This window comes from Heptranchias perlo, chromosome 22, assembly GCF_035084215.1.
Source record: "Heptranchias perlo isolate sHepPer1 chromosome 22, sHepPer1.hap1, whole genome shotgun sequence".
Classification (NCBI taxonomy): Eukaryota; Metazoa; Chordata; class Chondrichthyes; order Hexanchiformes; family Hexanchidae; genus Heptranchias; species Heptranchias perlo.
In genome coordinates, this window is record NC_090346.1 from 34,937,309 (window position 1) to 35,052,315 (window position 115,007).

The 115,007-nt window shown below is 41.3% G+C and overlaps 2 protein-coding genes across 9 annotated transcripts; one reads left to right on the plus strand and one right to left on the minus strand.

Annotated features, from left to right (window-relative positions):
• Positions 1–821: 821 nt before the first annotated feature.
• Positions 822–85,268, plus strand: pdxdc1 (pyridoxal-dependent decarboxylase domain containing 1). 7 transcript variants are annotated; one of them, XM_068003234.1, is made up of 25 exons: positions 822–1,012; positions 1,097–1,239; positions 18,480–18,553; positions 19,401–19,469; positions 23,468–23,548; positions 28,217–28,366; positions 31,311–31,500; positions 42,621–42,689; positions 42,977–43,055; positions 45,324–45,408; positions 46,068–46,116; positions 46,457–46,558; positions 46,904–47,029; positions 52,118–52,168; positions 54,759–54,839; positions 62,939–63,002; positions 70,547–70,638; positions 70,833–70,938; positions 71,961–72,132; positions 75,760–75,878; positions 76,853–76,974; positions 78,017–78,109; positions 80,478–80,574; positions 83,030–83,134; positions 84,255–85,268. In XM_068003234.1, exons 2-25 carry the CDS (start codon positions 1,141–1,143, stop codon positions 84,554–84,556), a joined length of 2,577 nt encoding a protein of 858 aa, XP_067859335.1. In that variant the 5' UTR covers positions 822–1,012; positions 1,097–1,140; the 3' UTR covers positions 84,557–85,268. The 7 variants fall into 7 exon arrangements, with proteins under 7 accessions (XP_067859335.1, XP_067859336.1, XP_067859338.1 ...); XM_068003235.1 differs by having other exon boundaries at positions 28,220–28,366; XM_068003237.1 differs by lacking the exon at positions 54,759–54,839 and having other exon boundaries at positions 826–1,012.
• A 311-nt stretch (positions 85,269–85,579) lies between these two features.
• On the minus strand, positions 85,580–111,648 carry ntan1 (N-terminal asparagine amidase). 2 transcript variants are annotated; one of them, XM_068003241.1, is made up of 10 exons: positions 111,491–111,648; positions 108,617–108,719; positions 103,658–103,723; positions 102,108–102,216; positions 100,401–100,474; positions 96,726–96,779; positions 87,677–87,730; positions 86,471–86,568; positions 86,223–86,336; positions 85,580–86,126 (listed from the first exon to the last, which is right to left on the minus strand). In XM_068003241.1, the coding sequence occupies exons 1-10, from the start codon at positions 111,569–111,571 to the stop codon at positions 85,950–85,952; spliced, it is 930 nt and encodes a 309-aa protein (XP_067859342.1). In that variant the 5' UTR covers positions 111,572–111,648; the 3' UTR covers positions 85,580–85,949. The 2 variants fall into 2 exon arrangements, with proteins under 2 accessions (XP_067859342.1, XP_067859343.1); XM_068003242.1 differs by lacking the exons at positions 108,617–108,719; positions 111,491–111,648 and adding an exon at positions 108,771–108,810.
• Positions 111,649–115,007: the final 3,359 nt, after the last annotated feature.

The window sequence follows — 115,007 nt, forward strand, 5'->3', positions numbered from 1 at the left end:
AAACTAAACGTTAGGGCTCTTTAGTACAGTCAGTAAGTAGTAGGCTCTTTCGTATTTCTCCTCTGACTATACCGAGTCCAATGCTGCACCATAGATTGGTTAAAGTATTGGATTTACTGACCTCCGTTTTCATCCAAAATTATGACAGCACTCGGCATAAAATAGCCATGATGTGGAGATGCCGGTGATGGACTGGGGTTGACAAATGTAAGGAATCTTACAACACCAGGTTATAGTCCAACAGTTTTATTTGAAAATCACAAGCTTTCGGAGGCTTTCTCCTTGGTCAGGTGAAGTGTGGGATTCCTTGAATGTTACCTCATTTACTATAAATGCGGTAACATTCAAGGAATCCCACACTTCACCTGATGAAGGAGAAAGCCTCCGAAAGCTTGTGATTTTCAAATAAAACTGTTGGACCATAACCTGGTGTTGTAAGGTTCCTTACATTAGGCATAAAATAGGAAAATGCATACCGCGCCGAGAGGAGATGATTTCACTCATGTGCTGTTTAGAGGTTTCAGTTTTACTTTAGAAATTTCGGTGTTAAAAAGTTAAGGAAAATTAGCACATTGAGCGAAACTATTTCTATCCAAGATTTTCCAATGTCATTTACATTTTCAATACAAACGCTAATTTAGGTGGTTCGGCTAATGGAAACGGATATATATACATCTTTATTACTCAATTTTGACTTTACTCCGGATGACATGACCCGTTCAAAGTTTCGTGATAAGCGGCCAAGTCACTTTCGCACAGTATTTGTGTCCAAAGTCAGACACGGGTCTGCCGTGACCCTCTCCCAGGCTGGGCACCATCTATCCATGTAGAAGCCACTGCTGATGGGTGTGTGGCCGTGCGCCAGGTGCCCCCGCCCAGGTTGATGCCACCTACCTATGAAAAAGGCACTGATGCCAATGGGAGTCACCACCAGCTGGTCACACAGCACCTTCCCCAGGATGGCGCCCGCTGTAGCGCCGGGGAACACCGTCTCCGTGGTCTTCATCCACAGGTAGATTAAATTTCCGTGAAAACCTAGTGCCAGAACGGTGACGTTTCTAGTCTGTTTAAAGTCTACTTTTTCTTTTTTAAAAAGCTTCTGCTGGGCCAGATCCCCCGCCGCGAATATACCGGTGTACAATGCGACATTGGAAATCCAGGGAAACCTGTTCACCTGGGAGAGGAGAGCTTTCCACATTATTGTCTGATCTCCAGCCAGACAGTGGACTCGCTAAATCGGTTAGTAACCCAATCTCTCTCTCTCTTTCTCTCTCTGTTAATGCAAAAAGAAAATTGCTGGAAACACTTGGCAGGTCAGACAGCACCTGTGGAGAGAGTTAACAACGTTTCAGGTCCAGGACCTTCGGTCAGAACTTTGTTAATGATCACAGTCTAGTCACAGATCCAAGCCCCAGACGGAGTCATGCAGGAACTGCCCGGAGCTGATGTAACCGTTTACTGCTTCACTTAACCCGAGTTACTACCAAACAGATCAATTAATGTATGTTCACGGTTACCAAACTCTTCCTCACTTCCCCCTGGGTGCAGTTTTTACGCAGTGGTGCACAGATCTTAGGCTGAACCTCGCCGTCTCTCTTTCTCTCTCCACAGAGGCTGCTTGACCTGCTGAATGTTTCCAGCATTTTCTGTCATTATACCAAAATGAACGGTCCCGTTTCCTTAGGAACTGCAAACCCAAATAACACCCGTTTGCCTGATTTTTCTTACCTTGTATTCTAGGGAAACAGGAAAGCCAGAGAAACTCAAGAAGAAACAAAACATTTAAATATCTGGCAGAGAGGGGGATAACAACAGTTCGAGGGCTGGGATTACGGCTTCAATATTGAGATTTGTTTTGCATTGTTCAAAGTTTATGGGAATCTTAATAATAATATTAATAACTAATGTCAGGTCACATAGATAGGAAAAATAAACTAAACGTTTTAAGGAACAGACTTCGTGTCCAATTCACCTCTTAAAATGTCTAGACAGCCCGTCCAAAGTTGCACCATGAATTTGTTTTTATTCATAATTAACGACTCGCTGAAATAATTGTGGGGTATGCAATTTCTGACAATGCAATTTCGTTAACGATTTGTCAATTACAGAGAAAAGGCATGCTCCCGTTTTTCTTTTGTTAAAGGAGAAATTTCACCCTCTTAGCCAGGGTTGAGTTTTCTGGGGAGGTGCATCACCTTTAGACACTCACATGGGTCCTCTTGGTAGGTGAATGGTTTGTGCTGCTGGGGAACATAAAGAAAGAAGAAAGAACTTGTATTTTACCCCTTACACCACCTCAGGGTGTCTCAAAGGGCTTTGCTGCCAATGAGTACTTTTGAAATGTAGTCACTGTTGGAATGCAGGGAAACACGACACGGTCCCACAAAAAACAATGAAATAAATGACCAGGTAATCTGTTTTAGTGAAAGTTGGAAAAAAGTAACTTGTGTTGGACTTTTGAAAAATGGCACTGGTTTCAGTAGCTCTGAAATGACCCCCTTCCCTAGTCCTGTCTCCCAGTCCATGTGTTTGTGCCTACTTCAGAAATGAAAGTTCTCAGGAGACGTCTTGTAATAAATCATTTGGTGCTTCTGTGGTTTCCCGTCAAAGCCCCCTTTAGCATACGGACAAGTGCAGCTGCAATATTCTATTGGATCACTCGTGATCAATACTTTGGATTTTGTAACAGTGATCATTAATATTTGGTTAACATTTATCAACATTTAAATTCAAATTTTAAACAAAATCAGATTTAATAAAAGTACACCAAACAAGGCACCACATATTTCTGTGCAAATGAAAGAGCAACGCCTTCTCCTTCCCCATCCATTTGTCCCTGTTGTCGTTGTCATAAAATATAGCGACTTACAATTATTAAGACTTGTGGTCAAGGCATGTTTGTTTAAATTGAAATTAAAATATTTAAATAGCTTCAGCTACTAGCAGTAGGACTTTATTTTAAAAATGTAACAACGGTAAAGTCGAACCATGATTAATGTTTGCCAAAAATAGCTATGCTTGAAACTGAATTATTATAAACTGCACAGATGAGTATTGCAGATCAAAATCATTCCACGCAAGTTTTTCTTTAAACTGACACTATTGCAAAACTTGCTTTTGCTTTCTCTATCTCCTAGTGTTTACAATGAATATGAGGTAGTGTGTGTTGGACTGGGCCTTATTCTCTGTGTTCACCCATTCCAGCATTAAAGATGTTGGCATCCATTTTAAATAAAGCAACTTGGTTTAAACTGCGACTGCAATGGCGGCTGGGTGGCTTGGCTTGCTCCCAAGTTTCTGCCAACGTTGCTCTAGACTAGCCACTAGGTGGCGTATAAGTGGTTTAGGGATGATTCTTCTTCCAGCCTTCCATCCCTTCTTTTGGTGAAGTGCCTGCCCTCTGCATGATACTGCATCATTAGAACTCAAGAGGCACTCACATCTGAGCTGCACACTGCATGTTGATGCTTGCATGAACTATACCACTGCAAATTCATTAAAAAAATATATAATCTACACTAGATGGGTATTTACTGTTGTTGCTTGTGCATGCTCTGATCTGGTTTGACATTTCTTGTGACAGCATTGTGACATAATATCAATAAGTAGTGAGGTGAGGTGAGAGTGACTGCCCTTGACATCAAGGCAGCATTTGACCGAGTGTGGCACCAAGGAGCCCTAGTAAAATTGAAGTCAGTGGGAATCGGGGGAAAACTCTCCATGGCTGGAGTCATACCTAGCACTAAGGAAGATGGTTGTGGTTGTTGGAGGCCAATCATCTCAGCCCCAGGTCATTGCTGCAGGAGTTCCTCAGGGCAGTGTCCTAGGCCCAACCATCTTCAGCTGCTTCATCAGTGACCTTCCCTCCATCATAAGGTCAGAAATGGGGATGTTCGCTGATGATTGCACAATGTTCAGTTCCATTCGCAACCCCTCAGATAATGAAGCAGTCCGTGCCCACATGCAGCAAGACCTGGACAACATCCAGGCTTGGGCTCATAAGTGGCAAGTAACATTCGCGCCAGACAAGTGCCAGGCAATGACCATCTCCAACAAGAGAGAGTCTAACCACCTCCCCTTGACATTCAACGGCATTACCATCGCCGAATCCCCCACCATCAACATCCTGGGGGTCACCATTGACGAGAAACTTAACTGGACCAGCCATATAAATACTGTGGCTACAAGAGCAGGTCAGAGGCTGGGTATTCTGCAGCGAGTGACTCACCTCCTGACTCCCCAAAGCCTTTCCACCATCTACAAGGCACAAGTCAGGAGTGTGATGGAAGACTCTCCACTTGCCTGGATGAGTGCAGCTCCAACAACACTCAAGAAGCTCAACACTATCCAGGACAAAGCAGCCTGCTTGATTGGCACCCCATCGACCACCGTAAACATTCACTCCCTTCATCACTGGCGCACTGTGGCTGCAGTGTGTACCATCCACAGGATGCACTGCAGCAACTCGCCAAGGCTTCTTCGACAGCACCTCCCAAACCTGCAACCTCTACCACCTAGAAGGACAAGAGCAGCAGGCACATGGGAACAACACCACCTGCACATTCCCCTCCAAGTCACACGCCATCCCGACTTGGAAATATATCGCCGTTCCTTCATTGTCGCTGGGTCAAAACCCTGGAACTCCCTTCCTAACAGCACTGTGGGAGAACCTTCACTACATGGACTGCAGCGGTTCAAGAAGGCAGCTCACCACCACCTTCTTAAGGGCAATTAGGGATGGGCAATAAATGCTGGCCTCGCCAGCAATGCCCACATCCCATGAACGAATAAAAAAAATAGGTGGGACAGAAGTTTCTTTACACTAGGTACAAAAGATATTCCATCTGGCACTAAATCCCACTCACCCATCACCTCAGTCAATTGGCTCCCTGTCCTTCAAAACACTACATTCAAAATCCTTTTCCTCATTTATGAATCCTCCCATGGCCTCATCCCTTCCTATCTCTGCAACCTTCTTCCACTGTATATCCCAATCCATAACTTTAGGTCCTACAGCTATGGCCTCCTGTGCACCCCATCCTCCTTTCACAACAACAAGAACTTGCATTTGTATAGCGCCTTTAACATAAGAAAAATATCCCAAAGTGCTTCACAGAAGCAGAATCAGACAAACATGGATGCTGAGCCAGAGAAGGAGATATTAGTAGGGGTGACTAAAAGCTTGATTAAAAAGATGTGTTTTCAGAAAGTTCTTAAAGGAGGAAGTGCGGTGCCCAAAACTGAACCAAGTACTCCAGATGTGATCCGACCAAGGCTCTGTACAACTGAAGCATCACTTCCTCACTTTTAAATTCCTAAGGAGGATATGGGGTCAGAAGCTCACCATCAGTGACAGAGCTTTCAGCCACCTCCCTAAATCCCTCAGCCTTGCTACTTCTTTCTGCCTTTGAAACCCTCCTCAAAATCTATCCTTTTGATCATGCTTTCCATCATCTCTTCTAACTTTTCTATTGCTGCTTGGTGTGTGTTCCTCTTCTGTGGGACATTCACTTCATTAAAGATACTATATAAATGTGAATCGTTGTTAGTACAGGTATATTAAAATTAGAACTGTTAATTTGTGATTGCAATTTTTTGGATTAATTTATAATTAAAATCAATCTTTATTTCACTTTAAATTTCAGACCTTTACAATTATTTGGAGTTAATTAAGAAAATATTACAATACATCAATTTAACCTGTTTTTTTAAAGTTCATTTGTTTGTAATGTGCAAGTAGCTGTAGCTGCTTCTAGCATTGATATGTATTGTATGTAGTATTGCATAGCAGATTTTTTTTATTTGTTCTTGGAATATGGGCAACGCTGGCAAGGCTGCATTTATTGCCCATCCCTAGGTGCCCTCCAAAGGTGGTAGTGGGCTTATCACCAACAACAACTTGCATTTATAAACTGTCTTTAACACAGAAAAATGTCCCAAGCACTTCACAGAGATGTAAGGAAAATAGACGCTGAGCCAAAGCAGAAGAATTAGGAAAGGTGACCAAAAGCTTGGTCAGAGGTGGGTTTTAAAGGAGTTGGAGATGGCTGAAAGCATGACCAACAAAAGTATGCTAAGGGAAGGGGATGCACAAGAGGCCAGATTCAGAGGAACAGAGAGTTTGGGGTGGGGGTGGGCTTATAGGGATGGAGGAGGTTACAGAGGTAAGAAGGGATGTGGGCATAAAGGGATTTAAATACAAGGATGAGAATTAAATTTAAAATGCTTGGTGACCGGGAGCCAATTTATATCAACAAGGATGGGTGAGATGGTAAGTGGGACTTGGTGTATGTTAGGATATGAGCAACAGAGTTTTGGATGAGCTGAAGTTCATGGAGGATGGGAAGCCAGTCAGGTGAGCATTGGGATAATTGAGTCTGGAGATGACAAAGGCATGGATGAGGGTTTCAGCAGCAGATAGGTTGAGATAGGGATGGATGTGAGTAATGTTACGGAGGTGGAAGCAGGCAGTTTTTCTGGTGGAGAGAATATGGGGTCAGAAGCTCAGGGTCAAACAAGGTTGCAAACAATTTGGTTCAGTCTGAGACAGTGGTCAGAGAGGCAGATGTAGTCAGTGGCAAGGGTACAGAGTTTGTGGCAGGGGCCAAAGATAATGGCTTTGGTTTTCCCAATGAGGAAGTTATGGCTCATCCAAGACTGGAAGTTGGGCAAGTAATCTGACAGCACAGAGGCAGCGAAGGGGTCAAGAGAGGTGATGGAGAGATAGAATTGGGTGTCCTTGGCATACGTTGAAGTTGGAAGTTGACCTCATGGCTTCGGACAATGTCGCAAAGAGGCTGCATATAGAGGAGGAAGAGGAGAGGGCCAAGGTTGTATCCTTGGGGACTCCTAAGGTGATGATGCGGGGTGGGAAAATAAGGAACTGATAGGGATGGACTGGTTACGATCAGATTGTTTTCACTCTTGTCAATGGGAGTCCATGGAGCTGGACATTGGAGCAGAGGCATTGGGGAATCATATGATTGATTATTGAAAGCTGCAGAGAGGTCAAGCAGGCCAAGGAGGGATAATGCACCATGGTCACAGTCACAGGGAATACCTTTTGTGACTTTGTTTAGCACCATTTTGGTTTTATGGGAGGAGCGGAAACCTGATTGGAGGGATACAAACTGGAAATTGGAAGCAGGTTGGGCATAGACCTGGGAATTATTAACATGTTCAAAGACCTTGGAGAGGAAACAGAGGTTGGAGTTGTGATGGTAGTAAGCAAGGAGAGTGGACTAAAGGTGGATTTTTTGAGGAGGGGAGGGTGATGGTTTTGAAAGGTAGGTGTCTGAGGAGAGGGAACCATTTACAGTATTGGCTAAAATTGGAGCCAGGAAGGAAAGTTGATGATCATGAGTTAAGTCGGAAGGATCGAGGGAGCAAGGGGTAAGTCTGGTGGTTGAGATGAACTTGGAGGGAGCAGAGGGAAGATCGGAAGAAACTAGAGAGCGAGGGGGTTCACACTCCTGCTCCTCCTGGCTCCATTGAAACAAAGGTATAAAAAAGTTAACTTATCTTTTTGTGGCCGGCCTCCAGTGGTCCTTTTACGGATCACTGGTTAGGCCACTGAAGGCCTGAAACATACGTGGCACAAGCTCCACCCCATTAATGATCAATTTCGATCGAGGTCCTACAACCAACGTTGGGACCCAGATTTGAATTTGCAGGATGCCTAACGACTGTTTCAGGCAGATGCGCTGCACACCTGGCGGTTGCCAGCTTCGAATTTCACTTCCAGGGGAGATCGGGTTTCGAGAGATCACTATCTGAACTTCGTTCCTCCAACCTCAATTATTTGCACAAAAAATGGGTGGAACAAGGTTGAATTTCTCCCCTCAACTTGGTAATTAAGCTATATAGAACTCAATGACCACTTACAACAGCATTTTCTAAATCCCAACTGCCTAGCCTTTGGCCCTCCATTCAGCACAATACTTCTGAAGCCATCGATCTGCTTAAACACTCCCTCATGTCCACCTTTGGTACCCTTGTCCCCAACAAAGCATTTACTCTCTCCCATCCTGATTGATCCCCTTGGTATGACCGCCCTCTTTTCTCCTTCAAGTCCAAGGAGCGCAGAGTTGAGCAGATCTGGCGCACAACTCATTTGGCCATCCATCACCAGATCTGGCTTTTCTCTACTATCAAACGTTTCTTTAAACCCCTCTCCCCTGCTCCCTCTCCTACCCTCACCTCCAACAACAAGTACAAGGAGCTCATGGACATCTTTATCACTAAGATTTAAGATCACTTCCCCCTGCTCAAAAAACCACCCTTGATCCCTCTGTTCTTGCAAACTACCGCCAAAGTACTCTCCAAAGTACTTGAATGTGTTAAAACAAGAAATAAAATGCTGCAGATGCTGGAACTCTGAAACAAAAACAAAAAAGTGCTGGATACACTCAGGTCAGGCAGCATCTGTGCACCAAGTCCTGCTCTCCTATCACCCTTGTCCTTGCTGACCTGCATCAGTTCCCGGTCCCCCAACGCCTCATTTCAAATTCTCATCCGTGTGTTTAAATCCCTACATAGCCTTGCCCCTCCCTATCTCTGTAACTTCATCCAGCAGTACACACATCCCTCCCCCCCGGAACACTCCGTTCCTCTGGCTCTGGCCTCTTGTGCATCTCTCCCTTCCTTCACTCCACCATTGGCGGCCATGCCTTCAGCCGCCTTGGCCCCACACTCTGGAATTCTCTCCACAAACCCGCCCACCTCTCCACCTCTCTCTCCTCCTTTAAGACCCTCTTTAAAACCCAACTCTTTGACCAAGCTTTTAGTCATCCCTGCTAATATCTCCTTTCTTGTCTCGGCATCCATTTTTGTCTGATTATGCCTCAGTGAAGTGCCTTAGGATGTTTTTCTATGTTAAAAATGCTAAATAAATGCAAGTTAATGTTGTTGTGAAAGGAGAATGGAATGCCCAAGAGGCCATAGCTGTATGTTACTGATGTAGATACATTAACAAATTTCTAATATTTTTTACAAGCTGTTACTAAGTTTATTCCATTTGCCCTTTTTACTTCTATCTCTAAACCTGCTGATTGGCTCTATTTTATTTAGGCGAATGGAGCGACATTGGACTAGCCCAATACCATCAGGTTAAATGTCTTCACAGGCGCCCCTCCCGGGGGCGAGGATGCCACTAAAACAAAACAGGTGGCCTAAACTATTAAAACTGCATGCGCGCATCGTACAGTGACATCATTCTCATTGTTGATGAGACAAGCCATGCCCTTCAGTACACACAGAAGGTTTCAAGCGAACTAGTGGACATCACATAATCCTACTCCAAGGTCACCTGGGAACCTGCTGAATGGCAATGAGCCTGTAAAGAGACATTCTACATGAAAAAGCACCTAGCAAACATTTTTTCTGGTTTAAAAACACATTACCATTGCATAAAATCACATGAATGACTTGTGTGTGGCACCATAATGCCAAAAATAACTTAGGGCTGTTTCACCCCTACCCTAAGAAAACAAAATGGCAAACTTTGTTGCATGATGACTGTGCCCCTTTAAGTTTCTGTGAAAACACTTGGAATCCTTTTTGTTACGAACATCAATCAATTGATGTTACTTATTTTTTTCCATTATCGTGCAAACATTATGTAAAGTTCCCTTTTTTTCAAACAACCTATATGCCAACCATTGATACATCATACAGACAGTCCATGTTTTGGAATCAGTGTCTGCTAGTCTGCATTTGTGGACAGAACTCAGCACTGCTCCAGGGTCAAGCTCACCCCACTGTCCCCCAGCACAGGCTCTCACTGCTACTTCTAGTCCCTCCCTGGCTGCTACCTGATGTTACTGATGGTCCTGGTGGATGGAACTCTGTTGCACACAGTGGTGGGAATTCTCTTGATAGTTTAGTAAGATCAAGAGTTCCATCCTCCAGGGCAGCAACATCAGCAGAACAGCAATGGTGGTGAGGGAGGAAGGGAGAAGGGTGCCAGAATGAACTGAGGAGGGGAGGAGGGAGTTACAACCTGAACTGGCGAAGAGGAATATGCCAGCCTGATCTGAGGGTGAGAGGGAGAAGAGTATTTGCTTGAATTGAGGGAGGAAAAAGCACCAGCGTTAACAGAAGGGGGAGGAAGGGGGAGAGGGGTGCCCTCTTGAACTGAGAGGAGGAGAAGTGTGCTGGCATTGACTGAGGGGAGAAGTGCCAGTTGAATTGAGGGAAGGTGGGGTGGGGGAGAGTAGCAGTGTGAATTGGGAGGCTGCAAGAGAGTACTGATGTGAACTAATTCCAGTGGATTTAGCTGCAAGTCTCCTATAAGAGCTCATCAATAGGTCCAGTAGCTTCTGTATGCAGAATTAATAATAGTACATGATTACAATCTGTAAAAACTTTGTTACAATTATTGCATCCATTCCTTTCCAAGCACCTTTCCTATTGATAATTTATTTAAGGTAATCCCTTAATCTAGAGTGTTCATTGTTAAATTAATCGCCTATGTACTAAACATTTTTAAACATTGGCTACTTAAAAAGTTAAAGTAACAATAGTCCAATGTTATAAAAGGAAAGAAAACTATACGAGTAATGTAATTCATATTTTTAATATTAATACAAAAATAGTTTTTGCATATAACAATTTTTTTGAGAAATCGTTAAAATTTAATGTTGCAACCTAAAGTATAGCTGTGAAAACCACAGTCGTTTCTTCTAATAGAAGCATGTTTTGAGTAAATCTATCAGGATCAACATTTTATAATATCAGGAGTCCTTTTGATACAAGAAGTACTGCCGCGTGTTTTGTTTTTGCTTAAGTTCTTTATTGGTTGTGCCCCCAGGGCGGGGTACTTCTGTTTGTTGTTTGTTCGATGACATTGGGGCAACCCAGTGAATCCATTAGCAAAATCAGCCCAATTCTCCAGGAGCTTTTTTTTTTGGGGGAGAGTGATTGACAGGTCCGCCAGCCCGGGTGCGCGCGCAGCTGGATTCCCACTGGCCCTCGGGAAGGACTGGCGCCTGGTAACGTCAGCTGCCAGCGTGGAAACAGAGCGTTGATGGCGGAAGCCGGAGCCCGGTCCCGGGACTGAGAAGGGCCGCTGGAAACGGGGAGAAACAGGCCGACCGCCCTCGCTCGGAAGGCGATCCGTTCGTCCAGAATAAAAACCAACAAACCATGGACACCTCCTTCGAGAAGGTAATGGCACCGTGTGAGTTTGAGATGACGGGAGGGAGGGCGTCGCGGGGCAAAACTGGGCCTGGCCCAAACAGCGATGGGTCAAGGAGGTGACAGGCTGCAGGCCAGTGAGGCGAGCAGCCTGTCAGTGCTGGAACCCTTTCGGAAATATCCCAACCTTTATCTCGGATCGTTATTTCACATTGCACAGCAGCGGATGCAGTGGGATACATTTTTCAGCTTTTCATTTCCGGGTGGAGACAACTCCAGGGCCCACTTGAGCTGTTTGGGTGCGAGTTCGGTTAAAGAGACTTTTGGGTAGTTTGTGATTTAGCTGGCAGTAGCAATGATTTTTAAAGCTCCCGCACTCCCAGCATCTCCCATGTTCAAAGTCCCAGCCTTATTCTGTCGATTTCTCAAATAAAACTGCAAATGCTAGAGATCAAATTAAAAAGCAGAACATGCTGGGAATACACAGCGCTTCCACCAGCAAAGACTGGTTAATGTTCTCTTGGTCAGAACTGAAAAAATTTTACACCCAAAATGTGTGTTATATGCACTGAAGTATCTAAGGACAATGTTAAAATCAATTCATTTTATGCTATGGTGAGCCTCTAGGGATACTGTGTCCTTTGAACGATTTATATTTTAATTATGAACTGTAATACACAGAAACCAGTGTGTATTGCAAAGCTTTTAAGGTCCAATGCTTGAAATAGGGAAACAGTTGTTCAGTGTTGTGTTTGATATTGAATCTGACATCAGATTTTCAAAATGAGTCGGGAAAGAGAATTGATTGATGTAGGATGTTTACTATGCAGTATGTTTAACATGTAGGAAGAATAGATTATTGGGATTTGAAAGAAGCAAAAAATAACTTTATCTGTATTGTGCCAATGAGAAATACTTCTTGGAGATTTGTATCATTGGAGTCTCTCTTTTTAGGCTGCATTTGTACTGTACCTACCAGTCCGAGAGAGGTAGCTGGAAAATCAATTTGAGCCTGACAGTTCTTTCTTTACTCTGTCTGGTTTGGGATTGACTCCCAGGATTAGGAGAGAGCTTGTGTACATATTTTTAATTAATTTTAAATTTAATTCATTTTTAAATGTTTTGAAGCTTAGCTGGGATTGGAGTACCCACATACTAAAAATGTAGAACAACTTTTTTGTAACTTCATTAAATGTCCAAAGGGTGGGGATGCAATGAACTGCAGAGAACTTTAGTGCAATGTTACACCTGGTTTCAAGAGTTGCACTCGATGGAGTGTCAAATTCAAGAGGTGTGAGACTGAGGGGGTCCTGCACTGCATTGTTTTGGAATCAGATCAGCACCTTATTCTGGAGTTATGCTGCCAAGTTATTTTTTAAAAAGCATTACACAGAGTATAGTGGTGTATTTAGCTTATAACATTTGATTTTCATTTGAAGTAAAACTTTCAGCATTTGTTTTAGGCTGGGAAATGTAGAATGAGCCATGTGGAAATTTGAGTTTTATTTTAACAGTCCTGTAATAACTCATTGTGTTATCTTTCAATAAGTATGTCCACAAATGAGCTGATTCAGTTATGCTTGTTTGATAAAAGGAAATATTTATATTGGCTATTTTGTGGATACAATATTTTTAAAACTCATGAAACCACTTGATTTGTAAGTTTTAATACAGACTATTAATGTGGAGGGCACTTTAATATGCTCCATTATTTCAAGTGGCAGCTCTTGTCTCTTTCCAGAGGTGACTGACCATCATCTTAAAAATTCCTCAAGAATGGATTGTGTATTGCATCGACAGGGCCTCAGCTTTAAATACAACTTCATTTAGTAATTATTCACAAAACTAGGATGAATTTTGAATTCTTATGGTAAATGCTAAAGCATGGAATTTGTTGCTCTAAACTTTGCTACTGTAAAGCAGTAAGAGCCATGCGTGAACTGCTTTAATTGTATATGGATATGGTCGTTTAGTGATTATGGTATTAGACTAGTAAACATGAGTACAACTCCCACTATGGCAAGTTGTCAAATTGAATTCAATAAATCTGGATACTTTTGGGCTAGCACAACCATGAAAGCTGCCAGTTTTTTTGTCATAAAAACCCAACCAGTCCACTAATGCCCTTCAGGGGAAGGAACCTGCCTGCCCTACCCAGTCTGGCTTACATGTAACTCTAATCCCACGCTATATGGTTAACTCTTAATTCTCTCAGGGCAACTAGGGATGCAAAAAATACTGCCATGCCTGTGTCACCCACATTCCAAGAACAAAGAAGGGAGTTTTTAAAAAAAAACTTATAAGCACAAATTATATTTTCGCATAGCTGCCATTGAATTTGAAGACTTTGTTTTATTAACTTTTATGTAGTGAGATGAAGTTGTGAAGCCAAAAAGTGAAGTAAGCTCTGTATCATTGGAACGATTTGCATTTTTTGGCTGAAAGGCCTATTGATCAATTTCTGGCATTTGATTTCGTGTGGGGCTAGAAAGGAAGCTTGGTTCCCAGTAGCTGATGTTCATAATCTGTATTTTGGAAATATGACCCCCTTTGTTATATGTAGTCCCGGAACTACATATGTGATATAATTCACCTTGAGCAACATACCGCTTAGGGAAATTGTCTTAAATTAAGGTGTGCTGCATAAGCATTATGTACGGAATGATTAGCTATTTACACACCCCTTGTTTCTTTAATGTCATAATTCTTCTCTCCATTACTTCACTGAGATGATCTGTTGCATCTTTCCACTCATGATTCCCCTCTGGGTTTATCTATTTTTAAATTTATTTATATATTTTTTTTCCTTCCTCCCCTTTTTCTGATTGTACTATCATGCCTGTCCGCCTGTTATGTTTCAGTTCTGAGAAAGGGTCAGCATCCAAAACAATAACTTCGCTGTTCTCTCCACAGATGTTGACTGACCTGTCATATATTTCCAGCATCTGCATCACTTTTAACTAATATTAGTGTTTTATCTTTCCTGCTACTTTTTGTTCCCATTAAAAGTTGTATTCAGTCAAAACACTCTATATAATATAATTTACTTGTACTTCAGAATGTTGTTACACTCTAGTTCCTTCAGTCAAGATCTGCAACTCAGACCAGGTCACAGAGAACCCTCTTCTCATTCTCCGCCCTGCCTCAGACAACCTCAGCCGCTATTCAATGTGCATACCTGGATGATTCATGTCTTGCTTTAGTCTAGTCTAGTCTTCAACTGTTGGTATTTTTCTGAAAACCTGCTGCTTCTGATCTATTGGAATTAGTGTTACTCTCAAACTTTGGCTGTGTTAGTCTATAATAGTTACAAATATGTTCGAAACATGGTAGTTCAAAAATACTCATTTGTGATGTGAAGAACACATTTTTAAAATTTCATTGTGGAATTATTTTTTATTAAAATCTTTGTCCCTGAGTTACATAAGAGCTAGATAGCTGGAGGCAATGGGATTGCTGGTTGCTGAAGAATTGTTGGAAAATTAATTATTATTGAACTTTTGCTGGTCTCTCTGATGTTGCATTGTAAAATAGTGATCAACAAATTAAAGAAGATTATTGAGGGCTAGTGGAAGAAGTCATTTCATTTTAGATCACTTGTCCACTTATGTTTCCTGTAAGAGCATTGCATGATGGTAGTTATGCTATATGGGTGATATACTTAGCAAGCATGTGTGCCAGGAAGAACAGCTGAGTACTGAGAAAGAAGGGCATTGCAACTTAGGCAACACAATTCACATTGATGCACTGACCTGCTTTGTTGTTGAAGGTTTTTTTTAAAATAGGTTTCTCGTGATTGCACAGTGTCGGGTAGTCAAAATACACAAATGTTTGAAATTTGAGACACTGGGTCAAGAGTTTCTCACAGTTTTTAGCTGCCAACAATGTTGACATTGTATGTACTTTGATGTAAATGAATTTTTGAAGAGTCTCTGGTAACTTAAAACATGGAGTGAATATAAAATCAACCTGGTTATCAGAAGCTCTGTTGTACATTAATTGTGTATAAAATGTTAGTAGTAATTGCTAGAAAGAATATTCGATTCAATATGTTTCACAACACACTTATCCTCTCTTTCCAAATAATGATTGATCAGGCGACCGGTATACAGTAAATTGGCAGATTCTTGAGTAGTTTCACACATATTTTAAATATTAAAAAAAGTATATATTTGAATCCACATTATTTACCTTAATCAATACACTGTCCTAGTAACTGTGTTTCCACATCTGAAGTCAGCAATGGATCAAAATTTTCATTAGATTCTTGGTGCATGTATTTATAAAGGAGGATTACATATGGTTTGAAATGTGCTAAAGGCCACAATAAATAGTTTATAATCTGAAACATGGACTATTTCTGTACCTGACAACGTTTAGTCTTGAAATCGAATTTTAGGCGGCTATGGGTTGTTTTAATGGTTGACTTGAGCCCTTTTGTCCACTATTTACAGTTTTCATCTGTCCAGACCTGTGATGAATGCATAGATTTGGCATTCTTATTAGCTAATTTTCAGCTCTGGTTTCAGAAAATTCTACCTCTTTAAAGAAAATATATGTATTTAATAATGGATAGCTGCCTGCACTATACCCAGTTTACAACATATACATTTCATCAATCTGCATATTGTCCTTAATTCCACAGAGTAGCATTAAGAGACTGTTATTCTGTTCAGATCAGTTTCAGACACTGTCACATGGAGGATATTCAATAGTTTACAGTTGAGCATTCTTTTTATACTACCAAGGGATAAAAAAAATTCTGAATGATTTTAGTTTTGACTACTGTAAATGCTTTAGAACTTCCCATGTCTTTAAGTGTAGTAACTTTCAGATCGCTCACCAGAAGTTTAGTGTCCACCACCGTAAAATGCCATTAGCAGGGATTAAAATGAGAAATTATGGGCAGGTACAGCCCAAGCATATATATCACTTTACATTACAACAGTGACTACACTTCAAAAAAGTACTTCATTAGCTGTAAACACTTTGGGACATCTTGCGGTCATGAAAGGCACTATATAAATGCACATCCTTTTCTTTTAGTGCAATAACAAAATGTAACGAATGAAGCTACATAGTGCCAGCTGTGGCTATTCTGCTAACTGCTAGCATTCGGTGTACTCTCCTGACTCAAATTATTCCATGTTAATTTGGTACTGTAAATATAAATAAATACATTTTATGGAGCCACAGAGATTAGAAACTTAGGCTATCGGTGTGACAAATTTATTAACACTTAGGTTGTGTCATTAAGGTGGTATTGGGGATTAAGGGCACAGTTATATTGCCACTTGTGCCTCACTCATTCTAAAATGGTTTCCGTTTTGCAGGAACACAAAAATGACATTATAGCTCGGGAGTCCAGTCGGACTGGACTCCACATTGGAATAGTGTGGCATCCCTGGAGGTGGTAGTCTCGCACTGATTAGAGTTTGACACCACTCCAGTGTAAAATCAAATCATGTTTACAAAGTGCTTTTTATAATTTACCTACTTGGAGCAGAGCTCTGCATATAATTATGAGGATGCATGCCCAGAGATCTCTGCTGGATCTGGTGTTTAAATTTCAGAAAGGCAGTACAAACAAGGTACTAATGGCTGCAAATTAATATTGCCGCTATCAATCTGAGACAGGTATCTTCAGTGTAACTGCATTTCAAAACATTTAATACATAGGCACAGAAAGTCAAACATTGCATCCACACCTGAATATGTTAAGCAAATGAGAAATGATTGAAAAGCAAAAGTTTATTTAATGGTCTTTAGCCTCACTTACATAAACTTTGTTTCTCACTTTGTAACTTTGAAAGATTGCTGAGAGCCACTGCACACTGTTTGACAGCAAAGAACATTTTAATAATGTAGAGGGTTAGTCCCTTTTTCTGCATTAGGGTAAACTGACAAGATTAAGGCACAAACTTTGTGTGGTCACTATGGTTATTTAGCATATTGGCACCAATGCCCTCTAGGAAAAAATATCCCACTTAAGCCAATGCATTTTAATGTGCCAATATGTGGTTTGAGTTTTATTTTTAATTCTTCAGCTCAAATTCTTCCAATCATTTCCACCATCAGTACTTCACCCAAATGTTAGATAACTCTCCAGACACAATCCATGTTTTGAAGCTATAAATTTATAATTGTTCTCGGGTATTTTTCACAGTTCAGTTGGACAAAGTGTGAACATTTCACACTCCTACCATCGTTTTACTGAAATCCTAGTGAAAGAACCATGGTGCAGTTGTGTGGAAATTTCACACACCACTAATATTGAAATCATATCGACAATACTGTCGACTACGTTTGAGAGTAGAACATTCAACCAGTCAGCATATTGTATTTCAAATGCTCAAATCAAAAAAAAATTCAAGCTAGTCTTTTTTAAAAAAAAAATCACTGTGTACAGAGGTTTTGTGGAATTGCTGCTATAGTATCCTGCAATGTTGCAATCTTTAATTGGAATTCAGTAAAACTCCACCTAGCTATCTATGTGAACAATACCTGTTGCATGCAAATATCATATTGAAACTGTACTTTAGTATATAAATTTGCATACTGTTTATCTAGATAACCTGTTTTACAGTACAAAATCGTAACCATGTGCTGCCTCGTTAACTATTTCATGAGTACAGTTATTTGTGACATGATTTTAAACTGTATCCAGAACTCACTATATAAGTAACATTAAAGTGTAATGTTTTGGAAGGTAAAATGAATAATTTAGTTTTTACAGTGCTCCTACTTTACTGACATGATTTTGTCAAAACTTCTTACAGTAGCACCTAGTGCTGTAGTAGGTGTTATGATTAAAAATTTCTTTAAGCTTTAGTTCTGTTATTGATATTTTTATGGTTTCTTGTTACAACATTCATAATACCCAGAGTATTGCAGATGTTGCACAAAAAACAAATGATACTGATCAAACTGCCATTTAGGTAACATTTTTAAATCCAAATGATTTGATTGGGGTGAAGTGGTAGTGCACGTTTTGATTTTTTTTAATTGATCCCCTGTCCCCAATCTCAGTTATAAATTTAAATCCATTTCAGCATTAAGATTGTAAGATAATATTCAAATAACTGTATGTAGCATAGTCTGTGCATTCAGGGTGTGATTTTTTGTTTTGCACTACCTACTGTTACCAGAATTTACTTTGGCTAGGCTTGTAGCAGTAGTACTAGGAGGGATACTGCAACAAACCTAATTCTTTCTCTCATGTGGCTTCAGTGAGCCTGTGACACCCCTCCTACTAGATACTTATGAAATCAGGGTCCATTATTTTTCAATTAACTTGTGTACTTTGAAATATTCAAATATTAGTTTGCATTTTTGTTTGATAGATGGTGGACCCCACTTTAGCTGAGATGGGGAAGAACCTCAATGAGGCTATGAAGATGTTGGAGGATACTCAAAGGTTGGTTTGGAATCTGTAGCCCTTAAATAACTTCATAAAAAGTGAGCGCTATTTCTTTTGAGTGGCTTAAGGAGGTAAGAATGTGGATATTCTTGCATGCAGGAAGGAAAGAGAAAAATGAATGTTGACATTATCTATCAATGATTTGGGAACACGTCTACTCAAAAACTTAAGATTGCACAACCACAATATAAACAAATTTTGTAAGTGCCGTCCCTCGTGATAAATTTGGTTGTTTCTTATAATTGTCAACACCTTGAATCATCCACGTGTTCCATTCACCAGTTTCTGAGAAATCACCTCAGTAACTTCCGAACTCATTTTGAAATTTCACCAGAACTCGAGCAATTTCCTCTGATTATCAGTTACTTGGGCATTGTATGTTCATTCTCCATCGTGTGTTTTATCCTTTAATTAAGCTAAATACAGATCACGTATTTTTGAGTACTGTAAATTTTGAGGACTGTAAATTGAGTAGGACCAAGCAGCTATGGGAAAAAAAATTGCGTCAAATGATCTTTAAGTGTTTTAATATTTCATTACTGACAACAAATAATTAGGGTCATTCTTCAAATATTTGGTAATTGTTTTACAATGGTTACGACTTCATACACAGGTCTAAGATGAAATATTGTATAAAGTAACAACTACAGGTTACATCACTAGTTTATTGTAATTGAATGTATTTAGTCGGAGGTATCTTTTATAACAGTTTTGAATAAAATTGGTTGCTTAAATGTATCTTTATTCAGATTACATTTTGTCTGTGTAAGGTCAGTAGAGCCATTGCTGTATAGTAAGGTGTGACTAAAATTAGTGATGACTTTAATTTTATTAATCAAATTAGGGAAGTGGATGAAGAGAGAGAGAAAAAGAAATATGCTAGAAAAGATATTCCTGGCCCATTGCAGGGCAGGTGAGTAATGCTGTAAATCAAGTTTGCGAAGGATCTTCATTATTTCTTGTGTGCTTGTTTTTTCTTTTTGCAGTGTATTCCAGTTTTTCTTCCAGTTGTGAATACTGTGGTAATATTATTGGAAACATAATTAGTCTGCCAAATTTCTGGATGTTGTTAATTTTATTTAAGTTCTTTTGATGTGGTTTCTAAATGGCTATAATCATCCCATAGAGAAAATTTTTATTTTGAATTACATTTACCATTGTTAAATTTACAGAGCTATTTTAATTTTGTTATATTAGATACTACCTGATTCCATTTATGCTAGCCACAACTTAGACTAATCGAGTAAAACATCCCAAAGCAGTTCAGAGGTGGAAATAACCAGACAGAAACAAATGGAAGGAGTAGGATTGGTGGTGGTGACCAGAAGTAAGACCAAAAGTGTTTAATTTTGAGGAGGCCTTTTGAAGGAGGGGAGAGAGCTCGCAAGGCAGAGGAGCTGAACGAGAGTTTCCCCAAGTGTGGGGCTAAAACGGCTGAAGTAGACAGGAGAGAGGGGAGAATGCAAGGAGGCCAGAATTGGAAGAATGGAGGATGTGAACATGAACATAAGACAAAAGGAGGCTGCAGATGTGGGGAGGGGAGAGGATGTAGAGAGATTTGTAGATGGGGACAGAATTTTGAAGTTGATGTGCAGGTAAATAGGAAGCCAGTGAAGGTGGGCAAGCATAGGGATGATAGAGGAATAGGCATTAGTGCAGAATAGGAGGTGAGTGGCGGAGTTGCAACTTGTAAAGGATAGAACTCAGGAGACCGGCAAGGAGAACATTGGAATAATCAAATCTGGTAGTGAGGAAGATGTGGATAAGCATTTCAGCTGAAGTCAGAGTGAAGTAAGGGCGGAGGTGAGAAATGTTGCATTGGTGGAAATAGGTGGTCTTGGTGGCACGGCTTTGGGGTTCATAACTCAGATCAGACTCCCGTAGGATGGTGAGGGGGTGTAGTGTCAGGCCTAGTCTGAGGTAGCCGCCAGAGGGAGTGGGGTGTTAAAGTGTGGAATTCTAGGAAGGTGCCGGACAAATGGCTTTAGGCTTGTTGATATTGAGTTGAAGAATATTCTTGCTCACCCAGGACTTGCTATCAGCTAGACAGTTGGACAGTACAGTGGTAGTCGAGAATGGTGGCAAGGGGGTTAAGATGGGTGTTACCTGCGTACATCTGGAAGCTGAGCCCATGCCTATAAATTATGTCACCATGTAGATAAGGAAAAGAAAAGTGCCTGTGATGGAGCCTGGGGCACACTTGATATTACCGTCTATCAGTGGGTTGAAAAGTCAATATAGATGATGTGCTGCTTGCAATGGGACAGCTAGGATTGGAACCAAGCTAGGATGGTGCCATTGAGATAGACCACAGAGGAGAGACCGTGGAGAAGTAATTGTTTGTGTTGAACACTACAGTGAGGTCAAGGAGGATGTGGAGTGTTAGTGCACCATGTCACAGTAACCAATGTCATTAGTGACTTTGATGAGCAGTCTCAGTGTTGTCGACAGGTCAGAAACTGGATTGAAGGGATTTGAAGAGGGACAGGTGGTTATGGAGCTGGGTACTGACAACATCTGAGTGGATGGAGAAATTGGAGATATTTGAAAAGACAGATGGCTCAAGGGAGGTTTTTTGATGGAGGGGTGATGATTTCAGAAGCATTAGGGAGAGCAGAAGTAGTTGTGTGAAAAGGAGTTGAGTGAGGAGGTTAAGGATGCAAGAGGTGGGCCTTGGAAAGGAGCTGAGGAAGAAGCTGATATGGAATCAGGGTAAGGATGTGGAAAGAACTGGAGGAGGAGACAGCTGAGGCTCCTGAGCATATGGTCTCAATCTTTGAGATGAAAAAAATCCATGAGCTCCTCTTATTTGGTGTTTCAGTTCAAAAATATGGGAGGCAGAGGAAGGGATTGTAAGACATGGTTTTGTGCCAGGTGTGTTTCAATCCCCAGAGCTCTGCTTTAGAAATAAGGAAATGACAATTATACCAGAGTAAACTGTGGGAATGGGTAATAGTAAAGGACTTGGAGGCAACAGATGTGTTGAGGTTGAAAAGGCTCAAGGAAAAGGAGTTGGGAGTTTGAGAGGGTGTTGGAAAGGGAGCTGAGGGATTGTTTTCTCCAGGGATGGAAGAATTCATCATTAAACAAACAAGAATGTACATGTACATTTCTGAAAACAGCAGTGCAACTTAAAATTGTAGATATTTCTATGCAGTATATTTCTTAGATTAATTTGCTGAATAGATTTTTAAAAACTGTGTTATGTGCGTATTAAGACATTTTGATTTTGTTTCTAAAACTTAAAAATGAATTCTAGGATAGTTTGAAATCATTTCAAATTATTTGCTTGTAAATCATGTAGTCATGTACTAACATTAGTGAAGACTAAAATGTAAGACCAATCCAGTTAGTCCCATTGCCCTGCTCTTTCCCCGCAGCAATGCAATTTTTTTCCCTTCACGTATTTATCCAATTCCTTTTTGAAAGCCACGATTGAATCTGCTCCACCACCCTTTCAGGCAGCGCATTCCAGATCATAACTACTCGCTGCATTAAAAAAAGTTTGTCCTCATGTCGCCTTTGGTTCTTTTGCAAATCACCTTAAATCTGTGTCCTCTAGTTGTCAATCCTTCTGCCAATGGGAACAGTTTCACTATATTAACTTTATTTAAACCCTTCATGATTTAGAACACTTCTAGTAAATCTCCTCTTAACTTTCTCTTCTATAAGGAGAACAACCTCAGCTTCTCCAGTCTCTCCACATTTTTGCAGTCCCTAATCCCTAGAACCATTCTAGTAAATCTTTTCTGCAACCTCTCTAAGGCCTTCAATCCTTCCTAAAGTGTGGTGCCCAGAATTGGACCAATACTTCAGTTTTGGCCAAACCAGTGTTTTATAAAGGTACAACATAACTTCCTTACTTTTGAACTCTATGCCTCTATTTAGAAAGCCTAGGATCTTGTATGCTTTTTTGACCCCTTCTCAACCTGTTCTGCCACCTTCAAAGGTTTGTGCACATATACCCCCAGGTCTCTCTGTTCCTGCACCTCTTTAGAATTGCACCATTTAGTTTATATTGCCTCTCCTCATTCTTCCTGCCAAAATGTATCACTTCGCACTTCTTTGCGTTAAAATTTCATCTACCATGTGTCCGCCCAATCCACCAAGCCTGTCTGTGTCCTCTTGAAGTCTATTGCTATCCTCTTCACTGTTTACTACACTTCCAAGTTTTGTGTCATCTACGAATTTTGAAATTGTGCCCTGTACACCCAAGTCCAAGTCATTAATATATATCAAAAAAAGCAGCGCTCCTAGTACCGACCCCTGGGAAACACCATTGTGTACCTTCCTCCAGTCCGAAGAACAACCGTTCACCACTAGTCTCTGCTTCCTGTCACTTAGCCAATTTCGTATCCATGCTGCCACGGCCCCTTTTATTCCATGGGCTTCAATTTTGCTGACAAGCCTATTATGTTGCACTTTATCAAACACCTTTTGAAAGTCCATATACACAACATCAACCACATTGCCCTCATTATCCCTCTCTGTTACCTCATCAAAAAACTCAATCAAGTTAGTTAAACACAATTTGACTTTAACAAATCCGTGCTGGCTTTCCTTTATTAATCCACACTTGTCCAAGTGACTGTTAATTTTGTCCTGGATTATTGCTTCTAAAAGCTTCCCCACCACGGAGGTTAAACTGACTGGCTTCTAGTTGCCGGGTTTATCATTGCACGCTTTTTTGAACAAGGATGTAACATTTGCAATTCTCCAGTGTCCTTTGGCACCACTCCCATATTTAAGGAGGATTGGAAGGCTAAGTACTACAAAATCATACCTCAGCACCCCAGCCTTAAAAATGGCATTTCCAATGAGGAGTAAACATTTTCTATTTTCAATTGAGAAACTGATTTTAATTGAATATAAGTTATTTTGTTTTATTTTTAAAAACACTTTTTTTTCCAGTGGACAGGACATGGCAACTATTCTTCAACTTGTACAGAACCTTATGCATGGAGAGGATGAGGAGGAATCACAATCCCTTAGGTAAGTAGTGAATTTTTATATGCATTTTTAAAGGGATAAATTTAGACTAATACGTTTTTTATTTGGTTTTAAAAGTGCCTCAGTGGTACAGTTAAAACTTGTTTTGCACTTCATTAGTCAGGGCTTATTCACTGTTAATGCAGTCACAAGGGTAATGTGCTAGTTGTGTTTTGTAGAAGTGGAGTGCCTGGAGAAGGAGAGAAAAAGTGATATTTATAGGAACAGGGGTAGGTCATGTAGCCCCTTGAGGCTGTTCCACCATTCAATTAGACCGTGGCTGATCTGTATCTTAATGCCATCTACCCGCCTTGGTTCTATAACCCTTGATACCCTTGCCTAACAAAAATCTATCAATCTCAGTTTTGAAATTTTCAATTGAACTAGAATCAACAGCTTTTTTGGAGGTGGGGAGAGAGGGGGATGAGTTTCAGATTTCCGCTACCCTTTGTGTGAAGAAGTGCTTTCTGACATCATCCCTGAATGGCTTAGCTCTAATTTTAAGGTCATGCCCCCTTGTTCTGGACTCCCCCACCAGAGAAATTAGTTTCTCTCTATCTACCCTATCAAATCCTTTAATCATCTTAAACACCTCAATTAAGTCTGACTTGAACTTAAAATGCAGGGCCTCAAGCAGTTTGTGGTGACTGTTCCAGCAGCTAATGAGTAGCATTTTAATTTCAATCTATCATTGGATTCAGTTGTTACTAAATGTTTACTGTGTTAAGGAGCTCAGCTGATCCTTCCTTGCAAACAAAAAGAAAAGGTTGGAAGCAAAGCCATTTTATATAGCTTGAAGCCGATTTTGCAAGCTCGTTGTCCTATTTGACCCCGAGCTGAGCTTCTGACCCATAATCCTCTCCATCACAAAGACTGCCACCTCTGTAACATCTCCACTATTGCCTTGCCTGTTACCGAAACCCTCATTCATTCCTATATCACCTCCAGTCTCAACTATTTCAACATTTTCCTGGCCAGACTTCCATCCTCCACCCTCTTATGAACTCATTCAAGATGTGGAGATGCCGGTGATGGACTGGGGTTGACAATTGTAAACAATTTTACAACACCAAGTTATAGTCCAACAAATTTATTTTAAATTTCACAAGCTTTCGGAGGCTTCCTCCTTCCTCAGGTGAATGATGTGGAAATTTCCACACCATTCACCTGAGGAAGGAGGAAGCCTCCGAAAGCTTGTGAAATTTAAAATAAATTTGTTGGACTATAACAGAACTCATTCAAAACTCTGCTGCCTGTATCCTAACCTCCACCGAATCCCACTCATCCTTCACCCCTGTGCTTGCTGACTTATATTAGCTCCCAGTCGCCCTACACTTCGAATTTAAAATTTTCATCCATGTGTTCAAACATCTTCATGGCCTAGCTCCTCCCTATCTCTGCAACTTCTTCCAGCCTGACAACCCATCGAGACTCTGCATTCCTCCAACTCTGGCCTCTTGTGCATCCCCACTCGCTCTGGCCCACAATTGGCAACCATGTCATCTAAGTCCTAAGCTCTGGAATTCCCTCTCTAAAATTCTCCACCTCTCTCTCCCCTCCATTAAGACCCTCCTTGAAACCTACCTCTTTGACTAAGCTTTTGGTTACCCCTCCTAATATCTCCTCATTTGGCTTGGTCAATTTTTGTCTGATTCTGTTTCTGAGAAGTGCTTTGGGGTAATTTTCTACGTTAAAGATGCTTTATTAATACAAGTTGTTGTAATGGGTGATATACTTCATAGCATAACATATCTCCTGATTCATATTTTTCAGGAGAGGGAAGGGCAAATTGTGTTCGGGGGTGGGGGGGAAATAGAGTAAAAACCATGGGACCATCTTGGTTATTTGTCTCCCGGTTTGGTCTGATCCCTTTCTTCCTTGGTTATTTGATGAACAGTGATTAGCTTCTCTCCCATCAGCCTTGCACCTTGCTGCCCAGTTTTGTCCATTGGCTTACGTACTTTGTTGGTACTAACATGAGGTGGGAAAAAAATTATACTTCAGCCAGTACATTTTAATATTGTGTAATACATATCTTTTTAAAATACAAATTCATCACCTCTAATTGCTCCTACCACTTCTGGCATCAATTGCAGACACGTAACCATGAGTAATAGGTGTTATACAGCTCAAAATGCTATCTCTAGACATAACTCAACTTTTGAAAGGACAAAATCTCTAATTGTACAGCAGTCTATAATTCAGAATTCAAATGAACATTGTACGGAAATTTTGCGTCATCTGGCAGCACTCTCGCCATGGAGTCAGAATCTTGAGTTCAAGCCAACTCCAGGACTTGGACACATAATTCAGGCTGACAATTCAGTGCAGTAATGAGGAAGTGCTAGATTGCTGCATTATCAGAGGTGCTGATCATCTGATGAAACACTAAACCAAGGTCCCGCCTGCTTATTCAGGTGGTTCAGGTAGACATTAAAGATTCTATGGCACTATTTTTAAGAAAAAGAGCAGGATTTTCTCCCAATATTCTGGCTGACATTCCTCTCAACCAACATTACCAAACAGATGCACTGGTCATTCACCTCATGACTGTTTGTGGGACTTTGCTGTGTACAAATTGTTTACATACACAACAACAACCATTGCATTTCTAAGCGATACATTATATGTGGAGTGCCTTGGGACATTTTTGCAAGATAAGGTGCTTTATAGATGTGTCTTTTTCTTTCTTTACACATCTTCAGTAATTGATATAGAATAAAATATCTTGGGTAAAAATAATCCCTGTGTCATTAAGCTTACTGGTTTAATACAAACTAAGAAATACTTGAATACTGTTCTCATATTTTGTGAATTATAAGTATAATGCTTATATTAAGTGTTTGGGACAAAAAGCAAGACTACTATTCATATGCAATATTGTTCTAATTTGGGATAAACTGGGCAAGAAATATAAATTTCATAATGGAAATACATTTTGAAGTATTCTGTCCAAATGTGACAAGTAAAAATAATGTTTGTGTAAACAGGGACTTCTGGGGATAATATTGTAAGGACTAGTACTACAAGACTTTCATAAATAATGAGACAAATGAACTATTGGCAAATTAATGTTATTTTACATCTTCATTCTACTGCAAGGCAGTTAGTCCAATGATGCAGTGCTGGTTGTTTTGGTCAGAACACTAATACAAATATGTAGACAATTAATTAAATTAGCCAGCTTGTTTGGCTTCAGAAATTGGCCGTAAACTATCTGTCAAAAAATTAGCTGCTTCATCACATGACTCCTTATTTTTGGGATATAAAGATAGGGATGGGCAATAAATGCCGGCCTTGCCAGCGACGCCCACATCCTGTGAACAAATAAAAAAAAGCTAAATTACCTTGATTTAATCCAGCTCATGCAGATAGTGCAGCTTTAGTAGAAGCATTTTTATCTGCCCAGTAACAACTTTTTACAGTAAATGAATTTATGTGAAATTATATCACATAGATTCTTCCACAATATAATTTACTTTTTTGGTCAAAACAGTGTGGTGGGATGCAGGTTTGTTCCCCACTCTGTTGTTCCTAATCTCTCCCATACTGCTGTGGGGAGCCATTAAGTAGAAACAAAGTATTCCGCCTTCCTCCCCAATAGGCTGGAGGAATAATCAGTTAGTTGAGTAGCCCGATGGATCGTCTTCTCACATGCTTCTGAATGGTTGACAACAATGTAGGCTTGGGAGCAGACTGCCATTCTCTTTGATACAAGAGATTTTGCAGCCTAGGGGAAAGCCAGCCAGAGCAGAAAAGAGGATGCCTGCCTTCACAGGAGAATAAGATACCATCGAAAATTAAAGAGGAAATGGTGTACAATTGAAGAAATGTTGTAGTGTTCCATGCATTTTCTTAACTTTAGTCACAGCCCTTAGAACTGCATAGGATTTCAACGCCAATGTCTGTGGCAACCCCACCAAATTGTGCAGAAAATCTGTCCAGGGTTTGAGGATATCTCAAGATAACTCTTAAAATACAGCAGGAAAACAATGCTGAGAAAAAATGGCCATTTTAAATTGTTTAAAAGCATTTACTGTACTTGGCTTTTGAGTGTCTGTGGTGTTTAACTGTTTACAGTAATACCTGCTATTTAATACCTAGATGTTTCATCTGAATTTTTGCCTAGCTAGGTGGCAGGTAACTAATACGTAGTGTACCAATAATGGATTCTGAATAAAGTCTATTGACACTAATCTTCTAGTCGTCATTAATTTGCAACTCGTTAATCCCTTGCATTACTCACGTTCCACACTTTACCTCCTAAATCAGACTCTAGAGTTTTTCTAAGTTGATTGAGGAGCTGAGATCGATAGGGTTACGTATTTCTGGTGAATTGTACAAGGTGTGAAATGCATAGGGATTAACGAGTTTCAAATCAATTTGGGCTCCAAGCACTTGGTATTGGTACACCAGGTATTGGTTCCAATGGAGAAAACTGGGAAGGGAAAAATAAGTCAGGAGAGAAATTCTGGGGCATTCTCCATGGCCACTAATTTTAATTTTATATTTATACTAGATATTGGAAACCTACATAAAATAATGTTAACAGATGTATGTTGATAAACTTACATATTACTCTTTCATTTACCTGGAGTGTATATATTTTCAGTGTGAGGGAATTTTCTCATGAAAACAATTGCTAGATTTTAATAATCTTTCTGTATTTAGCAGATTACAGAATGTTGGAGAGCAGGGTCATATGTCCTTACTGGGTCACAGTTTGGCAGCGTACATCTCTGTGCTAGACAAAGAAAGACTGCGAAAACTGACCACTAGGATTTTGTCGGATACCACACTCTGGCTATGCAGACTTTTCAGGTAATAGTACTTGACAGTGCAAAGCACATGTAATTATATATTATCCTTATTTAAAGTTAACTGAACAGTAATGTTGTACAGCATGTTATATTCTAACATTCTGCCACAAGGTGGTATGATGTGAGTTTGTTCCTTTAATTCCCCACAGTGAATTTCTGATGTTGGCTATGTGATAAATAGAAAATTGGCATTTCTCCACTGGGGGAGAGGGCAGAGGTGCAAAATCAACAGACAAGTACCTTCCAAGTGACATGCTGAAGCAATATTGTTAAGAATCTATAATGTTCTCAGATTGCCTTCTGCTAGAGAATTTTCCGTGTTTTGTAAAATATGAGGCAGCCTTTTAAAAACACTAAACCAGTTTCTATAAAACCAAAGTAAATCTGGAATTAAATGTAGAACAAATTATTTGAAATCTAATTTGGCAACTTTTGATTTAAGACTTTCAAGTTTGTTATGTGGAGAATACAAAGATTATCTTTGAAACAAAGTGGTTAATACTGTCATAGAATTGGTGAATTTATAAGGACTGTTATTTATTTTATGTGCACAAAAATTGGAAAGTAAATAGTTGCTTTGGGCATGATTTTAGCTCTGAGCGGGGAACCCAGCGCATGGGTAGATATACGTGCGGGGAAACCCGGAAGTCAAATGAGTGCGTCAACTCAATTGAAGGTCAGTATTTGTGCTTCCAGGTTTCCCACTTGCCAGGCAGCCAGATTGACAGGCTGGCAGCCCGGGGGGAGGGAAAGGAGCCACAAATCGAAAGGAGAGAGAGATCGTGGGCCATGGAAGAAATCGGGGTGGGAGGGACGTGGATGACATCAGGTGGGACTTGGAGAAGATCGAGGGTTGGGGGCGTCCATCATCAGAGGGGAGGGGTCGGCCGGTTGCAGGGATCCTGTAGCACCAGGTGAGCTTGTTGGGCCTGGATGAAGCACTCCTGATCCTCCTGGCCCACAAGCAGTGCAATAAAGGCACTCACCTCATGGATCCAGCCCTTCCCACCTGCTTTCACCTGACATGAATCAGAAGCGATGGGAAACCCGAACAGGTAAGGCTAGATTCGTTTGACATTTCTAATACACAAAAAATTAAGCGCCTCAACTATCACATTGAAGTACATTGCCCCTTTTAAAGCCAGCAGGCCGATACTTAAGTGGGGACGGGACTTCCGGGTTTCAGTTGTGCATGCACGCATCCTAACGTGCCTGGGTTAAATTCGGAAGTGGGTGCGTTGGAGCTGGGATGCGGTCCCGCTGAAGATTTCAACAATTTTTACTACCCACCCTCCCCCAGCTCAGTCGTTCTCGGGGGTTAAAATTACCCCCTTTAAGTGAGGACAGCACAGAGCAAATGGATTATTCTCCCTCCTCATAAAATGTAAAAATGCGTCACTTTTATTTGGATGTATACAATGCCCACTTGCTGCGTGAATGCGTTAACCATGAACTGTTCCATAGCTCTTCAGTATCTGTGTGCCGTTTTAAGATATACGAATACAAATCTGACATTTATGGAACATAGCCCTTAGTATCATTTGTCAGAATGGGTTGATGTGTGATTCATTTAATTTTACAAAGCCTCCACGTATTTGTTCTTAAAAGAAAAGGAAATTGTTTGATTGAAGTGAATAACTTCTTGCCTCTTTTCTGGGGGATAAAGGGTAATAATGACTGGATAGTTTTCTTTCTATGGATTTGATCTAAACATGAAAAAGGAACCTGGAGAAAACAATATACTAATACAGTTATGAAGAGAGACTCCAGATACTGCTGAAACTATTTCCAATTGAGCAGAGAAAGCTAAGGAATTTAACCAAGGTTTTTAAAATTATGAAGGGCTTTTATAGTACAAATAAGGAAAGACTATTTTCTCTGACAAGTCAATGATGGAGAGATATTTAATTTAAAATATCACTAAGAAAATAAAGAGGAAGGTTGGAGCATGGAGTGAAGCTAAGAGGTGTAAAACCATATCTATTGGGTATTCTCAGTGCTTTATCTTTGCTCCAGTTATGACTCTAACCTGCTACAAAACCATGCTCTGGGTCTTCTGGAAACTTAAATTTAGTACGGAATCTTTTTAAGGAATGTTAGAAAGCAGACTCCTGAACCGCACTTTCATAACAATAATTAGTCATCCAGTGAGCGGAGCTCCGAGTCTGGCACCCAAACTTTCGGATTACATCACAGCCTTGTAATAGCTCTCACTCATCTTTTCATAATATTAGTTAATTTTCCATGGCATTACACAGAGGAATCAAGACTAAGTGTAGTCTGCAGATGAAGCAGCGTACAAGGACAGAGATGAATTGGACCAGGGTGCACAGGTGTGATTTGGTGGCCATTTTAAACTCATACAATTTTTCTTTATTTTTATACGATACTTTAATTTGATGCTATTTATAATTAAATAGCGAAACTATTGACAATTTGGGAAGCAGAGAAATAGAGTTGGTTGGAGTGTAGGAGTTTCTTGGCAATACAGGCTGAGGAGCTGGTAGATGCAAAACTCAGGTGTTATAGTGCCACCACTGGTGAGAGGGTGTAATTACTGAGTAACAAGTTTACATAGGCAGTTTCCATTATGAATCTGGACATAGGAATTTGTCACAAATTGTGATAAACATGACAACAGATTAAGGTTTTGTAGATAGGAAACGTGTGCAGACGTAAGAATTTTAATATAGATATAATCTCCTGGGGACAGGAATTCTATTGATTTTTCTCATTCAAACCAGTATCTTCAGTTAATGTTGCCATTCTGGTTCCCAGATTTGCCATATGACTTCACATATTTTGATTAGAAAGGAGAGCCTTTCTTTGGATTCCTGTGATGAGAAGGGATAGTTTTACTAAAAAAAATAATTATAGAGCATATGTATGAGCTTTAGTATTTAAACTGCATTACAGTGAGTTGAGGCCTGAGTTTTGTTCTTCAGGTATGAAAATGGGTCTGCCTATTATCACGAAGATGATCGGGAAGGTCTGTTGAAAGTATGCAAACTCATCATTCATTCAAACTATGAGGATTATGCAACAGAAGGTTTTAACGTCCTGCATAACAAGTCCCCTGTCCTCTATATTAGTGCTGCCTCTAGAACAGGTCTGGGCCAGTATATCTGCAATCAGGTAAAATACATTACTTTCCCTACTACATGTATACAGAATAACAACTGAAAAGGGATTAATTACAGACGTATTGGTTTTGGATCAGTATATAACCAAAGGATCAGATGCGAATGGAGATACAAATACAAATCTGAGGGACTCATCCAAAATATTCATGTAATTCATTCTTTGCCATCCATAATTTGGTATAATTTATATATTCATTTATATGTTATTCTTCATTTCTGTTTCTGAAAATTTCCTGGCATTTTGCTCTATTGAGTTGACAACACAAATGAAAGCATTAACAATGGAGAACAATAGGTGTGCGACATTACAGGTGCACCAACGCTTCTGACATGAAGCTTCAAAATTGTAGAAAATAATGTGCAAGGATATAACTCTACAAAAATAGTGGCATCAAATACCTTGTGTATAAATTATACCAAATTGAAATATTAAATTATAAAAGGAATTGCCATATTTGACTGTTTATGTACCTAGCTGGGATGATTTATAGAATCATAGAAATTTACAGCACCGAAGGAGGCCATTTGGCCCATGTGTGTTTCTAAAGAATCCGGAATCTTGATCGTTATTTTGTAAATTTTGCCTTGCACCACATAATAGGATTTTTAAAAAATTAATTCTCGGGTTGTGAGCATCGCTGATAAGGCTGGCATTTACTGTTGCACTGAGAAGGTGGTGGTGGTGGTGAGACTCCTTACAATTGAATGGCTTGCTAGGATGTGTAATTAAATCATATTTAGCAGAAGTTGAGGTGAATTTACAAACATTTTTGATCAGGGCTACGTGACTCTTCAATTAAATACTGGGGAGAAATTGCTTGGAGCGGCGAGCCAACAGTGCTCGTCGCTCCATAGATTTATACTAACCCACTAACTTACAGTGGTCTCTATTTCGGGCACTTCCTCGTATGGAAGCGGAGAAGAGCCCAGCGTTAGTTCAAACGAAACTACGACCTGTGGGAGAAGTGAGAGAATCGCAGTGGTGAGAAAGGATCTTGGCTCGGAAGATCAGGAAGTAGAATCAGTATGGATGGACGTAAGAAATAACAAGGGGCAGAAAACACTGGTGGAAGTAGTTTATAGACCCTCTAATAGTAGCTAGACCGTTGGACAGACTATTAATCATGAAATAATAGGAGCTTATATCAAAGGTAATGCAGCAATCATGGGGGACTTTAATCTTCATATAGACTGGGCAAATCAAATTGGCAAGGTCATTTGGAGGACGAGTTCATGGAATGCATTCGAGACGGTTTCCTAGAGCAATAAGTCCCCTGTCCTCTATATTAGTGCTGCCTCTTGACAGGTCTGGGCCAGTATATCTGCAACCAGGTAAAATACATAACTGTCCCTACTACATGTATACAGAATAACAACTGAAAAGGGATTAATTACAGACGTATTGGTTTTGGGTCAGTATATAACCAAAGGATCAGATGCGAATGGACTTACAAATACAAATCTGAGAGACCCATCCAATATATTCAAGTAATTCATTCTTTGCCATCCATTATTTGGAATAATTTATATATTCATTTATATGTTGTTCTTCATTTCTGTTTCTGAATGGAACCAACCAGGGAACAGGCTATTTTAGATCTTGTATTGTGTAATGAGACAGGGTTAATTAGTAATCTCACAGTAAAAGATCCTCTGGGGAAGAGTAAGCATATTATGATAGAATTTCACATTGAGTTTGAGAGTGACGTACTTAAGTCCGAAACTAGAGTCTTAAACTTAAATAAAGCCAATTACATAGGTATGAGGGGCGAGTTGGCTAAAGTAGATTGGGAAACTAAATTAAAGGGTATGACAGTTGAACAGCAATGGCAAATATTTAAAGAAATACTTCAATATTCTCACGAATATACATTCCATTGAGAAATAAAAACTCCACAGGAAAAGTGATTAACTAAAGAAGCTAAGGAGAGGCCTATAATGTTGCCAAGAAGAGTAGTAAGCCTGAGGATTGGGAGAGTTTTAGAAACCAACAAAGGACGACCAAAAAATTGATTAAAAAGGGAGAAAATAGAATATGAAAGTAAACTAGCAAGAAATATAAAAACAGATTGTAAGAACTTCTACAAGTATGTAAAAAGGAAGAGAGTAGTAAAAGTAAAATGTTGGTCCCTTAGGTGAGTAATTATAATGGGGAATCAGGAAATGGCAGAGACATTAAACAAATATTTTGTATCTGTCTTCACAGTAGAAGACACAAAAAACTTACCAGAAATAATGGGGAATCAAGGGGCTAATGAGAGTGAGGAACTTAAAGTAATTATTATCAGAAGAGAAAAAGTACTGGAGAAATTAATGGGACTAAAAGCCAATAAATCCCCTGGACCTGATAGCCTCATCCAAGGGTTCTAAAAGAGGTGGCTGCAGAGATACATTGGTTATGATCCAGAGATACATTGGTAATGATCTTCCAAAATTGTGTTTGCCAGATTTTTTAGAGTTTTTTGAGGATGTAACTAGCAGGGTAGATAGAGGAACCAGTGGATGTAATACATTTGGATTTTCAAAAGGCATTCGATAAGGTGCCACATAAAAGGTTGTTATGCAAGATAAGGCTCATGGGGTTGGGGGTAACATTGGCATGGATAGAGGATTGGTTAACAGACAGAAAAAAGAAAGTAGGGATAAACGGGTCATTTTCAGGTTGGCAGGTTGGAACCAGTGGGGTACCGCAAGGATCGCTGCTTGCACCTCAGCTATTTACGATCTATATTAGTGACTTGGATGAAGGGACCGAGTGTAATATGGGGGGGGGGGGTATATGTGCACAAATCATTGAAGGTGGCAGGGCAGGTTGAGAAAGCGGTTTAAAAAAAGCATACGGGATCCTGTGCTTTATAAATAGATGTAAGGAATCTTACAACACCAGGTTATAGTCCAACAAATTTATTTTAAAATCACAAGCTTTCGGAGATTATCTCCTTCGTCAGATGATTGAATGAAAAGGTTCTCAAATCGCATATCTTATACGATGTTGGGACAGCATCACACCAATCAAAAGGTGTCGTTGTTATTCAAACAGGCCAGTCACGGAGAACAGCACGTCCCAGTACACTCGATATACATTGTGTCTTTTACACAGGCAGGCAGAAAGAAACTTAAAATGGCAGAGAGAGAGAGAGAGAGAATTTTAAAAAACATATAAATTTTTTCCCCCTTTTTGCTGGTGGGGTTACGTGTAGCGTGACATGAACCCAAGATCCCGGTTGAGGCCGTCCTCATGGGTGCGGAACTTGGCTATCAACTTCTGCTCGACGATTTTGCGTTGTCGTGTGTCTCGAAGGCCGCCTTGGAGAACGCTTACCCGAAGTGTACTGGGACGTGCTGTTCTCCGTGACTGGCCTGTTTGAATAACAACGACACCTTTTGATTGGTGTGATGCTGTCCCAACATCGTATAAGATATGCGATTTGAGAACCTTTTCATTCAATCATCTGACGAAGGAGATAATCTCCGAAAGCTTGTGATTTTAAAATAAATTTGTTGGACTATAACCTGGTGTTGTAAGATTCCTTACATTTGTCCACCCCAGTCCATCACCGGCATCTCCACATCATTTATAAATAGAGGCATAGAGAACAAAAGTATGGAAGTCATGATGAACCTTTATAAAACATTGGCTCAGCCACAACTGGAGTATTGGACTGGACCAGTTCTGGACACCGCACTTTAGGAAAGATGCGAAGGCCTTAGAGAGGGTGCAGAAGAGATGTACTAGTATGATTCCAGGGATGAGGGACTTTAGTTACGCGGATAGACTGGAGAAGCTGGGGTTGCTCTCCTTGGAACAGAGATGGTTGCAAGGAGATTTGATAGAGGAATTCAAAATCATGAAGGGTCTAGACAGAGTAGATAGAAACTGTTCCCATTGGCAGAAGGGTCAAGAACCAGAGGACATAGATTTAAGGTGATTGGCAAAAGAACCAAAGGTGACACGAGGAAAAATATTTTTACACAGCGAGTGGTTAGGATCTGGAATGCACTGCCCGAGGAGGTGGTGAAGGCAGATTCAATCATGGCCTCCAAAAGGGAACTGGATAAGTACTTGGGAAGAAAAAATTTGCATGGCTACGGGGTTAGGGTGGGAGAGTGGGACAAGCTGGATTGCTCTTGCATAGAGCCAGCATGGACTCGATGGGACGAATGGCCTTCTTCCATGCTGTAATCTTTCTATGATTCTACTGTATCTAAGTTTGCTGACAATACAAAGCTAAGTGAGAGACACAAAGGGGTCGATTTTAGGATGGCCGAGCGGGTGTGTTCGTGGCGGGGGTGGGGGGGCTCCGAAAATTCGGGATTCTCGGGGCGGGTCTGGAGCCCGGATCCAACCCGCTTACTTCCGGGTTCCCCAATGACATGCTTAGATGCGCGCGCAGCCCCCGCATGCGGGACCCCCACGGGCAATTAAAGCCGGCGGGACACCCACCGGCAATTAAAGCCGGCGGGATCCCACTTAAGGCAATTATTTTAATACTTCAAGTCGTTAGCAGACCTGATTGACATGATATTTTAGGAGGGGTGGGATTTTCATCTCAACTGAGACTCTTTCCCGTACTGGGGGAAACACTCCCAGCCTGTGGGAGCTCCAAAGGTCCATTTGACAGGTGGGGGGGGAGACCCTCACTCATTGCAGGAGGCCACTCTGTCACTTTGGACAAAGTTTGGCCTGCACCACCCTCCTCCTAACACTAAAATTCACCAACCTGGAACCTCAACTCCAGTGTGCAGACGTATTTACCTACCTTGCGGACCCCCTCAAACGTACATCTTCCGGATGGGGGCCGCCATGGCTGCAGTCTTGACCTCCTCTGAGGACGAACAGCATCACCAGCCTCGCCGGTCACGCTGTCCACCTCTGACACATGGAGCTCCACAACACAGTGCTGTGACACATCCACCTGGCACAGCAAGAGGGAGGGCAACCACAGAGAGAGATGCATCACAGAAGGCACTACCCTCGCCACAGGGTCTACAGACCGAGGCTCAGCTTCGTGGACCTCTCTGAGGAGCAGTGCATACGGAGGCTCAGAGCCACTCGACATGTAGTCGTGGACATCTGCAGTGTCCTTGATGCCGAGCTGCTCCCGGCTGGCCCGAGCACCATCTTCTTACCTGTCGCTGTCAAAGTCACCACTGCCCTCAACAACTTCTCCTCTGGATCCTTCCAGGGTGCCACCGGGGACATCACCAGCGTCTCAGTCGTCTGCACAAAAGAGCCCTGCAAATACACCTATACCCACTCTGCAGTGGCACAATGGGTGGCATCAGGTGCGGGTCTTCATGGTGATCCTCAGGAAAGGGAATTATTGCACAAAACTGACAAGATTTGCAAAGACATGGCAGTAGTGGTGATAACAAATTTTAATGTGCTTTGCAAAACAAACAAAAGTAAATCAAAAACATGACATTCCATCATACACCCTTCTGCATCCCCTTTGTGTTCACAAAACCATAGCCATACGTTTACGGGAACCCCTGCGTGGTGCTACCCCTGTGGCTTCAGCAGAGGTAGTGGCAGGTTGCTCTTGTCCATGCTTTGACTGATGAGCTGCTTTGCGCAGACGTCCTCTGGGTTTCAGTGCCCGGGAGGGCCCCACCGAAGACTGCTCCAGCTGCACCTGTGCAGGGGCAGACTCGGCCACCTGGAGAGGAGGCAGCATTGTGGGTACTGGTTGAGAGGGGGGATAACGGGTGAGACGTGGATGCGCATTGAGTGGCGTCCCCACTTCCATGTCCCCTTTCACCATCATCCCTCTCTTGGCCCAGGCCCACATCACTCCTTCCACCCTGCTGGACAACAGTTTGGAGGACTTGTGTGAAGCCTTGGAAGGCCAGTTGTAATGTATCTGTCAGCCTGTTTAAGGCGGCAGAATGTTGCTCACCCTGAATTTGAAACGGCCGTTGTCAGACCCTGAATGGACTCATTGTTGAGCCGTGCTTGAATCTCGATGGAGGCTAGCCTTTCCTCCATCGCACACATTCCCGCACCTAACCGCGACACTATCTCAGAGATGCCTTCACGTCCCTGTGACAGTATCTCGGAGATACCCCCCTGTATCTGTGCCACCATTCCACTCTTGCAGGAGTTGGACTCCTCCATCCTCTGCGCGATTGTGGAGAGTGCGCGTGGCAACTTTTCCAGTACCTCGGCAATGTGCTGCTGGCCCTCGATGACTCTCCTTTTCATGGCTGGCCCTCAGGGTTCAGCTGAGCAGAGCCTGGAGAAGAGTGCTCCCACCGACGCGGACTCTCCACGGCTGCCCCTCCCACCAGGGTCTGCTCGTGCTCACATGTGCGTGGTGACTCACCATGTGCAAGCCCAATTAACTGAGGATGGGGACCCACCGAGGTGCGTGTATCTGCACAGGTGGATGGCTGGCTCAGATGTGACAATGCACCCCCAGAGGCCGGCAGGTCCTCTGAGGAATCGCCCTCCGCAGTCACGGCGGTTGCAGGTGGCCCTGCAAGAGAACAGAAAGCAATATTAAGTATGTGGATAGATATTGAGGTGCTGCAGATGCCAAGTGATGCTAAGATCATTCACTATCATGAGTGCTGAGTGTCAGATTTCTGTCACCAGCCGTTTGTGCGCTCCTAGTCTCGGCGTCTGCCACGGACAGGCACTCCAGCGTCCGGCTTAGTTCCAATGCCTGCTGCTCCGCGTCCGTTAAGACCACCTGGTGTGGCAGGCCCCCTCCGGTTCTTGCCCTCTCCCGGGCATTCTGGCATCTCTTTTTGTATCAAGGCAAAACACAGAGAGGCATGATTGAGTGGTGGTTGCATAGTGACCCGCTGCATGCATTGGTGTGGGTGGGGGTGACCATGAGGGAGATGTTTGGGAGGGTGCGTGTGAGACACAGCCATTAAATTGTATGAGGATTGGGTTGCGTGGTAGTGTTCGAATGGGAACTGGAGCAGTGAGTAAGTGCAGGCAAGGTGAGGATGATTGTTGAGTGGATGTGAGGAGTGATGCGAGAGCATTGAGGTGGCAGTGCAGAAGGAGTTGAGTGGTGGTGGAGGTGATTTGGAAGACTGAGTGTGGGAGAATGGTTAAGTATACTCACTTTGGCTGACCTGGTTAGGTCATTAAAGTGCTTCCTGCACTGGACCCAGTTCGGCACACATTGCTGCTGCTGCTGCTGACCTCCTCGGCCACCCCCAGCCAGGCCTTCTTGGTGGTAGCGGGAGGCCACCTCCTCCCATCAGATGGAAAAAAAAAATTCCCTCCCACTCCTCACCCCATCAAGCAGCACCTGGAGTGAGGAGCCAGACAACCTTGCCTCTGACCTGCTCCATGCTCCTTGCTGCAGGAAGGAGCATTGGAGCACTGCCCCTTTGAATTGGGCTCCTCTTGCTGACAGCCTGTGATGTGGGTGCGCAGTGCGCCTGCTGCGCAGATCTGGAACGGAAAACCCAGAAGCACGCATAAGTACCTTCAATTAGGCTGCGATCGCGTGCGGAGCACCCCGATTTCACTGGGCGCGTTACCCACGCGCCCAGTCGACCCCCCCACCCCCGCTGCCAACCCGCCTCCCTCCTAAAATCAGGCCCAAAGAGTCTGCAAAAGGATATAGGCAGGTTAAGTGAGTGGGCAAGTAGGGGCAAATGGAGTATAATGTGGGGAAATGTGAGGTTATTCACTTTGGTAGGAAGAATAGAAAAACAGAATATCTTTTAAATGCTGAGAAACTACTAAATGTTGGTGTCCAGAGAGACTTGGGTGTCCTGGTAGAAGAAACACAAAAAGTTAGCATGCAAGTACAGTAGGCAATTAGGAAAGCAAAGGCATGTTGGCCTTTATAGCAAGGGGGTTGGAGTACAAGAGTAAGGAAGTCTTACTACAATTGTACTGGGCTTTGGTGAGACCTCACCTGGAGTACTGCTTACAGTTTTGGTCTCCTTATCTAAGGAAGGATATGCTTGCCTTAGAGGCGGTGCATTGGAGGTTCACTAGATTAATTCCTGGGATTAGAGGGTTGTCCTATGAAGAGCGGTTGAGTAGAATGGGCCTATACTCTCGAGTTTAGAAGAATGAGAAGTGATCTCATTGCAACATATAAGATTCTGAGGGGGCTTGACAAGGTAGATGCTGAGAGATCGTTTTGCCTGGCTAGAGTGTCTAGAATTAGAGGGTGTAGTTGCAGGATATGGGATCGGCCATTTAAGACTGAGATGAGAAGGAATTTCTTTGCTCAAATGGTTGTGAATCTTTGGAATTCTCTACCCCTGAGGATTGTGGATGCTGAGACGTTGAGTATATTCAAGCTGAGATAGATAGATACATTTTTGGATTCTAGGGGAATTAAGGGATATGGGGATCGGGCAGGAAAGTGGAGTTGAGGTTGAAGATCAGCCATGATCTGATTAAATGGCGGAGCAAGCTCGAGGGTGCGTATCACCTATTCCTGCTCTTGTTTCTTATGTTCTCCCCTCGACCAATCAAATTGCAGTATTTTTGAGAAGCTGCGAAAGTGTTTCTGTAGGCTTCGAATGTGGAAATCAGGAAGTGCAAGATACAACATTAAAATCAGTTATAGACAGCGAAAAAAAGAGAGGGTGAGAAATAATTGAATTAAATAAAGGAGACAGAAGGGAAAAGTTTAAAAAACAATTTAATTCATTAAAAAAAACATTTTTATGACCAAAGACTATCAAAATAAGGAGTAATGAGCAAGTTGGCATTTTTTTTCAATGATTTCACTGATTGCGATGTCCTTTTAATTGGAAGCTGTCCTATCGCCGGCGAACCAGTCGGAGCAAGTTCCGGATTTCCACATTTCACTGCGATTGTGTGAATGCCAACTTGCTCCTCCATTTCGCCACTATCAACGATGAGCGCTCACCGTTATTTTGCAAGCAGCTTCTGCCCCACTGTATTGCTTTTACGTGAAACAGAATGTTTAATTTTGTGCCTATGGTTTTATTTGCTTCAAGATGTTGTAATAACATAAAATGCCTGTTAATGTAGTTAAGATTAATGGCTGTGGCAGTGTAGTGTCAATCACAACATATACACTTCATAGTAGTTGGGAGCAGAGGCCGTTGGAAATTACATAGAATTACATAGAATGTACATCACAGAAATCGGCCATTCAGCCCTACAGGTCCATGCCGATGTTTATGTTCCACATGAGCCTCCTCCTTCCCTACTTCACCTAACCCTATCAGCATATCCTTCTATTTCTTTCTCCCTCAAGTGTTTATCTAGCTTCCCCTTAAATGCATCAATGCTAGACGCCTCAACTACTTCTTGTGGTAGTGATTTCCACATTCTAACCACTCCCTGGGTAAAGAAGGTTCTCCTGAATTCCCTATTGGATTTATTAGTGACTATCTTTTATTTATGGCCCCTACTTCTGGTCTCCTCCGCAAGTGGAAACATTTTCTCTACGTCTACCCTATCAAACCCTTTTATAATCTTAAAGACCTCTATCAGGTCACCCTTCAATCTTTTTTTCTAGAGAAAAGAGCCCTAGCCTGCTCAATCTTTCCTGATAAGTATAACCTCTCAGTTCTGGCATCATCCTAGTAAATCGTTTTTGCACCTTCTCCACTGCCTCAATGTCATTTTTATGAGTGTGACCAAGTGTGTTCTAACCAAGGTTATATACAAATTTAACATAACTTCTCTGCTTTTCAATTCTATCCCTCTAGAAATGAAACCCAGTGCTTGGTTTGCTTTTTGTATGGCCTTTATTAACCTGTGTATTTGTACCCCCCCCCCCCAAATCCCTCTGCTCCTCTACCCCATTTAGACTCCTATTATCCAAGCAGTATGTGGCCCCCTTATTCTTCCTACCAAAATGTAATGCCTCACACTTGTCCACATTGAAATTCATTTGCCAAATTACACGCACATTCTGCAAGTTTATTAATGTCTTCCTGTATTTTATTGCAGTCCTTCTCTGTATTAACTATACCCCCCAATTTGGTATCGTCTGCAAATTTTGAAATTGTACTTCCGATTCCAGAGTCTAAATCGTTTATGTAAATAGTGAACAACAGAGACCCAAGCACCGATCCTTGTGGCACACCACTTCCCACCTTTTGCCAGTCTGAGTAACTGCCTTTAACCCCCACTCTGTTTTCTGTTATGTCACCAGCTTGCTGTCCATTCCGATACTTGTCCCCTGACTCCACGTGCTCTGACCTTAGCCATGCGTTTACTATGCGGTACTATATCGAAAGCCTTTTAAAAATCCAAATATATTACATCGACTGCATTACCCTTGTCTACTTTTTCTGATAGGGGGTTGGAGTATAAGAGTAAGGAGGTCTTGCTGCAATTATATAGGGCTCTGGTGAGACCACACCTGGAGTACTGTGTACAGTTTTGGTCTCCTTATCTAAGGAAAGATATACTTGCCTTAGAGGGGGTGCAACGAAAATTCACTAGATTGATCCCTTGGATGAGAGGGTTGTCCTATGAGGAGAGATTGAGTAGAAAGGGTCTATATTCTCGAGTTGAGAAGAATGAGAGATGATCTCATTGAAACGTATAAAATTCTTAGAGGGCTGAACAGGGTAGACGCTGAGAGGCTGTTTCCCCTGGTTGGAGAGATTAGAACTAGGGGTCATAATCTTAAGATAAGGGGTCGGCCATTTAGGACTGAGATGAGGAACAATTTCTTCACTCAGAGGGCTGTGAATCTTTGGAATTCTCTACTTTAGAAGGCTGTGGATGCTCAGCCGTTGAGTATATTCAAGACTGAGATTGATAGATTTTTGGACACTAAGGGAATCTGGGGATAGGGTGGGAAAGTGGAGTTGAGGTAGAAGGTCAGCCATGATCTTACTGAATGATGGAGCAGGCTCGAGGGGCTGTATAGCCTACTCCTGCCATTATTTCTTATGTTCTTATGTTGCTTCTTCAAAGAATTCACGCATGACTTTCCCTTTTGAAATCTGTGCTGACTATTCTTTATTATATTTTTGGTTTCCTAGATGTTTTTCTATTTCAGCATTACAGTAAACTTGTGATCTTTTGCAACACCAAGTTTATTTTTCTTTTTAGAAGGAAAATGTATTGGTTGCAGGAAAATAAGAACCTACAGTATACTGTGACAAAACTGTGTCTGTTTCTCTCCATTGTAGCTTGGTCTCCCCATCTCCTGTATGTGCAGTGTGCCTTGTAACACCATGTTTGGATCTCAGCATCAAATGGTGAGTTCTTGATTTATAATCTGTATTGGCAAGTGGAGGAGAAATGAGAATACTCACACTTGTATTTTCAATTCAATCCACTCCTTCAGCTTCAGGAAACCCATTTACAGTACCACCTCACCATAATATTATGATTATATACTTGTATAGCACCTGGTGCTTGCAGCTCGATTGCTACTGCCAAAGCACTTTAAAACACCCTTGCTCTAGCATTAATGCTTGCAAAGATAGTTATGCCAACTACAGTTTGCCCTATTTTAATACTTTGTCATTTATTGCTTTGACAGGATGTAGCCCTACTGGAAAGGCTTATTAAAGATGATATTGAATCTGGAAAACTTCCTCTGTTACTTGTAGCAAATTCAGGTATGTAATAAAACTGTGAGAACATGGTTTTATATGTAATGGCACCTCAATTGCCCGTGCTCCCAATAACGATATTCTCAATTATCCATGTGAATTTTCATCGATTAAGGGAGACTGGTGGAATTTGGGGCCTCCAGCATTTTTTAAAAATTCAGCACAGTCCTACTGCCAGCAGGATCAGCTGGTCAGTCAGCTGATCTGATTACCCCCCAGCTTCTTTACTCCACTACCAATCATCTCCATAAATCCCTCTCTCCTACGCCCTTAACCCTCACCTCCACCAAGTACGAGGAGCTCGTGGACTTCTTCGTCACTAGGATTAAGACAATCTGTTAGTTGTCTCTGCTGCTTCCCTAGTCCGGATCCCGCATCTTTGTCTAGTTTCCCATCTCTCTTTATACCCTCTCCAAGCTCATCTTGTCCATGAGACCCACCTCCTGCTCGCTTGACCCCATTCCCATTAAACTGCTGACCGCACAACTTCCTTTCCTAACCCCCATACCAGCTAATATTGTGACTGATCCTTCCCCTCGGGTACTGCTCCCCACCTTCCAAAGCCGCCATTATCACCACCTACTCAAAATTCTACCCTTGACCCATCTGTCCTTACAAACTACCACCCCATCTCCAACTTCCTTTTCCTCTCCAAAGTCTTTGAACATGTTATCGCTTCCCAAATCCATGCCCGTCTTTCTCATAACTCCATTTTGAATCTCTTAATCAGGCTTCCGCCCCTACCACAAGACTAAAGCAGCTCTAATAAAAATAACAAATGACATTTTCTGTGACTGGCTGACCACACCTTGCTCCTCCAATGCCTCTCCTTCATTGTCCAGCGCAGTGGGACTGCCATTACTTGGTTCCAATCCTACCTATCCAATCATAGCTAGACCATCTCAAACAATGGCTTAGCTTCCTGCCCCAGTGCTGTCACCTCTGGAGTCTCCCAAGAATCTGTTCTTGGCCCCCTCTTCTACATGCTGCCCCTCGGCGATATGATCCACTGACATGGAGTCAGCTTCCCCATGTACGCTGATGGCACCCATCTCTACTTCTTTACCACCTCTCTCGACCCCCTCAACTGCCTCTGTGCTGTCAGATTGCTTGCCCAACAGCCAGTCTTGGATGAGCCATGATTTCCTCCAGTTAAACATTGGAAAAAAAGCATCGTCTTCATCCCCGCCACAAACTCCATATGATTGCCATTGATTCCATCCTCCTCCCCAGCCACACTAAACCACAGTGTTTGCAACATCGGTGACCTATTTGACCCCAAACTGATCTTTGACCCCCATATCCTCTCCATTACAAAGACTGCCTACTTTCACTTCCATAACATCACCCGCCTCCGCCCCATCTCAGGCCATCTGTTGCTGAAACCCTCATTCATGCCTTTGTCATCTTCAGGCCAGAGCATTCCAAAACTCTCCCATCCGTCACATCTTGTAAAAGTCAGCTCGTCCAAAACTCTACTGCCCGTATTTTATCTTGCACCAAATCCTGCCCACCCATCACTCCTGTCCATGCTTACCTACATTGGCTCCCGGTTCCCCAACGCCTCCGATTTAAAATTCTCATCCTCGTGTTGAAATTCCTGAATGGCCTCGCCTCTCCCTATTTCTTTAACCTCCTCCAGCCCTACAACCTCCTTAGAACTTTCCTTTCCTCCGACTCAGGCATCTTGTGCATCCGCTGTTCCTTTGCCCCACATTGGCAGCCGTGCCTCCAGCTGTCTAGGCCCCACACTGTAGAATGGCCTCCCTAAGAGATCTCTCCACCTTCTTTTCTCCTTTAAAACCCTCCTTACTAACCACTTCTTTGACTAAGTATTTAGTAACCCCTCGAAATATTTTCTTTGGCTCAGTGTCCATTTTGTCTGATTACACCTCTGTGAAGTGTCTTGGGATGTTCTTCAACGTTAAGGGCGCTATATAAATGCAAGTTTTTGTTGTTGATCACATGGCACATGGTGCCCCCATATCATGTGAGTTTTATAGGCTGTATTCATTCATCTCAGGAATCCTGTAGGCAGCCTCTGCAGCGCTGATATAAGCGGAGCTGACAACTTTAGAATCCATACAGAGTGCCTTTGTTTAAACGCAGTCCTCACCAGCACATTAGCACTCTTAAACAGGAAGGCTTTGTATTGATTTAAAATCAGCACCTTCACTGAGATCAGTGCTACAGAGATTGCCAGTTGGATCGCTGGAGGTGATACTTGATCTGTATGAATCTCATTGACATGTAGGTTTTTTAACTTTATTTTAGGCACACCAGGCGCAGGGCATACAGATAAACTTGCACGGTTAAAGGAACTCTGCAGTCAGTATAAGATGTGGTTGCACGTAGAGGGGTAAGAATAAGTACCTTAACCAAGTTCAATGCTAACTTTAATGCAACTCATTTACTACTAAATTTTCTCATCCTATGAATACACCACACCATTTCATTATTACATTTGTACAGCAAATTACTTAAATAAGGATTTAGTGTGATCAGTCCACGGAAATGTTTTGATGATGGAAACATTTTAAGATTTCTACTTGTACATATTTTTAGCTGACGCAATTGGTATCCAAAAATGAATAACTACATGTAACTACTAATTTTAACATTGTTGTTTTTCAGCAGATAATTCATTGCTAGATACATGTAGTCCATTTCTTACCATATGTGCCTGCTCAAAAGTGAGCAAAGGATAGCCGGAGTGACAGATTGGATTTTTGTCTATGCCAAAAATTACACAAAGGATTAGAGGTCATATAGAGTAACACTGAGTCATACAGACCAGGGAGCTCAGAGGTTGATTCCTAATCTGTGTTGATCTCGCTGGAGCCAGAGGTGTGGCACTACAGTGTCTCCATGCTTGGCAGGGGAAGACTAGACTAATCTGCATAGAGCCAGAAAGGTTTTGTATTCTATTAAGTACACCTTTCTAGTATACCTCTCTTTTGCCAAATGTTTTCACTGATCTCTGGTGTGTTGCTAAAATGAAATGTTTTTGTTTTGCAGTGTTAATTTGGCCACATTGACACTAGGTTATGTTTCCTCATCTGTACTGGTTAGTACCATTTCTGGTTTTAGTGATGTACTTTGTTCATTTTAGTTACTGCATTTTTAAGGTTCATATGATTCCTGGAGCACATGGAATTTCAGTTAGTGTAAACTTAATATTCATAGAATGTGTTATAATACTGGTTCCAAGATTATGTAAAGTAGGTAGTAAGCACTGTTATGCTTCCAGAAAGCCATGAGAAGAAATCTTGTTTTCAACTCTGGAATGAATCCTTAATGTTTGACTCTACCTTTGTATGGCTGTCATTAGGATTTACTGTTTAAAACCATTGAAGACTATATTAGGGTGTGTATTGTGCAGATATTTAACTCTCTCATGTTTACAGGCTGCAACTAAATGTGACAGCATGACCTTGACTTTAGGACCCTGGTTAGGTCTCCCAGCTGTGCCTGCAGTGACACTGTATAGACATGAGGATCCTTCACTGGTAAGTGGGTTATTGCTTCAAGGACAAATATGCAAATAATCTAAGAATGTATGTATGCAAATATAAATAATCTAAGTTCATATTCTGTTAAATTTAAGGGATTGTATGGCCTGAAATATTTAGTTACTGTGATTACAATATATATTTACATGTAAATAATTTTACTTGTGCCAAATGTTTGATTAAAAATCCAGAAAAATATCCAAATCAATGTTATAGAAAGATGTTTCCAAAAGAAACTTCTGTACTCCAAATTTAAAATAAGATTGTTTAAATTCTGTGTATATATCTTCAAATGTTTTTATTGAGCTCTAGAATATGTGGTATACTCAGTGATCATTTTAGTCTCTAGCTGCGGGCCTCACCTCAAGTCAGCCAGTTGAGAAACTTCGAGCTTTGCCCCTCTGGCTCTCTCTACAGTACTTGGGACATGATGGGATAGTTGACAGAATCAAGTATGCTTCTCAGTTGGTAAGTGTCTATTTATTGTTTTATCTTTTAGCTTGGTACTTAACCATCACTGACAAAATCATGAATAATGCCCTCAGATAAGTGGTGCTCCAAATTTGGTTGAGTGAGTACTAATAGTTCTCATCAAGCCAGATAATGCCACACATAACATTTTGTCTTTTGGGTGACATACAGGGGAGACCCTAGGTTGCTCACCTTGATTCAAGCTTCCTGTCAACCAGTCAGGTCTGATGGTATTTGTGGGAGAAACCTGCAAATGATCCATCTGCCCTGATAGAAGTTTGGGTATGTGAAAACTAGCAGCATCTGTAAGAAAAAATAGCAATTTCAAAATATTCAAAGATGCCTAGAAGCATGAAAGAGAAAAATAATTTGGAAAAATGTTCATGAGTATTCTCCTATATAGATTGGAATGACTTGAAGGTGCCCCTGTCCCAAAGTTTATTTAATATCAGTTAGGTGTGTGACACCTTTCCCCCATCTGCCCCCTGCCAACCCTATTTAAAAGAAGTTTGAATTTTTGTCAAAAGTGTTTTTTCTGACAGCAGATGTTGCTCCTGTTCTCTAAGAACATAAAAGTCCAAGACAAGAAATGTCACTCGTTCTTAGCATCCAACTGCGTTTTGAACTCCACTAATGTCTTTGATTCCATCACCTTACCTGAGAGAGGTTTTCCAAATATTTATAACCCTTGCATTTTTTTTTCTAAAATCTCTTTTTAATTTCCCTTTCATTAATTTAAATTTATGTTTACTTGTTAAGCAATATTCTGAGTTCACCATATCTACAACAACAGCAACTTGCATTTATATAGTGCCTTTTAATGTAGAACAACATTTCAAGGACTTCATAGCCAAAGAAGGAGATATTAGGAGTGGCGACCAAAAGCTTAGTCAAAGAGGTGGGTTTCAAGGAGGGGAGGGAGGTGGAGGCTGCAGAGAGATTGAGAAGGACATGTGGGGTGGGGGGGGTGAAATGTGCCACTGTCACAGTCACAGAGGATGTCATTTGTGATTTTGATTACAACTGTTTCAGCTAATAGTGGGGTGAAGGGATGCTCAAGAGGCCAGAGTGGGAGAATATGGGGGAATTGTAGGGCTGGAGAAGGTTACAGAGATTGGGGTGGGCACGGCCATATAGGGATTTAAGCACAGGGATGAGAATTTTAAACTTGTGGTGCTGGTAGCCAAAATGCACATGTAAATGGAAACAATGTACATGGGAATGGCAGAAATTTAATGATCATAAACAGAGGACAGGGAGGAGATGATGTGAAACAGTCCAGTGAGGCCCTGTGATGGGATGAAGTCTATTTGTAGACCCAATGGAGGCAGAATGGAGTGTCTACAAACCCAAGTTGTGGAGAGGGAGTTGATCCAGGTGATATGCTATTTAATACTTTATATTCCTCAATTGGACCCTCTCATCTTCCCTTGAGTTTGAGCTCCTCTAATCTTTCCTAATCACACACCCTTATACTTAGAATGGTTCTTGTTGCTGTTTTTTGCACTCTCTGATTCTTGCATGTCTCTTTTAAAGTATGGTGACATAAATTGCACAGCGTACTCACAAGTCTGGTCTGACCAGTGTATTCGATAATCCCTGTGGATTTATACTCCAATGTTTTAGTGATGTGACCAACATTCTACTTGCTTCTCCATATTGAAAGTGATAAGGCCCAGCACAATAAATTTCAGGATGTCTGATTGTGTTACATTCCCAGTTTGTTGCCACTCTCAAAAATCTGGCTAGGATTTTAAAGCGTGTTGTACAGTAAAGCCCTTTAATCTATGAAACCACAAGCCTGCAAGCTGCTCCAAATTCTTGTTTCCCTGGACCAACCAGTTTTGTAAGTTTTTAACTCATGTACTCAGAATTTAACTCATGATTCTCAGAAAACATGATTACAGTAATGAAGTGAGTCAAACATCAGGAACAATCATATCACTGTAATATTAACCATAAACTACTAAAATATGCCCTTGTGCTCGCCCTGTCAGTATTTTTTTATTCGTTTATGGGATGTCGGCGTCACTGGCGAGGCTGGCATTTATTGCCCATCCGTAATTGCCCTCGAGAAGGTGGTGGTTAGCCGCCTTCTTGAACCGCTGCAGTCCATATGGTGAAGGTTCTCCCACAGTGCTGTTAGGAAGGGAGTTCCAGGATTTTGACCCAGCGACGATGAAGGAACGGCGATATATTTCCAAGTCAGGATGGTGTGTGACTTGGAGGGGAACGTGCAGGTGGTGTTGTTCCCATGTGCCTGCTGCTCTTGTCCTTCTAGGTGGTAGAGGTGGGAGGTGCTGTCGAAGAAGCCTTGGCAAGTTGCTGCAGTGCATCCTGTGGATGGTGCACACTGCAGCCACGGTGCGCCGGTGGTGAAGGGAGTGAATGTTTAGGGTGGTGGATGGGGTGCCAATCAAGCGGGCTGCTTTGTTCTGGATGGTGTCGAGCTTCTTGAGTATTGTTGGAGCAGCACTCATCCAGGCAAGTGGAGAGTCTTCCATCACACTCCTGACTTGTGCCTTGTAGATGGTGGAAAGGCTTTGGGGAGTCAGGAGGTGAGTCACTCGCTGCAGAATACCCAGCCTCTGACCTGCTCTTGTAGCCACAGTATTTATATGGCTGGTCCAGTTAAGTTCCTGGTCATTGGTGACCCCCAGGATGTTGATGGTGGGGGATTCGGCGATGGTAATGCCGTTGAATGTCGAGGGGATGTGGTTAGACTCTCTCTTGTTGGAGATGGTCATTGCCTGGCACTTGTCTGGCGCGAATGTTACTTGCCACTTATGAGCCCAAGCCTGGATGTTGTCCAGGTCTTGCTGCATGCAGGCTCGGACTGCTTCATTATTTGAGGGGTTGCGAATGGAACTGAACACTGTGCAATCGTCAGCGAACATCCCCATTTCTGACCTTATGATGGAGGGAAGGTCATTGATGAAGCAGTTGAAGACGGTTGGGCCTAGGACACTGCCCTGAGGAACTCGTGCAGCAATGCCCCGGGGCTGAGATGATTGGCCTCCAACAACCACTACCATCTTCCTTTGTGCTAGGTATGACTCCAGCCACTGGAGAGTTTTCCCCCTGATTCCATGGTAGGTTGCCTCATGTGGTACTGCAGAGTACTGTATAGGAAGCACGCTACATATACTTTTATAGACCAGACTTCCGGGTCATTGACCGCTACTCTCTTTGCCTTCTTTCAAGCCCTTGGAGAATCTGTGCTTCATTTCATGCAGATATCTTGGATCTTTTGATACAAGTAAACATTCAAATCCGAGTGGTTCCAAGCTTTTAGGTCACGCTTTCAAAAAGCAGTTAGGCTTGTATCAAAGCAAAGCTCACGCAACTCATCTTTTTTGCTGTCAATTTTATTATACTCTGGGGTCATCCTGCTCTGTGCAGAGGACACAGCAGGCCCAATTTGAGGCATCCTTTCTAGAATCCCTTCTGGTCTACATAGGTTCAACAGCTCGGCCATGAATTAGGCGGTTGGATGTTCACGGGGGAAGTGGGAGGCGTGTGAGGCGGATGACACTTCCTACCCTACAGCAACATCACTCCTTTAAACCCACGCCTTGAGCTCCAATGATTCTGTCTCCTTTTTATGTATGGACAAGTGAGGAATATCAGACCATTTTTATTGATATTCTGGTGCAAATCATTCTTAGAAATTGAAACACCAAATTTGTTGAAAGTAATCCACTGGCTTTTGTATTTTTTTACTATATATTAAACAAAAACCTAGAAACCACTAAAATAAGTGTATTTGTATGTTTTGTTCTTGATTTAAGTCACATTATATAGTACATTTATAACGAGTGGGGGAAAGTGACAAATGGAATGCTCAGGGATCAGTGTTGGAAGCCCTACTCTTCTAATTTATATTAACGTCTTGGGTTCAGAAGCTCAATCCAAACTTGTCAAACCCTGATGATATCAAGCTTGGATAGTGGGGAATTGAATGTAAAGAGAGTGTCAAAGATCTACAAAATTATTTAGGTAAAATATGTAATTGGGCAAACACAGATGAAATTCAGTACAGATATCAAAGTGTTAAGTATTGCACATAGGAAGGAAAATGTACACACATTGTTGAACTAGCAAAAGGTAAAGAGACACCTAGGGGCAAAGTAACAATCAAAGTAAATTCTATGTAGCCAAAATAATAAGAGTATAAATTGAAGGATGTCATGCTGAAATTGCACTGGAGTCGGGCAACACCTGGAATACTTTGTTCAGTTTTGGTCACTAAAGCACAAGGAAAGTTACCAGGCCGTTAAGAGAAGAGCCACTAAGCTGATCCATAGTATTGGAAAACCGTTATGAGGAAAAACTGGAACAATTTGGGCTTTTCAGCCTCAAAAGAATGTGACAAAGAGAGGAACTCATGGAGATATGCAAGATAGTAGATGGTAAATCCAGAACACTACTTCAAGTTAAACAGTTACAGGAGGACTAAGGGGCGCAGTGCAAACTAGCGAAAGACAAATTTAGGACTGATGTCAGCATGTTCCTCTTCACACACGCACAGAGACTGGCATGGACTTCAGGGTAGGGCAGTGGAAGCAAAAACCCCAGGATCATTTAAGAAACAAATAAATGTGATGGTGATACCTATAGGTTCTTTCTGGATTGATGAACTCAGATGGGCCAAATGGTCTTCCTATCATTATCTATCTAGTGACAGCAATTTTACTTGTATACAAGGAGTCGTATTCCTTTCCAATCAGGACCCTCTCCATATAATTCACAGATTCATAGCCATATTTTTGTTAATCTTTTTTGGGTACAGTAAATGGTACCTCCGCATTCCCCAGGTAGAGGAAGAGAAAAGGCATTTCTTTGCTGTTAAGAGGTGCCTGCTAGGTGTGAGCCTATGTGGATATTAGATGCCAGTAGGATTGGACTCCATCTGGTTCACATACTCAAATAGTTTGTCAGCACTCATGACATCTTCTTGCATAAAGAATGCCATTTGGATGAGGCACGGGGGGACTATCCCCACCCCAGATATAAAGGGCTAAAATTCGGGGGCAGAATTGGAGGAGGACAAAAATACTAACAGTTGCTTCATTTATTTTTCAGAGCCAGAAACTGCTGGAAAACTTAAAAAAACTAAATTCTATCAGAACTTCGGTATGTATTTTCATGGTTTGATGACTTGAGTAGAATAAGCACCACACAGTGATTATTCCAGTAGTAGTAATGCAACATTAGTAGAACACAATACCAGAAAAACATCCCAAGAGGAATATTGCTATTCACAATTTTAGTTATTAAAGATTATATTTCTTTCATTTGGTTAATTCTGATTTGTATCAATTGTTAAAGATAAATTTAATTTTAAACCAACTTGCTGGATATATTCCAGAAATAACAATATTAGTTTTAAGAAAGCTACTGTTGCGTTTCTTTTGAAAAATTGGGATGTACTGAACAAGATGTTGTGTGGACTCCCATTTTGAGTAACTTTACGCAATTAATGTGGGTTGGGGAAAAAGATGTTCTCTTTAAATGTATCTTTTTTTTCAGTATTGTCTTTGCTAACCAGTATTTTCTCGTGTCCAATTTAATTGCAGTTTAAAATATTCAGTCAACATTTGATAGTTATTTTGATTAAAACTTTTTTTAATGAATGAACAGTTATAAAAAAAACTCATCTGCTGCGTAATGAAATAATGAAATCTGGATGGTTTTACAGTATTTTTTAAGTGATCACCTGTTAATTCCATTACATAAAACCTATCCGATCTATGAGCAGTGTAGAGAATATATCGGAAGGAGAGCTGTTATTCTATTTCTACAACATATCCAAGGAAACTTGTGGTGCATGTTGGGTTGTAAGCACCATAATTGATTTAATTTCTGAATGCTTTGAAAACACAAAGTGCATGAACGTGATACTTTGAGTTTTGTTGCTTTGAGATTTGTGGATGTGGTTTTAACCTCCTGTACCAACTTTATTTTTCTACAGTTTGGAAGCAGAGATTTATTTTAGTCTCCAATTTAAAACAAACTTTTTAAGTGACTTATTTTCATCAGACTGAGTCCCCTTTGAAAATGAGTATGATGGCAATTATTCATTGGTCTCCTTTTGAGTGTGTAAGCTGTAATGATGCACTTCAAAAATTTGATAAATATACATTTCTTCCAGTGTATATTTGAACTTAAATGCAAGCATTGCATATTTTAATACTCTTCTAAAAGAGGGAGATAAATAACATTATCATTAGCCTCTGCTTTCTCTTTGAAGATTAACAACAACTTGCCTTTAAAATTGAAAAATGGCCTAAGACATTAGACAGAAGCGTAATCAAACAGCAATTGACACTGAGCCAAAGAAGGAGCTATTAGGAGGGGTAACCAAAGGCATGTTCAAAGAGGAATGTTTCAAGGAGGAAATAAAGGTGGAGAGGTTTAGGGAGGGAATTACAGAGCTTAGCGCCTAGGTGGCTGATGGCATAGCCGCCAATGTTGGGGTGAAGGGAGTGGGTGATGCACAAAAGTCCAGAGTTGGAGGAACGCAGAGTTCACAGAGGGTTATCGGGCTGGAGGAGTTTACAGAGATGGGGAGGGGCAAGGCCATGAAGGAATTTGAACACAAGGATGAGCACTTTAAGTTGGGGGGCCGGGAGCCAATGTAGGTCAGCAAGAACTGGGGTGGTGGGTGAGCAGAACTGGTTATGGGGGAGTATGCAGGCAGCAGTGCATTGGAACAGTCAAGTCTGGAGGTGACAAAGGCACGGATGAGGGTTTCAGCAACAGGTGGGCTGAGGCTGGGGCGGAGACAGGTGATGCTAGAGGTAGAAGTAGGTGGTCTTTGTGATGGAGAGGATATGAGGTCGGAAGCTCAGCTCGGGGTCAGATATGAAGCCAAGGTTGCAAACAGTTGGCTTCAACCTAAGACAGTGGCCAAGGAGGGTAATGGAATTGGGGCAAAAGTATGAAGTTTATGGGAGAGGCCGAAGATGGAGATTCGTATGCTGGAAACCACTATTACATCAATAAATGCTGCCTTTCAATGCCAGCTGTTTAGCTTATTCATTTTCAAAATGTTTCTTTTTAATTATTGGAAAAGGACTTCCTCTAATCAGTTTCAAATGTAGTCATGATGTGGAGATGCCGGTGATGGACTGGGGTTGACAATTGTAAACAATTTTACAACACCAAGTTATAGTCCAGCAATTTTATTTTAAATTCACAAGCTTTCGGAGATTTTCTCCTTCCTCAGGCAAATAACATTTGCCTGAGGAAGGAGAAAATCTCCGAAAGCTTGTGAATTTAAAATAAAATTGCTGGACTATAACTTGGTGTTGTAAAATTGTTTACAAGTTTCAAATGTAAGCATAGACCACTGGAGTGAAGTGCCCAGTGAAGTTGGAGTGTTCCTGCAGAAGGAAAGATAGGGAAAAAATCAGAGTGCATATTGTCCCAACTTGCTCCTGCACTATTAATAGCTGCTACACAACAGCATTAGCAGAGGTTTGGGAGCAGTTGCATGCCCACCTTTTGTACTAGGAAATGGTGTCTGGTTTGGGGAGAGAATAACTTTTTTTTAAATGGCCACTTTGGAAGACACAACCACAGATTTCAAAACTCGTTCTGTTTATTCTGCAACTGATAATCAATTCAAATGTAATTATAAAAATTGTTTATGAACTATTTTCTAATTTATAATGTTTAAGATTTTTTTTGTAATAAGATTGGTCTCACTGAATCATTTCAGGAGGTAATCACCAAACCCAAGGAACTGACATTTACTGGAAAGTCTATAGGGAATATCTTGGGGAATATTGTTTTGGCAATTGTAGGTGGGAGCAGAGTGATGCTCGCTAAACTGTTCATTCTAACTTGCATCCAATTCGTTTGAAACATTAATTATATGCTGCTACATGATGTAGAAGTTACATGATCCATTCAATGTCCAATTTTCTAACTTTAAAAAAGCTCTTTGTCTAATTTAGTGTGTTTATATCCATCAGAATATTACATGTTTATGTTATAATTAAAATAGCCAAATATTTAATCATTGTAACTAGATTAATATTTAGATGGCAAGAGGGCTGTTCAGTGTGGAATGTGTTGCATTACATTGGTGAGAACTATATCCACATGTGGTGAGACAAAATCTGCCATCAGTTGTTTGTCCAGACAACTGCTTGTTCAAAAAAAAAACCCAAAATTGTCCAAAGAAGAATAAATCCCCAGCTCCACTTGTACATATTTTATAGGATAACAGTATTGGAAAACAGGGTAGCGCTGTGGGTTGGGCACTGGTCTGTCACCTAGGTTCAAAGCCAGCCCAGATTGATTAGATGAAAATATTCTCTGCATGTGAAATGAGTTTGGGCATCTCAATCCAAAACTGAGTGGGCATGAGCCTAATTCAGCACTAACTGGCAATCCCACTCATAGGCCGTAGTATGAACTGCTTTGTGAATTGGGAAAAATGTCGCACTGTTGGGGTTGCATTTCTGAAGTTGGGGCTGAAGCACGTTGTTGGGGCTGAGTAGAGGGAGTTTTATTGGAAAGGAGAAACAAAGTGCACAAAGGATTGGGGGAGAAAGATAGCACTAGAGCAAGAAATAGTACGGTAGTAAATGGGACCAGACTAAGAGAGAGTACAAGAAAGTCTAAGATAGGGTTACAAGTGCATGTGTGTAAATGCACAAAGTGTGTTAAACAAGGTTGGAGAGTTGCAGGTGCAATTAGCCATATGGGAATATGATGTTGTGGCGATAACAGAAGGGCAGGATTGGGTACTAAATATCCCTGGATACAAGGTGTTCAGGAAAGATAGGGAAGGGAAGAAAGGGTGGGGTGGTGGTGGTGGCAGTATTGATTAAGGAGAATATTGCAATGCTGGAGAGAGAGGATGTCCTGGAGGGGTCATGGGCAGAATCTATTTGGCTAGAGTTTTTAAAAAAAACAATAGAGGTACCATTACACTACTGGGTGTATTCCAAAGGCCAACAACTAGTGGGAAGAGGAGATAGAGGAGCAAATTTGCAGGGAAATTACTGAGAAGTGCAAAAGCCGTAGAGTAGTGATAAAAGGGGACTTCAACTGTCCTAATATAGACTGGGATAGTAATTTAAGGGGCAAAGTGGGGGGAGGAATTTTTGAAGTGTGTTCTGGAGAACTTTCTTGACCAGAATGTTTCCAGCCCAACGAAGAAGGAGGCATTGCTGGACTTGATTCTGGGGAATTAGGCAGGCCAAATGGAGCAAGTGCCAGTGGGGTAACATTTAGGGAACAGCGATCATAGTATCATAAGGTTTAGAATAGCTATGGAAAAGGATATGGACCACTCTAAAATAAAAAATACTCAATTGGAGGAGAGCCAATTTCAGTGGGATGAGAACTGATCTGGCCCGGGTAAATTGGAATCAAAGATTGGCAGGCAAAACTGTAATTGAACAATAAGTGGCCTTTAAGGAGGAGATGGTTTGGGTACAGTCTAGGTACATTCCCACGAGGGAGAAAGTTAGGGTAAAAAAGCCAGAGCTCCCTGGATGACAAAAGAGATAGAGAGTAAGATGAAGCGGAAAAAGGGGCATATGACAGATGTCAGTTTGATAACACAAGTGAGAACCAGGCAGAATATAGAAAGTTCAGAGGGGAAGTGAAAAACTAAATAAGAGGGGCAAAGAGAGAGTATGAGAATAGACTGGCGGCTAACATAAAAGGGAATCCAAAAGTCTTCTATAGGCATGTAAACAGTAAGCAGGTACTAAGAGGAGTGGTGGGGCTGATCAGGGATCAAAAAGGCGATCTACTCATGGAGGCAGAGGGCATGGCTGAGGTACTAAATGAGAACTTTGCACCCGTCTTAACCAAGGAAGCAGATGCTGCCACAGTCTCAGTAGAGGAAGATATAGTTGAGATACTGGATGGGCTAATAATTGATAAAGAGGAGGTACTAGAAAGGCTAGCTGTACTTAAAGTAGATAAGTCACCTGGTCCGGATGGGATGCAACCTAGGTTGCTGAGGGAAGTTAGGGTGGAAATTGCGGTGGTACTGGCCATAATCTTCCAAACATCCTTAGATACAGGGGTGGTGCCAGAGGACTGGAGAATTGCAAATGTTACACTTTTGTTCAAAAAAGGGTGTAAAGATAAACCTGGCAACTACAGGCCAGTCAGTTTAACCTTGGTGGTGGGGAAACTTTTAGAAACAATAATCCGGGACAGAATTAGCAGTCACTTGGACAAGTGTGCATTGATTAGGGAAAACCAACACAGATTTGTTAAAGGCAAATCATGTTTAACTAACTTGATAAAGTTTTTTGATGAGGTAATAGAGAAGGTCAGTGAGGGCAACGCGGTCAATGTGATATATATGGACTTTCAGAAGGCATTTGATAAAGTGTTGCATAATAGGCTTGTCATCAAGACTGAAGCCCATGGAAAAAAGGGGGCAGTAGCAGCGTGGATACAAAATTGGCTAAGTAACAGGAAGCAGAGAGTAGTGATGAACGGTTGTTTTTCAGATTGGAGGGAGGTGCACAGTGGTGTTTCCGAGAGGGTCGGTACTGGACTACTGCTTTTCTTGATACGTGTTAATGACTTGGACTTGGGTGTACAGGGCACAATTTTCAAATTTGCAGATGACACAAAACTTGGAAGTGTAGTGAGCAGTGAGGAGGATAATAATAGACTTCAAGAGGATATAGACAGGCTGGTGGAATGGGCGGACTCGTGGCAGTTGCAATTTAACGCAGAAAAATGCGAAGTGATACATTTCGGTAGGAAGAACGAGGAGAGGCAATATAAACTAGAGGGCACAATTCTGAAAGGGGTACAGGAACAGAGAGATTTGGGGGTATAGGTGCACAAATCGTTGAAAGTGGCAGGGCAGGTTGAGAAAATGGTTAAAAAGGCATACGGGATCCTGGGCTTCATAAATAGAGGCATAGAGTACAAAAACAAGGAAGTCATGATGAACCTTTATAAAACACTGGTTCGACCGTAGCTGGAGTATTGTGTCCGGTTCTGGCTACCGCACTGTCGGAAAGATGTGAAGGCCTTAGGATGCAGAAATGATTTACTAGAATGATTCCAGGCATGAGGGACTTTAGTTTTGTGGATAAGCTGGGGTTGTTCTCCTTGGAACAGAGATGGTTGAGAGGGGACTTGATAGAGGTATTTGAAATCATGAAGGGTCCAGACAGAATAGAGAGAAACTGTTCCCATTGGCGGAAGGATCAAGACCAGAAGATATAAATTTAAGGTGATTGGCAAAAGAACCAAAGGTGGCATGAGGAAAAATTTTTACGCAGTGCGTGGTTAGGATCTGGAATGCATTGCTGGGGTGGGGGTGGGGGGGGGTGGTGATGGAGGCAGATTCAATCGTGGCTTTCAAAAGTACTTGAAAGGAAAAAAATTGCAGGGCTATAGGGATAGGGCGGGGGAAAGGGACTAGCCGGATTGCTCTTGCATAGAGCCGGCACGGACTCGATGGGCCAAATGGCCTCCTTCCATGCTATAACCTTTCTATGATTCTATTCGTTGCTTTATCTGACCTGGGAGTGCTTGCCATTCCATTCCCAATCCCTCACCTTGATGAGTGCAAAAACTTTTTGGAAAAAAGTATGAAATGTATTTCAAGGTTATCTAGATTAATTTTCCATTCTTCATTCCCATAGTCTGTATCATCATTTGAAATTTTTTATCATCTTTTGACCATCTCACTGTTATGGCCTTGTAACACATCTCAGCCTGTATGTCATCCCATGTGGAGTATTGGATATTTGATTGACTGTTCAGGAAAAAATGTCTCATACCATTGTACTTGTCACTTGATACCAAATGCTTTCAAATTCAGTACTGCACCCACTTTTATTACCCTTTTACCTATGACATACCACCTCTTGTCCATTCAAATGTCCTCATAGACCTGTAATAAATCTTTGCTGTTTGTTATTTGACTTCAGAGGTACATCTGTTTCAAAGCTTTTAGTGGCTGATTGTGGTGCTACAGCCTTGTCTTTTCTCATCTTCCAACTGTGCCGCTGCCTAAAGTTTATAAGTTGGAACCGTACAAAACTTTAAAGTGCCTTTTCCACACACCAAAAAGAATATATTACAATCCTGGTAGCTATTTGTGGTAATTGCTAAACAGCCTTCTAACCTGTGCTACGAAATTATCTCTGCTTACGGGAGTGGCTCCGTAAGTGTTGTTTGTCTTTGCAGTTGTACACAGAATATATTTTATAACTTTGTTAGAGAATTGTTTGGACTGTAAATGGACCATGTGCAAATTATCCCCAATGGCTGTTCTTATTCTATAAACTAACAATACTTGGCTCGGAATGCTCATTTCATATCCTGTGTCAATCAAACCAAGCCCAGATTACTGCATGTGCATGTTGTAATGTGCATGTAATAGGATATTCATTTTGTTTACTCCAGTAGTAAAACGAAGAGACTTTGACAAAGATGAAAGATATTTTAATAGTTGCATGGCAATGAAAGGTCTTTGACATATCAATAAACATTCTGTGTGCATTATATTAAAATAGTTTGTACTTGTTTACACTGATATCAAAAGTGAAAGTACAGATAAAGAAAAGTGTTCCAAATGCGATGAAACAATTACCAGACAAGATTTGTTGTTCATTTCCTGGGCATATTACCGAAAACTTACCTAAATTCTGAGGCAAGAATAGATACTCTTAGAGGTATGGGGACTTGGGACTCGTCCGTGAGAGTGATTTCAGATATGAGAGCTAAAATAATCTAGTATTAGGTTAGAAAAGACCCAAAAACATTAATAGATTTCCATTCTTGGCCTTCCATACATACTGTTGTTTGGTTTGACAAATGTAATGTACTTCAGTACCATCAGGAATTCCTACTGTAGCTCAAGTACAAAATTTACAATTCTGTGTATATTAGTCTATTAATTCAGCAAGTTTATGTAAGCAAAAATAAGAATGCACCTGACAAAAGACAGTATTTGCAACTTCTAACATTTGTTGCTAGCTAATTGTAATTTGGCAACTGATTAACAATAACAACTTGCATTTATATAGAACCTTTTAACATAAAGTCCCACGTGCTTCACAAATGGAAATGGATAGGGAAACAGAGGATCAGCCATGGAGGAAGAGAATAGGAGAGATTAATGAAGGCTCGATTTGAAAAGATTGATTTTGGGAAAGTTTTTAAAGGGGTGAGAAGTGGAGAGGCAAAGGAGCTTAGGGAGGGTGTTCCAGAGAGTAGGGCAAAGGGAGGGGATGTAAAAAGGCCAGAGTGCGAAATATAAATCTAAAGGTTTCTTAAGCTTGTGAAAAGAAGTGCTTGCAATTTTTTTCTTGTTAATAGACATTTGGATTGTTCGAGCTTTTAAAATATGCATCTCTGCCCATAATATAAAGTAAGGAGTCTTACAACACCAGGTTATAGTCCGGAAATATATATATATATATTCCTGTGTAATGTACAGAGAAGAGTTGTACTGTTATATAAAGAATGGGAAGGGTCAATCATATTTTTAACCAAAGTTCTAGCTATGGCAGTCATTGAATGATGCATCAGTCAGATTGGCTGCAGGCAGAATACACCCTGAACATCTCTATTGCTTAAAGCATTTAAGATATTTTGCCTATAGTTAAAATTATAAATGTACAGGTAGGGCAAGGCTGTGGAGGGAATTGAAGACAAGGATGATGGTTTTAAATGTAATGCATTGGAGGAAAGCAAGCTAGTGTAGGTTAGTGAGGATGGGTGTTAGAGGCACTGTAGAGGCTTATTGCAGGACAGGAATAAGGCAGCTTAGTTTTGAACAACTTGGAGTTTCTGGAGAAATGGGAGGGTGGTAAGGAAGAATCATCAAGTCTAGAAGTAACAGAAGGATTTCAGTGACAGAGGGGCTGAAGCAATATTATGGAGGTGGAAATAAGTGGTCTTGGTGATAGATAGGATGTGGGGTTTGAAGCTCACCCTTGGGCCATTTGGGACACCAAGGTTTTGCACTGTCTGATTCAGCCTGATTGAGAGGCTAGAGAGGGGATTAAAGATGGTAAGAGAGCAGAGGTGATGGCGGGAGATGAAAATGATGACTTTGATCTTTATTACTGTATAATTAATGTTCTTTTACTAAAACACATTTTTAAAAAAGTAAATAAAAATAAATCTTATGCTCTGCCTCTCATTGAGTTTCCTCGGTCTTTCCTAGTGTCATGTCCTAATTCTTGCTATATTATTTTTTTTCTTGCCAATTTTCTCTTCTCTCCTTCCCCTCCCCATCTCTCCTGAAGACGTTAACTCCTTGCTGGATGCCGATCACCCTCTGGTACCTCGTCCAATTGGCCTTTCATGTGTTGAGCCATGACGGTGAGTGCCAGTAGGATAATCAATTATGGGAAGCATCACAGTTTGATACTGTCTTCACCTGAGGTCTGCACATATACACATCCAGCAGAGGTTGCTGGATAGCAATCACGAGCAGCAAATCTGGCTAACCTTTTTTCTTGACCTAAACCCAAAGGCATTGAAGCTAACATGTATACTCCTACGACTCCCAGCTGAAATCTAATTCAGCACAGACTGAGGATTGTCGCCTAACTTACACTGTGAATTAAATCTACAACCTTCCTGACCTGTACAGCTCAAGCACTCACTATTGAGGAGCCCAGTGTTTTACTATGTGTTATTTTGCCTTTTACCTTTATATCCTCTTTTTTTAAGAAAAAAATAGTTTTAAGTTCCTGATTTGTCTATTTTCTATTGCTCCACTGACCTGACCTCTATTCTAGAGCTGACACCCACATTTCTTCCCCGATTAGCTGAAACTAGCTCTTAAGGTTGTTTTTTTAAGAATCAGGTGTAAGGGCATTAGCGATTAACCTACACACGTCAAGCAAGTGAGTTTTCTGCAACTGTGTTGAGTGCTCCACTTGCTCAGCGAGAGAACTCTTTTCAATTGTGTTTACTCACCTAGCTGCCAAACAGTTATCTAGTTAGTGGTACAACAACAACTTGTATTTATATAGCACCTTTAACGTAGTAACACGTCTCAAGGTGCTTCACGAGCGTTATCAAACAAAATTTGACACCGAGTCACATGAGATATTAGGACAGGTGACCAAAAGCTTGGTCAAAGAGTTAGGTTTTAAGGAGCATCTTAAAGGAGGAGAGAGAAGTGGAGAGGTTTAGAGAGGGAATTCCAGAGCTTAGGGCCTAGGCAGCTGAAGGCACAGATGCCAATGGTGCAGCGATGTGCTACAAGGTTAACTGTGTAGCATACGCTCTGTTTAGTGTGGTGAGCTTTAAATAAAATAGTGGGAGAGCATTTTATGGATGAGGGTTTTTTTGCATGAGTGTTATGTTTGTATAAGAATGTCTAAAATAATATTGACTGCAAAATGTCTTGGTATTTTAGAACACTATTTAGACCAGGCATGTTTATCTAGATTCTGGTGTATAATTTTTTTATGTTGCTTCTCATCTTTTTTAACTTTTCACTTGGAATATAACTCTCAGAAATTGAAAATGTCAAAGGCCTTTTATTACTACTTTTGGAAGCTATATTGCTTCTTTGTGTTTGAAATGGGCACTGCAGTAGAATAGAGAGAAAAGACTTTTAGTAGGAAATTGGTTTATGGGCTCTATTCATTTTTTGATTTGAGGATAAAAACTGAGTCCAATATATTTGGCAGAGAACCAATGGCCAGCACAGTCTTACAGCAACATTTTAGAAAATAAAAATTCTGCTTCAATGATCAGTGGTCAAACCCTGCCACTAAAGGTCATTGGAGCTAGTTGGTAACATGATTGCTTCTTAAAAATTGTGCATTTTTATTTGTGAAATAGTTGGGCCCATAAACCAAATATTCAAAACATCCTTTCTTTATAACAGTGATGGGCACCTAACATATGTTGTTTTATTATAATTACAAGGTTGAAGATGAATTTAATTCTCCGGTGGTGGTGTTCAGATTCATCCAGGAGCACCTAAAACCAGGTAAGAAGCCTAATGTTGTTCATGCCTAACAGTTACTGTTCTTTAGGTTAAGGAACAAACAAGCGGAATCCTTGACTCTATCTGATTCATAAGTTTAGTAGTACAAGAACTACTGTGTTCTATGGAGTACTTAATTATGCGTCAGCTTGGCTCAGTGGTCACTCTCTTGTCCCTGAGTCAGGAGTTTGTGGGTTCAAGCCCCACTCTAGAACTTGGCTGACACTTTAGTGCAGTAGTGAAGGGGTGCTGCATTGTCGGCGGTGCTCTCTTTCAGATGAGATGTTAAACCAAATCCCCATCTGCCTGTTCATGTGGATATAAAGGATCCCATGCCACTATTGGTGGGATATGCTGCCATCTGCGCCCCAATCCCTGATATTTGCTCTTGGTGCATTGGTAGAATAAAGGCATAATATATACCCTATGGTTTTACCTACAATACAGGTGAAGGAATATGGGTACACGTAAAGCTTGTTACAGCCGTGTGTCCCTCTGCACTTTCTGGGGCTTTACTTGTTTTTGGGAGCTGTGTCCCTTTTTTCAGGTTGCATCACCATGGATATTCCAAGAAACTGTTGGGAGCATGTGCCATGGCTCTCAGAGCAGAGGGTCTCTGGGGTAACAGCCCCAAGCCGAATAGTACCCCAAATATAGATGAGAATTTATTTTCAGCTTCCAGATCTTCAGCTCCTGGAGCTTTTTGGCTGCTGCTGTACAACAGCAGCTTCGAGGCCAGTGACCAGACCTGAAGCTGCAGGCCTCCCCCATTTGTTGGTGCAAGACCCCGCCAGGTTGCAGACCTGCGTCGACTGGTTTGTGACCAATCCTTGTTAATGTCCCAGTGCACCATATTGGGCTGCATCTAGGCAGAAGGAAAAGAGGGAACTTTATTGTTCCAATTACCAATACAGGTTAGGTCCTGCCCATTCATTGTGTATCTTGGAATTGCACACACCAATGTGTTAGAGCTTGGGAACTCTTTCTAGTAAATAAAATAGCGTCATGGTACAGTGAGGAATTCCATGGACAGAGGGGCAGGATCTGTCTTCATCAGGATTATGTGTGTATGCATTGGTAGATTTTGTTCCCAATAACACAGCAGTGAGGCCTGCACTGTTTGTATATCAACCAATAATTGTAATGTCACAACAGAATTTCTGTTTATTTTATAATAAAGAACATTACAAAACATCACTTTGAAGTGACCAACAATTTGCTCCTAAGAACAAGAGGAGGTGATGGAGGATCAGTGCCTGTGTTGGCTTCTATCTGATGGTTGACAACAGCAGTAGAATTTGCCTCTGTTTCTCTCTGTAACCCTGAACTCTGTAGTTCATAGAGTGTATTAGGGACTGTTTCTTAGACCAATACGTCTTGGAAACAACCAGGGAACAGGCCATTTTGGATCTGGTCATGGGTAACGAAACAGGATTAATTAATGATCTCAAAGTAAAGGATCCCTTGGGAAGCAGTGATCGTAACATGATAGAATTTCACATCCAGTTTGAGAGCGAGGATCTTGGGTCTGAAACTACTGAATTAAACTTAAATAAGGGCAATTATAAAGGAATGAGGGTGGAATTGGCTAAAGTGGACTGGGTAAACAGATTAGATGGTATGATGGTGGATAAGCAGTGGCAAGCATTTAAAAAGATATTTTATGACTCTCAACAAAAATATATCCCTGTGAGGAGGAAAGACTCCACAAAAAGGGTGAACCAACCATGGCTAACTAAGGAAGTCAAAGATGGTATCAGGTTAAAAGAAAAAGCATACAACATGGCAAGGATTACTGGTAAGCCCGAAGATTGGGAAAACTTTAAAAACCAGCAAAGGATGACGAAAAGAATAATAGAGGGAGAAAATAAATTATGAGAGTAAACTAGCAAAAAATATAAAAACTGGCAGTAAAAGCTTCTACAAGTATATAAAAAGGAAGAGGGTAGCTAAAGTAAACATTGGTCCCTTAGAGGATAAGACTGGGGAAATAATAATGGAAAGCAAGGAAATGGCAGAGGAATTGAACAGATATTTTGTATCTGTGTTCACAGTAGAAGACACAAATAACATATCGATAATAGTAGATAATCAAGGGGCAAAGGGGAGGGAGGAACTAAAAACAATCACTATAGAAAAAGTACTAGGTAAACTAATGGGTCTAAAGGCTGACAAGTCCCCAGGACCTGATGGCTTGCATCTGAGGGTCTTAAAGGAAGTGGCTACAGAGATAGTGGATGCATTGGTTGTACTCTTCCAGAATTCACTAGATTCTGGAAAGGTCCCAGCAGATTGGAAAACCGCAAACGTAACAGCCCTATTCAAGAAGGGAGTGAGACAGAAAGCAGGTAACTATAGACCAATTAGCCTAACATCTGTCATTGGGAAAATGCTAGAATCCATTATTAAGGAAGTAGTAGCAGGACATTTGGAGACTCATAATACAATCAAGGGGAGTTAGCATGGTTTTATGAAGGGGAAATCACGTCTGACAAATTTATTAGAGTTCTTTGAGGAAGTAACAGGCAGGCTGGATAAAGTTGGAACCAATGGATGCAATATATTTGGATTTCCAAAAGGCATTCGATAAGGTGCCACATAAAAGATTACTGCACAAGATAAGAGCTCTTGGTGTTGGGGGTAATATACTGGCATGGATAGAGGATTGGCTAACTAACAGAAAACAAAGAGTCGGGATAAAAGGGTCATTTTCAAAATGACAATCTGTAACTAGTGGGGTGCAGCAGGGATCAGTGCTGGGGCCTCAACTATTTACAATATATATCAATGACTTGGATGAAGGAACAGTGTCTTGTGGCCAAATTTGCTGATGATACAAAGATAGGTGGAAAAGCAAGTTGCGATGAGAACACAAAGTGTCTGCAAAGGGATATTGACAGGTTAAGCGAATGGGCAAAAATTTGGCAGATGGAATATAATGTGGGAAAATGTGAAGTCATCCACTTTGGGAGGAAAAATAAAAAAGCAAAATATTATTTGAATGGAGAAATACCACAAAATGCTGCAGTACAGAGGGATCTGGGTGTCCTCGTACATGAAACACAAAAAGTCAACATACAGGTGCAGCAGGTAATCCGGAAGGCAAACTGAATATTTGCCTTTATTTCTAGGGGGATGCAGTATAAAAGCAGGGAAGTCATGCTACGACTGTACAAGGGTGCTGGTGAGACCACACTTGGAGTACTGCGTACAGTTCTGGTGCCCTTATTTAGGGAAAGACATACTTGCATTGGAGGCAGTTCAGTGAAGGTTCACTAGGTTGATTTCGGGTATGAAAGGGTTGTCTTATGAGGAAAGATTGAACAGGTTGGGTCTATACTCATTGGAGTTTAGAAGAATGAGAGGAGATCTTATTGAAACATACAAGATTCTGAGGGGACTCGATAGGGTAGATGCTGAGAGGATGTTACCCCTCGTGGGGGAATCTAAAACTAGGGGGCATAGTCTCAGAATAAGGGGTCGCCCGTTTAAGACGGAAATGAGGAGGAATTTCTTCTCCAAGGGTCATGAATCTTTGGAATTCTTTACCCCAAAAAGCTGCGGAGGCTGAGTCATTGAATACATTCAAGGCTGAGTTAGACAAATTTTTGATCAGCAAGGGAGTCAAAGGATATGGGGAAAGGGCGGGAAAGTGGAGTTGAGGTAAAAATCAGATCAGCTATGATCTCATTAAATGGCGGAGCAGGCTCGAGGGGCCGAATGACCTACTCCTGCTCCTATCTCTTATGTTCTTATGGTAGGTTGGAAAAGGAAACATTAAAGGATGCAATTGAGGTGCCCTCAGCCGATGGGTCTTTGTAGAAGGACACACAGTCTGTGATGTACGCGTCAATCCTGTCAGGGAAGTCATTAATTAATTATTTTGAAATGTCTCTTAGGAATTCCTGTAGTTCATGTTGGGCTCTGCTAAATACTTCAGAATCATTGAAGATGCCTTGTCAGAACCAATAAGTGGAGCGACCAAACGCAATGTTAAGTAGCTAGACCTTGCTGTTTTCATTCAGAGGCAACAAGCAAACCAGGTTCAAATGGATTTGTTGGAAGAAGTAGGATTTGGAATTTCCATTTCGACACTTGCCTAAGTTCCCCAAAACATTGACCGCTTCAGCCCGCACTTTATCAGACTCTGCCTCAAAGAAAGGTTGAACCCTGGTGATGATTTTGATTAGAAAGGGTCTGATGGTATTTGCTTCCAACTGATTTAAGTGGGGGGCATGACAGCACCTGAAATATTAGCATGTCATTGTCGTTCTCTTTGTTTCCCATCAGCCCAATCATTGCCTACAGCACTTGTTCAGAATAGTTTTTCTATCCTGTGAGGAACTCCAATTGTAATACTCCCCAGGCCCCTTACACAGAGCAACTTGACAACCAGTGAAGTATAAAGCAGACATCAAAGCAATCTACTCGTGTAGGAAGTTTAATATTTTCTGCTGAGAATCATAGAATCTTAAAATGCAGAAAGAGGCCATTCTGACCATCGTGCTGGTGCTGGCTCTTTGAAAGAGCTATCCAATTAGTCCCACACACCTGCTCTTTCCCTGCAATTTTTTCCTTTTCAAGTATATGTCCAATTCCCTTTTGAAAGTTACTATTGAATCTGCTTCCACCTGGTTCTTTTGCCAATTACCTTAAATCTATGTCCTCTGGTTACTGACCCTCCTGCCAGTGGAAACAGTTTCTCCTTATTTTCTCCATCAAAACTTCTCATAATTTTGAATACCTCTATTAAATCTCCCCTTAACCTTCTCTGCTCTAAGAACAACAATCCCAGCTTCTCAAGTCTCTCCACATAACTGGTCCCTCATCCCTGGTATTGTCCTGGTAAATCTCCTCTGCACTCTCTCCAGATCTGCTAGTGTGCACTGTTAGTACCTGAGGCCGCTGTACATCTCTGCTGTTCCCCATTGTCTCTCTCATTCCAATGGACAACCTCCTCCAGGGCCTCAGCTATTCTTCTCCTCGTCCAACCACTCTTGGATCAACCCCCCGCCTCCTACATGGCCCCTCCTCTTCCTCATCTAAATGCCTCTCTTTCTTCAATTTCTTCTGACGCCATGGAGTCAACTTCCAAATGTATGGTGATAACACCCAGCTTACTTCACCACCTCTCTCAAACTTTCTACTGCCTCTGTACTATCAGACTGCTTGCCCGACATCCAGTCTTAGATGAGCCACCCACTCCATCCCCTCCCCGGCCACTGGCTTTGGTTGACCCAAGCTGTTCGCAACCTCATGCCCTATTCAACCTCGAGGTGAGCTGGCAACTTCTCCATCACAAAGATTGCTTCTTTCCACCTCCATAACATTGCCCACCTATGTCACTTCCTCAGCCCATCTGCTGCCGAAACCCTCATTCATGCCGTTGTCACCTCCAGACTTGATTACTTCAGTGCTCTCTGTCCATCCTCCACCCTCCATAAACTTCAGCTCATCCAAAACTTTGATCCCTATATCCTATCCTGCACCATGTCATACTCACCCATCATCACGTCCTCGTTGACCTATATTGGCTCCCCGTCCCCCAATGCTTTAAGTTTAAAATTCTCATCTTTGTGTTTACACGCCTGTGTGACCTCACTCCCTATATCTAATTTCCTCCAGCGCTACGACACCACCTTTACACTCTTTTCCATGACTCTACCTTCTTGTGCATACACCTCTTTCCTTTTACCCCACCATTGGCAGCTGTGCCTTCAGCTGCCTAAGAATTCCCTCCTTAAACCTCTGTCTCTCCACTTCCCAAGATCCTCCTTAAAACTCACATCTTTCACCCCTCATCATCTCACCTTTGGCTCGGTGTCAGTTTTCCTTACCGTGGGATGTTGTTCTACATTAAAGGCGTTAAATAAATGCAAGTTGTTGTTGAAGTCTGCATTCTAGCTGGTATTTATAAATTAAAATAAAAATGCAAATATTGAGATAAATTAATTGTTTGCCGACGAGCAATTTTATTTAGTTGTTTTTCAATTGCCTGGGTAAAAATAATACATGGAAATCTCATTGAGAGACAGTCATGTACACCAGGAGTATTTGATCAGTCTTTTGGAGGTCCTCTTACAAAAATGTTAGTGAACCCGTGTCCAGAGTACAAGTATTTTAACATCATAACCTAAGTTATTCATCCTTGATTATTCTACAAGGACAGGCAGAATGTGACTTTAACCTCAATTGCATGAGTGACTTTTGTTAGGACAATAACAATCTTCACATGATAAAACTGAGTGTCAGCCAACTCCAATCTCTATTTCAAAGAACTGGCAGCAATTACCTTCTAAGATTCCTAAGCCAATTAGTTTACAATATGCTTGATGCTTTTGGGTCAATAAACAACAAAGAATATCCTTGTTTTTTTGTGCATCTGTACCCGAATAGGATCATATGTGATTCCAACTACTGGCCAGACACCATTTCCAAATCCAGCTTCTATATCTTACTCAAAAGGTGAACTGTTTTAAAAGCACTGTGATTTTAAAGATAGGTTCATGTACACTTTGATTCCATACCTCACTATTCGCTCCCTTCCTATGGCACATAAAATGGGGTAGAAATGGGACCTTGTTTCACCCGTTTTACAGGAGTAAAATGAACATGAGGTCCAATTTAGGGAACCAGTTTTGCACTCCAAGGATGCCAGAATGACGTTCAACCCGCTATTGGGTTGGGCTATTTTTCAGGAATCCCTGGTGGCCACCTAAAACAACCGTTAGGCTGCTCGTTTACATACGTAAGGAGCCCAACGTCTGTTTTAGGGCCCCCCCACCCCGGCCTTGCGAAATTGGATTCTGATGCGCAGAACAGGCTCTGGGAACTCTGCACAGTAGCTCCAGATTCCTTCCCCTTCGGCTGCTCACTTAGGCTAAACCAAATATTGTGCAGTTTCAGAATCATGTTGGACCCTGAGCTGAGTTTCAAACCATACATCTAGCCTATCACCAAGGCCACCTATTTCTATTTCTGTGATACTGTCAGCCTTCGTTCCTACCTCATACCCATCGGCACTGAAACACTCATCCTTGTCTGTGCTACCAGCAAGCTCAATTTCTCCAACATACTGCTTCCTGGACCCCTGAGCTCAACCATTTACAAATTCCAACTCATCCGGAACTCCACCCTCCATATCCTATTCCATAAGAAGTTCTACTTACCTATTGCCTCACCAAACTCCATTGGCTCCCATCCCAGGTTTGATTCTGGGTCTTTGCTCAGCTGATTTCAGCAGGATGGCCGTAGGGCTGCCATGCCATAGCGCCTCAGGGTTCCAACTCCTCTTCACTATCCAAAAATGGCTACTGGAAATGGTACATATGGACATCTGATGATCACAAGATCGATTTCAGACGTGACGTCCTCTCCTCCCCCTTTCCCCATGGCCAGCACTCATCGGTACTAAAGGGTGAACAGCACCTATAGAAGCAGGAGTCAACACCTTCAGGCGGGGAGAAAGGAAGAAAAATTGGCAATAGTAGCAAGTGTTTTCTTTGTTATTTGTGATCTCCATTTTAATCTTTTATTAAAATTTTCAGCTCTCGATGGAGCTAGCCATCAAACGGCTGCAGCTCAGGAATCCACAAAAGACAGCAATGACAGAGAGATTTATGATGCCCTGAATCGCTGGGTAAGAATTTAATGTGAAGCTTGTGCTCTGTTAAGTTTGCAGATGTCCTATCAAATAAAAATGTACAATCAAAGGTTAAATTAGTGTCCATATGGATCAATTAACGCATTCAAGAGATTCACAATTAGTTCATAGCAAGTGCATTATGTTTGTGCAGTTATTCACCAAATTATACCCTGTATTTCTGTCAACAGTTAGGAGAACAGCTAGGACAGTTGGTTCCGGCCAGTGGTGTAGATGTTGTAGAATTGGAAGATGAGGGCGTGTGTATACGATTTAGTCCATTGATGACAGCAGCAGGTGAGTAAATAACTTGCCTTGATATTTCTATTTGTTTATGATTTGCAGCAAAGATTTGCCTTCATTGTGGAAATAACTTTTATTTATACATTTTCAGTACTATTAAGTCAGCATAGTGGTCAGGGCTGATGTTTTACAATATCAGTTATTTCCTTTTGTGCTGATAGATGTACCAGAAAGCCTTCCTTGTAGAGAGGACTTTCCAAGCATCGGATTAGTCTGGATTCAATGTCAGATGACAGCGAGAGGACAGTATTGTGTTGTAATCCACTGCAACATCCAGTCTCCTACCTTCAAAAGGGTCCTGAGTTCTATAAACTAGCGTTATACGGAGTACTGAATTACTTAAATTCACATCTGGATGATACCTAGGCTGGCATTCAAGGATGGGTGAAAATTTAGCTGAACCATTTTTGCCAATTTCAATTCTGATAGCTGCCCTGATACTGATTCCAATAGCCTTCTGCAATATTCTGTGTCCACAGAAATATTAGGAGAGGGCCCATACAGGCTTCCCTGCAAGGGTTCCAACAATCCTAGCACTGATCTTGTATGTACAAATCATCCAGACTTGAACAAGTAATGATCCCTAATACCATGCGCATTTCTCTTTGACTTCATTATTTCTCTTCATTCTACTGGCTAAAATGATGTTGAACTCCATTTAATTCCAGTATCAAATCATCACATTCAGTCAGGAAATGTGCTTCTCCTGGTTAGCTGTATTGTATGTTATCAAAGAGATTGTTGTATCTTATCCTCGTCTTAAATGGTCCTTTTCTTAAAAAAAAAGTTTGTAGACTGTAATGATACAGAATAGCTACCAAACTTAATACACTATAGCATTGAGAATTCGACTAAGTGGGGGACAGAAAATAAATCACTTGTCGCATACGCCTCATAATTCTTAAATCATTTGATGAGGTGTTACTGTGTATTCTGCCATACGCTACTAGATTATGCCAGCTGTCCTGTGACTATTAAGAGTTCCTAAAAGTGAAAGTTTCACTTTTTTTCTTTAGTCCAGAACACCAAGCCAGAACATGTGGACCAATTGGCTGAATGCCTGAAGGCAAAAATTCCAATTCTACTTAGCACCTTACAACTTAGAGAAGAATTTAAGCAGGAGGTTTACCAGACAGCTGGCCTGACATGTGTCGAAGATCTGAGTTGGCCTGGATTAGGTGCTTTACGGTAGGTGTTTCAAAATATGTTTATCCAAAAATATTTTTCTGCAAGTAGCCAATGAGAATACGCATGATTGCAATTATAACAGTAAGAATAAACAATATACAGTGAAACCTGTACAAACAGACACCCCCAAAGAGCGGACACCTGCAAAAAAAAAAGCAGGCAGTTACTGACAGTCCCAAATAACTTACACTGCAGTAGATACAAGCTGCACTTTGAAATCACTCTCGCTCGCAAATTATGAACTTCGGACAGCCTTGAACGCACAAAGTCCATTTACAAGTTAAAACACTGGACATGCAGGTAAGTGCGAGGTGGCAGTGGTTGAAAAGAATGACTTTTGTGTATTGGAGATCTCGTTACCCAGCGTGCATAGTGGCACAGTAACCGCTCTCTCTGGGATTGAAAGCTTGTACAACTCTATCCCAGGGATAGTGCGCTTTCTGTGCAGCTATGGATGCTGGGTACAGAGATCTCCATTACTGAAAAGCCAGGAACTGCCGGCCAGGGCGGGAGTCAGGAATCGCAGGCCCTGAAATCGCTGGGGGTTTGGTTGGGGGGGGGGGGGGGGTGCTGAAATCATGTAGATGGGCCTTGGGGGGAAATGATGAAGAGAATGGTTTCCCCTTTTTCCCGCCCTCGGTTTCCCCTCTTCGCCTGCTCACGGGTGACCCCCCCCCCCTGGTTCTTAGTACTTCTCACACAACAGCTGCTGCCCAAAACCACAAATCAAGATTCTCAACTACAGGATACTCAACCTATATAAGGTAAATCCAATAACATTTGTAGAAGTCATGGTCAGCACATCATGTGATCAAACCCTCAGGAATGCCTCCAACCAGAGAGTTGGCACCCCTACTCCAGCAGTATGTCAGGTACTGTTAAGCTACCAACAGCCCCCTACCCACTGCCCAGCACTTCAAACACAGAGGGAGAGGGTCCCTGACGGTGGTCTGCAGGACATTAATTCCTCCCCCCCCCCCCCCCCCCCAAATTTGGCCGGAATCTCCCAGGCACTCTGGCCTTACAGTAGCCACCTTGACCTGTGCAGGCTGCCAACATAGCAGATCCCAGAATCAGGACATCCCACATCCCTCCCTCAATGGAAAAGGACCCTGGGATGGCAATGAACTGGGAAACCCAATAAAGAGAAAATTAACTGAAATCACATCCTGCTGGCAGGGCACCAGAATTAGGAACGATCCCAGGTGACGGCAAAAAAAAGAAATGCTGCAGGAGATATAGCCAATCCTGGGATATTTGCCTTATCCGGTTTACTGCACATACAATTTACCATTTTGAAAATAAGGACACCTGCAAATAAAAGACACCTTATGCAACTCCCTTAGGTGTCCCTAATTTACAGGTTTTACTGCACATAGTCCCATATTATGCATTGGTACATTTAAAAAAAAATAGTTTTAAGGGATATCGGTAGCAAGAGAGATTCACATGATTTAAACACAAGTGAAAACGCACTTTTAGGATGTGGCTTTTTAACGGTTTTGGAATAGAAAATGATCTTTTCTATCAAACAAAATTATATTGAACCAGACTAACCGGGTTACCATAAGAATTAATAAAACTGTACATACCGTTGAATTTTCCTCTGTTTCTATGTCTGGCTGCAGTGGTTTCCAATAGTTCACAGGGCCTACAGTTTCAAAGTATTAAACTAAATAATAAAATGGGCTGTGAAATTAGTACAATCTGCAACTATAATGCTCCTCAGATCATAGAGTAATACAGTCCAGAAGGAGGCCATTCGGCCCATCGTACCTGTGCCGGCTCTTTTGAAAGAGCTACCCAATTAATCCCACTCTGCTGCTCTTTCCCTATAGCCCTGCAATTTTTTCCCCTTCAAGTATTTATCCAATTCCCTTTTGAAAGTTATTATTGAATCTGCTTCCACCACCTTTTCAGGCAGTGCATTCCAGATCATAACAACTCGCTGCGTAAATTTTTTTTTCCTCATGTCGCCTCTGGTTCTTTTGCCAATTACCTTAAATCTGTGTCCTCTGGTTACCGACCTTTCTGCCACTGGAAACAGTTTCTCCTTATTTATTCTATCAAACCCCTTCATTTTGAACACCTCTATCAAATCTCCCCTCAACCTTCTCGGCTCGAAGGAAGAACAACTCCAGATTCTCTAGTCTCTCAACAAAACTGAAATCGTTCATCTCTGGTACCATTCTAGTAAATCTCGTCTGCACCCTCTCTAAGGCCTTGACATCTTTTCTAAAGTGTGGTGCCCAGAATTGGTCACACTACATCAGCTGGGGCCTAACTAGTGTTATATAAAGGTTTAACATAACTTTCTTGCATTAGTACTCTATGTCTCTGTTTATAAAGCCAAGGATCCTGTATGCCTTTTTAACAGCCTTCTCAACTTGTCCTGCCACCTTCAAAGACTTGTGTGCGTACACCCCCAGGTCTGTCTGTTCCTGCACCCCCTTTAAAATTGTACCATTAAGTTTATATTGCCTCTCCTCATTCATCCTACCAAAATGAATCACTTCACACTTCTCTGCATTAAATTTTATCTGGTATGTGTCTGCCCATTTCACCAGTCTGTCTATGTCCTCCTGAAGTCTGTTACTATCCTTCATACTGTATACTACATTTCAGAGTTTTGTGTCATCTGCAAACTTTGAAATTATGCCCTGTATACCCAAGTCCATTAATATATATCAAAAAGAGCAGTGATCCTAACACCGAACCCTGGGGAACACCACTGTATACTTCCCTCCAGTCTGAAAAATAACCGTTCACCACTACTCTCTGCTTTCTGTCCCTTAGCCAATTTCGTATCCACGCAGCCACTGCCTCTTTAGTCCCATGGGCTTCAATTTTGCTAACAAGTCTATTATGTGGTACTTTATCAAATGCCATTTGAAAGTCCATACACACGTCAACTGCACTGCATTTCTTTAGATTATAATCGATATGAAGTACAAAATTGGCCACGGTATCCGTAAATCCCTTTCTACAATTAATTAATTCAAATACCAGGAAATGCTTTTATTCCCACGTTAATAAATAAATATCAAACATTGTTCTTCCTCTGGTCAGCTTAAAAAGGGTGTTTTTGGCATCAATATGTTGCATTTAAGATTCCTGTGGCTTGTGCTATACATTTATCATAAATTCACAAAAATAACTCGTATCCACATTTATTTTGTGCACATTTCCCCCAATATTCTTTTTATCATTTCCCCTCCCTCCCATCGCAAAGTATCCACTTTCAACTTGAAAGGCTTGATTATCAGGACTGCAAACTTCTACATAGTGTGTCTTCCCATGGTTGGGTGGCTCCAGAATGGCCCTGACATTGATGCAAAGTTGCAGCCCCCTTTACAAATGAACGGAGCCATTCCCAGAGGCACGAGGCTCCTCCCCGACAGTGACTTCACGGGGACCCAACCTGGCTGGATGGGGTGAGAAATTTGATGTGCCTTTTAATCACTTTTTTTTAAGTAGATGGGATGTGGAGGGAAGTACTTTGAATCCTCCCTAACTTTCCTTCCCCTTATAAACATAAATATGAAATGGTAAGTTTGAACAACGCCTTTGTGGCCTCTTGTTAGTTGAGTTTAATTTATAATACCAAACTGTGTAAATTATCTGCAGGTATGAAATTGACAATGAAGAACCTGATCCAGAAAAACAGCTACTAGTGATGGAAAATATTGCTACTGGTTTGCTAAAGAAATTGAAGGAACTTGACTCCGATCTGATGTTCTCAACAGGTCAGAAAGCCCTTCTACCTATAGGATAAAATGTGTAAAGCAAATTGGCTAGAAGATAGCACAAGTGCTGCACCATGCAGTGAGGGTCGTGGGTTCACTGGGTTTCTCCACTACTGAATTTCCAGCCTCAGTCATGCTGTCGTGGGGAAGTACCAAGAAGAGATCAGAAACATCCTACAAAGGAGGGAAAATTAGAACGGTTTATTGTACAATTAGAAGGATAAAATGCAAGACAGGCATCAGTAGAATGAAGGAAGATCCAATGGGGTCCAACTGGGAACACCATTTCTGTTTTCATTTCTATCAAAAATAGCTTAACAGAAACAAACTATTATTTTTGTTTTGCTGATGTCACGTGTTCTATTATTGGACAATATTTTAAGATAGAGTTTAATAAAAAGTAAACCTTTATATTTGGCCTGTGGACAAACATGGCGACTTCTGGTATAGAGATTTTTTTTCACCTTCTACCCTTAACCCTTCTTAGCTGAAGCCAACAGCTCAGGATTGGGTGCAGTTCTATGGGAAGCAGTGACCCTCCAATACCTTGCATTTCTTCCTTTTTGAGCCTAGATGGTAAGCATCAACATGGGATGGAAGGAGGAAGGCATCATAACCAAGCCTAATTCTGTCCTCTTGTGACACCATACCTGTGTGCTTGCATCAGGATTCACTGGATAGTGATCAGCAAGGAAACCATAGCTGCTCACTTTGATTATACTCCCTAGTCCAGGGATGTTTAGGTCATTTAGAGGAAGAACAATGTTTGATTTCATTTTTATTAAAGTGGAAATAAAATAATTTCCTGGTATTTGAACTAGTTAATTGTAGGAAGGGATCATCGTGGCCAATTTTCTAATTCATACTGATTATAATCTAAAGAAATGCAGTTATCCGAGGAGCATTATAGTTGCAGTTTGTGCTAATTTCACAGTCCATGTGCAACTTTTATTATTTACCTTTTAATACTGCAGGGCCTGAGTTTGGAGGTGAGAAGAACTGCATTTATATTGGTATGGTCACTGATAATTTAGATGTGCCAGAACTAGTGGAAACCATTGCAGCCACAGGCAGAGAAATAGAGGAAAATTCAAAGGTATGTAGTTTCAATAATTCTTTTTCAACCAAACTAACCAGGTTACCTTTTAATTTTGTTTAATGGAAAAGATAATTTTCTATTCCAAAACCATGCTCAATGTTGAATTTTGTCGATTGATGGCTCCCAACAGTCATTTAAAACTTTATTGAACTGCACCGTAACTCTCTACACTTTTAAAGTTGTAAGCAATGCTATTTTCAAACTAACTTGTGCATAAATTCTTAATATGTTGTCTTATTCTAATATAATTCCACCAAGATCTCCATATTTTATTTGTATATAATACATGCATCCCCTCTATTTGGGCAGTTGCATTTAAGTAAGCGCTGTTGCAGTTTGCAAGTGTAGTCAAATCCAGTTTTGTGATTGATGAAGCCACTAACGCCAATTTCCCATTAGAACTGCTCAGTGCTGCTCATCCTTCCTGGATGACTGTTTATTCTCCATGGATTGTACTTTACCAGTCAGCTATTTAAAACTCCCACGCAATGCTGTTCGATAACACTGCTGAGCAGTGCTGTGTTCAAATTGCCGGTTTGGGACTAAGTCAGGGGAAATAAAGACATATCAAAACATTGTTCTTTAAAATGGAGGCTGAAAGGAGAGGGTGTTTAAAGTGCTGCTCGGAAGTGAGCAGCAGTGCAATTGGGAAATTAGGGATGGATTTTGGGTACCTACCTCTCCAGCACTTCATAAATTAACATTTCCGCATGTTCTTTTCTACAAAGTAGTCAGTACCGATCTGTACAAACATGGAAACTATGGAAAGTACCACTTTCAATGCAATGTGGTTTTGGAATTTAAAAATTGACCCTTCCATTGTGGATTACCACAAGCAGATTCTACTGTATTCCACTATCACTCCTCGAATGGGCTAAACCAGGGCTTTTCCTTTACTTAGTTGAATTAGTCTGTAGGTTAAATATAAGACACATTTAAGGTTTCTGAAAATCTACTGTGTGGTGAAAATACTACTTGAACCTTTATCGTCCAGTACTAATACCAACCATAATTCTCCCCTCTTGTATTTGTTTCGAAGTTATTGGAGAACATGACAGAAGTAGTCCGAAAAGGAATTGTTGAAGCACAGCGACAGTTGCAGAAGGCCAATGAAGATAAACTCCTTGAAGAAGTAAATACAAATACTTCCAGATTAAGTTTGACACATTTTGATGAAACACTTCAATGTACTAGATTATATCAAATGTTGTTCATTATAAACAAAATTGGTAACAATGTTGAATTGTACTTTTAAGTAGAAGTACTTGTTTTTACATTTAGTAATCTTTCCTAATTATTGTTACATTTCAGTAAAACCTTCAAAATAACTATAATTGCAGAAATCACTAAGGGTGCAGTTATAGTGCCACTTTGCATTGAGGCACAAGTGACAGTATAGTTCCAGAGCCAGGTCCAGTGGTAGAACATTACAGTATCAAACTAGATTTTAAAAAATGTCCACAGAGTTCTCTGGACACTCCCATCATGCTCTGAAAACATCTTAAATTAGCAGGCCAGGAATAGTTCGATGCAAAACATAAGAGAATCCAAAAGTCTTCTATAGACATGTAAACAGTAAATGGGTAGTAAGAGAAGGGATGGGGTCGATTAGGGACCAAAAAGGAGATCTACTCATGGAGGCAGAGGGCACGGCCAAGGTACTAAATGAGTACTTTGCATTTGTCTTTACCAAGGAAGGATGATGCTGCCACAGTCTCAGTAAAGGAAGATTTAAGTGAGATACTGGATGGGCTAAGAATTGATAAAGAAGAGGTACTAGAAAGGCTAGCTGTGCTTAAAGTAGATAAGTCACTCGGTCCGGATGGGATGCATCCTAGGTTGCTGAGGGAAGTAAGAATAGAAATTGCGGAGGTACTGGCCATAATCTTCCAAACATCCTTGGATATGGGGGTGGTGCCAGAGGACTGGAAAATTGCAAATGTTACACCCTTGTTCAAAAAGGGGTGTAAGGATAATCCCAACAACTATAGGCCGGTCAGTTTAACCGCAACTTTTAGAAACAAAAATCCAGGACAGAATTAGCAGTCACTTGGACGAGTGTGGATTGATTAGGGAAAGCCAGCACAGATTTGTTAAAGGCAAATCGTGTTTAACCAACTTGATAGAGTTTTTTGATGAGGTAACAAAGAGGGTAGGTGAGGGCAATGCAGTTGATGTGGTGTATATGGACTTTCAAAAGGTGTTTGATAAAGTGCCGCGTAATAGGCTTGTCATCAAAATTGAAGCCCATGGAATAAAAGGGGCAGTAGCAGCACGGATACAGAATTGACTAAGTAACAGGAAACGGAGTAGTGGTGAACAGTTGTTTTTCGGACTGGAGCGAGGTGTGCAGTGGTGTTCCCCAGGGGTCGGTACTAGGACTACTGCTTTTCTTAATATATATTAATGACTTGGAAATTGTGCCCTGTACACCCAAGTCCAAATTTGCAGATGACACAAAACTTGGAAGTGTAGTGAACAGTGAGGAGGATAGTGATAGACTTCAAGAGGATATAGACAGGCTGGTGGAATGGGCGGAATGAAATTTAACGCAGAAAAATGCGAGATGATACATTTCAGTAGGAAGAATGAGGAGAAGCAATATAAACTAAAGGGCACAATTCTAAAAGGGGTACAGGAAGAGAGAGATCTGGGGGTATATGTACACAAATCATTGAAGGTGGCAGGGCAGGTTAAGAAAGTGGTTAAAAAAGCATATGGGATCCTGGGATTTATAAATAGAGGCATAGAGTACAAAAGCAAGGAAGTCATGATGAACCTTTATAAAACACTGGTTCGGCCACAACTGGAGCATTGTGTCCAGTCCTGGGCACTGCACTTTAGGAAAGATGTGAAGGCCTTAGAGAGGGTGCAGAATAAATTTACTAGAAAGATTCCAGGGATAAGGGACTTTAGTTACGTGGATACACTGGAGAAGTTGGGGTTGTTCTCCTGGGAACAGAGAAGGTTGGGAGGAGATTTGATAGAGGTATTCAAAATCATGTAGGGTCTAGACAGAGTAGATAGAGAGAAACTGTTCCCATTGGCGAAAGAATCAAGGTGACATGAGGAAAAACATTTTTACACAACGAGTGGTTAGGATCTGGAATGCATTGCCTGAGGGTGTGGTTGAGGCAGATTCAATCATGGTCTTTAAAATGGAACTGGTTAAATACTTCAAAGGAAAACATTTGCAAGGCTACGGGAATAGGGTGGGGGAGTGGAATTTAATTCTATTTTTTCTGACAGTAATGGTGGTTGATATGTGATGACATTCACACACATCAAGAGAATTAACAATTGCAGTTTACTTATTTGCACATTTATGTAGATTGTCTGCAGTTGATTACAGGGAAATGGTCCATCCAGCACAAATAAGCTTTTAATAAGAAGTAGAACAGTACAAGAAGTCAATTTTAAATAATGGATACATGAAAATAATAGAAAATTGTATTTTTATTTCTGCACCAATTGTCCTTTATCACATGCTACCTTTGCAGGGAATTCTGCGACAGATTCCTGTAGTTGGCTCAATGCTTAACTGGTTATCCCCAGTCCAGAGCACCATTAAAGGACGATCATTCAATCTGGCAGGAGGTGAGATATCCGTTCCAAGTTCTGTTCTGTTTTTAGCTTATTTCTCATTTATTAAATTCTAGTCATAATCCATGCATTTATTTTGCTTCAAGTTTTTGCTGATTTTTCCAAGAATTGAATATTGTGGCTCCTTTTTTTTGCATAGGTCGTAAATGAACTGTTTAAATATGGATGATGGCTCTAATGCAAAAATCTTTTAATTTCACCCATTATTATAAAACTTCTGAAAAAAGACTATAAAGAACCCCAGGACCAATTGTTGTCAGATTCCCCTTCCCAACTTCAAAAGCTCTGCTGTATGTTTTTTTTGCCAATTCTCCTCTCCCGAAGGAATTGACTTCTGATATATATGGTAGTCAGCACCAGTCAGCCTCCAATACTAAACCCAATTGGCCATTCTTCACGTGTGCATCTCGGTAGTGAGTGTTTCGAGACTATTTGACTGGGGGCAGCCCAGCTGGATCCTGTCCATACAAATGCAGTTTCCAACAGGAGTTACTGGTATTCAAAAGGGAGTGGAAATGCTTACAGTTTTTTTCTGCATATCCTGGGTGCTAAGGTGAATTATTGTACCTGTACGAGCAGCATGTTGAGATCAGCTAACTCAGCACAGACTGGTAATTGAACCTGGAGCCTTCTGATATTTATGTCTGAGATGTATGATTTCTGTACCAACTGAGCCATCAGGGCAGCTTCCTTTCCCATGTTACTGAGTAGAACAGGACATGTCCATCGTAAAATTGTTACTAATAATTTTCCAGTGTTGAATGCATTACAAGCAATGGTATATACTGCACATATCAATGGAAACAGATATTTGTAGTTATAAATTGATTAAAGAGGGGCTGTATTGATCAGAATTTTCACATAATCTTAAATGTTATGACAGGAAATATCTGCTGTTTCAGTCCTTTATTCCTATTTTTTAATGCTTTAAAACTGCAGAAGCAGCCTGGCAGCAGACATTTTCAGGTATGTTCCAGCGACTACCTCAGTGCAGATTGCTTGTCTGTAACCTCTATCCTCCAATATTTTAAAACCATAAAACCGATGAACTATAAATTTAGGGGAAAAGGAGGCTATGCTTAACCAATTTACAGAATTCATGCTGTTGGACCTTTGTCCATCAAATAGAAATGCTATTTACTGCAAGAGAGCCTGAACACTCTTTTCTCCATTTGTTTTCATTAAAATTTTATCAGCAATTCAGAATCACTTGGCTATTGATGCATAGAAATTTGCAACAAAGATTTCAGATTCCAATCACAAACTGCAGCCCCCCTAAGTAGGCAAACTGTTGATGTATGCTAGCTGAAAGGTCAAATGTTTTGAGGAATTGTTTTAAAACTGATTATATTGTAATCTTAAGCCCGAGTTCCTCAATGCACAGCCCAACCGTGTTCCTCACAAATCTCTGTTGCAGCTCCCGGTAGATTCCTGATTTTCTGCCATCAATTCTACTAATACAGGGTGGCCCAAAAATGTAGATAATCCCTGCAGCCTACTTGGAAACAATAGAATCTACATTTTTTAAAATAAGAAAGATTTTTTTTTGGATCGGTAAGGAAATTTCCAGAAGTTGAATTGGGTTGGGAGTGTAGTGTAGTGTGGGACTTCAGAAAATCTGAAAATTATATATTGTTGCTGTTCCATTTTGGAACTTGGTTAGACTACAGTTGCTATCTTTTGCCATCACACCAGCCTCCCGCAGCCACCTGATGCTGGGATTGAGAGGCTGGAATTGTGGCCCTCAGCCAAAAGGTAGTGGTACTATCTATTTCAAGATGAGATAAAATACAACTACTTGAACATTACAATCTTATAACAAAAGGAATGATTCAATCACATTTTGATTATTGAAGAGAATTGGTTTAAATACAGAGTAGATATTTGTTAAATGAATAGAAATATATCCTTATGGCTGAATACAAAGCAAAACTGAATTGTGACTAAAACAGTATCATTTTAATGTACCCTAATTTTAAAAATCCTTCTGTTGAAAACTGGAAGTTCTTTATCATTTTGCATTTAGCCTTTCAGAATTATGAGTATTGAATTTAAATATGTTTTTTGTTGAAAATGTAGATAGAGAGGATGCAGAGTTTATTTTGTAATAAGTTTAAATTAAAAATACATAATAAATACAACAATTGGGGATCCCCTACAAATATTCTCATTGTTCATAAGTTTTCTCCTGTCCTCACCCTCTTCCCTTTCTCCCTCCTGTTCAGTGTCCTGTCACTAACCACCACCCTCCTCTAAAGCACTCAGACATTTCTCTGAAAGTAATGAGCACTGGTGGTGGTGAGCAATATACCCATCACCAGACAGAAATCTGATTAGTTTTCAAACAATGAATGTTGTCATTTGTGCTTATTTATGTAGGTTCATATTTACTACCATTTTTCCCCACTTTATTTTCTGTTATGTTATCCTGATTGATATTGTTTGTCAGGTTCTGTGGAGTCAACAGATAACCTATATGCATTGAAAGCCCAGACCTCTGGAGGAACCCCTCCCCCAACACCTACAGCTAGTCGCACCAAACATAAGTCACCAGGTATGTTTCATTTTTTATTTTCCTCGTTCTTCTCCTTCACCCCCCAAAAAGCAACTGATCACTAACCACTCATTTTTGAAGATATCTGCAGTTGATTACAGAGAAATGGTCCATCCACCAGTAATCTAGATTCTCCTGTTTTTTTTTTAAAAAATCAGAAATAAACAGTGTTATTATTTCCTGGGTTCAGCAAAGTGCTATCTCTCTGCTGCTGGAGTGAGTTGGAAGTTGGGATTCAGTACTGGGTAGTGAGAGGAGATGGTATAAATTTATTTTATATGGTCAAAACTCAAACTGAAAGACACTGAATCTTAAAGTGGTGACACAAGTAGTTTTTTAAAAAAAATCTAGAATCTAAACACTTATCCCACACATCACTATACAATATGAAAAACAGTCCAAAACCAAAGTTCAGAAATAAAGGTTAGATTTATAATTTTAATGAGATTGGTCATTCAGATTATAGGAGTATTTGTTTTGATTCCGGTGGTAAGTATGGTGTGATAAGTAATAATAGGATTGTAAAATGATGGGGAAAATCAATTTACTTAAAATGCTGTTCAATTTCATGGGACTATGCAATATTTTTTTAAATTTGAAAAATAGGAGCAACTCTTAACAGCATGTGATCACTGTACAATATATCCTCATGCTCCACCCTACAATACTAAGACTAGTTTATATCTGTGCAAGTTGATTACCCAATCTCAGACTATTCCCTGGGACTTGCCAAAAAATTTGAATCAACTGAGTTATTCATATGCACCTCTTATCAGTTACAGACAGGTATTGGCAGAGGCCTGACAAAATCACTTGTCCACCTAATTGGAGAACAGTGTATGCAATCAAAAGACAGTAACCTCATCCAGCTTGAGACAGCTACTAGGCAGTGCAAGATCAGGGATGACCAGTGTTTTTTTTTACCACACCCGAGGGGAAGTGTTTAGCAGAGATCATGCGCTCTATAGAGGGAATCATGGACAATAATAACAGGATATTTTCTAATCTTATTTTGCAAGAATGGATATTGATGTCATTGAAGCTATTTTCAAACCTAAAACTTACTGTAGCAAATTAAATATGCTTGTTTAATGTATATAATGCAATATTATCTTAATAGGACAGAAACTGTTTAGAAGGTCTTCCAGGACTTCTGTTTCAGATATGGGCAGCAAAACTTCTTCAGTGGGTCATACAGAAAAAGTGGAAGAATCTCAAACCCTCACTGAAACAACCAGACTTGAGTTTGAAAACGATGTTCATAAAAGCTCTGAATCTTCAGCTCAGCTGAATGGTGATTTGGAGCTTCCGGGTCCAACACAGCCTGAAGGAAAACCTGATACAAATGGTATCAATGCACAAGTTAACCAGACCTCTGTACCAGCAGAAGCTGAGGATTTAGAGAAAGAAAATCTTCGATAAAGCAAAAAAACAACCTTTTAACAGTAAGACTTTGTACACCGAAAAAGCACACGTCCTATGTTTGGGATAACATGGAACCTTTACTAATGTGAACTGTGCCATGTGATAGTACAGTAAGGATACTACTGTTGTATGCCTTTAATTAGGAGTTTGCACATTGCTGTGACATGACTAGGAATTTCAATTGTCATGTCTGTTTCCCACTGTGGATTGTAATTGAAAGTTTGATTTAAAAAGTTGATTACAAATTGTCTCTAAAATGTTGGTCCTAAATAGAATCTGTCAAGTGGGCTGAATCTAAAAAGTGCAATTGTTCTGTTTTCTGTAGGGTGGTAAGAAATCTCTCTAGTTTTCTTCTTTACACACTATCAGCCTGACTAACTACATTTACAGTACAATGAAGTAAGCTATCACCCCATGAATGGGTTAATTTGTAGTTATACTTTTGTTTAAAATTAGTAAACCTTTACTATTACTGTCAATATTTAATTGGGTGGGGATCATTTTATTTTTGTTCATTTTGCACATTGGTGGTTTTGTCCTTTAATAATTAACTATACCATCCACTTATGTACATCTCAATTTAAAAGAAACTCAAACCCTGTTGCTTGAATGTGATTTAAGCTTCAAGCAAAAAACATAACTTTTAATTCAGTAAATGTTTGGACTTTTAGTTGAACAAAATCAAATAAAATTTGTTTGAGAAATGTGATTCTGGCTGCTTAAATTTTGAAAGTACATTTCCCATTATGTAAGTGAAGTATAGTTTTTAAATGAACAGCAATCAGCATATGATGACTTCAAGGTTTTGGCTGATTTATTCTGTAAAACAATACACTTTTGCATTGAACATGCAGAAAAACTGACTAACCACCAACCCTCCTGTGAATGAGTAAGTAAAACAGATGGTTATGTCTGCTTTAGGGGAGCACTCAAATTTACTGCCTATTCACAGTGTAATTACTACCAATTGTGCTTGCACATGGATTATCCAAAAGGCTACATATATCACACAAGAAAAAGTCAAAGTAATTTATTTTTATTAATTACATAAACAAGAACTGTTCGTCTTTCACCAGACTTATCTGTAAAATAATCAGCACTTCAAAAAATTGCCTTTTGTGTCCTTATATTACATCACACCTTCAGCAAACCTGAGACATAACAGCTCCAAGGCAGCGTAGGTAACCACTCCACAAAGATCTGTATACGGTGGTCCATAAATTACTGAAGCCGTACAAAAATACTTAAAATGCACTTCCATCCAGTTAATTGGTTACAGAATTTTCTGATACTGCACAAGGGAGTTTATCCAATTACTTTATGTGCAAAAGTTGAGCCTCCACATTCAACTGTTAATGAAGTGTCAGTTGTGGCACTGTAATCCAAAAATTTAGGCAGCAAAGTCAATCCTTGCCCACAAACCATCTGTAGTTTTTTTGTAGATCCTGGACCTGCCCTTAGGAAATAATGACTCATCTGGCACTGGATGGTCATTTAGAAATTTGAAAGTAGACTTCAAATATTTAACAAAGTGAGAAGGCTCAACAATGGGAGATGTTGAAAAATTCTGTGAAGAGACAGAAAGCATACAGCAATGAGTATTGTATAGATGACCAGAGATGAGAAACTCTAATGTATCCAAATTCTCCAAATGTTGCTGTACCTGTAATATTACTTCATCAGTCTGCTGCAACCAGAACCAAGCAGCTGGAAATGGCATCCACTGGTAAAGTTCAATCTTCAGCTGTTCCACTTTTGCATCATAAATTGACAACATCTTTAAAGACAAAAATGGATGACTTGGAAAAGAAAAGTACTTTAGAGAAATCAGCACTATTTTAGTATACCATCTTGGTGATTTACACAGGTCAACGTTAAATTGACAATTTTTGAGGTAATTTCGGAACTTACAGAACCCCCCATAAAAGTACGAGCAGAGCGGATATCCTCATCTGGACCTCTGTCTGGGAAGGTTGCGTGAAAAATCTCTCCGGTTTTCACATTTACAGCTGAAAGAAAATTCACCAAACCGTAACGAACTTGCTCTTAGAACATCGAAAAAAGTTTAATGATTTACATAAGCAGCTAAGCTAATTAATGTATCTGAAAAGCATTTAATACAAAACCCAAATTGAATGGAAATAAAGAGCAAGCAATGACTTTTTTTCCCCTTTTCCTAACCTAAAGATACCAGGACAATTACATCACTCTTACCGCTATGAGATTAGCTAACTCAGCAAAGATCAAATCTAGCACCCCCTGGATCTGTGTAGCTCAGTAACACACTACACAGTGAATTTACTGACTGAACCATTGGGACAGCCCTTACAATTAATACAGTCATAAAACTGCACAATTAACTAGTTACACAGCTTTGTTAAATTTACAGATTTGCAAATTAGTTTTCATATTCTACTGACAGGTCAGAGCTGCAGATTCTTGATCAACAGGAGCGATTTGTTATGTTTGTTTAACACTTCCTTTCCCACAGCTGTTTGATGTGATTCTCTTACCAAACAAGTTCTTGCTAAGACAAAATTATCACGTCTTTCCTTATACAACAGTTATACAGTAACACTTGCTCCTCTCAATGGCTCATGAGGGTCCCAGGTTCGATCACTAAGTTAGCGACTGTCAACCAGGGCTGCAAATGGGGACACTACACTTATCCCATGTCTCAAGTTCGGAAAGCGAAAAAAAAAATCAACTAGGAGCATGCCTCGTAATCAGTATCCAGTGACTCCTATCGGTAAGCATCAAGTGAGGACAAGATTAGGTAGTGCCCTCCATGGCCAAAAAGCCTGGCAACACTGTCTAGGCTCATACATGAGAATGGTCACTTGGGCAAGGTGTCAGAGGGCTTCTGATACCCATTGATCCATCTCACAGCATGAATCAGTTCCTTTAGGAGAGGGGTGAAAACATGAACTTGAATGCAAGCCTAGAGCTCATTGTTCTCTAGCCCACAATAGAAAATGTAATCTCCATGCAGTATGTTTAAAACACACAAAGGCAAGATTTCGTAGCAGCTGCACTGCTGAGCATACTTCACAACATAAACTTGGTAAACATGAAATTGTGGGATAGGTTGGGAAATAAAATGCAACAAATACTCACCTATTCCATATATTACAGGCCAGTGAACCCTTTCCTTCACTACATCATTAAGTTCTACAAAAGAATATTCATTTTTTAAAATATTAGTATAACTCCTTGTATAAATTCTCCCTATTAGCTATGTTATTTGTTATGCAGATCACATACATGTGGCCGCATAGAGCTGAGAAATATTGGCAAGAACGAACTTGCATTTATATAGTGCGTTTCATGACCGGACACCCCTAAATGCTTTACAACCAATGAAGAACTTTTGAAGTATAGTTACTGTTTTAATGTAGGAAACGCAGTAGCCGAATTGCGCACAGCAAGTTCCAACGAACAGCAATGTCAGCAATCTGCCACAGGATAAGTATTCTTTGCCCTTGCTCCTGGAACAGTCACCCTAGGGCAGAATATTTAGCAAGAACTAGCACATAACAGAAGAGTGGAAGAGCAGACACTGGGGTAAAAATTGGATAGCGCCAGCCTGCCGGCACGAACTAGGTGCAAAGTGCTGAGTGGCAGTGGGCAGCTTCATGTCATGATGTCCCAACTTGCTATGCTGTTGGAGGATGGCGGCACCAAGTGCAGCTTAGCAATGTCCCCCTGGGAGAAGGATGCAAACATTCTCACAGCGGCTGAATCACTCTCACTGGTCACCTCCTGAATACAACACACCATTTTTTGTAATGAAAAAAATACCCAACTCCTAATCTCAGAGAAGTTATGTATCATTTGTATAAGTAATGCAGAGTATAATGCTGGTATATGGCAATTCCATTAGTTAATTTTTAAAAAAGGTTACATTTAAAGTTATGAAGTATTGTGATAACATATGTTAATTGGCAACAAGCCAGGGGATCAACCCTGGTTCAATGAGGAGTGTAGAAGAGCATGCCAGGAGCAGCACCAGGCGTACCTAAAAATGAGGTGCCAAGCTGGTGAAGCTACAACTCAGGACTACATGCATGCTAAACAGCGGAAGCAACATGCTATAGACAGAGCTAAGCGATTCCACAACCAACGGATCAGATCAAAGCTCTGCAGTCCTGCCACATCCAGTCGTGAATGGTGGTGGACAATTAAACAACTAACGGGAGGAGGAGGCTCTGCAAACATCCCCATTCTCAATGATGGCGGAGTCCAGCACGTGAATGCAAAAGACAAGGCTGAAGCGTTTGCAACAATCTTCAGCCAGAAGTGCCGAGTGGATAATCCATCTCAGCCTCCTCCCGATATCCCCACCATCACGGAAGCCAGTCTTCGGCCAATTCGATTCACTCCACGTGATATCAAGAAATGGCTGAGTGCACTGGATACAGCAAAGGCTATGGGCCCTGACAACATCCCAGCTGTCGTGCTGAAGACTTGTGCTCCAGAACTAGCTGTGCCTCTAGCCAAGCTGTTCCAGTACAGCTACAACACTGGCATCCACCCGACAATGTGGAAAATTGCCCAGGTATGTCCTGTCCACAAAAAGCAGGACAAATCCAATCCGGCCAATTACCGCCCCATCAGTCTACTCTCAATCATCAGCAAAGTGATGGAAGGTGTCGTCGACAGTGCTATCAAGCGGCACTTACTCACCAATAACCTGCTCACCGATGTTCAGTTTGGGTTCCGCCAGGACCACTCGGCTCCAGACCTCATTACAGCCTTGGTCCAAACATGGACAAAAGAGCTGAATTCCAGAGGTGAGGTGAGAGTGACTGCCCTTGACATCAAGGCAGCATTTGACCGAGTGTGGCACCAAGGAGCCCTAGTAAAATTGAAGTCAATGGGAATCAGGGGGAAAACTCTCCAGTGGCTGGAGTCATACCTAGCACAAAGGAAGATGGTAGTGGTTGTTGGAGGCCAATCATCTCAGTCCCAGGGCATTGCTGCAGGAGTTCCTCAGGGCAGTGTCCTAGGCCCAACCATCTTCAGCTGCTTCATCAATGACCTTCCCTCCATCATAAGGTCAGAAATGGGGATGTTCGCTGATGACTGCACAGTGTTCAGTTCCATTCGCAACCCCTCAGATAATGAAGCAGTCCGAGCCCGCATGCAGCAAGACCTGGACAACATCCAGGCTTGGGCTGATAAGTGGCAAGTAACATTCGCGCCAGATAAGTGCCAGGCAATGACCATCTCCAACAAGAGAGAGTCTAACCACCTCCCCTTGACATTCAACGGCATTACCATCGCCGAATCCCCCACCATCAACATCCTGGGGGTCACCATTGACCAGAAACTTAACTGGACCAGCCATATAAATACTGTGGCTACGAGAGCAGGTCAGAGGCTGGGTATTCTGCGGCGAGTGACTCACCTCCTGACTCCCCAAAGCCTTTCCACCATCTACAAGGCACAAGTCAGGAGTGTGATGGAATACTCTCCACTTGCCTGGATGAGTGCAGCTCCAACAACACTCAAGAAGCTCGACACCATCCAAGATAAAGCAGCCCGCTTGATTGGCACCCCATCCACCACCCTAAACATTCACTCCCTTCACCACCGGCGCACTGTGGCTGCAGTGTGCACCATCCACAGGATGCACTGCAGCAACTCGCCAAGGCTTCTTCGACAGCACCTCCCAAACCCGCGACCTCTACCACCTAGAAGGACAAGGGCAGCAGGCGCATGGGAACAACACCACCTGCACGTTCCCCTCCAAGTCACACACCATCCCGACTTGGAAATATATCGCCATTCCTTCATTGTCGCTGGGTCAAAATCCTGGAACTCCCTTCCTAACAGCACTGTGGGAGAACCGTCACCACACGGACTGCAGCGGTTCAAGAAGGCGGCTCACCACCACCTTCTCGAGGGCAATTAGGGATGGGCAATAAATGCCGGCCTTGCCAGCGACGCCCACATCCCGTGAACGAATAAAAAAAAAAGGCAGTCTGGAGGACGAGTTCATGGAATGTATTCGAGATAGTTTCCTAGAGCACTAAAACATGGAACCAGCCAGGGAACAGGCTATTTTAGATCTTGTATTGTGTAATGAGACAGGGTTAATTAGTAATCTCACAGTAAAGGATCCTCTGGGGAAGAATGTTCATAATATGATAGAATTTCACATCGAGTTTGAGAGTGGTGTACTTAAGTCCGAAATTAGAGTCTTAAACTTAAATAAAGCCAATTACATAAGCATGAGGGGCGAGTTGGCTAAGGTAGATTGGGAAATTAGATTAAAAGGTATGACAGTAGATAAGCAATGGCAAAAATTTGAAGAAATATTTCAACAGTCTCAATGAATAAATATTCCATTGAGAAATAAAAAATCCACGGGAAAAGTGATTCATCCGTGGCTAACTAAAGCAGTTAAGGATAGTATTAGATTAAAAGAACAGCCCTATGATGTTGCGAAGAAGAGTAGTAAGCCTGAGAATTGGGAAAGTTTTAGAAACCAGCAAAGGAAGACAAAAAATTGACAAAAAGGGAGAAAACAGAAAAGAAAGTAAACTAGCAAGAAATATAAAAATGGATTGTAAGAGCTTCTACAAGAGAGTAACAAAAGTAAACGTTGGTCCCTTAGAGGCTGAGAGGAGAAATTAGAATCATAGAACAGTTACAGCACGGAAGGAGTCCGTGCCAGCTCTATGAAAGAGCAATTCAGTTAGTCCCACTCCCCTGCCCTTTCCCCTTAGCCCTGCAAATTTTTTTCCCTTCAAGTACTTATCCAGTTCCCTTTTGAAGGCCATGATTGAATCTGCCTCCATCATCCCCTCAGGCAGTGCATTCCAGATCCTAACCACTCATTGTATTAAAAAGTTTTTCCCTCAGGTCACCTTTGGTTCTTTGGCCAATCACCTTAAATCTATGTCCTCTGGTCCTTGACCCTTCCGCCAATGGGAACAGTTTCTCTCTATCTACTCTGTCTAGACTCTTCATACCTCTATCAAATCTCCTCGCAACCATCTCTGCTCCAAAGAGAACAAACCCAGCTCCAGTCTATCCGCGTAACTAAAGTCCCTTATCCCTGGAATCATTCTAGTAAATCTCTTCTGCACCCTCTCTTTCCTGAAGTGCGGTGCCCAGAACTGGACACAATAGTCCAGTTGTGGCCGAACCAGTAGTTTATAAAGGTTCATCATGACATCCATACTTTTGTACTCTATGCCTCTACTTATAAAGCCCAGGATCCCGTATGCTTTTTTAAACCACTTTCTCAACCTGCCCTGCCACCTTCAACGATTTGTGCACATATACCCCCAGATCTCACTGCTCCTGTATCCCTTTTAGAGTTGCACCCTCGTTCTTCCTACCGAAATGTATCACTTTACATTTTTCTGTGTTAAATTTCACCTGCCACGTGTCCGCCCATGCCATCAGCCTGTCTATATCCTCTTGAAGTCTATCACTATCCTCCTCACTGTTCACTACACTTCCAAGTTTTGTGTCATCTGCAAATTTTGAAATTGTGCCCTATACGCCCAAGTCATTTATATATCAAGAAAAGCAGTGGTCACAGCACTGACCCCTGAAGACCACTGTACACCTCCTTTCAGTCCAAAAAATAACCATTTCCCACTACTCTCTGTTTCCTGTCCCTTAGCCAATTCTGTATCCATGTTGCTGCTGCCCCCTTTATTCCATGGGCTGCAATCTTGATGATAGGCCTACCATGCAGCACTTTATCAAATGCCTTTTGAAAGTCCATATACACCACATCAACTGCATTGTCCTTATCTACCCTCTCTGTTACCTCATCAAAAAACTCTATCGGGTTAGTTAAACACGATTTGCCTTTAACAAATCTGTGCTGGCTTTCCCTAATCAATCCACACTTGTCCAAGTGACTGTTAATTCTGTTCCGGATTATCGTTTCTAAAAGTTTCCCCACCACTGAGGTTAAGCTGACTGGCCTATAGTTGCCGGGCTTATCCTTGCACCCTTTTTTGAACAAGGGTGTAACATTTGCAATTCTCCAGTCCTCCAACACCACCCCCGTATCTACGGATGTTTAAAAGATTACCACCAGTACCTCCGCAATTTCCACCCTTACTTCCCTCAGCAACCTAGGATGCATCCCATCCAGACCAGGTGACTTATCTACTTTAAGTACAGCTAGCCTTTCAAGTACCTCTATCAATTTTTAGCCCATCCAGTATCTCAACTGCATCTTCCTTTACTGAGACTGTGGCAGCATCTTCTTCCTTGGTAAAGACAAATGCAAAGTACTCATTTAGTACCTCGGCCATCACCTCTGCCTCCATGAACAGGTCTCCTTTATGGTCCCTAATCACGCCCCCCCCCCCCACCACGCCTCTTACTACCCGTTTACTGTTTACATGCCTGAAGACGACTTTTGGATTCCCTTTTATGTTGGTCACCAGTCTATTCTCATATCCTCTTTGCCCCTCTTATTTCCTTTTTCACTTCCCCTCTGAACTTTCTATATTCTGCTTGGTTCTCACTTGTGTTATCAACCGGACATCTGTTATATGCCCCTTTTTTCCATTTCATCTTATTCACTATCTCTTTTGTCATCCAGGGAGCTCTGGCTTTAGTTGCCCTACCTTTCTGCCTCGTGGGAATGTGCCTAGACTGTACCTGAACCATCTCCTCCTTAAAGGCCACCCACTGTTCAATTACAGTTTTGCCTGCCAATCTTTGATTCCAATTTACCCGGGCCAGATCTGTTATAATGGGGAATAAGGAAATGGCAGCGACGTTAAACAAATATTTTGTATCTGTCTTCACAGTAGAAGACGCAAAGAGCATATCAAAAATAGTGGGGAACCAAGGGGCTAATGAGAGTGAGGAACCTAAAGTAATTAATATCAGTAGAGAAAAAGTACCACAGAAACTAATGAGACTAAAAGCCAATAAATCCCCTGGACCTGATGGCCTACATCCTCGGGTTCTAATAGAGGTGGCTGCAGAAATACATTGGATACATTGGTTATGATCTTCCAAAATTTCCTAGATTCTAGAACGGTCCCAACGGACTGGAAGACAGCAAATGTAACCCTGCTATTCAAGAAAGAAGGGAGAGTGTAAACAGGAAACAGGAAACTACAGGCCAGTTAGCCTGACATCAGTCATCTGGAAAATGCTGGAATCCATTATTAAGGAAGTGGTAACAGGGCACTTAGAAAATCATAATATGATTAGGCAGAGTCAACACGGTTTTATGAAAGGGAAATAGTGTTTGACAAATCTATTAAGAGTTTTTTGAGGATGTAAATGGCACGGATGTAAGTGGATGTAGCATATTTGGATTTTCAAAAGGCATTCGATAAGGTACCACATAAAAGGTTGTTACATAAGATGGGGTTGGGGGTAATATATTAGCATGGATAGAGGATTGGTTAACCGACAGAAAACAGTAAGAATAAACGGGTCGTTCTCAGGTTGGCAGGCTGCAACTGTGGGGTGCTGCAAGGATCGGTGCTTGAGCCTCAGCTATTTACAATCCATATTAATGACTTAGATGAAGAGACCGAGTGTGATGTATCCAAGATTATTGACGATACAAAGCTAGGTGGGAAAGCAAGCTGTGAGGAGGACACAGAGTCTGTAAAGGGATACAGATAGGTTAGGTGAGTGGGCAAGAAGGTGGCAGATGGAGTATAATGTGGGGAAATGTGAGGTTATTCACTTTGGTAGGAAGAATAGAAAAACAGAATATTTTTTAAATGGTGAGAAACTATTAAATGTTAGTGGTTCAGAGAGATTTGGAAACAATTAGGAAGGCAAATGGCATGTTGGCCTTTATGGCAAGGGGGTTGGGGTGTTGGAGTAAGGAAGTCTTACTACAATTGTACAGGACTTTGGTGAGACCTCACCTGGAGTACTGTGCAGAGTTTTGGTCTCCCTACCTAAGGAAGGATATACTTGCCTTAGAGGCAGAGGAACGAAGGTTGACTAGAGTGATTCCTGGAATGAGAAGGTTGTCCTATGAGGAGAGATTGAGTAGAATGGGTCTATACTCCCTGGAGTTTAGAAGAATGAGAGGTGATCGCATTGAGACATACAAGATTCTGAGAGGGCTTGACACGGTAGATGCGGAGAAGTTGTTTCTCCGGCTGGAGAGTCTGGAACTAGAGGGCATAGTCGCAGGAAAAGAGGAAGACTGAGATGAGGAGGAATTTCTTCACTCAGAGGGCTGTGAATCTTTGGACTTCTCTACCCCAGAGGGCTGTGAATGCTGAGTCGTTGAATATGTTTAGGGCTGAGAGATAGATTTTTAGACTCTCGGGGAAACAAGGGATATGGGGATCGGGTGGGAAAGCGGAGTTGAGGTCGAAGATCAGCCATGATCTTATTGAATGGTGGAGCAAGCTCGAGGGGCCGTATGGCCTAATCCTGCTTCTATTTCTTATGTTGTTATCTTCTTAATGTGCACATATAGCAACAGCATCGGTATTGGTGTTACTGATGAGCACAACTTAAAGTTCAGTCTCGGTGCCTAGCAAGGTAACAGTGAAAAGAATCAGAGGATGGAACTGAAATCCTACAGAATTAAAAAACAAAAGAGATAAAAATGAGCGCCAGTGACATGGGTTTTGCTTAAGATTGTCTTGTCTAGGTTCACTGATTGAAACACTAACGGTATTTTGGACACGGACAAATAAAAAGTAATAGTATAATGAACTGATTTTAGAGAACTTTTAAAAAATTCATGAATTGCTCATCCCTAGTTGCTCTTGAAAAGGTGGTGGGCCTTCTTGAACCACTGCAGTCCGTGTACTCCCACAACACTGTTAGGTAGGGAGTTCCAGGATTTTGACCCAGAGACGATGAAGGAACGCCGATTTATGTCCAAGTCAGGATGGTGTGTCACTTGGAGGGGAAGGTGTTCCCATGCTCCTGCTACCCTCGTCCTTCTAGGTGGTGGCGGTCACGGGTTTGGGAGGTGCTGCTGAAGAAGTCATGGCAACTTGCTGCAGTGCATCCTGTAGAAAGCATAAACAGCAGCCATGGTACGCTGTGGTGGAGGAAGTGGATATTTAAGCTGATGGATGGAGCACCGATCAAGTGGACTGCTTTGTCTTGGATGGTGTTGAGCTTCTTGAGTGTTGTTGCACTCTCCAGGGAAGTAGAGAGTATTCCATCACACTCCTGACTTATCCCTTGTAGGTGTTAGAGGATTTGGGGAGTCAGAAGGTGAACCACTCATCACAGAATACCCAGCCTCTGTCCTGCTCTAGTAACCACAGTATTTGTGTGGCTGGTCCAGTTGAGTTTCTGGTCAATGGTGACCCCCAGGAGGTTGATGGTGGGGGATTCGGCGACGGTAATGCTGTTAAATTTCCAAGGAGAGGTGGTTAGGCGCTCTCTTGTTGGAGATGGTCATGGCCTGGCACTTGTGTGGTGCGAATGTTATTTGCCACTTATCAGCACAAGCCTGGATGTTGTTCAGGTCTTGCTGCATGCAGGCATGGATTTGATTCATTATCTGAGGAATTACGAATGTTCTACAATTATCCACCATTAACAAAAATGAAAAAGTGAAAACTCCTTTTCTTTTCTTTAAAAATAAAACTAAAATAAAGTTTATACATATAAAATTCTGACAGGGCTAGGCAGACTGGATGCAGGGAGGATGTTTCCCCTGGCTGTGGGGTCTAGGACGAGGGGTCAGTCTCAGGGTACGGGGTAGGACATTTAGGACCGAGATGAGGAGAAATTTTTTCACTCAGAGGTTGGTGAACCTGTGGAATTCTCTACCACAGAAGGCTGTGGAGGCCAAGTCACTGAATATATTTAAGAAGGAGCTAGATAGATTTCTAGACACAAAAGGCATCAAGGGGTATGGGAAGAGAGCGGGAATATGGTATTGAGATAGAGGATCAGCCATGATCATATTGAATGGCGGAGCAGGCTCGAAGGGCCGAATGGCCTACTCCCATTTTCTATGTTTAAACTTATAACAATCATACAATAGAGGGCAAGATCTTTAATCAAAACAAGGAGCTGACAAATAATTTAAAATCAACAGTCTGAGTAAGTATCAAGAGGGTTTCATAACATTGTTAAAGAATTGATATATTCCACAGTAATCAAATTCCAGTTAATCATTCTTACTGCAAGGAAAAACAGTGAAAAGAATTAGTAAATAAAATTGATTTACCTGTTAAACAGTAGGTTGCCAAATGAATGTTCTCTGAATGACTGTTGAAAGCTTCTGCAAATGAATGTAGCAGAACATATGATGAACATGGTGAATATATACAGCATGCTTAAAGAGAGTGATCTCTTCAATACAATTATTATGGTTTGCAGACCTCTAATTTATATCCAACAGAACCCTAAAGGATGTCTAAAGACAGGTCAGACAACCTGGAGACAAACTGCAGTATTAAATCAGAGTGACACAACATATGTCAGCTTAGTACATAATGGTACACACCATTAATAAGGCTAGAGACGGTTCAATGAGGTGGTAAGAGATACAGTTCACATCAGTGAGCAATTTCTAAACATGACAGTGATATATGCTTCTAAAAATGTTAGAAATTCTCTGACAAATGAGTAATCAATGTGCTAGTTGTGTTACACAGCTCTCAGTGACAATTAAAAGTACAAGTAGTTTCTCAATGTCGCAGCAAGTTTCTCTAGCGAATAGCCGAATCGTACAGACTAGGAAGCTCCCTGGATCAATGGCTCAGGTTCAATCCCCAACCTGTGTCAAGTTTGTTGAATTCAGCGGAATGGCAGTACATACACTATTATTGTCTCAGCGCCCTGGGTTAAGGAAGGGAAAATTGATTAGAGTAGGCCACTATCCAGCAGCACTTGCTGAAAGTTTGAATGTCAGGGGGGGTTCGACTGTGATGCCCCACACAATCAAATAGCCTGCCGACTCTCGCTTACACATGAACAATGGGCATGGTACTGGAAAGCAACTGATGCTTATGAATCTATTCCCCAGTGAAGAGTCAACACTTTCATGGGAAGGGAAAAAGATTGCGGAGAAAGAGAGAAAACAAAAAGTACAATTTAATCTGTTCAAAACCACGTGACGAACCTTTAAGAATGCACATTTAAGAAAAGTGCACAAATTCCAACTTTTTCCAAATAATTTTAGATAAGCCACATATTGAAAAGAATGGCATATAGCACATTAGGCTCAGCAGAAAAAAATGTCACATCTTTTTGCCTGGTTTCTGGGATATTCATCCAATCAAGAAATATTTCAACTATTTCACTTTCTTTGAGCACGTGAGAATAATTTTCTCCCCCCCCCATCCCCCCACCTCACTAATTCCTGCCTCTTCTTGCTCAACCCCATTAACTACCAGCTCCCATTGCTCAATCCCATGAATTGAGTACATTCGCAACTCAATTGAAGGTGAGTATTTGAGCTTCTGGGTTTCCCATGCGCCAGGCAGCCAGATAGACAGAGGGAAAGGAGCTGCAAATCAGAGAGGGGGGAGGGAGGGAGAGAGAGAGAGAGAGAGAGAGAGAGAGAGAGAGATTATCGGCACTGCAAAAAATCGGGGGGGGGGGGGGGGGGGAAGAGAAAACGTGGACGACATCGAGGGATCCAGCCAGCATCAGGGATCGGTGGGGTCAGCCAGCAACGGGGATCAAGGGGTCCTGTCAGCTAGGTGTGCTTGTTGGGCCTGGATGAAACACTCCTGATCCTCCTGGCCCACAAATAGTGCAATAAAGGCACTCACCTCATGGATCCGGCCCTTCCCACCTGCTTTCACCTGATGTGAATTGGAAGCGATGGGAAACCTGAACAGGTTAAATTCATTTTTAAGTTTTCTAATACACAAAATATTAAGTACCTCAAGTATCTCAAAGAGGTACAATGCCCCTTTAAATATCGGCCGGCAGGCTTTAAGTGGGGGCGGGACTTCCTGGTGTCTGTTGTGCACACGCATACAAAGCTGTCTGGGTTAAACCCAGAAGTGGGCAAGTTGGAGCCAGGATGGTGTCCCACTCCAAAAAGTTGTTGTTTTAACCTCTCACCCACCCCAACCCACCTGTTCTTGGGGGTTAAAATTACACCCTCTGTCTTTGACTGATTAGAGGAAGAGATTTACTTCTTGCCTTAGTCTGTTGGCAAAGTATCTTTTCTGATTTAATTAACTCTCAATGAGTAATTCACCAACATCAACTGAAACAAAGGAGTCCGTCTGTGTTGATGACCAAAGGTGTTTTCTTGGCAATATGACATTTTAGTTATTTGACTGTAGTACTTCCCACAGAAGCAACATACAAGAGTGAACAGCCTAATAGCTGTCTGTCTCTTCACAAAGCTCATTAACATTTCCAATCACCCAGGCCTCCACCCAGTGTTTCCTAATTAGTATTCTAAATGGCTATGGCAGTAATCTAGATTTCACATGCACTGGCTCCAAATGTTGTATCTGAGACTTAACCCTTTGTAAGTTGAATCTAACTTCATAGTAATATTATAACAAATTAAAACAAAATCCCTTCCAGACCATGTATGTAAATGTTCCAAAATGCTACAAAACTGCTGGCGCTTAAGAGGTGCCGACACCCAGCGAGGGAAGCACCCAATGGGGAGGAGGCTCTCTTGGCTGCTAGTTAGTGGGATTGAGCAGCGGGGGCTGCTAGTTAGTGGGATTGAGCAGCGGGGGCTGCTAGTTAGTGGGATTGAGCAGCGGGGGCTGCTAGTTAGTGGGATTGAGCAGCGGGGGCTGCTAGTTAGTGGGATTGAGCAGCGGGGGCTGCTAGTTAGTGGGATTGAGCAGCGGGGGCTGCTAGTTAGTGGGATTGAGCAGCGGGGGCTGCTAGTTAGTGGGATTGAGCAGCGGGGGCTGCTAGTTAGTGGTGACTCAATTCGCTTACGGGTTCCCCACACGAATATCTGTGTGGGGTACCCAGCTTCGAGTGAAAATCACGCCCGGAGACTCCAAAATGGCAGAGTGAATCCGTACTGCTTGTAACCTAAATCAATACCAGTTAGCTTAAGGTCAACTAACTTAAAAATAAATCTTCACCTAGAATGGCAGTCAAGTCGTGTATTTTATAATTTTACAAGAAAACGGAGTGGTCGGAGATTGATGATTTACAGTCAAAACTGTATTCAGTTTACTCATTTATTTCATGTAAAATAAACTAGTTTGTTGGTTTACAAGCGTACTTCAACTCACTAGAATATCTTTTAGTGTACCTTTCGTAACAGGAGAATGGGCTTGGTGAGACATACAAGGTATAGCATCCAACACAAGCAACAAAGGTTCTACATTATGGACCCTGGGTCACACTATTGTTTAGCTAGATACTGGGCAGGAAAGGTGCACTTCAGATTGTAGAGGATGCCACATTCAGTGCCAACTACTGCTGAATGCCAGCTGCTGTTGCTGTCTGCTGCAGAATGTCATCCAAGATAAAAAAAAACAGAACAAAATAAACCCAATTACTAAACAAGAACTTGCATTTATATAGCATCTTTAACCGTAGTAAAACGTCCAACGTTGTCTGATAACGTTTCACAGGAGCGTTATCAGACAAAATATGACACCGAGCCACATATAGGACAGGCGACCAAAAGCTTGGCCAAAGAGGTAGGTTTTAAGGAGTGTCTTAAAAAGGAGAGTTTTCTGATATAGTGGTATTTTAAAATAGAGAGATAACCACAAAATAAAACCAAAAGCAATAAGATACAAAAAAATTTGCGGTATTTTTACAGCAATTTAAATCATACTTTAATTTTTCTTTCTTGTTTTTCACCATGGACATTACAAGAGATCCACTGGTATAATATATAAATTAACTGAAATTCACAAGTGTCTCAACAGTAAAATATTAGATTAAAACCTACCAAGAAGTTCAAGACTGAGCCTGTGTGACAGCAGCCGATCGTCAATGAATCCTCCGATAAGGTGAACTTCATATCTAAAATACAAAAATCACACCAATTTCACAAATGTTTTTGGAAGAAAATGTTTATCCAGGTTGGTCAATCCTATGGATTAATGGAACATCATTAATCGCTCCATGAGGATTGCCACAAGGGGGAAAAAAATGTGGGAAATGTATTTTCTCAGTTATAAATATACAAAACAATAACAAAGTAAAAATGTGGGTGAAACACGTGGGCTATTTGCCAATCCAGGCGATGTTCCACCCTGATCTTTAACTGAAGAAGTTCCAAGTAATCCAAACCCCTTTCCTAGTGACCATGTGCCAAGACTGCCCCTTAACTTAATGTCCCTTTTCTTAAGGGGAGTTGAAATCTGCAAACACTCCTGCCTCACAGTCCCCCAGTGACTGCCGTAACAACTAAGGTACAATGCTGCTCAAACATGTACACTTCTACTAATCGACCCTATACACCAGTGTATGATATAAGTGTACGCACGTCCTTGCGCCGATCATGGAATTGCAACGTACAACTCAATCTGATCAGTACGATAATTACTGCTTTAAACAGAATTACTCCTGTGTTTTCAATAGTTTCAAGCTAAATAAAACAATAAACATATAAAACTAGGTTAAAAACAAATGAATCTTTTATTAGTCTTTTTAATATAAAAAAAATGCATGATTTGCTGGTCACCAAACTGACTCGTGAAAGTACATTATCCAAGGAGAACGCCTGGGTAATGCCGCATGCACCACAACATTAAAGGGAATTTACACCAACCTACACTTTATACTCCCACTTGGCCTCGCTGCTGTTTGGTAAAACTTGTTTGGCCCATAGCAATGAATGCTTCTCTTTGCCCATGTTATTTAGGTTGCTCTACACTGTCACATTGGGGAGGGGAGAGCATCGCTACGTTTAGCAACGTTGTAAATGCATTAAAAAAGAACATATTTATAATGTTGCTGTGCATAACGGTCACAGCAATTCTTCCTCCAGTACGTTGAAGAGATTGAGTGTGTCAATCAAGCCCCCACCCAATTATTAATAAGGCTTATATTCTTTTATTTAGCATAACTCTCAACCCATACGAAGACCAAAAATAAGCTTTATTCATAGTCACAAATTGACATATCAAAAGATGGTCATTGAGAATGCTTAGGGCGACGAAATAAGTAATGTGACTTGAATCCAATCAAAAATATCAATCCAGTAGATCTTAACTTCCTGATCCTGACTCTCATTACCCCTCAGCAGCTAAGATTACACTTCACACCCCACTTATGCAATTCAATAGGTGCAGGTTGGCTTCTGTTGATTAGTTCGGTTTGGATTATTCAAAGCCCTGTGTTACAGACGCTCATCTAACATCCAAATTTTTTAACCCTCACTCCAAACTGGAATTTTCCATTTTTCCAACATGGCTGCTCTAGCTCCTAGGCTATAATGTGATACCAGCAGGTAGATTAAAAATTACAAACTGTAGAATTGTAACAATTGTGCAAAGCTGATCACAGTTACACAAAGATGAAATTTTTATGGACTTCTCCAAATCACCATTATTTATTGTTTAGAGATCCAGCTGCTGGATTGGATACTTTAGGTGTTAACTGAAGGTTTGCCCTTACTATCGGTTTACCATGTAGAGCACTGAGATCTTACCTTCCACGATCACATCCTCCTGACAAGGACTTCACAGCATTCAACATCATGGACACATCCATTGCTGTATCTGACCCATCGCAGTGTCCCAAACTTGTAGCCCCGCTCCCTAAAAATTAATCCAGAGAATGTGTATTAGTAAAGAACAGAATGCACAGTTTGGATTGCAAGATATATGGATGAGTGTAACCCAGAGGCTTACAATACACCATACTTAGAATTCTGAACTTCACAAACCAGATGACTAGGAGGGATGGGAACAATGTGTGCGAGAGCGAGCACAAGGACAGCATCAGAGAGTCATGTGATACAACTGTGTCAGATTCATTTTCTAGGCTTCTACACATAGAACGGCCAAGGGGCAAAGTAAAAGAGAGTAACTGGTGCCTGTGCAGTCGTACTACAGCAAAGAGTCTTCAGCAAGAGAAAGTGGGGAAAACACAGATTAAATAGATTTAACATATTTCCATCATGAAGGTGTTTGTATTTTCTATGCCTGCACAATTTTGAAGACCATCTAAAAGTTATAGTGGTAGCTATTCATCTAGATCCCAAATACAAAGAACAGCTTGGATGTGGGATTAGAAGACGGAGGAAAATGAAAGAAAAAATAAAAGTTACAAAAGGAGTCATCCAATTTTTATTTTAGTCAACCAACCTCTGCTTCACTTCATTAAAAAAAAATCTCAGGTAAATCATGCGATTATCAATTTACCTACAATTAGCCAAACAGTCCAATGCTGTGCCTTGGTTCTGTATGTTTTATGATGCAGCTCTCCACCACCTACAAGGCTCAAATCAGGAGTGTGATGGAATACTCTCCACTTGCCTGGATGGATGCAGCTCTAACAACTCAAGAACCTCACACCATCCAGGACAAAGCAGTCCACTTGGTCAGCACTCCATCCACCAGCTTAAACGTCCAACCCCTCCACCAGCGGTGTACTGTGGCTGTCGTGTGTACTATCTACAGGATGCAATGCAGCAAGTCGCCAAGCCTTCTTCGGCAGCACCTTCTAAACCCGCAACCTCCACCACCTAGAAGGACGTGGGTAGCAGGTGCATGGGAACACCATCACCAAATTCCCCTCCAAGTCACGTAACATACTGACTTGGACATATATCGATCATTCATCATCGCTGGGTAAAAAATCCTGGACCTCCCTACCGAGCAGCATTGTGGGAGAACCTTCACCAGACAGACTGCTGCGGTTCAAGATGGTGGCTCACCACCACTTTCTCAAGGGCAACTAGAGATGGGCAGTAAATGACAGCCTTGCCAGCAACGCCAATTATACAAGTATGATTTTTTTTTAAAAACGCTAAATATTTGCCAAATTTAATCCCCAAACATATTGATATTTGCCCTGCTCATTAGTGCTCAATTTTAAAACTGCAGAATTTCAGAGGTTGGAAAGAATGTGACCATTTTGAGTAGTTACTAACTGAGAGACCTATCCACACTGTTTAACTCAATGAATCTTCTCATCATCACAAACATTTACAAAGTTTAGAGCTCAATTGCACCACTGTACTACACCTCACAGTACCTGTGTGTCGCAGAACTACCAGATGGCAAGTAGTTGCATCTTCTGTTCCAAGTATAGACACAGAACCTGTGGTTAAACACATACAGAAAACATGAGTTAATATCTCTGCATTTTAAAATAAACTTATTTTCATTACCTGTGTATCCCATCTCTGCTCCAAGGGCTCAGTGTAAATTTTATTTTCTTTGAATTTGAAGTAAATTGCCCAGCTTGCATCCTGGCCACAAAGAGGTGCATAAGAGTGTCACCAGATTACTCTTCCTCCAATTTCAGGGTCACAGCAATGAATAAATAAAACACACTGGACCTGAATAGCAACATACCTGCTGGGAGAAACCTAATGCCTGCAGGTATTCTGATAACAGCCCACAAAGAATTTAAGTTCTTGTCCTGCTTCATATTACAGAATGCTTGGCATATTACACAATGCTTTTGTGCATTCACAAGAAGCTGTATTCATTTTTTTTTGCCAAGTCACATGGTGGTTTTGAATACTGTTTGTTCATCACTGACAGCTGGCTTTGAATCCTGTGGAACGAAAGTCTCTCCTACTTGGCAAAAAAAGTCACAAAAATTGGGGTGAAACGGTTACTCTCCCCCCATCATGGCAGTTCTCCCTGTCTTCTTTTCTTCACTACCAACTATCTCATTAAAGCCCTCTCCGCCTTCACCTCCAACAAGTGCGAGGAGCTCAGGGACGACTTTGTCATTGATTGAGGGCATCCATTCACGTGCCTATGCTGCATGCCCACTTCCTCTTATCCACAAAGCCAAACCTCCCCCCAAGCTGCCAATTGCACACTCACAAAATCCACGTCTTTCTCTAGTTTCACTCCCATCTCCTATCATGCCCTCTCTGAGTTTATCTTGTCCATGAGACCCACTTCCTGCTCGCGACTCCATTCCCACAAAACTGACCACCCGACTTCCCTTCCTGGCCCCCATGCCAACTGGCGTTGTAAATGTTTCCCTCTCCTCGGGTACTGCCCCCTCCCTTTCAAAACGACCATCAACTCTTCAAAAAAAAAAACCACCTTCGACCTTTCTACCCTTGTAGAATACTGCCCCGTCTCCATTTTCCCCTTCATCTCAAGTCATTGAAAATGCTACCTCCCAAATCTGTGCCAAACTTTCCCACAACTCTTTGTTTGAATCTCTCCAATCGGGTTTCCACCCCTGACACAGCACCGAAACAGCCCCAAACTCACAAATTTCATCCTCTTTGATCGTAACCATGATTCATTATTCCTCCTCGTCTTCACTGACCTCTCTGTGCAGCCTTTGATACCGCCAACCACACCATCCTATTCCAATGCCTCCATTGTCTAGCTCAGTGAGACTGCCTTTGCTTGGTTCCACTCTTACCTATCTGATTGTAGCCAGGGTATCTCCAGCAATCACATCTCTTCCCATCCACCATACCATTATCTCCAGAATCCCGATGGATCTACCCTTGGCCCCACAGCCTCCTCATCTACATGCTGCCTCTTGGCGACATCATCCGTAGACGTGGGGCCAGCATACACACGTATGCCAACGACAACCGTCTCTACCTCTCCACCAACTATCAAACTCTTTGCCAACAATTCCATCCCCTTCAGCAGCCCGTGTCTCAGGGTGAACAAGACTGTTTGCAACCTCAGCATCCTACTTGATCCTGGGCTGACTTACACCCCCATATCCTCTTTTTGCCAGCAACTTGATGCGAGTTCAAAAAACTGCAGCATTCTTTCCCAGGCTGTGAGAGGAGGAAAGGTTCTCCAGGTCCCCTCCACCAATCAGCTTGAAGCAAGCCACGCTGTGAGAACCAGGAAGTGAATCTCATTCACAAACTGCGCAGAGTAAGAACCAGGAAGTGTCAGATAAGGTTAGTAAATGTATTATAAAATCAGATAAAGAAAGCTAAATAAAGAGAGGGGAAGATTAAAAAAAACTGGAGATAAAAGAGTCAGAAAGTAAAAAAATTAAAATCTTAAATTTTTTAATTAAACTTTAATGGGTGAATTCAAATCTAAGAAGCAGCGGGCGCCGTTGGTTCGTCACTCAGAGCAATTTCTGGGTCAGTATTTTTTGTCCATAATACTTCAAGTGTCAAAGTCAAAGTTCTGTGTTACACTTCCAGAAAAATTATAAAAAAACAAAGGCAGTCACTCGACACAGGTGTTGAGACTTTCTGTATCCACTGGCTGACTTACCAGTCACACTTTAAGATAAACAAATTCAGGGTTGTGACCTGCAGCCTGAAGAGCAATTAAACTCTGAACACAACCAGAATTTGTTTAACAGTAATCAGATGTTTTATCATTACAAAGTCACAGATTCAACTCAGCAGCATTAAATGGCACAATATGGTCGTTATAAAACAATGTATTATCCCACTTACCATGAGCAACACACTAATAAAAGCCTTGCTTCTAGTGCATCCAACATGCTTGAAAATGTCACACACCCAAAGTCTGGTACACTTGCACCTGGTGCCTCAAATATAATATTCATAAAACAGCAAAAAAAAATAACTGAATTGAAGGACCAAGTAGCAGCTTTTAAAAGAGAGAAAGAAAGCAGTTAACCTTTAACTGACATCAAGACTGTGAGACAAGACAGGATGTGAAACTCTTCTACCGTAGCAGAATACTGCATTGCGAATGACATGGAATAACTTTCTAGTCATTATGAAAAACAGTACATGCTCTAATTTATCAATATCATGTGATTACTAGTAAAAAGCAGAAGTTCAAAAATGAGTCACAGTTACAAATTCAGGTCTGCCGTTGACATCTACCCAGGTTCAGTGGTGTCAGTCACTCCCTTCAGCAGTCTGATTGCCTGCCTTTTTAAAAAAAAAACAGAAATTGGCTCCCACTGCCCTGTGGTACAGAAGTGGAGGAATGGGTTCAGACAACGTGGCTATTCCAGGTTTTGGATCGATAAGCTAGGGAAAAAAATGAATGCACTTGCATTTATACAGTGCCTTATCATGTCCTCAGGATGTCCCAAAGTGTTTCACAAACTATCAGTTTGTTTTGAAGTGCAGTCGCTGTTATTATGCAGGTAAACGTAACAGCCAATCTGTGCAAGGTATTTCCTACATTACAACAGTGACTACACTTCAAAAAGTACTTAATTGGCTGTAACGTGCTTTGAGAAGTCCAGAGATTGTGAAAGGTGCTAAATAAATGCAAGTTCTTTTCTTTCTTTAAAAAAAGTTAAATTTGCTCTCGTTAGGAAAAAAAAAGTGATTAAAGTGTTTAAGGGAGAATATTGCTTATGGGATTTAAAATAGTGAATTGATAAGGTGGATGTAGAGAGAATAAAAACAGCCACGGGTATGACTAAGCCAAAGAAGGAACAACTTTTTAATGTTTGTCAGTAGACTTTTTTTTTTAAAACTCGTTCATGGGATGTGGGCGTCGCTGGCTAGGCCAGCATTTATTGCCCATCCCTAATTGCCCTTGAGAAGGTTCTCCCACAGTGCTGTTAGGAAGGGAGTTCCAGGATTTTGATCCCGTGATGATGAAGGAACGGCAATATATTTCCAAGTCGGGATGGTGTGTGACTTGGAGGGGAACGTGCAGGTGGTGTTGTTCCCATGTGCCTGCTGCTCTTGTCCTTCTAGGTGGTAGAGGTTGCGGGTTTGGGAGGTGCTGTCGAAGAAGCCTTGGGGAGTTGCTGCAGTGCATCCTGTGGATAGTACACACTGCAGCCATTGTGCGCCACTGGTGAAGGGAGTGAATGTTTAGGGTGGTGGATGGGGTGCCAATCAAGCGGACTGCTTTGTCCTGGATGGTGTCGAGCTTCTCGAGTGTTGTTGGAGCTGCACTCATCCAGGCAAGTGGAGAGTATACCATCACACTCCTGACTTGTGCCTTGTAGATGGTGGAAAGGCTTTGGGGAGTCAGGAGGTGAGTCACTCACTGCAGAATAACCAGTCTCTGACCTGCTCTTGTAGCCACAGTATTTATATGGCTGGTCCAGTTAAGTTTCTGGTCAATGGTGACCCCCAGGATGTTGATGGTGGGGGATTCAGCGATGGTAATGCCGTTGAACGTCAAGGGGAGGTGGTTAGACTCTCTCTTGTTGGAGATGGTCATTGCCTGGCACTTATCTGGCACGAATGTTACTTGCCACTTATCAGCCCAAGCCTGGATGTTGTCCAGGTCTTGCTGCAAGCGGGCTCGGACTGCTTCATTATTTGAGGGGTTGTGAATGGAACTGAACACCGTGCAATCATCAGTGAACGTCCCCATTTCTGACCTTATGATGGAGAGAAGGTCATTGATGAAGCAGCTGAAGATGGTTGGGCCTAGGACACTGCCCTGAGGAACTCCTGCAGCAATGTCCTGGGGCTGAGATGATTGGCCTCCAACAACCACTACCATCTTCCTTTGTGCTAGGTATGACTCCAGCCACTGGAGAGATTTCCCTGATTCCCACATTGCTGTGGGTCTGGAGTCACATATAGGCCAGACCGGGTAAGGACGGCAGGTTTCCTTCCCTAAAGGACATTAGTGAACCAGATGGGTTTTTACGACAATTCGGTAGTTTCATGGCCACCATTACTGATACTCGTATTTCAATTCCAGATTTTATTTAATTAATTGAATTTAATTAATTGAATTTAATTAATTGAATTTAAATTCCCCAGCTGCCGTGGTGGGATGTCGAACTCATGACTCTGGATTACTAGTCCAGTAACATAACCACTATGCTTCCGTACCCTACTGCCACCTAGTGCACTAAACAACTCCATTAAAGACTTTAGAAGGTAACTGGATCAACTCCATATTGAATAGCCAATGGAGAGACACTTGTTTGGAATAGGGAAAAATAAATGAAAATCAATCAGATCAGGTCCTTAAAGTGAACTTGGGAGATGGGACAACCTAGATGGGCAAATGGGCTTTTTTCGCTCCTGTATCCTTATCTTTGAAAATGTGAAATATAATTAATGATGCTTACCATCCTGAGGAGTTGTTGCTGCAAATTCTCTTTGCTGAACATATAAAAGACCTTTAGGGTCTATCTTGCGTGCTGGCTTGGATTTCAGAGATTTTGCACCTTCCTGCAAGAAATAACAGAACTAGGGTTCGCTAATGTGGATAATATATTTTACCTTCAGTGAGGCAATATGCATCCATTTCTGGTTACTCTGTCAAGAAGTCCACCTCATGAAAAAAAATCACAGAATAAGGACGTTCCAATGAGTGAGTGTTCCTGTTAATATTTCCAGTTAGAATCATTAGCTATTATCCTCCAATTTTGTTTTCCCTCTCTGGTAATGTTATTGGACCCCGATATTATACACAGTTATGAAAAATCATGCATTAGAAATTAAGATATTTCTTTACAAATAAAGTTATGCCACATAGCTCAAATATTCTGATCCACTGTCTGTTCAATTAATTAGAGTATGTTCATCTCCAATTCCTTCTCTATGGACTTTCAGACTCCTCATGCAGATTTGACAAACCTGTTATTTTTATTGAGACTTGCTCTCTGGTATGTTTATAACAGAGCAGGGATGTAACCAGTTTCAGACCCAATTAAAAAAAAATCAACTCTAACTTACTTTAGTAGATTTGCAATGCCTCATAGCTGCCAACATTAGAGAAATGTTAGAAGTAATGTGATGAGTAAAAATGTAGACTGCAAACCCATTTAAACATAAAGGAGCTGTGTTTGACTGACATCCCTCAGAGAAGGTCACTTTAATATCAAAATCACATTCTAATAAGCAACATTTGCAAATCTGATCATGATAAATATGAATGAAAAACTCATTAGTTTGTTCATCCTGCAAAACCTAGTCTCACCATACAGCATCACAACAGTTTCTTAAACGACTCCAAGGATTTTGTCTCCACTAACTTATTCAGAACACTTATCTAAGTGTTGAATACTCTTTGCACGAAGAAGTTCCTGACATTAGACATTTGCCTCTCACCAGTTTAAACCTATGTCACCTACTGTCATGGTGTACCTTGAAGTAGAGATCTAGATATAGCTTTTCTATACCTTTTCATATCTTATGTACCTCTGCAATCATTTCCTTTCAAGGATGAAGAGCCTAAGTTTCTCTAGCATTTCCCCATAGCTCAGGTCTCTGACACTACAGATCAACATCATGGCTCTTCTCCACACTACCTCTAAAGCTTTAAAGTTTGCTTTCTGATCAGGTGTGAAAAATAAGGATACCAAGGTATGGTCTGACCAGAGTATTATACAGCTTTATCATGACATCCTCCCACATACAGTAAGCATAACAGCTGAAACTGAAAAAACAAGGATTTGTCACAATATTGCAACTAAATAAAGAACTGCTGAAACTATAAGACAATGTAAGATACTGTAGGAATACAGTGATGAGTCAACCTCAAGGGTGGACATGCGAGAACGTGGAGAAAAACTCATATGGTAGCAAATAACATTTTCCTTATTTGGTAATAACTGAAGCTATCAGGGTATAAAATGAAGGTTTAAAAAGGACGAATTTGGAAATAGCGAGAGACCACTTAAAGAATTTAAAGAAGTCATCAATGAAATATTAAACCCTCAAATTCCCAGAAGGATTTGATCACCCTTGCTTTGGAGTTGTACTCCCGGATAAGGTTGTATGGCATCTTTATCTGAAAAATTGTCATGTCTTAATGTCAATAAAACCAATTATAAAGGCTTGGTTGATTCTTACCTTTCAAGCCCACTAAAGAAAAAAAAGAGAAAAAGTTGACAATACTGTGATTTATCAATATAATTCAGTATTTTAGATGCTTTGATTACTGCTGCATTGAGATTGGACACATTAAGCACCCAGTTTACTCTTAAATCACTTTCAACTTCGCCTTTAGGTCGTTCAACACTTTTCGTAACAGGGGGTGCAGGAACAGAGAAACCTGGGGGTGTACGTACACAAGTCTTTGAAGATGTCAGGACAAGTTGAGAAGGCTGTTAAAAAAGCATTTGGGATTCTGGGCTTTATTAATAGAGGCATAGAGTACAAAAGCAAGGAAATTATGCTAAACCTCTATAACACACTGGTTAGGCTGCTGCTGGAGTATTATGCTCAGTTCTGGGTACCACACTTTAAGAACAATGTCAAAGCCTTAGAGAGAGGGTACAGAAGAGATTTACTAGAATGGTACCAGGAATGAGGCACTTCAGTTATGTGGAGAGTCTGGAGAAGCTGGGAGGCCATTTGGTCCATCGTGCCTGTGTCAGCTGTTTGAAAGAGCTGTTTCTCCTTAGAACAGAGAAGGTTAAGGGGAGATTTGATAGAGGTGTTCAAAATCACAAACGGTTTTGATAGAATAAATAAGGCCACTGTTTCCAGTGGCAGAAGGGTCGGTAACCAGAGGACACAGATTTAAGGTGATCGGCAAAAGAGCCAGAAGCGACATGAAGAAACATTTTTTTTAACGCAGCAAGTTATAATGATCTGGAATGCACCGCCTGAAAGGGAGGTGGAAGCAGATTCAGTAGTAGCTTTCAAAAGGGATTCCAATAAATACTTGAAAGAGAAAAAAATTACAGGGCTATGGGGAAAGCACAGGGGAATGGAACTAATTGGATAGCTCTTTCAAACGGCTGGCACAGGCACGACGGGCCGAATAGCCTCCTCTTGTGCTTGTTTTTTTTTAAAAAGCGATGTTAGTTGAGGGATAAATATCGGCCGTGTGATGAAACTTCCAGGAACACGCCCAGAGTTGTTAACCCTAGCCATCGCCCCGTTTACTACAGCCACCAATTGACCCATTTTCAGTCAGACAGACAGGTAAGCGCAGCCCCGCACCCGGGCTGAAAACACTGCTCAATGATTAAAGTCCCAAAACTCCTCACCTCCAGCTGCGAATAACGTGCAATGAACGCTCCGGTTGAGGAAGGCACGACTATCGGCTCGTTATCAACGAGGAGCGGCATCCCTCACCGACCCGCAGCCGCTGCCGCTGCCTGAGCGATCTCCGCAGCCCCGCGCTCACCGCAACCAAGTCCTCCGACTCACGAGCAACGTCACGCTGACCGCAGTGCTCGCTGGTAGTTGGAGTCACCCGATGACGAAATGCGGTCATCACCGAGGGGGGGAGGAGTCCGGACTAAACTACAGGTCCCAGAATGCATCGCAGCCCGGCAGCCGCTCCATGCCCACTGCATTGAATAGCGCTGGAGACCAAAATTTAGCAGCAGCGACAGTCCCTCCAGGAATTAGCTTTTAACCACTACTCTGCGACCAGGGGGAGTTGCATGCTGTACATCTATCTGGGAAAATGTTGTCTGACACTAAAAGTGTGTCTCATTCCACATCCCCACTTTATACCTCGGGTCTAGTTGGAAGTGCGTGGTAACCTTTAGACTGTTTTAAGGTCACTTCGTAAAATTAAACCCAATTTAATAATTCATTGTAAGAAATACACTAATCATCCTAGATTCAATTTTGTGAATGGATGCATTTTATCTTCAAATTGCACTGCACCCCAGGCGTTTATATGGTTGTGGGGGAGGGGGTTGAATTCACATACAGCAGTTTTAACATGAGGCGATTTACAAACAAGCATAGTATCACTGCAATTGTTGTGAAGCACAAGACGTGAATTTTTATCCCGTAAGTTGCTCTGATTGCTTGCCCCTCGTGAGTTTTACATTCACCCACTAAGTTACCACTTTTTTTTTGTCAACTTCCATGAAATCAGAGTTCAAAAAAGCAGCTTCTTTCCTGGGCTGTGAGAGATGGGGGAAGGATCTGTCCCCTTAACCTATTAGCTTGAAGCAAACCGCACTGCTAGAACCAGGAAGTGAAACTCCACTGACAAACCACTAGCCTAAAAACCAGGAAGTGCCCAATTAGGTTAGTAAATGTGCAATAAAATGAGATATAGAAAGCAAAATAAAGAGAGGGTATGATTTAAAGCCTGAGCTAAGAGACAGAAAGAAAAAGATTTCCACATTTGACTGCGCCCAAGCGGTCGATAGGACTTGCTCTTTGATTTGCCCATTAACAACAGTGAGCGCTGTTATTTTGAAAAGAGTTAATTTTAAATTAACTTTATAATTGATATTCTTCCTAGAATTTTTAGGTTAAATAAGTGACCCTTGGGTTTATCGATATTCAGAATGGCACCCAGGCCATCATTTCACCCACCAATTTGGAGAAAATTCCTCCCCACAAATCTGCATATAGCTGGCTACAGCATTGTTTTCAATTTATTTAGACAATAGAGGCAAGAATAAACTGTATAGCTACCATACCAAATGACTTGACAAATATTCCCCCTTCAATCCACCCAGCAAACATTTTTGCTTGAAATGTTACATTTAGATATTGAAAGACCAAAACCTGCAATGAAACTTGCAATGGGGCTTGCATATTCCTAGTATATAACTAGAATTCATTAGTATAAATTAATAAACCTCAAGTAAGCCTAGAGATGAGAAAGAATCTTCCTTTTTGATTGTAATCAAGTAACATTCAAAGTTTTGTATTTAATCCCAGGGAATTCCTATTATTTTGGGTTTGACACGCTCCACTTTATCATTCAATGGGGGAAAAGCTACTTCAAAAGTAGTAAATACAGTAACAATTAATTGGCCATGAAGCACTTTGAGACATCCTGAGGAAATGAAAGGCACTATATAAATGCAAATTCATTCTTTAAGATTGCACTGAAAAGACTAAAGATTACGTGACAGTCTCCAGGAATCTTAAGTCAGCACTTCAAGAGACTGAGCTGCTATCTCGTGAAAGATGTCATGACTTGGTAATAACCTAAAAGCTTACCAATGCTGTTTGAACAGCAATTTCCGACAAGTAAGTTCTGTAATCTTGGAACTAAATGTTACCGTTATAATGCTGCGATGTAACTCTTATAGAATCATAAAAGAGTTACAGCACAGGAGGCCATTCGGCAGTGCAAGTGCCGGCTCTTTGTAAGAGCAATCCAGTTAGTCCCATTCCCCCGCTCTTTCCCCGTAGCCCTGCAAATTTTTTCCCTTCAAGTATTTGTCCGATTCCAAATCAAGTTTATTACTTAGTGATTCAGATTTTGTTAATTCAGGTATCTTTTAAATATTACTATAATCAATGATTCCGAACCTTTCGAGTGTAATCACCTTAGTATAATGGAGTGATCGTTTACACATTGGTTGCTATATAAAGTCCTTGAGATCTTCTAAGTGTGTTAATAGTAAATCTTTCTAGTACTTCACTAAATTGCATATAGAAGGTAGGTGGGAGTGTTGGAGGATGTGTTTCCCAATCACCATAGTCTCCTGGAACATGTTTGATTGTCTTTGGGGGTCGGAGAGAAATTTCCCGGAGGTTTTTCCTAAATTGGCCTAAGTTTGGGGAGGGTGATGGGTGTGCAGACATTCCACCACCACAACATCGGACAGGCTCAATGGAACTGTTGGTCTTCGCCTATCCTTTTTCGTTATGTTCATATACTCACGTCAACCATAACTTGGGGCAGTTTTTTTTAAAAATTGAATTGGTTTATGCAAGACAATTGCTAGGCCACTTTAAGCTTTACTACACGTCAAATAATAGGTGATTCTCAATCAAATTATTCCTACATTAAATCAGGCTTTTTCAGCAGACAGCTAGTAACTTGCAATTAGTATATTCTTTCACTAAAGCAATCTCAGGACTTGACGAAATTTTAGTAAAATATAAGCTTCCACTGATTGCTTTAATGCTTGAAAATTAAAATTACTTTTTAAAACACGCACAAAGTCTTCAACTTGTACAAAACCAGAGTGCTGAAATGGTATAAAAGTATAAATAAAAGTAAATTTATTTATTTGATCATCTCCTTGTATCAATTACTTATCACAATTCCCAAAGCATACTAACATCAGCATACAGTAGCTTTAAAGAATTATAATTCTACCTGTACCTTTCAGGACACGAACCTTGTAAGTGAAGATTATATAGAAAATAGCAGATGGCTGGATAATTTGGATGCAATACCATAAGTACACATTCAACCCCAAAACAAAATAGATTCAAACATTTGAGCAAAAGTACCAAAGGCACAGGATAATGTATATTGCAGACCATAAACAAGCTAATACTCAAATAGACACTTGTATTTGGTACAATGCAAAAACTTTATCAGATGATTTAGAAATTAAAAGAAACCATTGAAAACTGAAGAATTTTTGCTAAATCAGTATCTGCACTGCATTAAATGACCATAGGATGCCCAGGATATAATATCTTGAACCATGGTGCAAACCATAAGGCCAGAATTGCTTTGACATCCAAATATTTCACATAAAGGATTTACACATTTTGCTTAAAAAAACAAATATATATTTCATTAACATCCTTTCTTTGTAACAAGCACTCTAGAATATGGCT

Coding starts and splice junctions, on each gene's coding strand:
- pdxdc1 (XM_068003234.1), top strand. CDS start 1,141: ATGCGACATTGGAAATCCAGGGAAACCTGTTCACCTGGGAGAGGAGAG. Junction 52,169..54,758: donor TAAATTCTATCAGAACTTCG/GTATGTATTTTC, acceptor GAATCATTTCAG/GAGGTAATCACCAAACCCAA. Junction 63,003..70,546: donor CCAGGAGCACCTAAAACCAG/GTAAGAAGCCTA, acceptor TAAAATTTTCAG/CTCTCGATGGAGCTAGCCAT.
- ntan1 (XM_068003241.1), bottom strand. CDS start 111,571: ATGCCGCTCCTCGTTGATAACGAGCCGATAGTCGTGCCTTCCTCAACC. Junction 100,475..102,107: donor GGAGGATGTGATCGTGGAAG/GTAAGATCTCAG, acceptor TTTGTATTTTAG/ATATGAAGTTCACCTTATCG. Junction 87,731..96,725: donor GGCAACCTACTGTTTAACAG/GTAAATCAATTT, acceptor ATTCTTTTGTAG/AACTTAATGATGTAGTGAAG.